The sequence below is a fragment of the Myodes glareolus genome, chromosome 7, assembly GCF_982192425.1.
Source record: "Myodes glareolus chromosome 7, mMyoGla1.1, whole genome shotgun sequence".
Taxonomy (NCBI): domain Eukaryota; kingdom Metazoa; phylum Chordata; class Mammalia; order Rodentia; family Cricetidae; genus Myodes; species Myodes glareolus.
The window spans coordinates 58,070,379-58,187,438 of NC_142032.1; the positions used below are offsets into that span (position 1 = coordinate 58,070,379).

The following is a 117,060-nucleotide window of genomic DNA, read 5'->3' on the forward strand; positions in this document are numbered from 1 at the left end:
CGTGGAGGCTGCTGCTTCCTGTATCAAGCTAGATAGCTTCCTTAGACAGCCTACGACCACCTGCCCAGAGAATGGGCCCTCTCACAATGGATGGGCCGGCCTAGACCAGTCCCCCACAGACATGGCCGCGGGCGAGTATGATCTAGGTGTCTCTTCAGTTGAGGCTGTCCTCTCAGGACTGACAGTGATTCAGCTGTGCCCCGGGCCTCTGGACAGGGACTGCCACCTCAGGTACCTTGTCCTAGAAATTTGGGCTTCTTGTGGGCCTCATCTGAGGCTGTTCCTAAATTGATACAAATTTGATCCCTGAATTTAGGGAAGCCCCAGCAGCCCTCTAGCTAGGAAGGAGGTACTCAGAATTCAACACCCCTCCTGCATACTAGGATCTTTCCCAGATGAGCCCCTCATTTGCTGTGTGGCCTCAGACCAGTGGCTGACCCTCTCTGGGCCTTATTTCTGGCTGAGAGCTACAGACTCAGCCCCAGCTCAGCCTTACATGACACCCGCTCTGCCAGTGCGTATGTCTGGCTCAGTTCCAGACAGTACACAGCAGGGCTGTCACATGCTGATCCACGTGACAAGCGGCGGCTGGGGGCTCCATCCCACGCAGAAGACAGGGCCCTCAGTGCCCCTCAGCCCTACACCTATCCCAGCTTAGCTGAATCCTGCAGGGTTGGCAGCGGGGCGTGGGCCTGTGGGCCTCCCTTACCCTCCCAGGTAGGTTGGGGAGCTGGGTGAGGCGGTGAGGAGCATCTCCTAGGTGCAAGGTCGGCACAGAGGCCCTGGCCAGCGGCCTCCAGGCTGGCCCAGGGCACCTGGGGGGAAAGAGGGCTTGGTGGCCTGGGCAGAGGTACAAAGGGTGTCTTTTTCTCACATACGTACATGTAACCCAGTCGCCAGCCTGTCTGCCCCTAGCAGCTGCTCAAGATCATCCCCCTTTGTGCAGCTCCCACAGGAGTCCCTGGGGTGGAGCCAGGCACAGCTCCGCACCTGCAGAGGAGCAGGACCCCAGGGGCCACCTCAGCAGTACACAGTATCATGACGGCTGTCCTGAGGGTGGCAGGCAGAGGGGATGTCTTTGGGGAAGAAATGCATCCCCAGTTTTCCAGTTGGAGCCCTGCCATGCATATCCTACGTGACCAAGGCCCGTTCCCCTCCAGGGCCCCATTTTCTCATTGTAAAATGTGAGGTTTGAGGGTGACGCCTTTGTGAGCAGGCTGCAGTTGGAGGTAGACGGAGGGTCACAGGTAGGCAGAGGCCTGGAGCACCGCTGGCAGAGAGAGGGCCTAGTCTTGAGACTGTCTCTGCACTCTGGGAAACCGAGACTCAGAGTAGACAAGCTGGGAGGCAGTGTTCAGCCTTTCTTGATATTCCAGGCTGGGATATCAAGGGCTGCACCTTCACACTGAAATTCCCAGGCTCTCCTCCTAGTGGTGGAGAACATGCTCACCTCTGTCTTCCCTCCCAACCCTCAGCCTCCCCTCACTGTCCCCACTCAATGCTCAGAACAGCATGTGACCCTGAATTAAAACCATCCTTCTCTGGGCCCTGCCTTCTTTTCTGTGGTCTGAGAGAGTCTCCGGGCCTCTATGAGACAGATATTGTGGTAAAATCCCAGCTAGCAGCTTCCACCAGGCCTGGAGCCAAGGTCAGGCATTAGGCCAGGGTGGCCCCGCCCCAGGGGCAGGCATTGTTGAACTTTAAAGGCAGGGTGCAGGCAGGGCTGGACAGCCAGGAAGAAGGGCAGCTTGGTGAGGCCTCAGGTACTGTATCCCAGGGAGATGGGAGTGGAGCTGTTACTGATCTGTCCTGGCTGGGATCTAGCCCAGCTACTCTGGGGTGCTGGGATCCCTATCTTGTCTGGAAACTGGCCATTTCACACACAGGCAGCCTGTGTCTTTCAGGCCTCATCTGCTTGCAGCCTGGAGAGAAAAGGGAAGGAAGAGACTGAGGGGGAGGGCTGAGGAGCTCAGAGTACAGGGCCCAGCTGGCCTCCTAAGTCTGCACTGCGCTCCCCTGCCCTTCTCCTCCTGCGGGACTCATTGTGTGAGGGGGGGAGGAACATGGCAGCCACAGGAGAGAGCATGGCCTCCGACCTCTGAAGGTCCATTCGGGCACCGTTTCCAGGGCACTAGCTACCATGCAAGCCTGGTAGTTGGGGACGCTCCAAGGATCTGAGGAAAGACTCCTCAGCAATAAACTCAGCAGAGCCCCATGAAAGAGAGGCAGGCACCCGCTGTGCCCGGGGAGGGACCTTGTGGTTCCAAGGACTTCGCCTTCTGCAGCTTATCTATGAGAGGGCAGGGTCAGTCTCCAGGCCCAGGAACATCTTGGTCCCAGCTCCCCAGGGATCTTGCATAGGAGACAGTGCCGCCCAAAGCTCTGGACGATCTCCTGGAGCCCAGGGGCAAAGCCACACAGAGGCCACAGAGGCCACACATAGGAGATGAGAGCAAAGGCCTCTTCAGTTTCAGGGCCTGGGGGGTCTTTCAGCCTGACCTAGTGCCCCCACCTTTGGCAGTACTGATGAAGGTCCCGAGCCCTGAGGCCACACCTTCCTTCTCTGCCACCAAAATCCCCCGCCCTCCCGAATCCCACATTGGATTAAGGTTTCCTTGGGTCCTTGTCCCGCAGTCCTCCTGTCCCAGCCCCTGGTGCTATCTAACACCCATTGAAGCCATCATGGCTAAGTTCTTCTGGGGACACTTTTTAAACCTCTGCCTTTGAGTTTTCCCAACAGCGAGCTTACAGGTGGCACCAAGAACTGACCCATTTTACTAATGAAAAGAATTGAGCCTAAGAACCCAACAGACCTGCCCGAGGGCTCTAGTCAGTCGAGCTGCTGGAATTTGTGCCTAGGTCACTGAGCCCCTGACCATGGAGGCTTGTAGTGTAATTGGGGAAACTGAGGCAGGAAGGATGCGGGACTTGGTTGAGCTTTCCAGCACAGAAGCCCAGTGGGGTAGGAGAGAGCAGGGACCGTCAGCTGAGCCCTTCCAAGGGCACAGGGCTCTTGCCTGGTGGCTCATCCCCTGGGTGATAGAGTGCAGGCCCGCATTCTCAGTCCTTTTCCATTTTCTCTGGTTTCCAGGCTCACCCTGCAGCCACAGCCACAGCAGGTGCCCATGCTGGCCCCACCTACCATAGCCAGTATCAGTTTGTTTGTGCTTGTGTGGACAGAGTCTCCTGCAGCCCAGGCTGGTCTCAAGCTCACTAGTAGCCAAGGATGACCCTGAACTCTGACCTTTCTGCCTCTACTTCCCAAGGGGTCAGATTCAGTCCCTCCTCCATGCTAGACAAACACTCCAACAGAGCGACATCTCCAGCCCCTATTTAGTAATTTTTTAATTGTTTATTTGTTTGTTTTCGAGACAGGGTTTCACTGTGTAGCCTTAGCTGTCCTGGAGTTCTCTCCATAGATCAGGCTGGCCTCGAACTCACAGAGATCCTCTTGCCTCTGCCTCCCGAGTGCTGGCATTAAAGGCGTGCGCCACCACTGCCCAGCATTTCTATATGACTTTTAAAGCATTTATGATATGGGGGGAGGTGCATCCCATGGCATGCACGTGAAGGTCAGAGGACAACTTTATGAAGCTGGTTCTCTCCTTCCACCTTTATGTGGATTCTAGAGAGAAAACTCAGGCCATCCAGCTAGCATAGCTTACCCATAATTTTTTTGACACAGGGTTTCATGTAGCCTTGGTTTATATGGAATTTGCTGAAACTCACAGTGATCCTCCTTCTGCCTTTCTATTGCTGAGACGGAGGCATGGCCCATCATACCGGGCTGATTATTGCTTTTAGAGGGATCCCCAGGCCCATGGTCCTACTCAGGCCCCAGAGAAACACAGACACAGAAACTCCCACACCACCCTCAGGGAGGCCCCTGGGCTCACCAGCCCTGGATCTAAGCAGCTGAGCTCTGGGCTTGGACAGGACAACATAGTGGGGATTGTTAGAAATGATGGGGCTGAGGGACAGAGACACCAGCAGATTGGCTTTTTGTGCTCTTGGGGTTCTTCTCGTTCTTCTGGTCCTGAACCCGCAACTCACAAGTGTTGCCTCCTCCCAAGGACTGTCTGTTCCTCTCCGCACTGACAGGTGCCCTGTTCTCCTCCTCCAGGAATGGGGCAGTTGAAGCAGGCAGCCTTTTATGGCCTGGGCCAAGGTTTTCCAGTGTCAAGGAGCTGGGTATCCTTGGTCTAGCTCCTTGCCCTCTCTGTGCTCTGGTCCTTGTCTCCTTCAGAGGGGTGAAGAACGGTCCCCTTGTTGTGTGTTTAAAGGAGTCAGGGCGGACATCCTTACGGTCTTACCCAGGATGGGATGTACCCAGGGAGGGAGGATGGGGTGCAGTCCAGTGGAGTCCCTCAGTGTCTGTCCACTGGGACTTCCCACTTGCCTTGTGATGTCTTAGTCTAAGACTACCTGATCCCAGGTGGCAGATGGCCTTGGCTTCTCTGCTTCATCAGGTCCAGCCTGGCTTTCTAGCCCCTTTGGTGGGCACACCCTCAGGTTTCGGTCCACAGTGACCAACCTTGAGAAGGCATTGTGGGCCCTGTGGGCAGCCCTGCAGGAGAGGTGTGTATCCTGCTGCCATGATGAGTTAGCATCAGCGTTGCTAGAAGCACTTCTGGAACGTTCTGTATAGATCCCACCCACAGAGCTCCCTGGCCCACAAGCCAGTGTTTGGTAGGCATGCTTTACATTTTTGTGGGCTCTGAAGAGGCTCCAGTGAGCAGGGCGGAGGAAGCGACTGTTGGTGGCGTGATTTCTTTTCCTTTTCTCAGGGCTGTGTGTTCACGTGCGTGTGTTCACTGTCTGGGGGATGCACAAGTGTTTGTATGTATGTGTAAGGAGGCCTGAGGTGGGGTCTCTCAGTCAAACCCAGAGCTTGCCAATCTGAGGCGTCTCATTAGCCAGCTTGCCTGTCTCCGCTTTCCGAGGCTGGGGTCGTGGAGAGCTCACATGCACACTGGCCTTTACCTGGGCCTGGGAATCTGAACTCTGGTCCTCTTGCTTGCACAGCAAGAGCCTTAACCACAGAATGTCCTCCCTGCTCTGCTGGTGACTCATGGACTGCTGGCCTTCCTCTGCCTTCCGGGAACAACGGCAGATGCCTTGTGCAGAAGTCTGCTCAGATCTTCCAGCAAACCAGGTTTCATCTCCTGTAACAGCAAGGAAACTGAGCAGGACAGAAGAGACTTTGCCCCAGGTCTCACGATAGTAGGAGAGCCCTGAGACACTCTGATGATACTCTGGGGGTGGGAGTGGAGGATGGTGCTATCTCTGTCGGAGCAGGAGGCCTGAAGGGTCAACGCTGGACCCTCGGGACCGCCACTGAGGTGGCTCATTGCCCCAGATCACTGCTCCCACAAAGGCCTCCGGACGACAGCTGCCTGACAGGAGCAAAGCACTGGGCCCACCTGGGCCCAGAAGCAGACAGCAAGGTTTCACCTTCACAGAACCTGGCAGCTAAGCCAGGCACGGTGCTGTGTGCTTATAATCGCAGCGTTTAGGAGATACAAACAGGAGGACCTAAAGTTCAAGGCTATCATAGCTCCAGAGTGTGTTTAAGGGCAGCCTGTCTCACACTGTAACAAACAAACAAACAAACAAACAAATAAACAAAAACACCTGGGGCTGGAGAGATGACTCAGCAGATGAAGTTTTTGCTGGTACAGATGCCCAGCTCCCACATAAGCACTGGCTTATTCTCTCCCAGAGGCGGAGAGAATAGATCCCCAGAGCAGACTGTCTGGCTACTCTAGTTTCCCTTTAAAGTTTTGTGTTTTATTATGTGTCTGTGGGAGTGAGTGCAGGTACTTGCAGAGGCCAAAGGTGTCAGATCCCCTAGGGTTAAAGTCAGGTGGCATGGGCCACCTGATGTGGGTGCTGGGATTTGAATTCAGGTCCTTAACTGCTACGTTCACAACTCCAGCCCTAGATTGGTCTTACCTGTGAACTTGGGGTTCAGTTGAGAGACTCTGACTTAAGAATAAGGTGGAGAACGTTTGAGGACCCAGTATTAGCCTTGGGTCTGTATGGACTTGGGAACACACACACACATACTTGCATGTACATCACATACAGAGGCACATGCCAAAGAACAATATTTTTAAGCACAAACACAGAGGGGCTGCTGTGAGAGTGGTGAAGAGCATTGGAGTGGGTTTCAGTTACACTGAGACCTGAAGTCAGAGGGAAAGGGGAAAGGGTCCCCAACCGGTCCTTGGTACCAGGCCAAGCAGCAAATGCGTCACAGGGCTCCTCTGATGAGCCTCATGTAAACAGGCATGAGCCCAGGGGAATATCAGGCCCCTTTCCTGTCTGCCAGTCCCGGCTGGTGACTGCCCATCAGCCTACCTGGCACTCCTCCCTACCCGTCCCTTTCTCTTGTGGTCCAGTTGGCATCGTGGCTGAGGTAGGCAGGAGGGCCCACTTTTCCCTTTGTGTCAAGGGGGCTGAGAGTGTGCCCAAGGTCACCCCAGGTCTCTGAGCTGCCACCAGCCAGCCTGGCCCCTCTTGTGCAGTGCTCCTGAGCCAGGTGACTGCAGTGGTGTCCCTCACTGTATCCTGTTCCTGTCCAGTCTACCCAGGCCAGGTGGGGGGAAGTGAGCCCCTGGGAGGGCACTAGAGCAGGAGGGGCCTTGGGTCAGCGCTAACTTCACTGGAACCCAGAGCCTATGCCCCAGCCCAGTCTTACCAATACCCTGTCCTGCAGTCTCCTATAGTCCACCTGGCAGAGGGAGGCATGCCTCTGTGTCTCAAAGGCCACTCTTGTCACCAGTGGAGTTGTCCCAGGGAGGCACTTGGGAGAATCTGTGAGGCACTGGTGCTGGACTGGGGCTGGGGAGGGTCATCAAGGTGGGGGTGGTCCAAGCCACCTGATTCACTCTGCGATTCACTCTGTGCTATCCTGCAGGATGGATTCATTTGAGGACACACTGCGGCAGCTGCGGGAGGCCTTCAACAGCGGGCGGACGCGGCCGGTGGAGTTCCGGGCTGCACAGCTACAAGGCCTGGGCCGCTTCCTTCGAGACAACAAACAGCAGCTGCAGGAGGCGCTGGCCCAGGACCTACGCAAGGTGGCATGAGAGAGGGACAGTGGGGTAGGGGTGTGCATGACCCCGGGTCAGCAAGGGTGTACACAGCTCAGCCACATCCTCCATGAAAAGGAGCTGAAAGCCCATGGAACCCCTCCTTTCATGAATCACAGCTGACTGGTGGCCCCTGTCCATCTGTCCCCTATCTTCTCTGCAGCTATTTATGGGAAACTTGGTACGTGCTTGGTACTGGTGCCAAGACAGGTTCTAGGAACACAGAGAGCAAAGAGTCTGCATCTACAGAGCTGACCTCTGCCGGGGAAGGGGTGGAGACAATATGGCATGTGGTCTGGTAACATGTGAGGTGCAGACATCACAGTGTTAAGTCAGGGATCAGACAGTGATGCTGGTTTATATGTGGGGGGTCAATGAAGTTTTTTCTGAGAAGGAGAGGCCTTGGAACAGAGACAGGAAACAGGGAGAAAGAGCTGCACGATATCAGAGGAAGAGGCCCAGCAGCATATGCAAAGGTCCTGCCTGAGGCAGGAGAGCTTGGTGTGTCTGTAACTGAGGAACTGCAGAGACCAGAGGGCTGGAGAGAGTGAGAGACAGAGATGTGGGCGAGAAGGCCTGAGGAAGTGGCCCACGCCCTGAAGGACTTGGGTCTCACTTGACGCTGTGGACATCATAGCCCCTGTACCCTGGAGGTTCTGGGGTGTCCTCCCAAATCCAGCAGCAGCCATGCAGGGTCTCCCAGTCCTGAGATGGCGGTCCAACAGATCTGTCCCTGCGAGTTTCTTCCTCTTTATCCCCTGCTGTTACCCTAGTGGCTCCTTCAGTCTGATGGGCGCTCCCAGGACTGACTCTCACCAGCCCCGCCCATCACCCCGGAGACCTGACCTTTCCCCCTTCAGCTCAGGTTCCACCTCTGCTGTGGTATTCGATTCCATAAACCTGGACCTTATAAAGGAGGCACTGGCCCAGAAAATTCAACCTGGTGCCTCCCTCTGATCCAGTCAGACTACTCACTGTCTCAACCCTTGGCCCAGGGCACCTGCCCAGTGGTCAGACTCTCATCGGAGCCAAGCACTCCTCCTGCTGGACAGGCACACCCAGCTATCCCCAGAGGAGGCTGCAGAGAAGGCAGTTTCTTGCCCAGAGACACACAGTCAGGAAAAGCAGGGCCTGAGGAAGAAGCTCGCCTGAGGTCACCGTGCCCACTGTGTGCAGACTGATTTCTAACCACCCCACCCCACAAACCTCGATAGGGACCTCAGGAGCTTGCTGTGAGTTGTGTGTGGCTGAATGTCGCCTGAACCAGGCTCAGCTACTGGAAGTACAGTGGGTTTGGGTGGCTTTGCATGGCACAGCCCCTTGTATGGTCTTCCTGGCACTCTGAACCACCTCTGCAGGCCTCTGTCTTCCGCTGCTCTCCAGGAGATCTTGTATTTCAATGGCCACAATTCATCCTGGCTGTGGCAGAGTGTAGAGCTTGCAGAAAGCAAGAACACGGTCCTGGCTTTTCTGAGATGGGATCTCTATCTTATTATGAAGCCGAGAATGACCTTGAACTCTTGACCCTCCTGCTTCTGCCTCCTCAGGGCTAGGTATATGCCATAGTGCCCAGTTTACAGGTTGCTGGGGATGGAACCCAGAGTTTTGTGTATGTTAGGCAAACTCTCTACTGACTGAGTCCCATTCCCAGCCCAGCACCCATTGACTTTGTCTTCTTACTTCTCCCCTGGGCACTAGGTGCTGTCCCCTTGGGCTGTGGGAAAAAGGTCATTGATCAAGAAGAATCATGCCTTGTGCCCCTCTCTCTAAGCAGAAGCAGAGCAAGCCCCAGCCAGTACAGGGCCTCTGCACCTGCTAGGCTCTCTTCCCATTGTATTCTGCCTCCAGGTGCCCATGGCTCCCTGGAGCGTGTGAATGAGTGAGTGAATAAATGAAGGATAAAGAGATGTGGCACCTTTGGGAAGGAAGCTGTACCTCCCCACTCTCCAGCTCTTTGCAGCTTTAGGGTTCCCCAGGACTCAGCCCTGACCCTCATTCTCTTCTGCAGTCAACTTTTGAGTCAGAAGTATCTGAGATTGCCATCAGCCAGGCTGAGGTGGAGCTGGCCCTCAGGAACCTGAGGTCTTGGATGAAGGATGAGAAAGTGTCCAAGAATCTGGTAAGTTGGGGGACAGGGATAGGATGGCAGTGGGCTTTGGGAACTGTTTGCTCCCACAGTGTGGTTTACAGAGCCTCACTGCTCTCCCTGGCCCAGGCCACTCAGCTGGACTCAGCCTTCATCCGGAAGGAGCCCTTTGGCGTGGTGCTCATCATTGTGCCCTGGAATTACCCCTTGAACCTGACTCTTGTGCCGCTGGTGGGGGCCATTGCTGCAGGTGAGACCCCCACCTTCCCACAGCCCTAGTCACTGGAGAACACAGGGCTACCTAGGAAACCAGAAAAGGCAGGCAGGGGAGCCGGCACCCTGCTCCCAGGCGGCCCCAGGCCAGGATCTGTCTATCACTTCTGATTCTTCGTCTGAGCTAGTGTGGCCAGCACACACCCTGCACGGCTGCCCTCTCCAAGCATTCCCTCTGTGCTGACTGCAGGAAACTGTGTGGTTCTCAAGCCCTCGGAAACCAGCAAGGCCATTGAGAAGATCCTGGCTGAGGTCCTACCCCGCTACCTGGACCAGGTAACCAAGGATAGTGGAGGCCTAGGACTGGGCAGCTCCTGGTGGGGGCAAGGCAGGGGACACGTCCCAACCTCAGAAGGGCCTTCAGTATGGGGGAGTATACCTGAAGGGGGGTGTGCTTGCTCATGTGTATGTGTGCACATGTATGTTTATGGTGGCGTACAAAAGAGTTCCACGATAGCCCGGAATGGAGTATGACAAAGGCTTATTTATTTGGGGATAAACTCACAGAAAGGGTAGCGATTTGCAGTCCTCTGCTGGGAAGTGGAACCGAAACCAGCAGCAAAGAGGCCCCTGCGCATGTCTGTATTTATAGTACATGAGACCGTGCCCAAAGTGGGCCAGTATCATAAATGCTATTGGCTGAGTTCCCACAGCACCTCCTCTTTTTGTCTAAATAGCGTTTTAAGCATAATACAAAACTATATACAATAAAAACAAATATCAAGTGTTGTCCAGGGAAAAGAAGAGGCAAAAACATACATAAAAATTAGATTAGAATTATTAGACAACAATGAGGACACTAAAAGAAACTTACATAGATCTAATCTACATGGGAAATAGAAAGTAGAAAAAGACAAGATCTCCTGAGTAAATTGGGAGCATGAGGACCTTGGGGGAGGGCTGAAGAGCAGAGGGGAAAGGCAGAGAGGGGAGCAGAGAAAAAATGTAGAGCTCAATAAATATCAAAAAAATTAGAATTAGGGGCTGGAGAGATGGCTCAGCAGTTAAGAGCACTGACTGCTCTTCCAGAGGACCCGGGTTCAATTTCCAGCACCCACATGGCAGCTCACAACTGTCTGAAGATCCAGTTGCAGGGGATCTGACACCTTCACACCAATGCACATAAAATAAATAAACCATAAAAAATATTTAAAAAAAAATTAGAATTACAATCAGCATGAACAACCTCAAACAAGAAACATATGCTAAATGTTTCAATAGTTATTCTATCCTAAGGGGTCTAAGTCTTATATTAAAAATGTCTTAGCGGGGCTGGAGAGATGGCTCAGTGGTTAAGAGCATTGCCTGCTCTTCCAAAGGTCCTGAGTTCAATTCCCCGCAACCACATGGTGGCTCACAACCATCTGTAATGAGGTCTGGTGCCCTCTTCTGGCCTTCAGACATACACACAGACAGAATATTGTATACATAATAAATAAATATTTAAAAAAAATAAAAATAAAAATAAAAATGTCTTAGCTAAGTCATGAGAAGAAAGTAACTATGACTATCTAGTCTTCAACCACATCAAAGACCCGAGAAGGGAAATATTACTTGAGTAAACAGGAAGCGCAATCAAGCGACTTCCAAAAGATGCAAGAAATGAAAAAGACAACCAAATGTCTAGTTCTGACTGCATGCCTCTGTGTAAGAAGAGGCCAGGCTCAACCTCTGGTGTTTCTTTTAAATGTTCACCCTGTGTTTTGACACAAGGGCTCTCACTGGTTCCTGGAACTGGAGAATTTGGCTAGACTAGTTGGCCAGTGAGTCTCTGGGCTCTGTCTTTCTCCGCTGCTCCGTGCTGGGATTACAGGTGCTGCCATCACGCCTGGCTTTCCAGGGGATGCTCAGGCTCAAACTCTGGTCCTCACACTCGCACAGCGAGCACTTGGCCTGCTGAGCGGCTTCTCCAGTCTCTGTCTCTTCTATGTTTTCTCTGACAGGGCCTCACTCTGTAGCCAAGGCTAGCCTCAAACGCATAGTGCTCCTCCTGCCTACAGGAATTCCTGAGCTACAGGAATGAGTCTCTGCCCTTGGCTAGGGGACCTCTTCTGAGTTGCATGGCCTTGGCTACATTACTATGCCTCACTCTCAGTTTCCCTTCTAGGATTTAGCCAGGGCAGTCTGTCCCCTGGGCCCTATAGCTGGCCCTAGCTTCATTCTTGCTCAGCCCCCAAGAAGTTCTCAGGAAGGGTTGTCTAAGTCTGGAAGAAGCAAAGTGGGCGGGCTCCAGGTAGGCTGGACCATCCCTGAACTCGAAAGGTGGGTCTGAGGACTTCTGTCTGCCCCCCGCCCCCCAGAGCTGCTTTGCCGTGGTGCTGGGTGGGCCTCAGGAGACCGGGCAGCTGCTGGAACACAGGTTCGACTATATCTTCTTCACAGGTAAGGTTCAGGGGTGGCTCCAACCTCCAGACCCTTAGGGAAGACAGATGCTCATGTCTACTACCACCAACCAACCTCAACCTTGAGCCAAAAGTCTGCCCAGACAAAGCTCCTACTGAGCCAGACCCTAAGAGCAGACCCCATGACTTCCCTTCAGCCCCGAGAGCAGACCCCACGACCTCCCTTTAGCCCTGACAAAAGGCCGTGTGCCAACAGGTGAGAGGCCGCCTTGGGGTGCTGAAGGGCAGCAGTGCCCACCCCAGGGCTGCCCTGCTAGGCAGGATAGGATCTGTACCCAAGCTCTTAGTGTGACTAGCTCTCAGCGGTCACCTGCCGTTAGACTAGCATGTCCCCGCTCCCAGACAACTTGCTTCAAGGGACCACGATGCAGTTTCTGGAAGATAGAAAAGGTAGAGGAGGTGGTGGGCATGCTTCCGGGGCCGAGCATAAGCTGGCTGGCTTCTGACTTGCAGGTGGTTAGACCAAGTGAGGTGGGCTTTGAACTTCTCTTGTCTCAAGCCTAGGAAAAGCCCAGCTGGGGACAGGGAAAACTGCGGAAGCAAAGGTGGATTGGAAAAATTATTGGCAACAGTCTCAGTAGGCAGGGTAGGAGGCAGGGGAGTGCTGTCAAAGTCACCTCTACACCCTCAGTCATGGTGGCCCTTAGGTGAGGTTCTCATGGCCAGTGCAGAGGCAAGGCAAAGCCCAAGACCAGTTTTCAAGGTAGGTCCCAACAGACCTGGCTGAGATCTCGCTGCAAGGCCCATGACTGATCCAGTCTGTTCTCATCTGTACAGCTGAGGCAATCCAAAACACAGTCTGCATAGAAGACAGAGTCGGTTACCATAGCTATGGTCCTTAGGAAAAACATCAGTCCCTTCTCCCAAAACCAGCACGTCTCTGTTGAGTACACAGACTGTATGTCAGAGGCTGTATGATCTGGATTCTTTTTGTTTTGTTTTTGGAGACAGGGTTTCTCTGTGTAGCCCTGACAGTCCTGGAGCTTGCTCTGTAGACCAGGATGGCCCCAAACTCACAGAGATCTGCCTACCTCTGTCTCCTGAGTGTTAGGATTCTGGAGTCTTTTATCTGTGTGTAAGGTGCTGGGAATCAACCCCCAAACTTCATTCGTGACAGGCACATGTTCTCCCACTGAGCCATACTCTCGGCCCTTGGCTGTCGCTCTTATTTGGGTTTAGCTTGTTTTTTTCCAGACAAGGTCTCAAGTAACCCAGGCTGGTCTCAGACTCACTACGTAGCTGAGGGTGGCCTGAAATTCCTGACACTTTTGCCTCTACCTCCCGAATGCAGAAATTACAGCACTGTACCATCAGAGCCACTGTTTGAAACAGGGTCTCAGTGTAGCCCAGGCCGGCACTGAACCTGAGGTACTCTTCTAGCTCAGCTTTCTGAGCACTGAGATCACAGGCGAGCATCCCTGTTGCCAGGTGCCACTGCAGTGTTTGAACTGAGGAGGGCAGAGAACAAACAAGGACTGGAAGAATTATGGAGCTGCAGGCAAGGGCCAGGACAGCCTGGAGGATGAGCAGATGGGGGCAGGACTTGGGGAGGAGCCTGCAGACCAGGAACTCGGGGAAGGAGAATGTGAGACAGAGAGGAGGAACTGAGCATCAGTCAGGCTGAGCTGGGCTGTGGCCTTAGAGGACAAAGCAGAGGACATCAGAGGTTTCAGGAGATGGAGAGATGCCTCATACTATGACAGGTTGAAGAATAAACTGCAAGGTGGGCCAGGGACAGAAGCAGATACAGGTAGGAGCTGAAGGGCTCCACCTGGGAGAGGCTCATGGAGTCCCATTCACTGTTGGGAGTGCAGAATAAATTCTTCCTTTGGAGCCCCTGTGCAGGGATCCAGGTGAGGCCACCCACTTAGCCAATTGAGTAATGAGCCACTCTAGGCCCTTTCCATGTACCCAGGGAACGCTTATGTAGGCAAGATCGTGATGGCCGCTGCTGCCAAACACCTGACGCCCATCACCCTGGAGCTGGGGGGTAAGAACCCCTGCTATGTGGACGATGACTGCGACCCCCAGACTGTGGCCAACCGCGTGGCCTGGTTCCGCTACTTCAATGCTGGCCAGACCTGTGTGGCCCCCGATTACATCCTGTGTAGCCAGGAGATGCAGGAGCGGCTGGTACCTGCCCTGCAGAATGCCATCACACGTTTCTATGGAGACAACCCACAGACCTCCCCCAGCCTGGGCAGAATCATCAATCAGAAACATTTCAAGCGGCTCCAGGGATTGCTGGGCTGTGGCCGCGTGGTCATTGGTGGCCAGAGCGATGAGAGCGATCTCTACATTGGTGAGTCCCTCTCCTCCCAAGACCTTTCCAAGCTAGAGGCGCCCACGCTGGACTACAGGTCTCAGCCTGTGTCTGAACCCTCTGCCCTACCTCTGGAGCCTGGCCTGAGTACACAGTCCTGGGTGCCCAGTTCACAGCACCCCATCACTGTGACTTTGAGCCTGTGACTCCCCAGCTCTGGATCCACTGGGCTATGACCCTACTCGAGAGGTTCAGAGTATGGCTTAAGCTTCTGATCTAGCTTTTGTTGTTCTGTGAGACTGGAGACCCCAAGTTGAGGTCCTAGGAATTAGACCCTGGGTCTGCCCTGTGTGGAGAACAGGCTCTGCCCTTATTGGAGCCCCTCTCGCTGGACACGTCTTGCCCATGGGTGAGGCTGAGTTGCCCCTTGTCTTGCAGCACCCACAGTGTTAGTGGACGTGCAGGAGACAGAGCCTGTGATGCAGGAGGAGATCTTTGGGCCCATCCTGCCTGTGGTGACCGTGAAGAACCTGGATGAGGCCATTGATTTCATCAACCGGCGGGAGAAGCCACTTGCGCTGTACGCCTTCTCTAAGAGAAGCCAGGTGGGATGAAGTACCCGTAGTGAGCTGTGTGTGTGTAGAGGGGTGGTAACAGAGGGAACACGCCCCTCTGGATAGTTACAGGACTTCAGGCATGGTGACCTCTTGGCTTTGCCCCTGACTTCCTTCCTGGAAGTCAAACCTTATCTGGGCCAAACTCTCCTAGATGACATCACAATTTTTTGAGATAGGGCCTCATGTAGCCATGCTAGCTTTAAACTATGTAGTCCAAGATTAAACATGATCCTTCTGACTCCACCCCTGAGTGTTAGGACCATAAATGTGTGCACTGACACCTGGTTATATTTGATCGTGGGGAAACAAATCTAATGCTTTCTGCACATGAGACAAAACTTACCGAATTGGGCTGGAGCGATGGCTCAGTGGTTAAGAGCACTTGGTGCTCGTGCAGAGGACCCAAGTTTGGCTCCCAGCACCACCTGCTGGTTTGCAATGATCCATAACTCCAACTCCAGCGGATCTGATGCCCTCTTATGACTTCCTCAATCACCAAGCTACATACATAGAACACATACATGCATGCAGGCAAAGCATACACATAAAATAAATGAATATCTAAAGATTAAAACAAACAACAAACTGATCAATTAAGGGGACTGGTGAGATAGCTCAGTCAGTAAAGACGTCTAATCTCCAAGAATCCTGTGGTAGAAGAACAGACTCTCATATGGTTTTCTCCCACAAAACCATCACATGAGCTGAGACTAGTACACATAAACAAACTATAAATAAAATGTAATAAATTAAAAACAAAAACCCTGCCAAATAAGTTACATACCCAGCTATCGCTATTGTTTAATTAAAACACACTTTTTATTCTAGAATAACTCTAAGTATACAAAAGGTCACAAAGGCAGTAGACTTCCTGTACACGCACAGCAGTTCCCCCATGAAGGACCCTAACATGCCAGAACAGGCATTGCCATAACTGCCCATGCATCCATGCTGACTGTGCTCCTGATCCCAGCGCAAGATCTTGGCCTCAGCCTGGAGACCAGCCAGATTTCTGCCATGTCCCCCATTTTCTTGGTTACTTGCTACTCTGTAACAGAGAATGGGATTTCTAAAGAGAGAATGTTTCTGGGTACCCAGAGTCAGGTGTATCTAGGAAGTTAAAGGTCACTTTAACTTTAACAGTGTCTGTTAGAAGGCTCTGCTGAGAGCTGTTCTGTCCTATCTGGAGCATCTGAGCAAGCCTCCTGTGCAGGCCCCGAAGGAAGGCAGTGCGCTGAAGTCCTCTATGGAGGGGGTGGCTACCGTGTTACTGCAGAGATGTCCGAGATCCAGGGGAAGGATTTGTCTCCTGAGCCATTTACTCAGTTAGAACAGCTCTTGAGCATGATTTTGGCTTAACAATTTTTATTACATTTTTTTGTATCTGTGTGTACTTGTGGAGGTCAGAGGAAAACTTGCAGGAGCTGGTTCTTCCTTCCACCTTGTGAGTCCTGGGAATCAATCTTAGGTCATCAGGTTTGGTAGCAGGTGCCTTCACCCACTGAATCATGTCACTAGCCCCAACTATAACAGCAATTTTTTTTACATTGTTTACTGTGTGTGTCTTTAGGTGTGCATGTCATGGCATTTGTGTGATAGACTGTTGTCAATGTGAAAGAGTCAGCTTTCTCTTTCTCCCATGTGTGTTTCAGTGATCAAAGTCAGTTCGTCACCTTGGCAGCAAGCCCCCATGCCCACTGAGCCATCACATCAGCCCCTTTATGAAACAGGGTCTCAAACAGCTCAGGCTGGCCTCCAACTCACTATGTAGCTGAGGATTTTCTTGAACTCCTGGCCCTACTACCTCTGCTGGTGTAATTACAGGCAGCCCTCCCATACCTGGCACTGTGTGTTTAACTACCCAAGCCACCATTCTATCCTGGCCCTGTTCTGTGACCACTTCCTCCGTTGGTCTACATGAGAGAGGGCTCTGTTGGGACTATCTCAGATTCACCTTTGAATTCAGCCATTCCTCTGTGGAGCCTTAAGAAAACGCAACATGAACCAGGCAGTAGTAGTGCATGCCTTTAATCCCAGCACTTGAGAGGCAGAGGCAGGTGGACCTCTGAGTTCGAGGTCAGCCCAGTCTACAGAGTGAGTTCCAGGACAGCAAGGGATACATAGAGAAACTGTCTTGAAAAATCAAACCAGCCAACCAACCAACCAACCAACCAAACAAACCAACAAACCCTACACAATCCAGCCATTTTGGCAGTGAGGCCACTGCCCCTCAGTCTCCTGAAGCCAGCATTGGTCCTATGCCAGGCTGTCTTCCAGTCTGCTTATCCTCCACTGTGACTGTTGTGCTTGGCAGCTTCGGGCTGAGACAATGCTGTACCCTGTGGGACCCACTTCACCAGACAAGGCCCACCTCAGAGCTGGCATCACTGAATAACACGAAATTAAGTAGGACAAACCTGTCTCCTTTCCCTCGAGCCTTCTCAGACCTGCAGACTGCAGGAAAACCCTTCAGGAAATCAGGCAAGGTCAATCTCGGGCTGCGGAGTCCAAACCTGGCCTTAGCGGCCCAAACTCATCCGACAAAGTCCCTCCCTTCTCTCTCATGAAAACTGCCACCACAAGACTCAGCAGCTACCTCTTGTGCCCACTCTGCCTTTCCCAGATGACGCCAGGTCTCATGACTTCTCCTTGGATTTGTGTCTCAGCACCCTGCCAGGGTTGCACAAAGGTGGACACACAGAGAACATGTCCCCGGGGTGGAGTCTGTGGGTATGTTCCATTAGACCCACTTTGGACCTCAGGCCCTTACTGAAGCAAGGTACAGCCAGATGTGCTAAGCAAGTTCCTCTTTCTCTCCCAGGTGATTAAACAAGTCCTGGCCCGGACCAGCAGCGGGGGCTTCTGCGGGAATGACGGCTTCATGCACTTGACCCTGTCCAGCCTTCCTTTCGGAGGAGTGGGTAGGTGGCAGCAGACCTCTGCCTCCTGGGCTGATCCGCGATCACATCCTCACTCTGCTGCTCGAGCACACTGACTACAGGACAGGCGGCTCACTCTCAGGGTAGCAGACACGAGAGGAAGCCCCCTCCAGAGATTGTGTCCATCCAGCCTGCCTCCCACCGCCCTAGTCTGTGGGAACCTTCAGGTTTTGGTCTTTTCACTGCCACCCATCCACACACAGTCCTGGTGCCTTCACCTCCATGGTGGGGTCAGATGATGCTCCCTCAGCCTTCACAGTTCCTGTGACCCCAGCTCTGGGCATCTCTGCTTCCCGGAGGCCTGGGATGTGGAGATGTCCCCCCTACACACACAACTGTAAACTCCACAGCTGTATCCCAGCAAGCCCCACAAGCATGTGGCCCTGGCAGTCACTCCTTCTTTGGGTCTACTTTCTCATTGAAAGTGTCCTGGTCCTTCTACTACCTGGTCATAATCAGTATTGGAATGACAGCATGGTCTGGCCCGTCCAGTTCTTGCCCCGGAGCCCTGTTCCCATTCCCCTCTCTTAGTCTGTTGTGGCAGTTACTGAGCTTGACCCTGACATGTTACCCACCTTCAAGGCTAAGTTGTCCCCAAGCCAGAGTCCTCCTTACCCCCCTTTTTCCCCACCTACACTCTATCTGGCAGATTCTACATTCCTCTGGCTTTACTCATTCCAACAAGCTAGCTTCATTCTTCCCAACTCCATCCAGGCCATGTCCCCTGGACTTTCTGGGCTGAGTCCTTCTCTCTCCTAGACATTGAACTACACAGGTTTGAAAATGTCTACCACAACCCTAGGAGGAGGGTACCACTGTCACAGGAGGAGTCTGAGGCAGTCACCTGCCCCAGTGACATACCTGTGTAGGACAGGGCTCAGATTTAACTAAGGGCAGCCTGGCTCGAGAATTCATGCCCTTGACTTCAGTTTGCCCGTTCCAGATCAAAACCTGGCATACTGGTCTAGTGGCAGGCTTGGAGTTCAGCCTTCTATTTGTAATGTCTTGCAATTAGTCCACTGGACAGATGGGGAGAGAAGCTCAGATAGCCCACCTGTTAGAACAGAGTCTATGTGATGTCCTCTTAGCCTTTAAGGACCTAAACCCCATGTTCCACGCTGTCCACAGGATCGAGTGGGATGGGCAGGTATCACGGCAAGTTCTCCTTCGACACCTTTTCCAACCAGCGTGCCTGTCTGCTGCGCAGCCCCAGGATGGAGAAAATCAATGACCTTCGTTACCCACCCTACTCCAGCCGAAACCTCAGGGTGCTCCTGGTAGCCATGGAGGAGAGAAGCTGCAGCTGTACACTGCTGTGAGGGCACTAGGACCACAGGGCCTCCCTGGGACACAGCTGCTGGGGAAGTTGCCGGCTAGGGCCAGGTCACACAGCAGTTTGCTCAGCCGCCCTCCTTCTGGGGCTTCCCTTTAGGACCTTTGACTGTTCTGACTGAGACAGGCTATGGGTGGATGTGAGAAGGGGTGTGACCTGTCTCCTCCAGTGCTACCCATGGCATTAGGGAGAAACGGGCACTTCTGAACTACCCACCTTCTTGTGGGTAGTGTTGCAGGGAAGCAGTGGTATATGACATAGGCTATATCCTGTGACCAGGCATGTCTACGTCCGCTGAGCCTCGGTTTTCTACTTGCACAATGGGAACGCTGGGAGTATTAAAGCAAGAGGGCTGACCTCAAGCTACAAGTGTCTTGTCTCTTTTTGGAGGCAGGTGTTGCCTCCAGATTAAGGCTAAGATCCCTCCCTCAAGGACCCCCCTCCCCTCAATTCTGCACATGGTACCCCCATCTACTCCATTCTACTCAGAGGTGAAACATCCCACCAACATCAGCCCCATGCTCCATGGGATGGCGTTTCCAGCCACTCAACTACTAAAACCCCAAATTTTGACATCCTGTCTCCTCTCCCGGCCCGGTGTTTGACCAAGTCAACATGTCCTTCCTGGCCCGCAGGACTCCTAAAGGGAGCCTTCCCTGACCACTCCAAACAAGACATGCAGACTGACTCGTGGCTCTCTAGTCACAGGGGTAGGGTTAGGAAAGTTCTGCTACCCGCGGCTGTGACAAGGACCAGATGAAGCCTTGTGGCTAAAGCGCTTAGGCCAGAGAAGAGGTCGCCACCATTACAGTATTAAAATGAGCCACACCGCCCTGCTCCTCCCACAGGGAACTAAAAGCCCCAAACCACGCCCAGGAAGTCCCGCCTTCAGCAGCTCGGAAGTCCGCGTATTGACCTCTCCGATACAATATGGCAGCTCCCTACAAAACTTCAAGCGCCTGTTCCCGTCAGCCAATCAGAGAAAAGTTAATTCTGGCCCCGCCTCCGAAGCCGCACTACAGACCAATCGAGCCACAGCAGGAAAGGTCATCAAGGAAAAGGCGTGAGTCGCTCACCCAATGGCAGCATCCCGAAGTTAGGCTCCGCCCCCCGGCTGAACCGCACCTGGGCCAGTGAAGGAGCCGGCGCGCCTCAAGGTGGGTGTCCCGGGCAAAGCGGCGAAGACAGGGCCTGGGTGGCGGGGTCGAATGTGGTGCCACCGCTCACTCCGTGGAGTCTGGGATCCGGCGGGTCGGCTCGGTACCCGTGGCCTCTGCGTCCTTCTGCAGCTGTAAGGCCGGGAGGCCCGCATCCTTAGGCGCATGCGCTGCATCGCCGGATGCTTTCTGCGTTCTTAGGGTCAGAGGTCAAGGGGAAGGTCTGAGAGAAAGTGGTAGGTTGGGCTCCAGGGATTACCTGTGGTCATGGATCAAAAGTTGGCAGACCTGCTAGAGGTCAAAGGTCACAGGAGGGGCTCTTGGAGCGTTGGTAGAGTGCCAGGCTCTCGGCCAGCATCCCCTTAGTTGCATGCATCCCTAATATTCGGGGACCCCCCCTATAGCGAAGGCGTAAAGCCTGAGGCCAGGGGACATCACTGCCCAAGGTCACTCGGCAGGCTGAGAAGAGTCCTTGGGCTGGGGAGAGGAACTTGACCATGAGAATTATTTGAACCGTTAAGGTTTTTCTGCAGGTGACTTCTGGATTCCTGCCTTGGTTGCAGTGCCACTAACTTTGGGACAGTCACTTAACATGTCAGGACGACAGGGCTTGTAGCATCTGGCCCGAAGCCTGGCTCAGCGTTAACTCTACATAGTGCAGTGGTGGTCAGGGTGTTTAGGTGTGAGCTACAGATGAGGCGTAGAGAGGGGAAATGGGTTCAATGAGCTTCATAGGAGCTGCAGTAGAAGAAACTTGGGGTGCCAGGCGAGTCATAGCAGAGTGAAGTCAGCTTGAGGCTTGGGGTGCTGTGGGAGTCGGTGCTGGGGAGGGCAGATTTAGACCCGTCACCTCCTTTCCTTCCTGTGCCCCAGATGTACCGTCTGACCTCACCCATGCTGCCACGGGCCCTGGCCCAGGCCATGCGAACAGGTAGGTACAGGGAGCCGTTCCTGGGGGTGGGGGAGCCAAGCTTCCTGGTATGAAGCCACGGCAGCAGAGTGTCACCCCTTTCCTTGCAGGACATCACAGTGGCCGAAGCCTCCATAGCAGTGCAGTGGCAGCAACATACAGTGAGTACCAGCTGGTGTCTTCCGACATTCCTGGTCGCGGGCACACCTGAGGCCAGGAACCTAATCAAAAGAGAATGTGACTGACGGACATTGTGGTGGCATTGAAGGAGGGAGGCGTGTGCTGGAGGGAAGTGCTCGACCCACTAGGGGGACCCAGGACCCTTATACCCAGAACTTGAAAAGCTTTGCTTGGGGGCTCTTTGGGTTACCAGGGCAGAAAGAGAACCAGTAAGGCTTTGCTTCCCAGGGCCCCAGACTGGCTTCCCGGGGCCCCAGACTGGCTTTCCAGGGCCACAGACACTGGCTTCCCAGGGCCCTCACTAAGCCCACCTGCTGCACTTAGGGTTGAGAGTTGAGCCGCATCTTCCAGAGCAGACTCCCTAACTTCCCGTCATGACTTCCTGCAGAGTATGTGAATGTACAGGAGCTGGACATGGACATGAAGTCTGTGACTGACCGTGCAGCTCGGACGCTGATGTGGACAGAGCTCATCCGAGGTGAGTGCCAGTGGGGAGAGGTGGGATCGGGCATGAATGTGTGGGGAGGAGAGCAACCCCATGCCAGCTCTGTGCCGCTCACAGGACTGGGCATGACCCTGAGCTACCTGTTTCGGGAGCCCGCCACCATCAACTACCCATTTGAGAAGGGCCCGCTGAGTCCACGCTTCCGGGGAGAACACGCACTGCGCCGCTACCCATCTGGGGAGGAACGCTGCATCGCCTGCAAGCTCTGTGAGGCCGTCTGTCCTGCGCAGGTGAGCTCTAACCCTGCCCCGGCCTGGATACACATCCCTGGGAAAGTCCCTTTCTTTTGTCTTTTGAGACAGAGTCTCACTAGTTAGCCTCGACTGGCCTAGAACTAGGTGTGGACTAGGCTAGCCTTGAGTTCACAGAGACCTGCTTCCTTCTGCCTCTGGAATACCAAGATAAAGACATGCGCTGCCGCACCACCTGGCGAAAGTCCTAACCCTCATCCTGTGAGTGGACAGTGGGGCCTCAATGTCCAGGTGCTGAGCCAGGAAGCTGGTGTGGCCTCCATCCCAAGCGGGCCATGTGGCGCGCATACCCTTACCCCACCCTAGGAGTCAGTCGACCATGTAACATTTGGGCTCAGGAGCCATGGGCTAGTGTCAGGAGTCCTGTCTGTGTACCTGTCCTGGCTTTGATCCAAGGCCTTGCAGCCAAGGTTCCCATCCCTGGTGGCTGCTCCTCGGGGCCCTGGCTTTTGACCATGCTCATGGGCACTGTGTGAAGCGTCTGCCGTTGGGGCTGTTCGTGGAAATAGTAAGAGGCAGAGGTGGCTTTGGTGTGCCCAGCAGGAACCCCAGCAGGTGCAGCCCTAAGACCTGCCATGCCTAGCTCCAGCTCCTGTCTGTGCCCCGGCAGTGCCCAGCAGCAGTGGTAGCGGGCATGGCTTCTAGGCAGTGGGCACTCTGTAAAGCAGGCTCATTCGTCATATCCTTCCTATAACTGCAGCAGTAGCTGGTGGAGATTTTATTCCCACTTTTTTTTTCTTTTTTTTTTTTTTTTTTTTTGAGACAGGGTTTCTCTGTGTTGCTTTAGAGCCTACCCTGGCACTTGCTCTGTAGACCACGCTGGCCTCGAACTCACAGAGATCTTCCTACCTCTGCCTCTCAAGTGCTGGGGTTAAAGGTGTGCACCACTGCCTCCCAGCTTTATTCCCAATCTTAAAAACACAAAAAGATGTTCTTCCTAAGGCTTCACTCTGAGTAGTGAGTGTGCCACTTGGGAGTGTCGAGTTCCTTAACAGTTCTCCTGGCTGTGGGTCCCAGGCTGTCCCTCCTTACTCTTGGCTGGCATATAGCTGTACCCCAGAAACCAACAGTTAAAGATATATACCTTCAAGTTTGGTCTATGTACCTCATTACTGTGTGACTTCAGGAAATCCTTTGACCTCTCTGAGTCTTAATTTTCTCCAACAAATGGGGATTGTCAGAAAGGTTGTTCAATATGGCCGTCACTGGACACTTACTGTCCCAGGGAACCTTTTAGGGTCACGGGTTTCCTTTTTGGTTTTTTTAAAATAGGGTTTCTTTGTGTAACAGCCCTAGCTGTCCTGGAACTCACTCTGTAGACCAGGCTGACCTCGAACTCACAGAGATCCACCTGTCTCTGCCTCCCTAGTGCTGGGATTAAAGGCCACAGGTTTTAAAGGAGCGGAGCAGATGATAGCCTTTTCTTTGGGAAACAGGAGGGTCACCTGGGCAGGTGATGAACAAAACCCTGGCAGAGGCTACTGGGGCCATGTGAGGGTGTTCCCTCTGGAGGACTGAGCAGATGTCTGAGGATGTGGGCATCCGTGTGAGGGGCGGACCCTGGGCCAGGAGGTGTCTGCCAGTGGCAGTGACCTTTGACCATTCCCTCAGGCCATCACCATTGAGGCTGAGCCAAGAGCCGATGGCAGCCGCCGGACTACACGCTATGACATCGACATGACCAAGTGTATCTACTGTGGCTTCTGCCAGGAGGCCTGCCCTGTTGACGCCATTGTGGAGGTGAGTGGGCCCGGTTGAGGTGGCGAGCACAGAGGCTCCTGGCGTTGGTTGCCTTGCTGACCGTCCTCCCTCTTGCAGGGCCCCAACTTTGAGTTCTCCACTGAGACACATGAGGAGCTGCTGTACAACAAGGAGAAACTGCTCAACAATGGGGACAAGTGGGAGGCTGAGATCTCCGCCAACATCCAGGCTGACTACCTGTACCGGTGACCTGGTCACCTGGCTGAGTCCCGTGGCCCCTGCTGCCCATAAAGAAGCTATGTTGTGTTGTATCTGCCTGTTGTGTTGTATCTGTTTGCCAGGGTAGATCCCACCCCACATAACCAGAGGCCTGTGGCATCCTCTGGCCAGACCAGGTGTGCATGAACCTCTGGCCTTGTTCCCTCAATGGGCTCCAGCAGCTCGAGTGCCCACAAGACCTAACAGAGCCAGACCCCAGTCATCCTCTGACTCACAGGCCCAGCAGGCCTCTTTGTGGTTGGCCACAGGACCCCGAACTGTATAACACATGTGGGCTTCTCTGCAGGGCCTGGCTATGCTGGTCGCCATGGGCCTGTTGTCCCCGTGGTAGTGGCTGTCTGAGAGGTGAACCCCAGGTCTTCTGTCTTCTCAGACCTACATTGTAGTTGTTTGGACTTGGAGCCTTCCCAGGCTTCAGGCCAGAGTCCATCCAGAGCCTCAGAAGGAGGCTGGGTAGAAGGCTCTGAGTGAAGTGCCCTGTCCTGAGAATGCACAGAAGTGCAATGCGGCCACGTCTGCTACCACTGCTGGGGGGTGGACTCAGAGGATCCCGGAGGGCTCGCTGGCCAGTCTGTCTCGTCAAAATGGCAAGCTTCAAGTTGAATGAGAGACCCTGTCTCAAAAATGCCTCAGGTGGTGGGCAGCTGAGGAAAGACACCTGCCGTCGGCCTCGGGCTTCCTTGTGAGCGTGTGCAGGGAGTGTGCCTGCATACACTTACACAGAGAGCCTCTCAGGCCCCGGTGTCCTTTGGGGAACAGGAAGCCTGCTATGGGGTGACAGTCACAAGGGGATGACACAGGTCCTGCTGCCTCTGAGCTGGATGTTGCCTCTTGCTACATCCCCTTTCCATACATCCTCCACGTGAGCTGCTGTGTGACTTCAGCTTCCCAGTTTGCAATCCCAGCCAAGCTGTGTGGCTCCTCTGACCCCGGAATGGCTGTTCTGTGTGCACACACACTGGGAGGCTGGCTGCTGGCTTTTTATGGCTGAGGGTATACTTCTACCTCAGCAATCATAATAGTTCTGTGGTCATTGGTTTGCCTGAACTGAAGAGCACTGACCTGTGACCCCTGCTGTACTTGTATGAGGGTCCTTCTCACACCTCAGATCAGGCCTGCGACAGCTGTTTCCCGAGGATGCCCACCTTGACTGATTCCATTTCCAGGTAGCCCCAGGCTTCCATTCCATACTCCCCACACACACACCCAGGCCCTGTTTACTATATGGGGTCCAAGGATCACCAGAGCGGAGGGGCCCCTTGTTGCTGTGGTCCCCAATGGGTACAGTCCAGTCTGTCCAAAGTGCAAGCAGCTGAATGACCCTGAATCCCAGTTTCCAGACACTGGGACCTCATGGCCAGGAGCTCCTGGAGAGTCTCCCGACCTCCCGGGTGCAATTTCCTCAGCAAAGATTGGCCTGACAAACGCCCTGCTGCCAGTGGAGAGGTACCCAAAGAGTGGGGCAGCCCCGTGTCAGCCTTCCTGGGACACTTAGGCTGGTCTGGGTGAGGTGGGACAGCAACAGATCTTGGATCCTAGTACCAGCCTGTGTGTTCTGGGACCCATCAGGACGGGGCTCTTAAGAGGGAAGGGAAGGTGGCCTATTCCCAAGGCCCTACCCCGCACTACGGTTGTCGGTTATCTCCCAGTCCCGGGACTAAACGATTCTAAGACACCTAAAAACTTCTCAATCGCCACCTTCCTTCTAGTTGCTCACCCTCAACCCCCCCCCCCCCCCAGCCCAGCCCGAACTCAGCGAGGGCGGGACGGGACGGACAGTGGGCGGGGCGCCTAAAGACCACGCCCACTCCACTGTCTTTCGGAGCTGGAGTGAACTGCTGCCGCCGGCTACCCGGGCTCAGATCCTAAACCGGCGCTGAGCGACGTGCCCACCAGGGTGAGTGTCCTGCGGGACCGCGGAGTCTCAGCCCTGCCCCCGACCTGCTTCCTCTGCCCGGGCAGGGGTTCAGGCACCCCGCCCATCTCCGGGTGGAGGAAGCTCAGAGGCCACGCGCCGGTTTCAGGCCGTATGGGGTGCAGGCAGGCCGCAAAGAAGGAGCAGGAGGATGGTTGCTAGCTGTGGACAAGTTCGGCGTTCACTTCACCCGGCCTGAGCTCAGGGGGCCTCCTGCTGCGTCTGGTTCAGAGGGAGGGACCCATTCTACAGATGAGGAAACAGAGGCCACCTAACTAGGAAGTGGCGGGGCTCGAGGCGGATTCCAACTCCTTTCCTCGTGCCGTTATCCTCCAAAAGGCAGGGGTTGGGAGAAGAGTCTGAAGGAAGAACCAAGAAAGGGGTGCAGGAGTGAAACCGAGCTTCAGGGCATCCGGGGAAGGCTGGAGCACAAGCGGTGTGTGTGGGTTTAGCCCGCAGATGATGCCCTGCTGGCTGCAGAAGACGGGAGCTGTTAAATCCCAGTGCACAGTGTGGACTGCAGGGGGCAGGGAGGTACTTCCGTTTGTCTTTTATCTAGATGGCTGGTGTTGGTTGTGGTGCTGGGACAGTGACAGTCATAGCAGCTTCCTGCTGGTCTGCAACAGACCCCTCTTTGGTTTGGTCCTAACTGACCATGTGACCTTATACTTCTCCTTACTCAACCTGAGTTGACTCACCTATAAGATAAGGCTGGGGTGGGCCAGTGTGGTGGTGGTGGCGGCGGCGGCGGCAGCGCATTGCACGCCTTTAATACAGCACTCCGGAGGAGGTAGAGGCAGTCGGGTCTCCAGCCTGGTCTACCTAGTGAGTTCCAGGACAGCCAGGGTACATATAGAAACTGTCTTGAAAAACCAAATTAAAAAAAGAAAGAAAGAAAAGAAAAGAAAGAGAGAGAGAAAGAGAAAAGGAAAAGGCCGGGTTGCCTTGGCGTGGTGGTATTTATAGAAGATACAGAGGTTCTGGTCTTTAGCTCACCTCCCCACTCACATCTTACCTTTTAAAATTGACAGGGTGGCCAAGTGTTTCTTGTTTGTTTGTTTCGAGGCAGGGTTTCTCTGTGTAACAGCCCTGAATGTCCTGAGACTCTCTTTGTAGACCAGGCTGACCTTGAACTCACAGAGACCCTCTTGCCTCTGCCTCCCGAGTGCTGGGATTAAAGACTTGCGCCACCACCCTGCTTGGCCAAGTCTTATTTAATGAAGAGGAAATACAGATCCAGAGAGGGCAAGTGACCTCCTTAGTGGCGCACAGTTGGTCACCATCTAGGCAGCACCCTAGAGACTTGGTGCCTGGCCCTCTGCTCTGTGGCCAGAGCCATGCTCTTGGGTGATGGCACCCAGCCCTTCCTGCCCACCGTTGCCTGTTCAGGGCCTGTCTCTTCTGAAGTCCTTGGTTACCCTCTGAGTTCTTTCTGCTCCCAGGCTAGGGATAGGACTGTGGTTTCCTTTTCAGTTAAGAAAACCAGGCCTTGGGGAGGAAGTGGCCTGTGGGGAGACTCAGACAAGCTGGGTCCTAAAGTTCCCCTCCGTAGTGTGCCGAGGAAACTGTCCCATTAGTACCCCTAGCTGCAGAACAGGGCCTGGGGAAGAGTGGGCTTTGGGGGCATCTGCAGGGCCCACTGAAGTCCACTCTCATCAGGAAGTGTCTGTGCCTGCTGGGGTTGGAGCAAGGCCACCAGGCCGTCCTCTGTTCGTCGCTCCACAGTTTCGCTTTCATTAGTTTCAACACTAAAACTGTCCCCAACCCCACAGGAAACGCTGGCAAGCCAGCTGGCCAAAAGCAACTCCCAGCCGATCAACCTCTTCAGGTTTTTAGCCCCAGGAGACCTAGAGGACACTCCACCCCCACCCCACTGCCTGTGTTGGGAGGCAGACTGGACGGCTCAGCTGCGCTGGGTGTCAACTGTCACAGCCTCAGGACTAGAGCCTGGGATCCCAGGGATAAGTGGAGTCTACAGCACTGGGCGGAGCCAGTGTGTCTGGCCCCTGCTGGGCTGGACTGGAACAAGGAGGCCATGAAAAGCTAGCTTAGAGACAACCTCCGTATCCATTCCATCTTGCTGAGCCTCAGTTTCCCTATCTGTCCAGTGGATGAGAGCAGGTGTATGGACCCCTGCCTGGAGCGGGCTCCTGACTAACCTTTTCGCCTGTCCTAAGGATCATGGGTTCCATGTTCCGGAGTGAAGAGGTGGCCTTGGTCCAGCTCCTGCTGCCCACAGCGGCTGCCTACACCTGTGTGAGCCAGCTGGGTGAGCTGGGCCTCGTGGAGTTTAGAGACGTGAGTGGGGACAGAGTCTTGGGCAGGTAACCCCACATCCAGAAGGACCCTACCATGGCCCCTGGCCCCCTGCAGGAGCATCCCACCACTCCTCCTAGCACAGGTGCTCTTCCCATGCCCACTGGCGTGGGTTGCGTCTGCTTCAGCTCATCTTTAGACTAATTGGGCACCTAGCAACGTTTTTGGAGGCAGTGCCTCAGGGCTGGACCCCAGAGCAGTGAGTGACCTCCTTGTCCCCTCCCTGAGACTCTGAGTCCTCTGTATATCCTTCTCAGCTCAACGCATCCGTGAGTGCCTTCCAGAGGCGCTTTGTGGTGGATGTCCGGCGCTGCGAGGAGCTGGAGAAGACCTTCAGTAAGTTGGGCTCAGGCCCACGTTCCAGGCTGCCTTCCCAGGCAAGCTTGGTCTGAGGGGAAGTACCTCAGTTACCCAGGTGGAAGGCAGAGACAGGGAGTGCAGGCAGAACCCATCAGAGCTGCTGCTGGGGTCTGGAGGGTGTCCTTAGCTCTGAGTGGGTGGAGCAGAGGACCTACAGTAGCTTGGAGTCGGTCCACAACTCAGAATGAATGGCAGGAAGCAAGAGGCATGGACTGAGTTTTCTCCTCTAGATGGACTGGCGTGGGCAGAGGCTGGAATCGAGGGCTGCTTCTTCTTAGGCCAGAGGCGAGGGCAGAGCTCAGGGAGCAGAGCTTCCTGAACAGCAGTATGACCAGGGATTTTTCTGAAACTCTCTGACTCAGTGGATTAGTAATAGCATTTGATGAGCGTTTGGGATTTCCCTACGTGTCTAGCAGCCCTTAGCTAACAGTAGCTATTAGGTGGCATGACCCCCCTTTCTGTGTCTAGCCTTCTTACAGGAAGAAGTACAGCGCGCTGGCCTGACACTGCCCCCACCTGAGGGGACACTGCCAGCACCACCTCCCCGAGAGCTGCTGCGAATTCAGGAGGAGACGGACCGCCTGGCCCAGGAGCTTCGGAATGTTCGAGGCAACCAGCAGGCACTTCGTGCCCAGCTGCACCAGCTGCAGCTCCATTCAGCTGTGCTCAGCCAGAGCCATGGCCCCCCGGTGAGCCCCAGCCAAGACAGGGATAGGGCAGGAGACAACCTGGGCTGGGGCTCACAATATGTCTTGGTGATCAGATGGCAGCTGCCCACACTGAGGGACCCTCTTCTGAGAGAACGCCCCTGCTTCCAGACGCTCGGGGGCCACATGCAGACCTGAAGGTCAAGTGAGTGGAACAGTTTGTCTTCTCCCATAAGCCAGCGAAGGGGACAGGACGACCCCTGAGTCTCTGCGTGTGGGAGCGTGCCCGGGGTGCTTCCTGCTGAGGTGGGTGGGAGGGGAGGCTGCAGCCCCCCTCCAGCCCCGCTGGCAGCTTTGTGGCAGGTGCCGTGGAGCCCTACAAGGCTGCTGCCCTGGAGCGCCTGCTCTGGAGAGCCTGCCGCGGCTTCCTCATTGCCAGCTTTAGGGAGACGGAGGGGCAGCTGGAGGACCCAGTGACGGTGAGCTGGCAAGGGGCAGGGTGGGGGTAGTTTGGGAGGAGCCAGGGCTCCAGGGATTTACTAAGCCTGACTCCCTCAGGGTGAGCCTGCAACTTGGATGACCTTTGTCATCTCCTACTGGGGTGAGCAGATCGGTCAGAAGATCCGAAAGATCACAGACTGGTGAGCCACGTGTGTGTGACCACTTGGCCTCCATAGGTGTCCAGCCCCCTACCGCCGCGTTAGGCTCCCAGATAGATATTGCTGACTCTGTGTGCCCCAGGCCCCTGATAACACCTTCACCAAATTTGTCCTGACCCCAGCTCTGCTTGGTGGCTCCCTCTAAACCCCATCTCCCCACTAGCTTCCACTGTCACGTCTTCCCTTACGTGGAGCAAGAGGAAGCCCGGCATGCGGTGTTGCAGCAGCTGCGGCAGCAGAGCCAGGAGCTTCAGGAGGTGAGCACCCACATGGCCTGATCCCCACAGCCTCCCTCACTATCCATTCTGATTGCCACTTTTGGTCCCAGGTCCTGGGGGAAGCAGAACGATTCCTGAGCCAGGTGTTGGGCCGGGTACAGCAGCTGCTGCCACCAGGGCAGGTGCAGATCCGCAAGATGAAGGCTGTGTACTTGGCTCTCAACCAGTGCAGTGTGAGCACCACACACAAGTGCCTCATTGCCGAGGTCTGGTGTGCCACGCGGGACCTGCCCACCCTCCAGCAGGCGCTACAGGATGGCTCAGTGAGCATACAGGCTGCCAGACGCACGCGTGCGCGCTTTCTTTGCCTTCCCTCCTGCTTCCAGCACCTCAAGTTTCCAGTACCTCGCCTTTGCCCTGGGATTGGGACGGGGGTCTCTTTCCTAGAAGCACCTTCCCCCAGGGCATTACGCAGATGGTCCTGGCCCCGTAGCCCTCCCTTCTCTGATTTCTCGGGGTCTCTGCAAGCTACACAAGAGAATTATAAAGTTGCACTTCCAATGCAGTGGTTATGTGGCCTGAGCCTGTTAGGAGCCGCAGACCCCTTCCCAGAGGGTGCAATGGTGGTGCCCAAGTGGACATTATAGCACACACCTGGTGGTGCGGAGCTGGTTTTCCAGAGTGGGCATGGGTCCCGCTCCTGGGCTACCTGATGAGAAGAGGCATACTTTATTTTGACAAATGCCCCAGATTTGGGCAGGCTGACCAAGCTCCTCCATGCCATCCCATTGCCATGTTCATCTCGGCTGGGCCTGGGTGGGGGCTCCAGGGTTTCTGAAGCCTGCGCCATCAGCTTCTGCCTCTTTACCCGTGCATCCCCAGAGCGAGGCTGGAGTGAGTGCTGTCGCTCACCGCATACCCAGCCGGGACATGCCTCCGACCCTCATCCGGACCAACCGCTTCACTGCCAGCTTCCAGGGCATTGTGGATGCCTATGGTGTGGGCCGCTACCGAGAAGTCAACCCTGGTGAGAGCCTTTATACTTATTTCTGCTGTTAAATCCACAAGGAGCCAGCAAGGATCAGTCCAGATACCAGGCTTGGGAGGGGCTTGAAGTCTAGCTCACTGGTTTTGATCAGTTTCTTAGTTTCTGTGGCTCTCGTTTTTCCTAGTCTATAAAGCAAGAGTAGTTGCACAAACCTTAGAGAAGTGTTAGGAAGTCTGGTGCTGTCAGAGCGACCCAAGCAGCCTGTGATTTGGCGCATTTGGCCATGCTGCATTTTTTAGGAAGTTGGGATAAACGGGTGAGGGTGGAGCTCAGTTGATAGAGCGCTGGCAAAAATTATGAAGTCCCCGGCCCATCCTCAGTGGAAACTGAGCCTGGTGGTACAAACACATGATCCTAGCACTCAGGAGGTGCAGTCAGGAGGATCAAGAATTCAGAGTCAGGCTGGAGAGATGGCTCAGGGGTTAAGAGCACTGGGTGCTCTTCCAGAGGTCCTGAGTTCAACTCCCAGCAACCACATAGTGGCTCACAACTGTCTGTGTTAGGATCTGATGCCCTCTTCTGGCATGCAGATATACATGCAGAGAACTCATACATAAAATATAAATAAATAGAAATTTTCAACAACTACAAATATTTATTAAAAAAAAGAATTCAGAGTCATAGCTGGGCAGTGGTGGTACACAACCTTGATCCCTGCACTTGGGAGGCAGAGGCAGGTGGGTCTCTGAGTTCGAGGCCAGCCTGGACTACAGAGTGAGTTCCAGAATAGCTAGGGCTACACAGAGAAACCCTGTCTTGAAAAACCAAAATAAATAAATAAATAGTAAGATAAAATTCAGTCATCCTCAGCTACTTAGAAAGTTCAAGGCTCAGCCAGGTAGTAGTGGCACACGCCTTTAATCCCAGCACTCAGGAGGCAGAGGCAGGCGGATCTCTGTGAGTTCGAGACCAGCCTGGTCTTCAAGAGCTAGTTCCAGGACAGGCTCCTGGAACCTACAGAGAAACCCTATCATGAAAAACAAACAAACAAACAAACAAAGAAGTTCAAGGCTCAGTGGATAAAATGCTTGCAACAAAAGTGTGAGGACCTGAATCCTTGGAGCTTACAGAAAAACAGAGTGCATTAGTGTATACATGTAATCCCAGTTCTTCTGTGGGAGGGGAGCCAAGCTGGCCAGTCAGTAGATCCTCAGAAGTGAGCCAGCCAGGCAGCTCGAAATGCTCGTCAGCCAAGGCTTGTACTCTTCTTTTTTCTTTGAGAGGGTTTCATGGTGTAGCTTTGGAGCCTGTCTTTAAACTCGCTCTGTTACCAGTCTGGCCTTGGACTCACAGAGATCTGCCTGCTTCTGCCTCCCGAATGCTGGGATTAAAGGCATGCGCCATCACTGCCCTGCAAGGCTGGTACTCTTAGCAAGAACCCAAAAAGGCACGGGGTTATAAGGAGAAGCAGGCCGAGAGGGGGACTCCAGTGCCATTGAGCGTAGGCGTGGCCCTTAGCGCAGCTGTGGCACGCCCTCTCTGGGAAGGAGCCTTAATCACAGGCTGGGGTTCTGCCCTAACTGGTGATGGGCGGGACCAGTCTGAGGCTGTGTAGATGTGAGCCACATGTCCTGGGGCTTCGGAGCCTCGGCACCAGCGCCCTGGGCTTGATCTGGGTTGCTGCCAGTGCAGGTGGAATGGTATGCCTGCCAGGTGCCCATGGTGGCCATCCTCTTGTCTGCCTTCAGAACAGAAGGCCTCGGGGAAAGCGGTTGTGGTTTGCTAGAAACACTGCAGTGAAGTACCTGGATGGGCAGGTGGTGGCCAAGTGGTGAGACGCCTAAGGCAGAGCAGCAGGAGCAGGGATCGAGGCCAGCCTTAGCTACCTGATGAGCCAGCAGAGATGGGCTCAGGGCTTTGGACAATGATGTCTGAGGTCAAGGTGTCAGCTGTGCTGTCCCATCTGTTAGAGAAAATCTGTGCAGGGTCTTTCTCCTGGGCCATGGATGGCTGTCATGGCCATGTGGTCTTCATCGCTCTCTGTGTTCAAATAAATGTCTCCTTCTGTATAAGTACACTGACCACAGAGTCAAAGTCTACCTAGAGCCTTCTCCTAACTGTTGTTGTAAGGAGGCCGCTTGTTGGTTCCCAGCTACTCAATCCCAAAATAATCACACAGAAACTATATTATTTAAATCACTGCTTGGCCCATTAGCTCTAGCTTCTTATTGACTCTTATATCTTAATTTAACCCATTTCTTTATTATTATTATTATTTTTATTGAGCTCTACATTTTTCTCTGTTCCCCTCCCTGCCTCTCCCCTTCCCCCTTCAACCCTCTCCTAAGGTCCCCATACTCCCAATTTACTCAGGAGATCTTGTCTTTTTCTACTTCCCATGTAGATTAGATCTATGTAAGTCTCTCTTAGTGTTCTCATTGTTGTCTAAGTTCTCTGGGATTGTGGTTTGTAGGCTGGTTTTCTTTGCTTTACGTTTAAAAACCACCTATGAGTGAGTACATGTGTTAATTGTCTTTCTGTGTCTGGGTTACCTCACTCAAAATAATGTTTCCTAGCTCCATCCATTTTCCTGCAAAATTCAAGATGTCTTTTTTTTTTCTGCTGTGTAGTACTCCATTGTGTAAATGTACCACATTTTCCTTATCCATTCTTCGGTCGAGGGACATTTAGGTTGTTTCCAGGTTCTGGCTATGACAAACAAAGCTACTATGAACATAGTTGAGCACATGTCCTCGTGGCACGATTGGGCATCCTTTGGATATATACCCCAAAGTGGTATTACTGGGTCTTGCGGAAGCTTGTTTTCTAATCTTCTGAGAAATCGCCACACTGGCATCCAAAGGGGTTGTACCAGCTTGCATTCCCACCAGCAATGCAGAAGTGTTCCCTTTTCCCCACAACCTCTCCAGCATAAGTTGTCATCAGTGTTTTTGATCTTGGCCATTCTTACAGGTGTAAGATGGAATCTCAGAGTTGTTTTGATTTGCATTTCTCTGATGACTAAGGATGTTGAACATTTCCTTAAGTGTCTTTCAGCCATAGATTCCTCTGTTGAGAGTTCTCTGTTTAGGTCTGTACTCCATTTTTTTTTTATTGGATTATGTGTTCTTTTGGTGACCAATTTCTTGAGTTGTTTGTATATTTTGGAGATCACACCTTTGTCTGATGTGGGGTTAGTGAAGATCTTTTCCCATTCTGTAAGCCGGCTGTGGTTTTGTCTTGTTGACTGTATCCTTTGATTTATAGAAGTTTTTCAGTTTCAGGAGGTCCCATTTATTAATTGTTTCTCTCAGTGTCTGTGCTGCTGGGGTTCTATTTAGGAAGTGGTTCCCTGTGCCAGTGCGTTCAAGTGTATTTCCCACTTTCTCTTCTGTGGGTTCAGTGTGGCTGGTTTTATGTTGAGGTCTTTGATCCATTTGGACTTGAATTTTGTGCATGGTGATAGATATGGGTCTATTTTCATTCTTTTACATGTTGATATCCAGTTATACCAGCAGCATTTGAATTTCTAGTAATCTGTGTATCGCCACAAGTTGTGGCTTACCGGGTAAAGTTCTGTCTGGACATGGTTTCTGTCTTACTCCACCCTTCTTTCTCCCAGCATTCAGTTTAGTTTTCCCCAACTACTTCTATTCTATCCCTGTGCAGGCCCAAGACAGTTTCTTTATTAATCAGCGGTAATCACAGCATAATACAGAGAGAATTCCCACATAATTTTTTTTTTGTTTTGTTTTTTGTTTTCTGATTCTGAGACAAAGTTTCTCTATATAATGGTCCTGGCTGTCTTTGAACTCACTCTGTAGACCAGACTGGCCTCAAACTCACAGAGATCCTCCTGCCTCTGCCTCCGAAGTATTGGGATTAAAGGTGTGCACCACTACCACCTGGCATCTGACCGCTTCTTTAAATCACAATCTGAGGTGCTGGCTGTAGGGTGACAGTCTAGTTCCTGAAGGGATAACAAATGAGACAGGGTTTCTCTCTGTTGTCCTGGCTATCCTGGAGTTCTCTACTTATACCAGGCTGGCCTTGAACTCACAGTATCTGCCTACCTCTGCATCCTTAGTGCTAATTAAAGGCGTGTGCCACCATACAGGGTCTTACACTATACTGCAAGTTGACCTTGAGCTCATAGCAATTCTCCTGCCTTGGTTTCCTGAGTGCTAGAATTACGGGTGTGAGCCATCATGCCTAGCTTAAAGATCTTAAATGTAACAGTTGGGATCAGAGAGATTGTTCATTGAGTAAAGCCTTGTCGGTAAGTCTGACAATCTGAGTTCAATTTCCAGAACCCACACAGGAGGAGAGCCTACTATTACAAGTTCTTTGACCTTCACACAGGCACACCTTCCCAATAATAAACTAGCAAATAAATGTTTTTAAGAAAACACTTAACAATAGGTGGGAAGCTGCTAGACCAGCAAAGCCCGAAGACCACCTGTGACTCTCTAGAGCCCATGTAGGCTCAGCAGTGTAATTCCAATATTCCAATGGTGGTGAGATGGGAGCTGGAGCCAGGCATCTAGCTCCCTGGTGAAGTTCCAGGATAATGACAAACACTGTCATGACGGAAAGGCTTCTGGGAAATGACACCTGGTGTCCTCTGACCCTGCCCACACCCACACACAATCACACAGAAAGCAATAGCAATCAGGAGGATCACTTTAGGAGTTCAAGACCATCCTGGGCCACTCAGCAGCAGCTCCAGCTTTAAATAGCTGCAGGTGGAACTGTTCCACCCGTGTCCACAGCCTGTCACCTGCAGGCAGGCCTGCCTACGACACTAATTTATAATAACCCTGCGAGGTGGCTCTGAGATCTCCATATTATGGGTGAAGAAGCAGGCAGACGGGGCTGACTCTGTGATCCTTGCCTCATGAACATGCTCTTGACAGGTCCTGGGGGGCCCCCGTGGGAACCTGCCTGACTGTATCCTGTCTGCCTACAGCTCCCTACACCATCATCACTTTCCCCTTTCTCTTCGCTGTGATGTTTGGTGACGTGGGTCATGGACTGCTCATGTTTCTCTTCGCCCTGGCCATGGTCCTCACAGAGAACCGGCCAGCCGTGAAAGCCGCACAGAATGAGGTATGAACCGACCATGCCTGGCAGGGGTAGAGGATAGGACAGCGTTGAGCAGCCTCTCATCACACCACCTACCCCACTCCCTCAGATCTGGCAGACCTTCTTCGGGGGGCGCTACTTACTCCTGCTCATGGGTCTGTTCTCCATCTACACTGGCTTCATCTACAACGAGTGTTTCAGCCGGGCCACTACCATTTTCCCCTCAGGCTGGAGTGTGGCCGCCATGGCCAACCAGTCAGGCTGGAGGTAGGACCTCTATCCCTACACACCTAGGGCTTCTGGCCCACTGTGCAGCCCTGACATCATTTATTATCACTACAGTGACAAGTATCTGTCCCAGCACCCCATGCTCACCCTGAATCCCAACATCACTGGTGTCTTCCTAGGACCTTATCCCTTTGGCATTGACCCGGTAAGTGGGGCCACACTGGTGCATGTGAGTGGTAGAGGCTTTTGGGAGGCTGGCCAGGGCACCATAGCTCCATCTGTTCACTGCCCCCTTAGGCAGTTGGTACTGGACACTTTCTGTGTGTCAGGCCCAATGCTAAGCTTGGCACACAGGCAGAGAGGTCTGTAAAAATAGTATCCAGACTGAGTGTCGTGGTACACAGGTGTAATTCAAACATTCGAGAGGTGGGAGGCAGGAAGAACAGAGTTCAAGTGCATCAAGGCCTGCCTGGGTTACATAAGGCCCTGTCTCTTACAAATGAGAACCCAGCCTTGGGAACAACTGGTCCAAGTGACAGTCCTGCAGACATGTGTTAGCATTCCCTATGGCACAGATGAGCGTGAGGTGGAGACATGGGTGCTGAGCCCCTTGGGTGGGAAGAACCAAGCTCGAGCCCTGGTCACCTGAACCTGACCTGTGAGAGCCACTGTTCACTTCTTTCTGTTTCCCCTTCGAACTGGTGACGAGGGAGTTCTGGTTGGGTTCATCGGGGAGCAGGAAGGTGACGAGAGAGACAACTGGGGAGGCCCTGGCAAAACTGACCATGGTGTTCCTCAGTCCCACTTCTCCCATTGCCCCAGATCTGGAGCCTGGCCACCAACCACCTGAGCTTCCTCAACTCCTTCAAGATGAAGATGTCTGTCATCCTTGGGGTCACCCACATGGCCTTTGGGGTGTTCCTCAGCATCTTCAACCACATGTGAGCGCCGAGAGCTGCCAGTGGGAATGGGCAGTGTCCTCGTGGGGCCAGGAGAGTTCTGTGACCTGTCTATTCCCACAGGCACTTTGGCCAGGCACACCGGCTCTTGCTAGAGACCTTGCCTGAACTCATCTTCCTGCTGGGCCTCTTTGGCTATCTTGTGTTCCTCATTGTCTACAAGTGGCTACAGGTCTCAGCTGCCAGCGCCTCCACAGCTCCCAGTATCCTCATCCACTTTATCAATATGTTCCTCTTTGCCCAAAGCCCTACCAATCAGCCGCTCTTCCATGGGCAGGTACAGCTTAGACCCTTTCCCTGGGGACCCCCACTTCAGTCCCTGGGCCACCTGGAGCAGCAGAGCCATTTGAGAAATGGCTTGTGGGCCTGAATCCCTGCAGACAATGATGTCCAAGGTGATGGCCTCACCAGGGGGTGCTGGGAACCTCAAGTCCCTTCTCAGAGAGTCCCTGGGGGAGGGATTGACCATACCGAGCCACTTATTGCATGCATACACTGTGTGTGGTGGCCTTGCCCTCTTTGCCCACAGGAAGTGGTACAGTATGTGCTGGTGGTCCTGGCTTTGGCCACCGTTCCTATCCTGTTGCTGGGCACACCCCTGTATCTGCTGCGGCAGCACGGTCACAGAAATACTCAGAGAAGGCTGGCAGGCCAACAGGTAGAAATAGGGAGGAGTACGGGGAAGGAGGGCCGCGTGGGAAGTGTTCCTTGCTTCCCTGTGGCTCCATGCGGCTGGGTAGGTGGCATGGGCTATCTCTGGGGCTGGAGCTGTTGATGCTACCTGCTGCTCTTAGGACAAGGACACTGACAAGCTTCTGGCCTCCTCTGATGCTTCCACCTCGGAGAATACCTGGAGCCCTGATGAGGAGAAGGCCGGGATCCCAGGGGATGATGAGGAAGCTGAGGTCGGTGGGTGCAGCACTTCCTTGTTGGGGGGGGGGGGCTGCCAGCCTCAGCTGCTGTCTCATTCATGGCCTCTTATCGTGCAGTTTGTCCCCTCTGAGGTCTTTATGCACCAGGCCATCCACACCATTGAATTCTGCCTGGGCTGCATCTCCAACACGGCCTCCTACTTGCGTCTCTGGGCCCTGAGCCTAGCCCATGCCCGTGAGTGACATTTCTCTCAGGCATCCATATCCTACCCTGTCAAACTGGGTTCCCCTCAGAGGTGCCTCACCAGCTCCGGGGAGGATTCAAGGATGCTACTGTGGGTCGGGATGCTAACAGGCATTGCCCCATCCTTGATCCCACTGTCCCCTTGTTTATGTGCAGAGCTATCTGAGGTCCTGTGGGCCATGGTAATGCGCATAGGCCTGGGTATGGGCCGAGAGATGGGTGTGACAGCTGTGGTGCTGGTCCCTGTGTTTGCTGCCTTTGCTGTGTTGACTGTGGCCATCTTGCTAGTGATGGAAGGGCTCTCAGCCTTCTTGCATGCCCTGCGGTTGCACTGGTGAGCACACCCGTAGTGAGCCTTGGCATGGAGGGAAGAGGGTGGCATTCTCCTCACTGGCCCCTTTCTCACCCCCAGGGTAGAGTTCCAGAACAAGTTCTACTCGGGTACTGGCTACAAGCTTAGTCCCTTCACTTTCACTGTGGACAACGAGTAAATCCACTGTGATCCCTGCCTCTCCAAATCGGGAAAGGAATAAAGAAAGAACTGGCTGGCCCAGGAACTTTGCCTTGGTCGTCTCTGGGATATGGGACTGGGCAGACACTACAATGATCAGAGCTCTGGATTCCAAATATGCTGTATACTTAGGCCACCCACCCTTCAGCTGAGGTAGTGGGTGGGAGGCACTGGTCTAGGATCTTAGCCTTTTAGAAGTTGCTGTGAGGACCTATGAACACGTCTGCAGACTCTTGGGGTGCAGAAGAATTATCTAGGGTTAAGAAGGAACATTCTAGTTTGATGGGAGTAGATCCCAGTTAGGTGGGAGGAGGCGTACAAACTGGCTTTGACTTCAGGCCCTGCCTCCCTGAAATCCTTAAGGTCCTCCTCCCTCCATGTTTGGTTGAGATGGGAGTGCCCTTTCATTCCCTCTGGCCAGGAGGTGCATATAGCCAGTGCATGTCAGAGACTAGAGGCCCTGTTTTCCAGCCAAGTTACAAAGTAGCTCATGCAGCTGAAGGCCCAACAACAAAGGCTGCTTTGAGGCCAGAGCTGCTTTGGGCACAGCTAGCCACAATGGTCCTGGCCAAGCTGCAGGGAGGGGTGTGGCCTGTGCAGGGTTGGGAATAGCAGTCTTTCAGACAGTTCACGTGCATGGCAGACTGAGCTAAGAGAAGTGTGATAGAGTTGGGCAGAAGAGCTGTGGATGATCCCCAGGAGACACCAGTAGGTCTACCCCAGCTCTGACACTTACTTGCTTGGACAGGCTATTCTGGTTGCCATGGGAACAGCATGCCATAGCACTAGCAAGCACTGGCCTGGCAGTCATCCCCACTAACGGGTGTGATCAGACTTGGATGGACCTGATCCCTGCTCACTTGGCCAGTCAGAAGTCCTGGAAAGGCTCACCACACGAACAGGAAACAGCAGGCAGGAAGGGGACAGGGCTACAGAGGTGATTTGGGAAAGACACTGTCACCAATGGGAAGGTTTAGGAAAGCATGGGGTGGTTAAGAGCATTACTGCTTTGCAGAGGACCCAAGTTTGGTTCCCAGCACTCACATGGGCAGCTCACAACTGCCTGTGACTCCAGTTCCAGGACATCCTATTCCTCTGGCCTTGTGGGACACTCGTACTATGTGCAGTACCCCTCCCCCACCACATAATTAAAGATAAGAAAATCACGAGGAGTAATCAAGCAGATGGTGAAGGAGCTACTATGAGACTGAGGACAAGCAGCCATGATCACGTTCACCCTAAGCTCCAGTGGAGAGTTCCAAGAGAGACCAGTGTGTTCCTGCTGAAGTTGTGTTGGTCAGAGTAACAGGTACAACTGTAGCTTCCTCTGCTGCTGTCTAGGCCTTAACTCCTGGCGAAGCAGGAAGGGTGGACGATCCCAGGATCTTTGCTATCTGGGGCCATGGAGACACCAGCATATGGTGTGACAGAGCATGAGGTGTGATGAGGAGGAAAGTACCTAACCCGGCACTCGTCACGTGGAGAACAAGGCGCTGACATACACGCAGGGTAACAGCCTGAGGATGGTTTTCAAGTTGTTTATTTTTCTGTATAATACAGTCTTGGTGGTAGCAGAAATATGTGCACAAAACAGAATTCAGAGTAAAAAAAAAATTCTAAGTTTATCCCATTGGGCATTTAATGTACATGGATTTCACAGCTCTAGTCCACCTGTACCCCGATACCCCACATACAGCTGCTGTCTCCCAGTAGTACCAGATGGGAAGCAGCTTTGGAGAATCCTGGACAGATATCCAAGTTCCAGGCTAGGCAGAGGGAAGGCAAGAAAGGCTGGGGAAGCTGGCCCCACTGCTCCTCCCCGGGGAGTCAGGAGACACTGACGTCATGGCCGGTCAGTAACACTGGCCCATGTACTCATGCGTAGGCAGGCACAGGAAGGCTACAGCTACTTTCTGCAGATGTACACCTGTAGCTCAAGTGTACCTGCTTCTCCAGGAAGTCTGCCCATTGACAGACCCCACGGCTTGGGCTCGACCCGATGAGCCACTTCACAGTATATGTCTGCTCACTCGCCCTTCAGAAGCATCACCAACAACACACTGTCACATTGTCATCTACAAAGCCTGGCCACAGATGTGTTGCAGTACATTAATATTCTAAGTCAGCACTTGGAGTACCCAAATGGCACTGCTCTGTCCGGCTGGAGCCATATATGGCTGAAAGCTGTAGCCATGCAGCCAAAAGGCCTCCAGGTTAGGTGGGTTCTGAGCTATTGCACTATTGTACTATATTTCTGCTTCCAATCACGGTTCAGAGTCCTAGTGAGAGCGTAAACAAAGATGAAAGAAATGTTACTCCACTTTAATATAGTCTGTAGTATCATACACATCGATGCTCGGTAGTGAGCCATCCAGACCTTCTGCCCAGGGCAGTGGTCACAGCAACGCTCCACCGAGGGCCTGGCACAGCCGCCTCCTGCAGTCCAGAGGTGAAGAGTGGAGTCATCCCATTCACACCCCAAGCTTCTTCTTCTGGTCAAAGTAGGCATCGAACCTGGCTTGGGCATACTCCTGAGAGACAGAAAACAGCACATCACTGTGTGGTCAGGTGGATCTGACCTGGACACCTGTGCTCTACCTCTAAGTGCCTAACTTGCTGCTGTGGACCACCACACACCAGAAGCACGTCTGCATGCCTGGTGCCCGTCCTTGTTCTAAAGTCCGTTCCGTCTAACAATACCATCTGATCAAACCACAATTCATTTATCAGTGGGTTCTTACACCGTGGAGCATGCAAGGAGGTCAAGGGACAGCCTGCAAGAGCCAGTTCTCTTCCCACCATGTGGGCACTAAATACTAGGAGGCTTACTGGCAGAGGCCTTTGCCTGCTGAACCATCTTGCTGACCCCCAAATCCGATTTAAGTATCCACATTTCTCCTGTCTTTGCCTGATGGCATCATTACCAAACCTCTCATCTAGGCTCAAAAGGGGCTGAGTCAAGTGGACAGACCAGCCCAGATTCCCTCTGTTCCAGACTATAGACCCAGCTACCACTTGGCTGAAGCTGGCAAGCAGCACCTATGGCCCTTGAGTGAGGCAGCTAGCACCAGCAAAAAGGGTTTCCAAAGCCAAACTAAACCGGCGCTACCAGGACACCAAATGCTCCTGCCAAGCATTCACACACTACAGTGTTTCCTTGCAGCCAAAAAAAAAGAAAAAAAAACAAAAACTGCGCCTGAAACATACATACCATGTACCCAAATTCAATGGATGAAATCTTGGCCTGTACAATGGACCAAAGTCCCCAGAGGAAATGGGAGGCGAGGGCAAATCTGTAATCACAAAAGTGAGAATCTCAGCACATAAGCCATGCAAGGTCAGTCAGGGAACCAAAGATGTTATGTTATACCCATGGCCATGCTACCAAGCATCTCTCTTAATGCATTAAGTGCTGCTGCCTTGGCCCTTTTGTGGGACTGTATGTGAAGGGACTGGACTCTTCCCACCTCTGACCATGGGATTGCACCCAGCTGCCTGGTCAGGGAACACAGGACACTGGGGTGGCCATGCTCTGCTGCAGGGGAGTATATAGAACCCAGCTGATAGCAGCTCCTGAAAATCCGCCCTATACACTCAGAAGGAAGCTGTTCCCTGAGCAGGAGCTTCTCCAACCCAGTCACCCACACCCTCCTTTCCTACTGATGTTAGGACAATAGCAGGTGAATAGAGCCATGTCACCATCTCCAGTCTCAGGACAAAACCACACTGACTGGCAGCAACTTTACAAGACAAAGCTTACCTGTTAACCTCAAGCAACATGTCTTCTTTTGTAGCGAACTGCTCTTCACCACTGAGGCTTTCAAAATCATTCTGGAATGCAGCCAAGTAACTGGAAATAAAATGGAGCTTAAAAAAGAATTGACTGTGTTAGGATGGATGACGGTTAAAAAAAACACTGCTAAAGCTATTACTACATACACGCCTATCACACAGGCTGCCGCTGCCTTTGTGCTGCCAGAGTGAGAACAGCAAGGCCATGGTGACTTCTGACCCTGACCCAGGGGATCCAATGCCCTCTTTTGGCCTCTGCAGGCACTGTATACACACAGAGAACAGACAGATATTCATGCTAAGAAAACACCCTTACACACAGAAATTCAAAACAAGAACTCCAGGATTCCATGCACTACAAAGTATCTACAGTGGATTTAGGGGGGGAAAGCTCTATATTACTTCAACATACACAGAGCTAATGTCTGACAGAGTCCCACATGCAGACTATCTTTTCTTCTGTTTTTTATTTATGTGGTGCTAGGATCAAATCGAGGGTTCCGCACACGCTGGTCAAGCTCCCTCCGACTAAGAGAGACATCCCCTGCATCATCTCAACAGTTCAGAAAAATGTAACTAGAAAGTAACTTGCACATTATTCTAAAGTTTTAGCACTGTCTTTGATAACCACAGTCTGCTCCTGGCTGCCATTCCCTGCTCCCAGCTATTCTGACAGTTCTGAGATCTGGGGTCATCTACTCTATGGGTCCAGTTTCTCTTCCACCAAGCCTAGGCCCAATGCTGTCAACTGTGTTCTGCTCCCCAACTCCAGAAGCTTGGCTGCCTAGTTTTGGACACATTCATCTCCAACAGCCTTAAAATGTGTCCAGACAGAGTGATGACACTTTCTGATATCTTAGCAAGCTCCCATTTGAAGGGCCAGCCCTGGAATGGAGTGTAATTTCTGAAGTCTCTTCATGGGGCTCCTGATGCTCCTTGATTGATCTGCAGCAGTGGTTTGTTCACATCTGTCTTCACAGGGAGCATTTGAGCCACCATCCTGCAGCTGTGGAATCCCAGGTGAGTTTGGCTTGTTCATTCCCTGCCCACTTTGAGGACCAAACCCCAATAAGCTTCCACCCAGGCTTCAGAGATAGGTTGAGAAATGAGAGAATCCCAGGAGCATAATTCCCACAAGAAATGATACTCCATATAACCAGCGTCCTCCTGAGGATGAGAAAGGAACCATTCACAGTGATGCTTTTCCTCCAGTTACACACCGGTTCATGAAATAAGCAGGATGCTCAGCCTAGCCCACATGCCTAGGAAGTGGGGCTTTTGGCAAACACTGGAGGAACCATAGGAGGCCTGCCACCCCTCTAACTGAACCAGGTGTTTACAGCACAGGAAGTTACCAAAAGATGGACTCAGATGTCCAGTATGCACTCCACATCAACAGAACAAAACTTAAATTATTGTCTTGTGGTGGGTGGTAGTGGTGGCACACGCCTTTTAAGCCCAGCACTCAGGAGGCAGAAGCAGGCAGATCTCTATGAATTCAAGATCAACTTGGTCTACAGAACAAGTTATAGGATAGCCAAGGCTACACAGTCCTGTTTTTTAAAACCAAACTAAAACAAAAAACTTACTACTATTATTAGGGATTGAACCCAGGGCTTCTTACACGCTACCAAATGCTTCCACTGATCTACAGCACTCCTCTTTACTATGATGCATTGCACTGCAGTGTAGCCGAGGCTCACAATTCTCTTCCCCCTGTTCCTAAGCAGCCCCAGCCAAAATGATGCTTTTAACACAAGTAAAAGGATTTTCCTAAGCCTTTTTTTGCCATAATTTAAGCAGAGCTATCATCATAGGGCTGGAATGTGACTGAGTAGTACAGAATACTCATCTGGCATGTAAAGAGGTCCCAACTTTAGTCCCTAGAAAAAAAACACTCTCCTTCCCTCTTTCTCCCTTAAATGAATATATAGACTATCTTTTAATAAATATGTTTCAGAGTTGGTGGTACATGCCTTTAATCCTAGCATTCACGAGTCAGAGGCCAGTAGATTTCTGATTTCAAGGGTAGCCTGGTCTACATAGTGAATTCACGATAGTCAGAGCTACAGTGAGACCCTGTCTCAGAAACAAAACAAAATAAATACAAGGAAAATAAAAAATGAGCATGTAACCCTAATTATGTAAAGCTAGTTCACATATAAAGCTAATTTATCAGTACAAATGAATCTCCTACCTGTTGTTTTCGGGTAGGATATTTCCGAATGTTCGCTCTGAAGAAAGGATATTTTTCATAGGTATAATCATACATCCATTCACAGAAATGATTTCCAATATCAAATCCCCTGAAAGAGAACAATGCAGGCAAGATGTGAGGCACGGTGCAGAACCTGCAGGCTGCCTGAGCAGAAAGGAAGAATCTGAACGGGGGCTGAGGAGAGGGCTCAATGCTGAAGAGCACGCGCCGCTTTTGCTGAGGACCCATGACGGATCTGATGGCCTCTCTGGTCTCCACAAGTCCTTGGCACTAGACACACACACATGATATTCATACATACACATAAATATATATATTAAAAAGCTGAATAAACCTTAAGTGGGATCTCTGGTTCCCAAGGTAGGCTTCTGGAGCAGACCAGAGAATGGCAGCTTTAATGCACAGACAATCAGATGAGCATCAGCACCATAGCGGACTGCAGACCACAGTACTACCTGAGTGCTACTGTGCACCCGAGCACAGTGCTTCCTTGGCAATCACTACTCGTGTCAGGACAACCATCTTGGCACTCCAGAGAGAGAGAGGTAAACTGCTTGTGAGTAGTTGCTCCAACTGCTTGGGCAGGTGTGTGCTGACCTGCCTCAGGGGCAAAACACCTTCCTTTCTGCTCAGTGTGCTGTTTGTGCCTATAATTGCTCTGTATCACAATAATGAAACTATACTGAAATCAGCATCTGACTGTAACACATTACCTGTAATTGTAACTGCTGTATTCAAAGTCAATGAGCATCAGCTTCTGCTTTTCAGAATTCTCTCGGCCGTCCAGCAGTAAGATATTACCTACAAAAGATTTGGATGATGAAACATTTTTTTAAACACAAGGCTCAAATCCTTGGGCAACAATTGAGAGTGATTCTGGCCCTGAATGATTTCAGTTTTGGTCCTAAAGACATACAGGGCAGACAGAGTAAAAGTTTTGTCACGATGGCCTGCTCTAAGCAGGGAGGCTCCAGGATCACTTGTTCCTAGTCCCTGTCCTGCTGGGCATGCAGCACTGTCTTTTCAAACACCTCACAGTTTGTGTTAGGTTGCATTTGGTCTCCTTACCTCAATCTCCTGGAGCCTTGGGACTGGGTTGCTGTCATCAGATGGCCAACTGGGGCCCAACTGATTTGTCCTTGCATGCTGTTCCAACCCAAGAAGACAGACAATGGCCATGATGTTTCCTCCAGCAATGAATCTAGGCAGGTGTGTGACTGCCAGCCTGGTTGTACCAGCCCATTTCCCCTAGATTCCCTACTAATGTGTTCAGCAACTCAAGAGTGGGTGAATGGGCCTGAAGTTCCATCCTTTGCTAACTCTGGCCACTCTCCCTCTCCCAGGTTTCTAATGGAGCCAGTTTCTAGGCTCTACAGAATATTCCTATTGCTTCCAAAAGCAAGAAAAACGAGAATGGGGCAGACACCCAAAATTGTACAACAAAATAAATGCAAGCTGTCATTTCTATCCTTTCTACACTTGGCCATCAGACAATTCCTCTCTAGTGATGATGGTCTGCACACCTTATCCACCCACCATCAGGCCCAGAAGGGTGTGGCTAACTTAGCACAAAGCTGGCGCTGAAATTTCTATACCCTGCTCTACCCCACTAGTGGGCAAACAATGATTAACTAATCAGAAAAGCACTTTGGCTCAAATTAATGGCTTATTGATGAGGAGTCTTCATAAGAAACTGATCTATAACTAAAAAACTAGAGGTATGATTACATAATCTCATGATCTGATGGCCAGCCTGGGCAACATGACAAGATGCTGTCTTGAAAACAAAGACTAGCTGAGTGGTGGTGGAGCACAGATTTAATTTCAGCATTTAGGAGGCAGAGTCAAGAGGATTTCTGTGAGACTACATAGTGAATTCCACGACAGTCAGAGCTACACAGAGAAATCCTGTCTCTCCCGCACACACAAAGAAAACTCAAAACCAAACCAAAACAACAACAAAACCCAGGATAAAGTCCCAGACAAGGACTGTGTTCATCTATGTCAGGGCAGATGAAACATCAGAGCAACATAGGCAGACAGTGTGGGCAAAAGGAACTGAGCAGTTGGGTGTTTTAAAAACTATTATACCAGTACAATTCTGTGAGAGCGGCATACTTCACTGCAATTTTTCAAGGGAAATGGTCTGAGTCTTTAGTTGTGTGTGTTTTATGGGAAGGTAGTTTTAGTGTGTTGCATAGAGCCCACATGATCTGGGTCTTCTGCTTTGCAGGCTAAAGTAGGAATATCTACCATAAGGAGTTACACATCAACAGGTATATGTAGCTTCATTCCAGATCTTTCGGTAATTAATACTCTACTCATTTTTTGAAAACTTGTTTTTCTTAGTATAATCCAGAGGGTTTTCTTTGGTATAAAGCTCTAGCTCAATTTTATCCTTACACTTCACTGGCTGGGTGCTCTTAATTCCAGCATGCTAGTACACTTGTACCACCATCTTGCATGGCTCATACACATACATTAGCTGTCTTTTAAGTATAACACAAGCCTTATCTTTAGCATACCATGGCAATTCTTACCTTCTTGACAGTCGTTATGACAAAATACAACCGGAGATCTAGTGTACCGCAGCAATGACCTGAAAAAAGAAAGCCTCACTGTTACCTCTCTAGTTCAGTAAGGTGCACACATACTCATGCAGTCAGCACAGAGCAGCATTCTAGCACAGTGCAGAGAGGCTGAAGGGGCTCTCTGCCGAGACACACGGACATGGGTTTCAGAATACAAGTGTGTGCTGTGCACACTGCTCATGCTATCCTAGCACACACCGCTGTTTCACATGAGCCTGCTCCCTGACTTAGAGCAGATGGAGAGTGGTTTCCCTCATGCATGTATCAGAACTAGACAATTGCTTTCTGTTCAAATAAAGTCAGAGCTCTTTAAAGGCCTAGGTACCATTTCCACCTGGCATAGCACACAAGTCTGCACCAAGACTCACCAAGAAGACAGACACAAGAGTTTCCTTTCAGAAACCAATCTCAAGGTCTTTTTTTTTTTTCTTTCCTTTCTTTTTTTTCTTCTTCTGAGACAGGGTTTCTCTGTGTAGCCCTGGTTGTCCAGGAACTGGCTCTGCAGGCCAGGCTGACCTTGAACTCACAGAGATCCGCCTCCCTGTCTCCTGAGAGCTGGAATTAAAGGTGTATGCCACCACTGCCCCAGCTGAAATCTCAAAATTAATGTCTCCCAGGGTCTAGATTTAGTTTCCTATATCTCTGGCCTACTACCTTCAACCATCATTCCTGCCCTAGGCAAATCCTCACTTGGCAATCTACATTAAGGGCTAATGGCTCAATGAAATAAAATAAAATCTTAAAAAGACTCATCCCCCCAAAGCCAGGTGAGGCAGTGCACACCTTTAATCGCAGCAGGGAGGCAAAAGCAGGTCAGTCTGAGTTGACACCAGCCTGGTCTACAGAGTGAATTCCAGGATGACCAAGCTACACAGAGAAACCCTGTCTGGAGTGGGGGTGGGAGTGAAGGGGGAGAATTCCAATTCACCAGGACTTACTCCCAAGAGAATATTTACTCTGTAGGTGAGGAGCTTACCAACCCAGGGCAGGGGACAGAAGGCTATACTCACCTCAGGTTTTCAAGCTCCAGAGGCAGATTGTAAGCAAGGATCTTGTGCAGTTGTTGAGCTTTGGCCTCCCCACTAAATTTGAGTCTTAGCACCTGATTCAGGTATCTGTCATAGGGAAGACAAAGACCAGAGTTAGGCTCAGCAGGTGCATCCTCAGGCCCCACTCACATACCCAACTCCTGTCAGTCCCAGTCCCAAGGAAGCCTTGTGGTCTCCAAGAAAGAGGGAGGAGAGATTAGACCTACAGTTCTTAGGGAAGCTGGCTCTCCACCCTCTCCACCCACCCACAGCAATTTTGCAAAGAAGTCTTCTTTCTTGGTCCAGGAATTGATTGATTCATGCAAGAAAGACTATCATGAGACACACATTGCAAGTGATGGCATGCACACCAATGATCCAAAGGGGCCTCTGACCACCCTGGCAGATGAAGGGAAGTACCCACTTCTGCTTACTGCCAAAGTCACCAGGGTAAAAGAGACCAAATAATCTGAACACTCACTTCTCCATTGTTCCAAAAAGCCATTTTGGTTCCTTATTGAATGGCATTTTCATTCCATGAAATGTGGCCATTTTCTCAGCTATTTCTGCAGAAATATCTGGTAAATGTAATTCTTCAGTGTCCAATCGCCGACTCTGGAACAGAAAAGGGGGTTCAGGTACTGACATTTATCAATGCCATCTAACAATTGTATTGAGACCACACCACATTAAAACCAAAAACCAATAAATTATTCAAGCCTCAACCAGCGCACAAAATTTTCTTAAGAATGGGCATGCAGGGCTCGAGAGATGGCTCAGAGGTTAAGAGCATTGCCTGTTCTTCCAAAGGTCCTGAGTTCAATTTCCAGCAACCACATGGTGGCTCATAACCATCTATAATGAGGTCTGGTGCCCTCTTCTGGCCTGCAGGCATACACACAGACAGAATATTGCATATATAATAAATAAATAAATAAATAAATAAATAAATAAATAAATAAATATTTAAAAAAAAAAAAGAATGGGCATGCAGTCAGGCATGGTGATATATGCTTTTAATCTCAGTAACTCATGAGCTAATGGCAGACAGATATGTGAGTTCAAGGCCAGTCTGACAGTGAGACCCTGTCCTCCAAAAAAAGAAAGACAACATCCATGACACGTCTATAGAGAGAAGCAGGTCTACCTTGTTAAGAACTGGAGGAAGTACCTCCTTCAGTGAACTAGAAACACCATTCCTGTGACTTGTGACTGCATCTCTACAGCTACAGCTGGTGTCCTCACTTGTCAAAACTGACAGCCTATCTTCAGTAGATTCCAGTATTCCATCAGCTGAATATCCTATAGAGGGCTGCCAACTGCTCCTGCTGTGTCCTTAGCACCAGGGTTGACATGGAGCAGGCACGTGCTACACTAGGTGGACATGAAGGTCAAATCTTACCCTGTAGATACTATGCTGTCGCTGACATAACCTGAGGCCTGGCTCATCCTGACAGCCTTTCCACAGGTGTTCAAGGAATTCTATGGTCTAGGAAATCCTTTGACTTTTCCACACAAGCTGGATCCCTGCAGGACTCAAGGTGGCGTCTTCCTGAAGCTACAAAGCAGCAGGCCTATGGCAGGAGTGCTGCCCAGTAAGAGAAATCTTGCTCAAATTCTTGCTTCAAAGACATGAGCTAGGTGTGTGATTTCATTCCTCAGTGTCTTGTTTCCTGAGTAGAAATAACTCAACTCTCTCAAGAGTTGCTTTCAGGGTGAAGGAGATTCTACCAAATCCAGTGGAAAACTCAACAGTTAAGGTATTTGACACCTAGCACTGTGACCCTTGTCTTCACAGAACTTACTCTGAACTAGATAGGAATTATTTTTTGTTTTGTTTTATTTTCTTTTTCAAGACAGGGTTTCTCTGTGGCTTTGGAACCTGTCCTGGAACTAGCTCTGTAGACCAGGCTGGCCTAGAACTCACAGAGATCCGCCTGTCTCTGCCTCCCGGGCGCTGGAATTAAAGGCGTGCGCCACCACCGTCCGGCGGAATTATTTTTTTGTTTTTGTTTCTCAAGACAATGTTTCTCGGTCCTGGAACTCACTCTGTAGACTAGGCTAGTCTCAAACTCAGAAGTCTAGCTGTCTCTGCCTCCTAAGTGCTGGGATTAAAGGCGTGTTCCACCACCACCACCTAGCTCAGATGGGAATCTTTAGTTGATTCTCCAAATGGAGGGTGACTGGGCCATGGATCAGTTTGAATAATCATGTAAGTCAGTTCAAAGGGCCACATGTTTGTGTGTGGTGCCCAAAGAGTCAGAAGAGACTGCTGGATCCCCTGGAACTGAAGCTACAGAATTTAGTTGTTAGCCATCATATGTGTGCTGGGAATTAAATTGGGGTCCTCTGGAGGAGCAGTTGGTGATCTTAACTGCTGGGCCATCTCTCCAGTCTCTCACACATAATTTTAACCTGTATAACTATGTCTATATATTAAAGAAAGGTTACTATATATTCTTTTTTAAAAAAATATTTATTATGTATACAATATTCTGCAGGCCAGAAAAAGGCACCTCATTACAGATGGTTGTGAGCCACCATGTGGTTGCCGGGAATTGAACTCAGGACCTTTGGGAGAGCAGAGAATGCTCTTAATCACTGAGCCATCTCTCCAGCCCCACTATAGATTCTTTAAATGCTAAGCATGCTAGGCAATCATTCTACTATCTCAGCTACAGTCAACACATTTCCTTGACTTTACTTATGACCCAGTTTATTTACACAGATCACATTAAATTCCTTTTAAGACTTTATTTGCTTTATTTTCTGTGACTTTTATCTGCATGCGTATCTGTGCACATGTGCATAATCTGGTACCCACAGAGGTCAAAAGGTGTTGAATCCTCTGGAGCTGGAGTTACAGATGGTTATGAGTCAGTACCGAGAACCGAACACAGATCCTCAGAAAAGCAAAAAGGCTCATGGCTTCTGAGCTACCTCCCAATTATTATTCCTCACATTTATAAATATCACATTTACTATTTCAAATGACAGGATTTCAGACTTTTACTGCTAGGAGGAACAGAGTTCACTTCTCGCCTGTGGTTTACATAATCTTACCGGGATAAACTGCTCCAGTCGGCCTTGGGGAAAGATGCCATAGAGTTTTGGCCCAAGTGACCTCTCAGCAAGAATGGCAAACATAACACTCTCCAGAACCATCGCTTCAGCCCCCTGCAACAGATGTGAACAGAGCAGGGGTTAGTATTTTCAAGGCAGGAAGTGCTTTTTCAGGAGCAAGTTCCTCCAAGCCTCTAGGCCACTCTTTAGCATGGACAATGATCTCTCTCTCTCTCTCTCTCTCTCACACACACACACACACTCACACACATCACTCACTCTCTCAACCTGTACAGGATCTAGCTCACAGCATTATACTATATAGTTATTTAAAATTCAATTTAGGTCACTAGTTCCAAAAATACAATTTTCCCTCCAAGTAAAGTTAAGAAGAAAAAGTTTTATAGCCCAATAGTATATATTAATACTTTGCAAAAAATACTTGAAGACAAATAAAAAGTTTGATGTTCTACTAAAAAAAATTGTGCTAACACTTTTTGTTTGCTTTATTTGAGACAAAAATCTCAGCCCAGGCTGGCCATGAACTACTTATGGAGCAGATGATTCTCCTGCCTCTGCTGGGACTACAGGCATGTGCCACCATGCTCATTTTGTTTGATACAGGGACCCAACCCAGGATTTCTTACATACTATGTTAGAACTCGACCAAATGTTCCCAGCCCTAACCTGTACATAGTCCTATATGCCTGTGGTTATTCCTATACTGTTACCATGTGAACTATACCTTCAGAAGACAGTGGGTTATCTGCTAATAGAGGTCCCTTCTCATGTCAAACAATGCTTCCCAAAACAAGTCACTGGGTTAAGGGTCACTTTTATTAAGGGCTTTTACTGTGTCCATCTATTTTACAATCTAATTGTTTGAATCTCACTCTTGGCCTCTCAGAGACACCACCATCCATTCTGGTGAAGATGACTTGATTCTCCATTGAGAGCCTAGTGTGTTTGAATGCTCCAAAGGTCTCCTGCCTAGTCTGTGGGTTCCAGGTTTTGAGTTTCAATTCTTGCCTCTGCTAAATTCTCCATAAACTGCTATGCATTTTAGATTCATTTACTTTGTGTGTATCAGTGTTTCTCTGCATAAATATACGTGTACAATGTGCATAGCCTGCTGCCTGAGGATGTCAGAGGCACTGGATCCCTTGGAAGTGAAATTTTGAATGGCTGTAAGCCATCGAAGAGATACTAGGAACTGAACCTGGGTACTCTGCACAAGAAACAAATGATCTTAACCACCTTATCCCTCCTCCCATTTCCTATCTTTAGTCCTCATAACTATAGGCTCTAAAAAAAAAGGATGGGCTCAAAACCCATCCTTTTTTTCCAGGTCACATTCATTCCTCAGTCATTCCCCAAACAGCAAATTAGTGCATGTAACTGTCAATCTGTTAGAGTGACGAGGTGAAAAAGCCCTTGACACTCACAGGTAACACTACCCATTTATTGTCCTAGGTAGTAGCTCAGATCCCATTAAAATTTCTAAAACTTTATTGTCTATACACAGGCACTTACATGTCATGGAGCTGGTTCTCTCCCACTACCTAATGGGGTCTGGAGCTCAAACTCAGGTGGCCAGACCTGTGTGCCAGCGCCTCTACCCACTGAGGATTTCACTTGACCCCAATACCATACCAATAGATGTATCGCTTGTTCTAAAAACAACTCTTCCCCTTCTTTCCAGCTTTCAGGTGATTTTGATCACCCTTTGTTAAGAAATGTCCTGTGGGGGAATGATCCCAAAAAACATGCTTATGGCATTCACATGAGGGCTGGGGATTTAACTCAGTGGTGGAACACTTGCCTACCGAGTACAAGGTTCTAGGTCTGCTCCTCAACTCCAAAGGTTTAAAAAAAAAAAGACAAAAATTGACCTCAGAAACTGAGGACAAGCTCATTAGGCATGGTAGAATGCTATAGCTAATAACACAAAAGAAAAAAAAAGTACAAAAAGTCATAAGGTCACTTTCCTGGTGTGTGGACAAATGCTTGTTTCTAATCCCCCACAATTAGAGTTTAACTATAATCTTATATAATCCCTATATTAGGCTAATTATACCTTTCAAGGTTCAATCCATATTTACTAATTGCAAGTGTGTGTATTTGACAATATACATATATTAAGTCGATCAGACTAAGTTAAGGGATTAGGTATCACATGGATTTATATCTTTTTTGATAACATCAAATACCTCTGTTTAGCAGATGAAATGTTTTCATTGTTCATCTGACCCTCTTAACACATTGGCTTAGGAGGCATAGTCACTGCAGCCCTGTCTGACCTGAAGCCCGATACTGCAGAGACTCTCAGGGGAGCTCAAGCGAAGGCCCTCAAGGTGTCCTCTGCTGTAGTCCTCTCCCCTGTGGGCTGGGAGCAGTCTCCTCGGCGCCTCTTACAGTGGAAACTGCAAAAGCAAGCAAAGCCTGACCATAACTGAACACGAGGATCCTGGGGTCAGTTCTAGAGCAGGCAATCTACCAGGTATAGCTCCTTGTAGCTATATGCCATCTGTAGAACTCTCCCCCAACACCTCCAGTTTCTAACTTCCAATCTAATCTTCTTTGTCTAAAAATCCAGAATTTTGTTATGATTAAAATGTGTTTCTCAACTCTTCACACTGCAGAGTGACTGAAATGATCACGAGGGTTTAACTGTGTAACACATATATCCAATCCTGCTTCTTCCTCAAGTTTCAAGTGTTACTTTTATACTTTTTTCTTGAGAAAGTCTTATGTAGCACAGACTGATCTTGAACTGGTTACAGCTAACCTGAACTTCTGATCTTCCTTCCTCTATTTCCTTCATTAAAATTCCTGGGATTAAAAGTGTGAACCACCATGCCCAGTTTATGCAATGGGCTTGCAGACAGAATCCAGGGCTTTGTACACGCTGGACAAGCACTCTGCCTTTTAATTGAGAGAGAATGAGACTATGTGAGCTTGCACATGTGGCTGCCCACATACCACAGTATGGAGATCAGAAGACAACTTCTAGCAGCTGGTTCTCTCTTTCCGCGGGGCACCGAAGACTGAACTTAGTGGCAAGTGGTAAGTTACCTTTACCAAGTCATTTTGCCAGTCTTTCCTGTTTGGTTTATAAAACAAAATCTTTCCACGATAGTTCAAGGTACTCTTTATTTTTTTTAATTAAAAAAAATTTAATTTCTTGCTAGGCGAGAGCACAAATGCAGCCCCCCACTACCACAAATTATGCAGTCGAGTTTCACGCATTTGGGGAAATCGCAGGGGTCAGCACATCTGGAGTGCAATGGATAAGCCTGACCCTGGGAAAACCACCTTCATGATCATGGTATCTCCCCTGCCAGGTGAAGTGGTTTTTTTGTTTTGTTTTGTTTTGTTTTTAGGATTAATTTATTATGTATAGTGTTCTGTCTGCATGTGTGCCTAAACGCCAGAAGAGGGCACCAGATCTCATTACAGATGGTTGTGAACCACCATGTGGTTGCTGGGAATTGAATTCAGGATCAGGTTACTCTTAAACTCCCAATCCTCCTACATCAGCTTCCCCAGTGCTGGACTACAGGCAGCACCACAATACCTGGTCTCATAATCAGATTTAAAGTTCAGTGAGTTCAGCACTGCTGATGTGTGTAACAGCACTGTTGCTGGGACCTGGATTAAAAGTCTGTCTAGATTCCTGTGGAGGCCATCAGCCTAAACACAGACATGGTGCCAAGATAGAGCTATAAGCACTTCTAAGCCACCTATGTCTCCCTGATGGCTACCTGAAGCAAGTGAGCAGCAGGCAGAACCAGGGCTTGATCCACAGCCCACCCCTCCACACCACTATCTGGTGTGTTACTAACCATAGGCTAGTGTTACTTTTTGGAGAAATCAATACCTTAACAATTTACTTTGTTTTTTTAGAAAAAAAAAATCTTTCTTTCACTCATTCAAACACCACTGTGGCCAGGCAGTGGTGGCACGTTTTTAATCTCAGCACTCTGGAGGCAGTGGCAGGAGGATCTCTGAGAGTTCAAGGCCAGCCTGGTCTACAAAGTGGATGCCAGGATAGCCAGAACTGTTACACAGAGAAACCTTGTCTTGAAAAACCATACACAAAACAAAACAAACAACAACAAAAACAGAAAATATTTGGTACATATCTAGTGCTAAATATCAGGAAACCAAAGAATAAGCCTCACCAGGCCCCATCTGTACAAAATTCACATAGAGAAATAGGAAATGACTAAAGTCAAGGCTATGATGGGACAGAAGGCTGGAAAGACAGGTTATCAAAGGGCAGGGATTTCCAAAGAGACAACACTGACCCAGGACCCGAGAGTGCAGGGTACAAATGAGCTATGGCTGTCTTGATGGAGGAAGTCTGGAGCAGTGAAGGAAGGGTGAGGTAGGGTGGCTGCAGCTAGACTAGGGTGATCAGGGCAGGCAGGACCATGCTAAGCAACATGCCCTGAAAGCTCACACTGAGCAAACGCCCAGAGCAAAGGAAGAAGCGGCCTGTTTCTGAGAGCTCCCCCACTACAGCAATGGCCTTGTGGTGAGTAGCAACACTGTAAAAAGCTGTGTTAATGACACAAGGCTGTTGCACAGCAGCTGAGCTTACCTACAAAAGACTGCACAGGACCCAAGCCAGTCAACATTCCAGCACAGGGGGAGGGACATACAAGATCACTCTCAGCTGAGGGGTTGTTAGTAGTTATGGCAGTTAATGGTTCCTGAGGAAGGGAGCGTCAGTTTTCTCCAAGTATGCAGCCCTGCCTGGTTACCCATATTCTAATGGATGGCCCACATCCAAGTACTAAGTGGACTCAAGAGGGGACAAGAAGGTGGGAAGAGGACATGGGTGGGGTCAGGAAGACTGGAAGGGGAGTAAGGGATTAACAAGATTAAGATACATTTACATTATACAGGGAATGGAGAAACTCTGAGGATAAGAGAGGTTAAGAGCACTAGTTGCTCTTGTAAAAGACCTTGGTTTGATTCCCAACACCCACATGATGGCTCACAATCATATTTAACTCTAGTTCCAGGACATTCAACACCTTCTTTTGACCTCTGAGGGCACCAAGCACACACAAGGGGCACATGCACATACATATGAAAGCAAATCACCCACAGACATAAATTTAAAAATTTTTTAAAGATACATCATGAAATTATAAAGGATTGAAAAATATTTTTTTAAATTAGCATTACAGGAAAGAGAGGTAGGCTAATCTCTATAAGTTCCAGGACAGCCAGAGCTGTTGTTACAGAGAAACTCAGTCTCAAAAAACCACCCCCCAATAGCTTTTACCCAGCAACACACATAAGCAAGCATTATACCCATCAATACTACAACTGTACAATGTTTATATATATATATATCATCTTATTTAAAAAGCAAGCAAGCTGGGTGCAGTATGCACACCCTAGTCCTCTGCTAGACTAAGAGTCTAGACAACACACCAAAACTTTGTCTTCTAAAAAGTCCAAAGAAACAAAAGCTCTAACATTTCACATTACCTACCACTTGCAAACAACTGATTCAAATCTGGGCAGTGGAAGGAAAAAATGGAAAAGAGGAGGTAAATGGCTGCCTTTGTGGAAGAAGCTATAGATGCTCCTGAGGGTCAAACAGGAGGAAAGCAAATGGCCGGAGGAATTCACAATGTAGCTGCTGCTGCTGGAAACAAGAGCTTCAGGGAAATAATGGGGACAAGTATTAGATAGGAAAGGGTGAACAAAAAAAGAGAAAAACACCTAGACGGGAAGGTGGAAACAAATTTAGATTTTCATTATATCTATAAAATTTCACTTCTGCAGTGGAGAACCTGTCCAGTAAATCGCCTGCCATGCGTTGTCCCCAGAACTCATATGAAAACGCTGGGAATGGTGGTGTACACTTGCATCACAATGTCAGGCAAGCATTCTACTACTAGGCTGTAGCCCCAGCTTGCTTTTTCCTTTAAAATTTTATTTACTTATTAATATGTAGGTATTGTGTCTCTGTGTAGGCCTGCATATGTCTGCACATTGCTTGAAGAGACCAGTAAAGGGTGTCAGATCCTCCGGAACTGGAGTTACAGCTAGCTGTGAGCTACCACGTGGGGGATGGGAACCAAACTTAGGCCCTCCATAGAGTAGTCAGTGCTCTTGACCTCCGAGCAGTTCTTCCAGCCTGCTTTTCACCTTTTATTGTGAAGGAGGTTCTCACTAAATTGCCCACGTTGGCCCTGAACTTTCTCTGTAGGCCAACTTGTGATTCTCCTGCCTCAGCCTTCCAAGTAGCTAAGACTGCAGGTCCATCTGCTGTTGACTGAAATGGGGTCTATGTAAGCCTGGCCTTGAGCTCATGCTCTCCTGCTAGACCCCTCAGGTGCTAGTGCTGCAGTCAGATGCCATTGGGGACAGGAAGGTCCTCAATTCAAACTTTAAGCACAAACAAACTGAGACATGGGAAGTTTTAGGATTTTTAGATGAGATCTTACTACACAGCCCAAGTTGCCATCAAACTTCCAGTGGCTTCAGCCTCCAAGTATTGAAATTACAAAAACAAATGTTTCAAAACAAACAAAAACCCTTGTCAATCTTAAGACTTATTCAAAGACTAAAATAAAAAATTCATTTTTAAAAGAAAAATAGAAATTTTATCAGGAACGGAGCAGAGATTGCACTGAGAGGGAAGGACATCGGCAAGAACGCCTGGCTCCCGGGAGAAGGAGTGGAGAATGGTGACAGTAGGCTGAAAGAAGAAAGAGAGGACGTGCTGAATACAAGGGAAAGATTGCCTCCACAGGGGCAGCCGGTGAGGGAAAGAGCACAAAAAAATGGGCTTGGAGTAGAAGATGTCAGCTAAGAGATAAGCAGCTGAAGAGCCAGCTTCAGACTGCGTGCCTAGGGTGGGGGACAGCAAAGCTGGAAGAGAAAACAGACATCTGAAACAGACCTTAGAATCCAGACGCAAACCTAAGGGTGAAGCTCAGCAGGCTGCCATACAGCAAGCACTGGTGAGGTGGAGTACCAGCTTTCCCAACTGTGTGATTCTCCAGAGCTCAACAGCCCAGGGGTTGTGGGCGCAGTACAATGGAAGCAGGCACTGAGGTGGCTGGGTTCAGCATGGCAGTTGTTAAAGAGACAAGTAAAGAAGAACTGAGGCTCTGTAGAGGAGAAGGCCTTAGAAGCATAGTTGGTCATCAGAAGGAGGGCTGACGGAATGAGAAGATAGCAATTTCTGGACTGCGGATCTCCAAGAAGTCAAAGCAAGCTGGGAGGTTAGCAGAGGTAAACTGCTAAAGTCCTGCATGACAAAGAGGGAGCCTGCCAGCTTCTGGAGACAGTCAGGGCACACGTACTAGAGAAGACAGCAGAAGGAAAGACTGAAAAAGTTCAAGAGGGATGCAGTGGAGAACAGAGTATCTAGGCCACAGAATGACGAAAGGCGAAGGAGTGGACTCCAACAGATTGTTGTAGAACCTTGACATAATGAAGGCAAGAAGCAGACAAACCAGAGACCAGGGTGAAGGGGGGGGGGGGAAGCATGTGAGCTTTAGAGAGCTGGGGTCTCTATTGGCAAATGTTTGGATGCAAGATGAAAGAAGCAGGTAGAGCAGCCCCAACTGTGAGTGGCGGATAGAAAACATCCTCCTCTACAGAGGAAGTGAGGGAAGATCTTGTGGGACCTGGAGCAATTATCAGAAGAGGACAATTATTTTTGCCTTTATGTATACATGTGTTTCTATGTGTGTGCACATGTGGAGATCAGAGGACAATTTATAGAAGTTGGTTCTCTCCTTTTACCATGTGGGTTCTGGGGATAAAACATAGGTGGCCAGATTTTACAAGAACATTTATCTGCTGAGTCATATCACCAAGGAGATGAGATGTTAAAAGGACTCAATGAGGACTAGAAATTAACTCTTCCATACTATGTGCACACCAACCCCAAAAATCACAGGTAAAGTCAGATTGTCTGTGGATCAGGTCCTGAGAAGCAAGGGGAGGGACAGCTGTGATTCTTCTGAGGATGGCATCTGAAACCCAAGGGAGGACTGAACAAATACGTGGTGCCAGCGGGTAAAGCAGTGTACTGCTGGGATGGGGGGGTATACCACTGGGCTGCTACTGCAGCTTCAATGTAACACGGGAAGTAAGCCGGGCAGTGGGTGGTGCACACTTTTAAACCCTGCACTTGGGAGGCAGAGACAGGCAGATCTGTGAGCTCGAGGCCAGCCTGATCTACAGAGCAAGTTCCAGGACAGGCTCCAAAGTGACAGAGAAACCCTGTCTCGAAAACAAAACAAAACAACAACAAAACAAAATGAAAAAACAGGCAAAGCAGGAAGCGCCATCTCCCTGTTCAGAAGCTCCCAGGGGTGGCCAGCTAGCTATGTCACATTGACCATCTCATACACACAAGCACCTCTTCCCTATAGGCCTAAACACACAAGAGAATAATGAGATGCCCATTCTCCACACCTGGAGTCTCAAAGTTCCCTTGAATGCACATTTTTCAGTGTTATTTATTTCAGAATCTGGGAAGAAGCCTTTTCAACCTGGCTACCATACCCAGGACAGGCACAGCCACTTCCTCAAGGGGAGAGTGCTAGTGTCTGGGCAGTGATCTGCTTCCTAATGATGGTGTAGGAACATCCGAAAGTAGAGACGCTGCCAGAGAAGGTAGGTGCCTCCACATCAGAGCATCAGAAACTATTTCCTAAGCCTGCGTCACTCAGCATCTCTAACACTGCTTAGAAATTGCCACCACAGACAATTTGACTCTCTACCCTCAGGAGTTTGAAAGCCCCTTGTGACTCAGCTTCAGTGAGCTGGCTCCAACTGGCCCAGAACCTTTCTTTTGAGAAACATCAAAGATCAAACATTTCCAAGGGCAGAGATCAGACCTGTCAAACCACAATTTAGTGAGACTGGACATCACCAGTTTACAGCTCATGCAGATGAGAACGGACTCAATTACTTACTTGAAATTCATTTTCATTCTGAGCTTGTTCGGATCCCTCTTTATTACAGGACCTCTATGAATGAGAAAAAGCAAACACTTCTGGTGAGATGGAGCACACTGAGCAGACACTAACTTTGCAACCACAGAACGGGTGTTCACAAACACCTCAGCTCTTTAACAAGGGCTTTTTGGCCACCCAGGTGAGCAGCGTAATCTAAAGGCACCAGTATCTCCAGCACTTGTGCCAACATCTTCAAAGTGCTTCATCTTTTTACAAGGAAAGGGACATGCTGCTGGGGACTGTCCCATGTACCTTTCACAATCTCACGGCTAGAGGGCAGTCACTACAAAGTGTCCTCTTCTAAAGCTCTGCCTGATTAGCTGTGTGGTTCTCCCAGGGGAACCTGGAAAACAGGACTGTCCACACATCTGTGGAGGGCTGCAGGCAGCAGAGCTTATGGACAGGGAGGAAAGCACTAAGCAGGCAGCAGAGTTAGTGTGAGCTCTGCACACCTGCCCCTTGCTCAGACTAGCCCTTCACTCCATCCGTCCAAGTTCAGGCTAGGCTGTTCCGCTAGCGAACAGGACTCATTTAACAAAGCTCTAGGACTGCCTGGTAATTGGGACATTAGGAGCTACTCTCACAGCACTTTCCTCCTTAGGAAACTGAGAATTACCGGCAACCAACTTTCTAACAAAATACTGGACCATTGGCTGACAAAGAACTTGGGCTACTTCTTACAGGTCACATATTTCCAAACCACCCCCACCCCGAGCACTTTAAAACTGAAACACTGTCTTTTAGTAAGGGTTAGGAAAAAAATAAAATCAGAAATTTAAGGGTTGTGTCAAATTGTACACTCAGCTGCCTTCCAAACTGTTATGTTACAATTATATCAGGTTTACTTCAGCCAACTCAAAAGGAGTCCTGTAAAGGAACCCTCTGGAAAGAATTACACTAACAGATTCTTGAACATCCCATAAAAAACATACCTTGCCATTCCACAGCTTTATCAAAAACACCTGTACCAAGGGTGGAAAGTGTGGACAGGAAAAAAAGATGCCACGTTAAGCAACACTGGCTACTCTAGCAGCATTCAAAACACCCTGTGATTTAAAGCAACCGTTCTCACCATCATATACCAAATAACATTCCACAGATATCTTAATGTGTTCGGTATAAAAAAGTACATCTCTTACTTCTTTATAAAAGCAGACAAAGTAAACATCCATGTTCATAAAGTTATCTGCAAAAGGTTCCTAATCGCTTGTATTTACACATATGCAATAGTAAATATAACATGCGAGTGAGTACATTTGAAACAGGGCAGTCAGTACAAACGGTGTGATATTTTCATTTGTGTAATCTGCACTTCTCTGATGAAAATCTAGATGTTACAGGTTAAATCCCGTTACAATGAAAGACACAAAACCAAAAATATAACAATAACCCCTAGCTCTTTGCTGAGAGTGTGTCAACCTGAGGACAGAGTGACTACGTATTGGAAAACTTTACTGCTCCTCATACCCAGAGCAGTGTGGCACTGGCATCGCTGCTTGACTCTTACACAGCAGTCTATCTCTAGGAATCTAGGGGTTCCTAATGAATAAGGGGCTCCACTCGTTATTGTCAGTGTTCCCCCAAAGCACAAAGAAAATCCTGATGTTTCTTGCTGTGGTTGGTGTGGGCAAGCAAGCACTGTGCTGTGCTGCACACGGCAAACATGCTCAATGCTTACTTAGTGCCTGAGAGCTGGCTAGTTGTCCATGCCCTGGAATGGGGGAACTGGCCGTTTGTGAACCAGGAGACCAGATGGGGCTAAATGTCTCTTTAACGGTCTATGAGCTTTTTTTCCTTCAAGGGAAGGTATGAATAAAACAAGTTCCTTGGTCTGATAGTTACGTATCAATACTCTTCAAAAAGTAGAGACAAAGAAGTAATTTGTACATCCTATAAAATTTGCTGTAACGGGATTTGACCTGTACAAAACCCTAAATGACTATGGTTATTCCTACGCTGTTACTGCTCTAACTGTATCTTAGGGAGACAGTTAACACGTTGTTAGCTAACAGAAGTCCTTTCCCTGTCTAATGGTGCTCTCTCCAAAACAAGTCACTTTACCTAAAAATACAAACTAGCTTAGTCCCAGGACCACTCTTTTTTAGCATATTGTTACAAGAAGTGGACATAAATTCCATGCTACTTTTCCCACACTCACCCACCCCATCCCGTTCCAAATAAACCTATGATTTAATTTAACATAAGAGCACCATCGCAAAGGCAAGATGGACTTCTGCAGTCCCATGTTCTGTTTCCTCAGTACAGAATGAGCTGGAACTCAGGAGAAGGGAGAGGAAATCTCAAAGCAGAAAGACAGATGGTTATGAATCATGACTACTAAAGGCAGATGCCTCTTATGATATATCAGGCAGACTACTTATTCTGTGTGAGACACATACTCTGTGAGAGTCCCAAAGACTGTCCAGAAGACACAAAATAAATTAGGACTTGGGATCTGTAATAATTTACATTAGTGGCACATTTTATTTAAGGCAAGAATTAAAATACAGTATATAAACATTTAGCACAACTTTACATTTTCCTCCAACTAACTTGAAAGTTGAAATTATCTTTCAAGTTACAAAATTTAAATTTTAACATTAGTCATTTTATTAATTGTATGTGCTGGTGGTCAAAAAACAATCTTTGAAAGCTGGTTCTCTCATTCCACTGTGGGATCCAGAGACTGAACACTGTCAGGTTAATATGGCAAATTGTATTTATATTCATTGAGCTTCCTGCTAAACCTACTTAATATCTACCTATTTTATTACTTATTTTGTGTTTTAAAGAGGTTTTATTATTCTCTTTTTAAATTTTTTTTTTTTTTTTTTGAGACAGGGTTTCTCTGTGTAGCTTTGGTGCCTTTTCTGGAACTAGTTCTTGTAGACCAGGCTGGCCTCGAACTCACAAAGATCCTCGTGCTGGGATTAAAAGCGTGCACCACCACTGTCCGGCAAGGTTTTATTATTCTGTTTTTAATTATGTGTATTCATGTGTATTTGAGTGTGGATCTGAACATGTGTGTGCAACGCCTGTTGAGGCCAGGCGTTGGATGCCCTGGAATTGGAGTTACATTTGACTGTGACCTGGGTGCTAGGAACTAAGCCTGGGTCCTCTGTAGGTACAATAAGTGCTCTTAACCACTGAGACATCTCTCTTGTCCCTGCAATAATTATTTTTATTGGTCTTGTTTAAAATTAAAATATAAATTCTGCCAGCTAAAGTGAGAGAATAGAGGACTTCCATTTTCACTTCTTGTCTGTCTACTACTTAGAAGCTATGCGAAGGTAAGCACCATACTTGGAACCAGGTTTCAAATGCTGCCTTTATCAGACGCAAATCGCACTTAAAGCTTTATGGTTTTGGTTGCTTTTATTTTCAGTTTTTTTTTTCCTTTTCTTTTTCCCCAGAGCAAATAGATTAAGAAAAACTTACAAAGAACTCTGGAGAGTGAGAGGGTTTCCAGGGAGAAACATCTTTGATTTTGTATCTTAAGGGGGTTCCTTGTTTTTCCCAAGGCTGGCAAATTTCTCTTCCAGTGAGCTAATCCTTAGTTTGATTTTATATTTTAAATCAGATTGTGAAAGTAGTAAATGTTTCTGCACAGAATATTGATCTTCAGAACATTCTATCCTAGGAACTTAATAAGACAATGTAGTTCATGCCTTTAATCTCAGCACTCAGGTAGCTCTGAGTTCAAGGCCAGATTGATCTACAAAGTGAGTTCCAGGTCAGTCAGGGCCTGTGCATCTTAGCTGTTGCTAAACAAACAAAAAGGAGCAGGAATAGGTGATGTTGGAGCATTTGATATAGTTTGCTACTGTTTAACTTTAGCTGCATCTTCCGGCTAGAGCTCTGTGGCAGAACCCTCATGTAGCACAGGCCTCAATCTCCAGCACTCACTTGCATACACGGTATTCCCTACTAGAGCAAGTTTCTGTCTCTAAACTCACTGAAACCATCACATAAAACAAAGTGACCTTAATAGATTATATTTTGGGCATTTCTTAATAAAAGATTCCTCAAATAATTAATGAGGGAAAGGGATTTAACTAAACTCTAATAACAGTTTGTCTGTGAGTTGAAACAGTAGCACATCAGTGTGCCAAGTCTGGGTTTGTAGATAAAAATCAATTAGTGAAGCTGGGTGGTGGTGGCGCACACCTTTAATCCCAGCACTCGGGAGACAGAGGCAGGCAGATCTCTGTGACTTTGAGGCCAGCCTGGTCTACAAGAGTTAGTTCTGGGACAGTCTCCAAAGCTACAGAGAAATCCTGTCTTGAAAAACCAAAAATAAATAAATAAATAAATAGATTGGTGAGGTGCATGGAGAAGGTGGTGTGAAGTGACAGGTAACTGTTTACAATGTCCTCTTTTTAAAATTATGTGTAGGTATTAACGTGTGCAGGTGCTCACAGGGGCAAAGGGCTAGATCCCTTCGCAGCTGGAGTTACAGGCAGGTGTGAGCAGCCACCATTGCCTTTTATTTTTCTTCTTTTTTTTTGGTTTTTGGTTTATTGAGACAGAGTGTCCTGAAACTCACTCTGTAGACCAGGCTGGCCTTATCACAGAGATCCACCTATATTTCTACCTCCCAAGTGCTAAGATTAAAGGCGTACATCACCACCGCCCAACCACCATTGCCTCTTTTTAAACAAGTCTTTCTATAAAATATAAACTGCAGGGGGATGAATGGTCTTCATAGTAGCTTAGGTTTCATTGTACAGCCTAGGTCTGGCTTGGAAGACTTGAGGTCTCCACCCCAGTTAGTCAACCACACTCAATTCTAGGTGACTTATTTTTTTTATTGTTATTGTTTGTTCTTTCAGTTGTTTAAGAGGATCTTACTATATTTCAAGCTAGCCTAGAACTTAGCTAATGACAAGTCAAGCTGCTTGACTCTTACTGTCAGAATGCTGAGATCAAAGGCCTTGCACCATCATGTCTGGCAAGAGACACCTTAACATGGAAGGCAAAACCTGTTGTGATCCCTAGTCACCATAATTCTGCTCAGTCCTCGCTACTAATTAATGCTATTGCTCCATTTTAGGCGAGTCAAGAAAAAAACAAAAACCAAAAAACACAGAGTGCTGTGTAGAGAGCCCTCACAAAGCCATATGACTCAGTTAACATAATTTTACTTTTTACTTGTTATGACTATGTGCCTGCACATGTGTATGTATGAATGTAGAAGCGCACAATCCATGGTGCTCCCATGGCAGTCAGAAGACAATTTCCAGGAATCATTTTTCTCCTTCCACCATGAGTTCTGGGAATCAGATTCACTTAATTGAGCTTGTTAGGGAATGCTTCTACCCACTGATCCACTTGCTGACCCTCAACATTTGTAGCATGTGTACATCTCATTATTATCATGAGTCATAGCCTTTTTCCTTCTTGGTTTCAATGGAGAAATAAAAAAAAAAAAACCTAATACTTTACAGAAAAGGTTCTCAATGCAATTGTTTAAAGTGTAGCTTGTATAAATTACCTAGTGGAATCTAAACAAGTCATTTCTATGATCTTATTACCTAGTCTACCTTCCTGGACATTAGCTATCTTTAATATAGGTAATTTAATGAATGTGGGTGACAGATTAGAGCTTCTAAGAGCCTTGGGGACATATGACAACGTTAACAAATGGAAGCCAGGGACTTTCAGGGCATTCTCAGGGTTTGGATCTTTTCCAGTCAACCTGATAATTGATCTAAGGCTTCTTACATTTTCAAGGGTTTGCAAGCAACTTTTCCCCCAGGAATCTCCCCTCTCCAGTCTGGCATACTTCCAGGTTGGGTCAACACTGCTAGACTTCATACAGGAACTGACATGGTGAGGTGAGGAGCTGAGGGTGAAGAAGAGTGACACCAATCCCAATAGATATATGTGCACAGTGTGCTGCAGCTGAAGGAAGAACCTGAGTACTTCAATTGCATTCTCAAGTTGAAGTTATGAATTTTGAAGATTAATAAATGTCATTTTCTACTGAGGAAACAGAAGATAAGGGTCTGGTTTGCCTTGAACAAAAAAAGCAAAAAGAAAAGATGATATTTCAATATATAACATCCTAAATCTTAAATCACTACCTCTTTAAGCACAGCACAAACTGTAGCTGGTGCTACTTAACAAGCATTACAATTTTCTTTTTAAAAAGCATTTCTTGAATCCAAAAATTAAAGAAAGAAATGAAAGCTGTAGAGAATGCTCCAACTTCAGAGATCTCATACTATACCGTGAATCGTGTCTGTCACCTGGAAACCAGAGTGCTCCAGGCACGATCGCATGGACAAGCCTGCAGCAGAGAACACATGCACACAGCTAAAGTGGTACATTACCCCCCACACCCTTCACTCCCCCAACATATTCCTTCCCAGAGAGTGGTGGGCTGTGGTCACGTCATCATTCCAGAGATCAGATCTGCATTAGCTTTGTGCTATAATCCCAAACATTTCCAACCAGCAAGGCAAAACACTTTTGAATAGGCCAAAATTAGACATGTCAGTCTGTGGTTTACTTAGTTACCAAAAGGCACCAAAGCAGGTATTGAAAGACAATAGGTAGTGATTTGGCAACTATATCTGAAGAGTCAGGCCAAACGGGTGCCCATTATAGGACTTTGTTTCACTTCTGCCTCAGAAACAGGTATAATTACACTGTTCTCAAAGCACAGGGGATCTTTGTAAAGCAGTTACCCACACAACTTGAACTCATAATGACATTAATGTAATAAGGAAAAGATAGTAGTTCCCAGGCCTCAATGCCAGGGCCTGGCTCTCCACCAGGCACCTCAGTGCTTAAGTCACTGCACAGTGTATGACCTCAATTCTTCTGAGAAATATTCACGGGCAACTGATTTCTCAGTAGCCAATACTTCTGTATTGATTATCTACAAGCTATTCTTTATTTTACTACAGTTTAATTTTTAAACTGCACTTGAGAGAAAATAAGAAGACATTTTGTTTCCAACATTTTGAATTCAAAAGGGACAGTGTACCAAATTGTAATCTTTGCATCTCTAATAAATATCTGCGTTGTGCCTTGATACCTTTAATTATATTATAGTTAGTATTCAACAAACAGTAATATTAGCCTTCTGTTATTCAAAAAACAAACTCAAACATTTTTGCAGACAGTACTCAAAGGAACTCTCTGATGTGGCACAGATACTCGTGCCCAGGTTTTCCACAGTGGGGAGGCAGTCTCGCCACTCGGAGGATCAGGCCGAATAGTTACTGTTCCGACACAGGGATGACAAGGCACTCCTCTGAGCCAACTGGAACAACTTACACAACATGGACAACACACACTGACATTTGTGTCTTCCACAATTTATGATAAATAAACCGTTTACTAATCAGTTAAACTTGCTTCCTTGCTAAAGGATGCTGCAGAGCTCATGTTCCTTCCCAGTATCAGAATGGAAAAACCCCAAGTTACACTGAGAGCTGGCTTTGGAGGTCTAAACTAGCTTCTAATAATTATATTGACATTCAAAGTGGAAAAGGCTGAACTATTTATTTTTCAAATTTTATACTGAACTACTTTAGTTCACAGTAATTTTATATTTGAGCTTTGTTTTCATCACCTGTTCAACTAATAAAAACAGCCCTTTATTTAAATAAAACCTAGGTTATGTAAAAGTCAGTACATTGTGCTGCCATGTTCAGAACAGCCCAGTATGTTCGGGTTTAACAATTTTCTACAAATACTGGAGTGTGCACCTTGTCTCATCCTGTGCTTATATCTTCAAAAGCAACAATTCTCACCTTACACACAAAACTTTTACATAAGTCCCTAAAACTCACAAAGATCCTAAACAGAACCTGCAGGACACTGCTGCGAAGTCTGCTTATGACTCCTCTAACAGGACAAGGGGAATGGGAAGAGAGATGTTTGGGGAAACACACTGTGGGTCTTAACCCAGACAGGTATTACCTTGGCTTTCTGGTACTAACCCTTAGATCTGCACCAAAGAGCAGCCACTTTACTGCCACTATAAAAATGAAGGACATTAGAATCTCAAAATATCAGAAGGAGAAATGAAAAAACTAAGAAGTAGCTAGTTATTTTAAAGCAAAGCATTTTTCAAACAGCTACTGATCAAAGAATGAGCTTAAGAAATATTTCCACTTGGTATCTGATTCAGAGAGAAGTTAGTGCTCAAAATGCTTAAAACAAGAATGGGGAAAGGGAGAAAGAACATACTAACTTAAATCAGTCTTACAATTAAGCAAAACATCAAAAAGTTTCTGAAAAATATTAAGTCTATCATATGCAGTAGCCTTCAACTAACATTCTTCAAGAAAAGGGTAGGGTGTGGCCCCTTAAAGGCTATCACGGCATTTAAAAAGCTAGTGGGAGGAAGACACTTTGTGTCTGGACAAACACACAAAAGATGTTGACCTCCGTGAGGTAGAGATAAAAAGGGGGGGGGGGGAGAAAATTTGAATCCTACTGTTATTAAAAGTGTCCTTCAGTGAAGAGTTTTACTAAAGCAATTTACTAAAGTAATGACATTCCTATCCCAGCCATATCTGTGACTGGATTCTATCAGTTCACTGTGAATTTTGGCAATGTTACTGTGATAGCAATAAAGCTCTCACTGTATTTCCTTCAAAGGTGATAGCTCAACTCATTCCAAAAAGTCTTAATTTGATAGCTCCAGAAGAGAAAACAAAAAACAAAAATGTTTTAATTGTTGAAATGTCTGCAAAAAATTAAAATCCGTGGTGTAGCCCTGACATAGTGCTGTGAACCCTCAGCTTTCCTGGGCTTGGCTCTCGTCTATGCATTCCTCAGTTTTCTTTCTACCCTATCCTACTATAGCCATTTCAGCATCCCTGAATTTGATTCCTCATTATGTTCTCACAGTATCCCCAATGGCCAACAGTTATTAATATCCGAAACTCCAGACCGGCAGCAATCTCTGCTAGATCCTGTAGAATTTGAAACCCATCCCCCAAAAAGATGCAGTCTAAAGTTGTAGGTTCATGGCTTTACTATTTAAAAACAATGGAAAAAACTACACTTAAGCTAATTATATGAAAATAAACATTCCCATCTATGAAACAAAAATAAATAACTTCCTTTCATCAAAAATTGTTTCAGTGTCTATTACATCAAATGTGACATTATTTGGCAGGTGTTTTTGTTTGTTTGTTTTGGTTTTTCAAGACAGGGTTTCTCTGTGTAATAGTCTTAGCTATTCTGAAACTTGTAGACCAGACTGGGCTCGAACTCAGAAGTCTGCCTGCTTCTACACACACACACCCCAGAGATCAGGGGTGCTTTTTATCTGCTAAGAAACCACTGCACTTTTCTGCTCAGATGCTGGCAAGCACAGTCTACAACTCTTTTAGGGGAACATGGCTTCAGGAATGGAAGATGATTTAACATTTTACTGATTTGAAAATAATAACTGAATACATGTACCTCTTCCCAAATTTGAATGATCTGTGTGTAAAACATTCTACTCTGTTAGATGGTAAGAGCTAAATTCTCCCTTTAAATAGCTTTAATTATTCTGCTATTTAAGTTTTCCTTTTCTTATATTTAATTTAGTTGTGTGGGTTGATGTTGTTCATGTGCCAAGGCACACATGGTGGTCAGAAGACAATGCTCGCTCTTGGCTCTCTACTTCTACCATGTAGGTCCCAGCGAAAGAGCTCAGGTCACCAGGTTTGGCAGCAGGCACATTATCTTGCTAGCCCACATTTTGCTATTTATTTTTGAGTTTCCTAACATCTGTTTTTTTTTTTTTCAAAAATAAACTGAGGCATAGAATTCTGATTGAAAAAAACCTATTTCTAGACACTTACATTAATTACCTTAAGACTGCCAGACCACGACAGTTCCAAGAGGACAGACGACTAAGAACAGTGAAGACTCAGTAGGGGAAAGGTGGCAGCTGGCTTCTTCAAAGTCACTCATCCGGTACCTAGCATATTCTAGAATCCAGTAGACTAATCTCCAGCTACATAGGAAGGACAGTATCAATTTGAGGTGCCTGACATTCACATGTCCTTGGGTGGTGACAACCACACTAGACAAACTGTCAAGCACAGCTGCAGAGCATTACATAGTTCTCGTCACTGCAGCAGGGGCTGGGCATGGCAGCTCTAGCCTGTAATCCCAGCATTTAGGAGGCCAAGATAACAGCATTGCTGTGAGTTTGAGATCTGCCTGCTTGGGCTACAATGTGGAGATTCTGTCTCAAAAAAGAAAATGAAAGTTCTAGTTTAACACATGGGAGAGCATACTGTGAACATTTAAAATGCTTCTACTGGGCCTGGAGAGATGGCTCAGTGGTCAAGGGAACTAGCTGCTCTTCCAGAGGACATGGATTTAACTCCTAGCACCCACATGGCAGATCACAACATGCCTGTAACTCCAGTTTCAAGGGATCCATCACCCTCTTAGTTCCTCTTAGTGCCTGGACACTAGGCACATATATAGTGCACACGCATGCAGGCAATATGCCCATACACATAAAATAGCTTTTGTTTGCTTTGGAAAAGCTTTATTAAAAAAAAAAAAAGAAAGAAAATGCTTCTACTTAAGCTGTGTGTAGAAATGGCAATTCGATAATCAAGCTAGATGTAACACAACTGATTTCGGCTGCTATTTATTAAAGTATTCAAAAAGTACTGCTGAAATAGAAAATGCTAACGAAGATCAAGAAGGGAACATCAGCTTGTGATACTCAAAGGGGAAAAAGACTGATTCATTAAAAGTGCCTAAAGGACACCAATCATTTAAAAAACTTATGCTTTAAAATGGTAGCCTGGAGTGCATGCCTTTAATCCCAGCACTTGGGAGACAGAGGCAGGTGGATTTCTGTGAGTTCCAGGACAACCTGAGCTATACAGAAAACTCCATAATGAAAAAAGTAATAATAATAACAACGACAACAACAAAGAAACAAAAGGTAGTTTGGGGTTATAGAAAAAAACCACAGTGGTTGAGAGCACTGATGATCTTGTAGAGGATCAGAGTTCGATTCCCAACACCTACATGGCAGCTCACAAAACTCCAGACCCAGAAGATCTGATGCCCTCTTCTGGCCTTCAAGGGAAACAGGCACATATATGGTACACAGACACAAATGCATGCAGAGCACTGATACACATAAAAATAGATCAAAACAAAACTTCAGTTTGGCAGCAGGACTAAAGGTAGAGGCCTGTAATCACCGTACTCAGGAGGCAGAAACAGGAGGATCTAAAATCTAAGGCCAGTCTGACTAATATAGTGAGTTTCAGTCTATCATGGACTAGATAGAGTAAAACCCTGCCTAAAACAAAACAAACAAACAAAAAAAACCCACGAAGATTATAAATCTAACAAATCCAAGCTTTAGCAAACTCTCAGAGAAGTGCTATTAAAGCCACCTGCATTGAGTTCACACCGTGTTAACTACAACACTCTCTAAAACTCCGAAACAATTCAAACAGCAGGTTAATAACTGGACATATCTGCATTAAGAGGAGCTGCTTTTACAGAAGACCTGAGTTAAATTCCCAGCACCTACACAGTAGCTCACAACCATTTGAAACTACAGTCCTAGGGGATCTGACACCATCTTCTGGCCTCCACAGGCATTGCATGCACATGGTACAAAGACACATGCAGGCAGGCAAACACCCATATGCATAAAATACAGAAGTTTTAAAGAAAAATTGTACATATTGAATAAAATATTGCTCATTAATCTAAAATACTTTCCTCATGTTAGAATTAATCATCTAAGTCTGAGTTGAAAAGTTCAATATAGAAAGCACTATCAAAGCCAGGCCAACCTTACAACTCTCTAGAATCCTAGTTTACTAGTTAATATTAGATTAAAAATAACAATAGATTGTAAACAATAAACCACATGTGCAACTCAATTAAAATAAAGGCAGTAAGCATCTTTAGTACATGTGTACAGCATTTAGGATCTTTTGCAGGCATCTTAGAAAAGAGTGAAATGTCAGTGCACCACCCCCTCCCAGGTGACCCCTGAACTCACCATCTTTAAAATCGCCCCATACAATCGCAAGAGCACTTTCCGAGGTTCATCGCCAACACTGGCTATAGAGTCTGGCAAAGAGCACTGGAACAGCATGTTACTGAGACCGCCCCTGTGAGAGAAGACAGAAGGAAAACCTCAGCCACTCTTTCTGGTGAACACAGATAAGCGGTCATTTGAACAACTGTGTTCATCTGAGTCTTAGTGTATTTGAAAGCACTGATGCTGAACTCCCATTTTCAAACCAATTCCACAAGTCCCATTACAAACAGGCAAATCCTTAATCAGTCTGTTCTAGGTTGGGACCATTTAATATCCTTTACATACCTTAAAAGTGATACGGACCAAGGAGGAAACACCTCAGCACTAAGAATGGGAATGCTGGACAGGCAGTAGTGGCACACGCCTTTAATCCCAGCACTCCAGAGACAGAGGCAGGTGAATCTCTGAGTTCAAGGCCAGCCTGGTCTACAGAGCGAGTTCCAGGACAGACTCCAAAGCTACACAGGCAAAGGCTGCCTGAAAAAAACAAAAAGAGAGGAAAAAAAGAAAAGAAGAAACAAAGAAGAATGGAAATGCCGCCACCTCCCTACAAGTCAGGATTTTTTCCTAGCCTACTATTTCCATTACATTGATCTGATATTGTTTTTAATAGTGATCAAAATCTTGGGGCAATTTTGTTGTTGTTGTTCATTGGTAGTGGGGTTGCCACCAAGTACATGTGGCAATTAGAGGACAACCTGGCAAAGACCAGTTCTCTCCTATGATGTGGGTAGTCTCAGGGATTCCTCATGTAAGCAGACTTGGAGGTAAATGACCTCATCCACTGAGTGTTCCCTGCTCTCTTGGGACAGTCCTAAAACAATCCTAAAACTTCAGGGCTTTTCACTTGGTGTGTGATTCCAAGACCTATCCCTTTTATGCTAAGGTTAAGTATAAATAACTCAACCATTTTTAACTAAGTCTTTAAAAACAAAACAAAACAAAATCAATAATATAAACAAACTTGTTTAGGGGCTTTCAGGAGATGGCAATAACCTATGCCCACATTCAGTTCTCACTGCCAAACCCAAAAGCAAATTACAGGGTCCTTTAAGTAGTAAACAGCCTTGGGGCAAATCAACTGCCTGGGCAGAGAAGACCAGAGACAGAAGAGAGTTCTTAAATGAATAGATGGCACAAAATTTTGTACAATATGAACCACAGATAAGACAGACTTCAATTGTAGTGGACCTTTGTGAACCTTCAGAGTCCTAAAACCTATTCTGATTCCCATTTGAAGATCTAAGAAGCCCGAGCTGGCCTAGAACTCCCTCCAGATACACACCACCGTACCCGGTTTGATTTTTTTTCCTTTAATAAGGTAAGAACTTCTAAGTACTCTTATACAACTGCACTCAGTTTGGATTTTTGTCTATTTTGGTTAGGTTTTTGAAGACAGGGTTTCATTTATGCCAGGCTGGGCTCAAGCTCACTTCACTATGTAGACAAGGCTGGCTTTGAACTCCTGATCCTCTTGGTAAAATAACTCCCATCTCCTAAAGCCCCTGGGATTATAGGAAGTGGCAGCACATCTGCATTAAGAAGTTTTTCAGGAGGCTGCTCCCTCCTGTCAAAGAATGACAGTACGGGCTACTCCCAGAAGACAGGCAGTCGCCACTCTCATTTAAAACCTCAGAAAGAAGGCAGCAGGGAAGAGCAACAAGCAGCTTTCCTCTCCTAAACTAACCTCAGTAGTATCCTCCTCTTTTCCGCAGGGTTTCCCACAATTCCCCCACCATGTGCAGTCACAGCCAAAGGGGCTTCAGACTACCAAGCAACAGGACAAGCCCTCAATTTTCTTCCTGTCACATATTCTCCAAATGAAAACAGATGAACTACTGTTCTAAACTGTGTGACTTGACTCCAAGTTTGTCTCCATATTCCCACAAAGGCAGGCAGGCTAGCAAGCCAGAAACAAGCTCAACTCAGACATCTCTGGTCTATTGTGCCACCTGCGGTCTTGGTTGTGCAACAGGCCGTAACGAATAAGCTGTTACAGTTTGATGACAGTCAAAATGAGCAAAACAGGGTCATTACAGCAGTGGCCTAAGAACTATGGGAAACTAATGGGGGGTGGGGGGCAAAGACGGAACAGACACACCAGTGACCATTGATTCAAATTCTGTGACTGGTAACAAGATTTGTTACCAACAAAAGTCACAGGTATGACTGTTTATTTAACTGTCCTTTTCACCATCAAGTTGTTAAAACATCATCACAAGTAAAAATCCAGGTACTCTCTCTGAAGACTTCAAAGAGAGTCAAAGTCACAGACTTATCACCTTTACAGCATTTTACAAACAACACAAATGAGTCACAATTCAGCATAGTAAGCACAAGATATTCAAGCTAAAAACAACAACGAAAAAAAACGATACAACAAAAACACAAATAATAAATAGCAAAGGCAGGTGATCTTCGAGCCAGCCAGGGACATAATGAGACATAAAGAAAAAATAGCCCAGTGACGGTGGAGTATGCCTTTAATCATAGTACTCAGGGAGGCAGAAGCAGGAGGATCTCCGAGTTCCAGGACAGCCTGGTCTACAGAGCTCCTTCTAGGACAGCTAAGACTACACCAAGAATCCCTATATCAAAAAAACAAAACAAAATGAAAATAAAAAGTCAATCTTGGGCTAGATTTGTAGCTTGGGTGCTTTGTTTGTTGGAAGTTCTATCCCTAGGACCAAATTTAATTTAATTTAAAGAATTGGAAAATAATGTACGCTAATGACTCAAGGACTGGAGTCATCATTGTGAACATAAAATTTCACTGCAGGAGGGGAAGGGGTAAGAAAATACAAAGAAACTCATATTTGAATGGATTCCAGAGCAGATTATGTAATGCTTTTAATTCTTATAATCTTGCTTTTTTCTTACTTCATATTTTCTTTTTAAAAATATAGGGCTTGGTGGCACTGGCCTTTAATCCTAGTGTTAGATCTCAGGTGGTACATACTGTTCGGCTGGAATCTCCAGCTCGGCACCATTTCACTCTCTCCAAACACCACCCTCAAAAAAACCACCAGTGGAGCTGGAGAGATGGCTCAGTGGTTAAGAGCATTGCCTGCTCTTCTAAAGGTCCTGAGTTCAATTCCCGGCAACCACATGGTGGCTCACAACCATCTGTAATGAGGTCTGGTGCCCTCTTCTGGCCTGCAGACATACACACAGAATATTGTATACATAATAAATAAATAAATAAATAAATAAAAAAGAAAAAGAACTTCCTGTCAAACATTTAAAAAAAAAAAAAAAAACCACCAGTAAGTCCAGTTCCGCATTCCTGGAGGTTATGACGGCTCCCCCACTGAAGCTGCCCCTCCCCAAGTTCCCACCCCAAGTGTTATAATTGAGCACAAACCCACCCTGTGGCAGATGTGTCATCATCCCTCCACCATGGGGTGAATAAACATCCCGCTTTAAATTGGTCCTGTGATTTTTCTCCTGCCTCGATCTCTAGAGGATGGAGGGTCACCTGGGAGTACTTTGCTCAAATAAACTTGGTCTTTCACTTCTTAATTCAGCTTGATATGGCTTACTGCATAGAAACCTATTATTGGGATACAGAAAACCTATTATCTTGCTGCCAAAACCCAGGAGGAGCTGAGCCTTCTCCACTGGACAGACCTGGTTCCCCAGCCACATGAGAGGTCACTCCTTTATCTCCCTCTCCACTAGACAGAATCTGACTTTTGACTCGCAGTAAGTCACTCATTTCCAAGCCACCACCTATAGAGGTCCTGGACCTCTTCTGGGACAAAGGCTCTTGGAGTTCCTGCCGTGCCGCAGCCACCCTGGGCAACCCTGATCCGTTTCCTTAATGAAGACCCATCTTTGTTCTGTGGGTCCTTTGTGGAAGAGATGCCCTACCCCAAAGACAATCCCACATCCGATCTAAACCCAATCCTCAGTCACCCCTGGAGTATATACTGCAAAATTTATCCAAATTGGGGTTGTTTCACACCATATGACAAACAGTTTGAGCGACCTTGTCCAGGGTTTTTGATCTCTGCACTCTGTCCCTCCCTCTCCCTGTTCTCTGTCTGCCTGCCTCTTTGATGCCTCCACTTCCATATAGTCTTTCGCTCTTTGATTCTCCCCATTCCCCAATAAACCTCTTGCATTGACTCTGTTGTTAATGGTGTATTCTCTAAATGGCATACCTTGGAACGGCCCACAAAAAGGTACACATTTTGACTTTTTACTCAGTAGGCTCTCCTGGCATTTGGTCTGGCCATGCTGTGAGTCTATCTACCCAAAAGAGAACTGTTCTCTTGTTTATTTCTGTCTTCTCTCCCACCCTAAACTGTGTAAATGTCGTATCCTTGCCCCTGTGATTGCTACAACATGGGAGTCAGAGCCTGAGAGGTTGGCTGCTTCGTGCCCAGCACATACCTGGCCTGTTCTCCAATACGGCATCTGCTATCTGGCCATCAATAAAGTATGTACAGATCATCTATCTGCGACTGAATCTAATTCCAAATTTTAGAATCCAATACTTCCTACATTAATTTCCACACGGACACACATGTGCTTGTTGGGCTCCTGCAGCCTCTTGTACCCATGGGACTCTCCTCTTCTGTTCTCTCCCCTCCCCCAGCAGCTTGGGAGATCTACAGCTTAATTCTAGGCCGATGTATTCCATGTGACTCTGGCTTTCTTGGCCTGCAGATCCACATGGATAACCCCCTTACCATCTGCTCCTTCCTGGCTTTCTCTTACAGTCAGACTGCAGACCCACTATACTATCTTGTTTTCACTCTCAACTTCCTCTTGGAACTTACGGGAATTCACTTGCACAGTGTTCCACTCTGCAATTCTCTCTCTTCCTCCATAGACTCAGATTTTATTACAACCGCATGGCCTCTGTTGGAGGAGGACGCTTGCTGGTTCCCGCTGCCTGGCAGCTTAGACCCAAAAATAATCACTGTATTAATTAAATCACTGCTTGGCCCATTAGCTCTAGCTTCTTATTTGCTATTACATCTTAATTTAACCCATTTCTATTAATCTGTGTATATTCACATGGTAGTGGCTTACCGGGTAAAGTTCTGGTGTCTATGTCCAATGGTGCTACATGGCTTCTCTCTGACTCCCGCTTCTTTCTCCCAGAATTCCATTTGGTTTTTCCCTGCCTAGCTCTGTTCCCCTATAGCTGTGCTATAGGCCCAAAGCAATTCCTTTATTAACCAATGATATTCACAGCATAGAGAGAAATCCCCTTTTCTATTTAAATTAAAAAAAAGGTTTTAACTTTAACATAGCAAGATTACATACAACAAAACATATATCAAGGAAGAATTACTCTTACAATATTTCTATTTACTTTATCTTTTATCATTATAAATCAAAATCTATAACCATAAATTCTTCAACTACAAAGACTCCAGAAGAATATAATATTAGCGAAGTAAACAGGAAGTACATTGTAAGCAACTTCCAAAACTCTAGAAATGACAGAGACATCTCGCTGCCTGGACAGTCACCCAAAGTTCTTCTGTACATTGGGGCATCCATTCTCAGCCTACAGGCCCATAGTATCTGGCAGACTTTTCCATGAAGCAGGAAATTTTAAAGACAGTTCCACCTATATTAGCAGTTTGTCAGTAACTTTCTTATGTGTCCTGCAGAATGCCTAGCAGACTCTTTCATGAAGCAGGAACCCCAAAGGACTGTCTCACCTTTAGGTAAGTTCAGCAGTTATTTCTCTGTGGGTCCTACATGTCCAATTTATCAAGCAGTCCAGGCAAGAGCAGTTTCTTGCCCAAATGGCAAACCAACTCCATAAGGAGCCTCTTCGATGCCCATCTTCCTCTTGAAATAATTGGTGCTGCCAGGAGCAGACGTGTCTGTCATGAAAAGTCTTAAGCTCCTAAAACATTTTAAATGCTATATTCCGTAGTCTTTGAAAGGTTTGAAGAATGCCTATCCATCTAAAATACATCTCTGTACATCTAGAAAACCTAACATGATATTTTTAAATGAGCTGCACACACAATACCTTAATCAAGAGCAGAAACATACATATACACAGTATAACAAAATTGATCTTAAATTTGTATCAATAAACCAAGATCCATACCAATGCAAATCTCTATAGCATATCCCCCTTTAAATGTAAAGAAACATTTATAGGCAGTATTTTGGAATATGGGTGTAGTTCTGTCCAAAATTCCTTCTGAATATTGGGCAAAGTAATTTTTGAAAGGTGTTCAAGGTGACCTTTCAGGGGGATCTTGGTCCATCAAACCATATTAGTCTAGAAGAAATCCACAGGCTTTCATCCTCTGTGGAAACAAAAGAACCTCTTTTCTAAGCAACATATCCTGAGACCCAAATTCTGAAGTCAAGATACTTTTATAATACATATGCTGGTTTAGCTTAGCAGCCTATACAATGAAATGTCTCTCTGTACTTAGCTCCTTCACAGTCAAAAAATTCAAAGAAAACACAATAATATACATAATCCAGACTTTCTCTGCATATTCCATCTTTACGTGGCTTATTTTACTTTACTCCTTTTAATCTATTGTAGAAGGAGCAGCGGGCTGTATTCCTGCCCGGATCCCGGCTAGCTTACCCTCGAAATAACTACACGGAAACTGTATTCATTTAAACACTACCTGGTCCATTAGCTTCAGCCTCTTATTGGCTAACTCTTATATACTGATTAACCCATTTTTAATAATCTGTGTAGCACCACGAGGTCGTGGCTTACCGGGAGGATTCTAACTCACATCCATCTTGGACAGGAGAAGTATGGCGTCTGCCTCATTGCCTTCTTCCCAGCATTCTGTTCTGTCTACTCCGCCTACCTAATTTTCTGTCCTATCAAAGGGCCAAGGCAGTTTCTTTATTAACCAATGAAAGTAACACATAGACAGATAACCCTCCTCCAATCTATGACTGTACTGTCTCTTTAAAGATTTTATTTTATTTTGTAAACCATTTATTTAACTTTTTATACTCTTTTTCTTCTCTCTCCCAAGCCTATGTACATTTATCCAACACTGTGACCCATTTAGAGGATTTTTTTTTAAATCTGAATTTGTTTTTATTGCTTATCTGTAATTTTATTTTCTGACCAGAAGTGCTTCTTAAAATGCTAAGCACTTCTTAAAAACTTAAGTTGCATCATTATTAGGGTATATATAGTACTATCTGTCTGCTTGCTCCCTCTGAAAGCCATACCCCACAGCCCCATTCTCAGGCACACAGCCAGTCCATGTCACCGTGTCTTTTATCCTGTCACTTGTATTATTTTTAATAAAATGCTGATTGGCCAGTAGCCAGGCAGGAAGTATAGGTGGGGCAAAGAGGCAGGAAGTAGAGATGGGCAACGAAAATTCTGGAAAGAGGGAAGTTTAAGTCCATAGTCATGACCCAACCTCAGAGGAAGCAAGATGCCTTGCCAACAGAGGTACCAAGCCATGTGGCTAACACACACAAGAATTATGGGCTAATATAAGTTATAAGAGTTCATAAGAAGCCTAAACTAATGGGCCAATCAGTTTATTACTAATATAGACCTCTGTGTGCTTATTTGGGACTAAACAGCTGTGGTACCTGGTGGGACAGAAACCTCTGTCAACAGACCTCTGTGTGATTTCTTTGGGACTTCATGACTGCAGGAATTGGGCAGGACAGAAAATTCAGCCAACAGGCCTCACTACAAATCAGTGGCCAAAACTAGAGAACTTATGATTTCCAAATTCTCTCAAATTATTGGCAACTGCTACTGGCATTCAGGGTCCCCAGATATCTTACAGCTAAACTTTCTGTGACACTTCCAAAATCCCTTACTTGTAAGGCTCTTCTTCTTCAGTCCTAAAAATCTTCTATTCCTTTGATTTCTTGCATGCTGCTCTATGCTGTAAACTCTTACTTCAGGATTTACAAATTCCTCATCGGGCATGGTTTAAAATCTATAATTTGTAACAAATTTCCCACGGAAATTTTTGTCTTGCTATTAAAAAGGTTCTGTCAAAAAAAAGGTTCTGCCTATTTTGAATATATAGATGGATCTGTGCCAATGTTTTCTTGTGGACATGGGTATAGACAGATAGTTCTGTCCCAAAGAAACACATAGGTTTATATTAATACCCAATAAGAAAAAAAATGCGAGCACCACCACCTAGATCTGTTTCTGGGTTGATTTTGTGTAGCCTTGAACTCAGAGATCCATCTGCCGCTGTCTCCAAAGTCCTGGGATTAAAGGTATGTACTACCACTGCCTGGTCTATATGGTTGACTAGTGTGGCTGCTTTTGTCCTCTAATCTTCAGGCAAGCTTTATTTATTAAAACACAAATACTATACCACTATACTAGCTGCTCTTGCAGGAGACTCAAGTTCAATTCCCAGCATCCACATGGCAGTTCACAACTGTCTATAACACCAGTTCCAAAGGATCTGGCACCCCCACTTAGACATACATGTAGACAAAACACCAATGTACATTAAAAAACAAACAAACAAACTTGCAACTTAACATGGGAGTGCTTTGTCAAATAAGCCTGGTCTTTCACTTTTTAATGTGGCCTGATCTGGCTTACTGTGTTGGAAGAGAAACCTATTATCAAGGTACAGAAAACCTTTTACATATACGGAGAAATGAGCTCATGCTGGATGATAGGATTTCTAGTGGTCAGGTAAAAGATAGAATTCCCCGGAACTTGTGAAATAGGTTCATGTCACTCCCCCAACGAGTCATTTTCCTTGCCTCTGGCAGAACCCATGTAAAAGGGGTAAATTTCTGTAATTCCACTGTGCTTCTGTCAAGATGTGGAGCAGAGACAGGAGAATCCCAAGAATCTCATAGGCCAGCTGGTCTGAGATAAATATATATACATATATATATATATATATATATATATATATATATATATATATATACACACACGCAACAAACAAAGAAACCCTTCCTCAAACAAAGGCAAATGTTTAATGTTGAGGACCAACCTGAGGTCCACAATGTGATATAGAATGTGCCTGTAAGAGACACAGAGAGAAACTGACTAAGTGATCTATATGACTCTACATTGACATACCTAAGGTTGCATATCAAAACAAATGCTGGCCTCCAGGTTCCTTCAGTCTATACTCAAATGTACCTGTTATACATTTCAAAGTAAAAGCTAGCAACCTAGCCCTTCTCACCACCTCCTCTACCCAAAAATTCCCTGACTCTGGGCTTCCCTCCCCAGCTACTCATCCTCTTTATAATCCACATCATTTGCTCAACATGCACTCTCTTGCTTCTTTCAAAGATGGCCCTGGCCCTATACAGTCTGCTTTCTTTTCTCTCTGTGTTGAACTCTCAGGAAGCCTCTGGATATTTCTTATCTACAATAAAAACCTTCCTCCTAATTATAGAGTGGTCATTTTGGCAGTCTCTTTGGTGCTCCCCCTTGCATATCCCCAGCACACAGGAGGTTGAGGCAGGCATCTCTGAGATCCAGACCAGACAGGTCAGAAAGAAAGAGACTGTGAACTAGACTCTGATTATCTGCAAATTTACTTCCTCCAGTCACATAGTATTCTGGATACTTCCAAGACTTTTTAGGATTTCCCAACAAGAACTCTTCTTAAAAACCACAATGTTAGGGGCTGGAGAGAGCTCAGAGGTTAAGAGCACTGCCTGCTCTTCCAGAGGTCCTGAGTTCAATTCCCAGCAACCACATGATGGCTCACAACCATCTGTAATGGGGTTGGTGCCCTCTTCTGGCCTGCAGGCATACACACAGACATAATATTGTATACAAAAAAAAAAAAAAAACCCACAATGTTGGGGCTGGAGAGATGGCTCAGTGGTTAAGAGTTCAGGCTGCTCTTCCAGAGGTCCTGAGTTCAATTCCCAGCAACCACATGATGGCTCACAACCATCTGAAATGAGGTCTGGCGCCCTCTTCTGGTGTGCGGGCATACATGGAGGCAGAATGTTGTATACATAATATAAATAAATAAATAAATCTAAAAAAAACAAAAAAACACAATGTTGCCAGCCAGCCACAGGCAACATAGTCCCAATATTCAAAGGGGCGGAGTCCTCAGGATGCAGAAGCAAGAGAATCTGAGTTTGAGGCCATCCTGGTCCACATTGTGAGTTCCAGGACAGCCGGGTTACACAGGGAGTCTCTGGTTTTCTATTCATAAATCTATAAGGTCTAAGTGTACTCTTAAACTTCTTCTATCCTTCCATTTTAAATAGAGTTGCTGAGCTTGAGACTAGCCTGTTCTACAGATCAAGTTCCAGGACAGCCAGAAAACCTATCACAAAAACAAAACCACAAAACCTAGAGTTAGCCAGCTTTCTTTTCTCCCCACTTATCCTTCTCAAGACTATTATAGGAGAGGAAGGGGAAAAATAGTCTGCTTCCTAGAGACCCGGCTCCTGACTTCAAAGGCACTGTCAGCTCACCAAGGAGGCCACAAATATCAATCACCTAGGAGATCTAGAGTGGGAACTGACCCCCACCCTTGCACACTAAACAAAACCCCAGCTGGAATATAAGACAACAAGATGGTCATGCCCTTGGCAGCTGTAAATAAATAATGTCCTGTCTCAGTTGTCCTTCAGGATGAGACACCATAGCATTGCTCTTAAATCATTGTTCCCTCTGCAGCAAGCATACTGCAGGCACAGGGTGTCTGTCACCTTGGCACCAAAGCACAGGGAAGTCAAACACAGGCAGCTTCTCAAACACTGGCAGCACCCTCCTACCACCGACTGGACAAGAAAATTGCTTCTCAAGTTTGGTTGCTCTGAAAAGTTCACAGATGATATATATCTTCCACATATAAAAGATCTGAGTTAATACAGACATCAAACTTTCACAATCCTAAGAGTAAACCCAAATAACCATGACTTATTTAATCTACATCACATGACCTACATTAGAACACCCTTGAGCACGTAGTGATAACTATGCTAACAAGCATGTAGTGATAGCTATGGGCACTTACTAATATTAAATTTCTTGGACAAATGCCCCACCCCTTTAATCCCATCACTTGGGAAAGAGGCAGGTGGATCTCTAAGTTTGAGGCCAGCCTAGTCTACAGAGTAAGTTCTAGGACAGCTAGGGCTACACAGAGAAATTCTGTCTCAAAAAAACAATAAAATCAAAAACTTCAAATTTGTCTAGAGCCAGAAATTGTAGTATTTACTTCAAATCCTGGTACTTGGGAGAGGCTGAGACAGGAAGGTGACTGCAAATGTGAGGTCAACCTGATCTAAAGAAGAAGTCTCAAAACAAAATTTGCTAAATGTGGTAGCATCCCTTTAATCCCAGCACTCTGGAGGCAGAGGCAGATCTGTGTTTGAAGCCAGCCTGGTCTGCACAGTTAAATTCTAAGCCAGTCAAAGGCTAGAACACAGAGAAACCCTGTCTTAAACAAATTCATGAAGTCAGGCGTAGTGGCGCATACCTTTAATCCCAGCAATCGGGATTAAAGACAGAAGCAGGTGGATCTGTGTGTTCCAGAACAGCTAGAGCTGTTACAGAAGAGAAACTGTCTCAAAAAATCAAAACCAAACAAAGGCCAGGTGGTGATGGCGCATGCCTCTAATCCCAGCACTCCGGAGGCAGAGGTAGGCGGATCTCTGTCAGTTTGAGGCCAACCTGGTCTAGTTCCAGGACAGGCTCCAAAGCCACAGAGAAATCCTGTCTCGAAAAACCAAACCAACAAAAACAACAACAACAACAACAAAAACACCAACAAAAAACGAAATGCATGGGGATAGGTGGATAGATATATAGATGTATCTCCTCATTAATATCAAAACAGAAAGTTTACATTTTAAGATAGATACATATCCAAAGTAAGGTCCTAAAGAGTCAAAAAGTGGGCTGGAGAGATGGCTCAGAGGTTAAGAGCACTGCCTGCTCTTCCAGAGGTCCTGAGTTCAATTCCCAGCAACCACATGGTGGCTCACAACCATCTGTAATAAGATCTGGTGCTCTCTTCTGCCCTGCATGTATGCATTCAGGCAGAACACTATATACATAAAAAATAAATCTTTAAAAAAAAATTCTATAATAATTAGGGCTGGAGAGAGATAGATGGCTTAGCAGTTAAGAGCACTTATTACTCTTTCAGAAGATTTAGGCTCTGTTCCCAACATCCTCGTGGCAGCTCTTCTGACCTCCACAGGCAGTGTATACACGTGCATACACGCAGGGAAACTGTACTCTTACACATAAAATAAATATAAACCAGGTGTTTTGGACACACCTTTAATTCCAGCACTTGAGACTGTGATCTCTGTGAGTTCAAGGCCAGTCTGGTGTACTTAGTGAATTCCATGACAGATGAGGCTACACAGCAAGACTGTGTCTCAAAACAAACAAACAAACAAAAAAAGTTAACGAAAAAGACCACAATAATCAATACAAGTACAGAACTTGTAAGTACAGAAGAGAGAGCCCATAAATAGAAGAAACCTTTGACAAGAGCAAAGGCAGTACCATGGAGTCAAACCATACTTTTGTCAACCAGTACTAAAACTGGACATCCACATGCATACACACAAGAATATAAATAGACTTACACCTACAAGAAAATAAGCCTCAAAGGAATCACAAACCTAAATGTAAAATGCAAAATTGTAAGGTTTCTGCACACCAACTTCAACACCAACACAATGGTGATAATTTTTCAGATTATGCAATGAAGGCACGATCCAGAACTAGGCATGGAAAGCATGCTCAGGCCTAAGTACAACCCCTGACATTGAAAAAAATAAAGACAAAAAAGAAAAGCCAGGCTCAGAAGTTCATACCTGTAATCCCATCACTTTGGAAGGTGGGCAGAGAATTACTAAGAGTTTGAGGCCAGCCTGAGCTACAGAGTGAGACTCTGACCCGTCCCCCAAGACCAAAAAGAAAGCCAAACTGAGCAGAAGAGTTGCTCCAGCAAGTTAGAGGTCATCCTTCAGCACATGAGCCCATAACCCAAAATAATGAACAATTACTGCTCTCTAGGAACCCGTCTTCCATGAAAGTAATACACCCACACCCAAGCATGTTAAAGGTCTATTTCAAGGCCTGTAGTGCTGAAGTCCTGGGGAGAAAATGTAGTGGGGGGAGGGGTTCCTCCTTTTTGGTTCCCCCTGAGTAAGGCCTTGAAGGAGGAACTGCCTTGTAAGGGAAATTTTAAAGGCAGTCATCAGGGAAAGGACTGCTAAGCAGAGAGGGTAGGAGCAAATGGGCCTGCTACTGAAACACAAAGCTCATTTAGAAGCACTGGCCCAATGGAAAGAGCTCAGTTAGTTGCTGCAGTTGGGGGAAGGGCAATTTTAAAAGCGCAACAAAACAGCCCTTCTCAAAGGTAGACTGCAGCCCAAGTTTAGATCTTGCAAACAAGTTTAAGTTTTATTTCCTAGCTACAAAAGCCATGGGAGCAACTGATGACATTTGAGAAACACTCGGCAACAGGCTACAGAATGAACTAGATAGAGGTTAGAACACATAAAATGCTTAGATCCCCTGGGGCCTCCAGTTACCATGTGTCTAAGCAAGGACAGGTAGTTCTGGGCTGTCCCTAGACTTTAGAGACCACAGTAGAGGACAGACTTCTGGGGAATAGAGTAAAAAAGATGGAGGAACTGGACCAGACCCCTGTTAAGACAGAAAGAAGTACTTTCTGAGGCGGGGAGGAGCCAAAGGGTTAAACCTGGACAGGCTGAACAGGCTATGTTGAAGCAATGTGATGAATAAACGGGGCAATGTACTGAACCCAGCAAAAAGCTATACCCAGGCCACTAAGCTTATTTTAAAGGTAGTTACCACACACTTTCCCACATCTTAAATCACCTCTTCTTATTCCACATATTCTATAACTATGTCTTCCCCAAAGCACAGAACTGAGAGCAGTTTGCAACATGCCATTTTTTTCTTTTTGGTTTTTCAAGACAGGGTTTTTCTGTGTAACAGCGCTGGCTGTCTTGGACCTCACTCTGTAGACCAGGCTGACCTTGAACTAAAGGACTAAAGGTGTGAGCCACCAAGTCCAGCAGCACACCACATTTTAACAGATACTGAAATCCAAAAAGAGAGTCCTATCTTTAAGATTAACTCCTAAACCATGCGGTGGTGGTGCACACCATTAATCTCAGCACTCAGGAGGCAGAGATAGGCAGAACTCTGAGTTCGAGGCCAGCCTGATCTACAGAGTGAGTTCCAGGACAGCCAAGGAGACAGAGAAACCCTATGTTGAAAAATTCCTGTAGAAAAAGAAAAAAAGACATTCTCAGTGCTTTTGCAATGACTGGTTTGAGCAAAGCAGATTTAGCTGACGAGTGACACACTCCCAGGAGAGAACCACCAACAGGCCTAAGGCTGGATACAAACTGACCCTAGGCCAGTATAGAAGAGGGGAACATCAGAAAGTGGGCAACAGCTCTCAGGCAAGTCACTCATCTAGAGTTTTGGATGAAACAACTTCTATAGTCCAGGCTAGCCTTTAACTCCTAATACTCCTACCTCCCCACCCCAACTGGTGGAACAAGTACGTACCATCAGGCCCAACTTTACCTCTCTAGGAAGAAAATGTGCCACAGTAACTGCTATCATTCTGCTGGTTTAAGAGCTGTCAGGCCAGTCAGGGTTTAAGTTTGGGGAGAAGTTTTCTAGGACACTCAACAATGATGTGAACACCTGTGGTCTTCCTTTTCCTGCTTCCTACCAAACTGCCTTTTAGCTACCTGTTTGCAGACAGATATCTGACACATCCACATACCCATGAGGGGCTGGGAACACAAAGAGGAAGTGCAGTCCATCCAAAGAGTTAATTTTGCTGCATTCATGACTCTGGTGAAAGACTGGGCACGGAAAAGGAATCAAATGACTAGAAACTGGATTTGAGGATTATGGATGGCAGCCAGCCAGCCAGTCAGTTTCTAGACACTTGGCACTCAACCGGGTCAACCAAACAGAAACTAGTAGAAAACGACCAAATGGGTTTTTAAAGGCCAAACAAAAGGACCTGTACTCAATACTGAATGCCGAACACTTGTGCATTAAAGGCAAGGGCAGAGCTGCATTTCTCTGTTAAGTCTGAATACATGCAAACTTACGTATTTTTTTAAATTAAGATGAAATATTAAAAGGAGTAAGGTACGCCCAGGCAGAGTGGTGCACGCCTTAATCCCAGCACTCAGGAGGCAAAGGCAGCGGATCTCTGTGAGTCTGAGACCAGCCTATTCTACATAGTGAGTTCCAGGACAGGCTCCAAAGCTACACAGAGAAACCCTGTCTCAAAAAACTACAAAGGAGTGAAGAGCCAAGCATGGTGGGCACATCTATGATCCAGCACTGGGAAGTAGAGGCAGGCTCATCGGTGACTCAAGGCCAGGCTCCAACACCTAGAAAGTACAAGCCCACCTTGCCTACAAGAGACCCTTCTTCAAAAGAGGAGGAATTCTCGCTACTTCTACTTTGTCTTATTTTTGGAGTCACGCCTCCAGGCGCTGGCCAGTAACACAGGCACACGAAGACAAGAACCTCAGAAGGAGATGACTGCGGCCTTCCACCAACACACAGCAACTCCCCCGTCTCCCTGCCTTTTGGAGACAGTGTCTCACTATGTAGCTCTGGCTGGCCTGAAACTCGCTATGTAGGCCAAACTGGCCCCGAACTCAAGAGATCAGCCTGCCTCAGCCTCTCAAGTGTCAAAGGAGTATTTCTGGTGGGGGAAAGGGTTGTGATCAAATGACAGACTAGAGGCACGACAAGGGAAAGTTACCCGGTGAGTTTACCCCTCCTCTATCTAGAGCCCAGCCACAACATCCCTTTTCATTCAAGGCCTTCATAAGAAAACGGCTTCTAAACGCATCTATTTTGAGCTTCGGTACAGAATGTACTTGTGTGGATGCATAGTATTGTTCTCCCGCAAGGGACTGGAGGCATCCCAGCACACATTTTCCCGAACCTCTCCCGAAGGCCGCCTGCCGAGCTCCGGGACGTGCTCCGGACCCCGGGCGCGGCGCTCACCTCTATCCCAGCCGCCGCCCCGCCCCGCCCCGACCCTCCCGACCCCCCGCGCGGCGCCGCAGCCACCGACCTGATGACACTGATGTGGAACTGGTCCTCGCGAAGGCCCCGCCAGGCACCGGGCAGGAACTCCTTGCACCACAGGTAGGCCCTGCGCCGCGTCCGGGGCTCCGGTTGTTCGTCCGATAGCGGCGGCGATGGCGGCGGGGGCAGCGGCAGAGGAGGAGGCGGCGGCGGTAGCAGCGCGAGAGGCTGGGATCGGCCGCCAAGCTGCTTGGGCTCCAGCTCGCCTGCGGCTTCGCGCTGCTGCCCGACGCCGGGCGCCGGGGCAGCGCTGCCACCGCAGCTCAGCAGCAGCCCGAGCGGCGACGGCTCCGCCTCGCCCCCGGTGCAGAACTTGGTTTTCATGCCGTACAAGCGGCCAAGAAGGCGCGGGCGGCCGAGCGCGAGAGAGCGACGCTCAGAGTCCAGCTGGATGCCCGCCTCTGGGGGCCGGGCGCGGGAAATGGCTCGCTGGCTTCGCTGACTGACCCGGCGGCGGTTGTGGGAGCGCGCGGGGAGGCGACGTAGGCGACGGCGGGGAGAGGCAGCAATGGATGGCGGGCGGCGGTGGCCAGAGGCGAGCGCAGAAGGCGGACGGCGGATGATTGCTGTAGTGGGCCGCGGCGCTCGCTCCTTTACAGCGCCGCACGCGGAGCGCCGAGCGTCACCGCCCGCCCCCGCGCTCACCGCTGATTGGACGCCGAGGTGCATCACAACCGCCACCGCCCTCGCCACGCCGCGTTCCCATTGGCTGCAGCACAGCTCCGCCTCGCCTCAGGCGGTGAGCCCACGGGGAGGGAGGGGCCGGCGCACCGGGGGCGGGGCCTTGTGCAGGGGTCCCGGGGGTCCCGGAAAGACCAGCCGTCTCGTTTGTCGGCGCTCGCACGGCGACGCCTTCGCGGGCTAGGGCCTCTCGGGGCGGGCAGGAGAGGAGAAGCCTCTGCAGCTTTGGCAGACGCTAGAGTGGGCCGGGAGAGGGACACTTTCCTTAGACGCCCCCATGTCTGAAAGCGGCGACTTCAAAGGATCCGGGGCTTTACAGGGGCCCGCAGGAAATTGGTGTCTGGAGGCTGTCTGCTCTTTCCGCGAGACCTTGGGGCTAGGCAGCTCCAGAAGGAGCTCCGTGGGTGTGTTTTTACATTTCCCAGGCGCAATGCGAGATGCGTCCACGCCAGACTCAACTCAGGGCCGGAGGCATTGCAATCTGCGGTTCAGATATCAAAAGGGAGGTGACTGGGTCAAGGTGACCGCTTGCCAGCTGGAAGCAGTCCCTGCTGGGAAGAACCCTTCCACCACGCGCTTGCAGCCTCAGTTTCCCTGTCCGTGGTGCTGAGGATGTCGGCTAGCTCTCAGGACTTCTTCCCACAGCCTGGCCTTGGCAGCTGCCAGGATTAATAGCCAAAGGTGCTTGCTTGGCCATTCCTTTCTTTGTGGATGCTGTCATCTGCCCCCCTCCTTTCCCGGATGTCCAGTCGCGTGACGGTGACTAACGTACCTTTGCCGTAAGGCATTGAGGGGGGCCAAGTCCCTTCTCTGTATGCCCACACATTGCCTCATTCTTTGGCCTCATCATTCAATCCTTCCAGGAAATAATTTGAGGTACAAAAAATATAAAACTACAGGTCTATGTGGTGGGGAATAACTGGAAAGAAAGATTTTCCCAACTGCCAGAGGCCTAGGAAATCCAGAGCCCTGCATACAGAAAATGGCCCCTTTGTAGGGCTTCACAGTCTGCTGGAAGCCAAAACGTCTTCAAAAAAAAAGTGGGTATTTATCTGAATGTGCTCTCCCAAAAATGACCTTATTGGACAAAAAGAGTGCAAATAATCTGGGCATGGTGGCACACTTTTAATCCTGGCACTTGAGAGGCAGAAACGGGCGGATCTCTGAGAGTTTCAGGACAGCCAGAGTTACATAGCCAGACCCTGTCTTTTTAAAAAGAAAAAAAAAAGTGCAAATGAAAGGACATTTTGGCAAGTCTGGGTTCAGCTCCAGAGAAGTTGGGGTAGGGGGGCCAGGAGGCCTGGCCTAGCCCAGGAGTGGGAGTTTCACTGGCTGCTGGAAAGGCTGAGAAATCAAGGTCTCCATTCAGGAAGGCGGTTAGATAAGGGAGCTAAGGACTTTGAAAACACTAGCCCATGTGGATGGAGGTGGAGCCTTGCCACTGGCCAGCTCAGGTGACTGGCCCTTTGTCCTCATACCAATCCCCATAATCTCAGAGGCATGTTGGAAAGCTGGCTGAGGAGAAACTGCTCCAGATGCGAAAGGAGAGCTCTATAATTTGAAGTAACTTTCTCTCTGACCTCTGCTGGTTTAGACTATGAGAACCCACAGGCGCCTTCCTGTGGTGGTAAGAGGTCGCCCCAGTAAAAGGGTGGGAAACGTTCCCAGGACTCAAAGCTTCCAAGTACATGAACTTGGAGTGTGGGATAAATGGGAGGGCTGTGGGATTCATGGGGCTGAGATGGCACAGTACGATGCTAGTACAATTCGAAGCTGTTGCAAGCTTTGCTTACCCCCTCTAGAAACTTAAGTCCTTGTGGTTAACTTAAAGGAAACCAGTGGACAGTCCTCAGTATTCAAAGTATAATATGACTCTTAGGTCCATTTTGGTGGCACTGGCCTGGAATCCCAGCACAGGCAGAAGGAGGAGAATCAAGAGTTTAAGGCCATCTTCAGCTACGTAATGAATCTGGAGCCAGCCTGGGACTGAAACCCTGTGTCAAAGCAAAAAACAAAATCAACAACAATAGCAAAAAAGAATGACTGTAATTCTTTATAATTCTTTATAATAGGTTAATTCTGTATAATTAACCTATAGCGGGGCTGGGAGTGGTGGCATAGGTAGGCCAGTAACTCTAAAGTTTGGTAGAATGATTCTAGTTTGAGGCCAGTCCAGGCCACATACAGATTCCAGCCAGAGTAAGACTCTGGGACACGCACACGTACACAGTCGACCACACACACGTGTGCACGCACACACACGTGCACATACACATGGTGGGGGAAGAGAAGGGTCCCTAATGACACATGTATGAATTTTAAAATTAAGAAAGGCCAGGCGGGCTGGGCAGTGGTGGCACACGCCTTTAATCCCAGCACTCGGGAGGCAGAGGTAGGCGGATCTCCCAGGACAGGTACCAAAACCCTGTCTCAAAAATCAAAAAAAAAAAAAAAAAAAAAAGGAAAAGAAAGGCCAGGCGGTGGTGGCGCATCCTTTAAACTCAGCACTTGGGAGACAAAGGCAGGTAGATCTCTCTCTGTGAGTTTCAGGCCAGCCTAGTCTTTAGAGCAAGTTCCAGGATGGCCAGACAGAGAAACCTTGTCTTCAAAAACCAAAAAGAAAAGAAAGAAAGAAGGAAGAAAAGAGAGAGATGCTGGAGAGGTGTCTCAGTGGTTAACAGCACTGGTTGCTTTTGTAGAGGATACAGGTTCAATTCCCAGCACCCATATGGCAGTGTGTTACAACCATCCTTAACTCAGATCCAGGGGGTCTGGAGCTCTCTTCTTGCCTCTGAAAACATCATGCATGAACCAAGGGTACTTATTTGCACTCATACACAGAAAATAAAAGGAAATCTAATTTTTTTTAAAGAAAAACTGCAATTCAGCTTTGAAATCTCTATTAATAGATCAAGAAACTGAATCTCAGAATAGTTAATAATTACCCAAGGGTGGGGAGATTGCTCAATTGCTCAGTAGGTAAAGTCCTTCTTTTTTCTCCCTCTCTCTCTTCCCCTCTCTCTCTTTTTAAGACAAGGCTTCTCTGAACCAGACTGGCCTTAAACTCACAGAGATCAGTCAGTCTCTGCCTCCCTTTCTGGAATACTGGGACTAAAGGCGTGTGGCATAGTGTTTCTGGTACAAGTGTGAAGACAGGAGTTCCATCCCCCAAAATGTACATTAAAAAAACAAACAGCTGGGTTTGGTGGCCTGTGCTTATAACCCTAGTGCTGGGGCTCACTAGCAACTGGCTGTAATGATATTTCATTTGCATTTTAATACACTAAACTGGGTTGTGGTGGCACATGCCTTTAATCTCAGCACTCAGAGGCAGAGGCAAGTGGATCTCTGTGAGTTCGAGGGCAGCCTGGTCTAAAAGAGCTAGTTCCAGAACAGGCTCCAAAGCTACAGAGAAACCCTATCTCGAAAATCAAAAACAAAAAAAAAAAGGAACTAATAAATAAAGCTTGCCTGAAGATCAGAGAGTAAAACAGCTGCCCTGATTAGCCTTACAGACCAGGCAGTGGTGACACACACCTTTAATCCCAGTAGCCACACTAGTTTGCCATAGAAACCAGGCGGTAATGGTGCAGGCCTTTAATCCCAGCCCTAGAGAGGAATATAAAATGGGAGGAGAAAGCTCTCAGGCTCAGTCGTATTCTGAGATTCCCTGAGGCAGAATCACCATTTCAGATTGAGGTAGAGGTAAAAGCCAGTGGCTGGCTGTTTTGCTTTTCTGACCTTTAGGTTGAACCCCAATGTCTATCTCTGGGTTTTTATTAATTGTGTTACAGATGGCGTAGGCAATTTGGCAAGTTCCAGGTCAGGGGAGAGACCCTGTCTCAAAACAAGGTGGGCAGCCCTGGAGGAGTATCACCTGAAGTTGCCTCCTGCTTGTACACACACGTGCCCACATGAACACACACACACATGAACACACACACACACTCTCACCCAAGACCACACAGCTAGGAAATGATAGCCTGGTTCTGAACTTAGGCAGTGTGGATACAGGGTTGAGTCAGTGCCACTTCAAGGAGCTTCTGCCCTCTGTCATTCCAGGCTTTCCAATGAGAGAAAGAAGAGAGAGAGAAAATATCTGATTGGTCCAGCTCTTCTTCTATGCATGTCCTGTCCCGTGAATCAGGTGCCCAGGCCTAGTCCTATCAACTAGTACCAAGCGGCTGGTACCAGCTTCGCTTGCCTGAGCAGGGGCTGGCTCCAGGATAGGTGCCGCTCCTAATACCAGAGGCAATTCTGAATTTAGGTGGCGCTCCTGTAACAGACCAGTGCCACACTCAAATCCCTAATTTGAAGCTTTGAAGAAGGCCAGTGTGAACCAAGTTCATTCCTGTCACAAGAACGCCCTGGAGACCCAACCCCCTCATACCACCCCACCCCACCCCCAGGCTCCTAGAGCCTGTCTGTCACAGAGAAGGCGGGGTACAGCCTTGGAGTCTGGCAGCCTGATACAAATCTTGCCATTTTTATTTCCTTGGCGTCTAATGTAAGGCAGGCCACCTTTGAGCCTTTTCATTGTCTATCAAATGGCTATAATAGTCTAGCTCAGGGCAGAGATGAAGGCTTGTAATACATTTTCTTGTTAAAAGCACAAACAAGTCATTTGGGAAGAGAAAACTTTGAGAAAATGCCCTTTTGAAGTTGGCCTGTAGGCATGCGTATAGGTCATTTTCTTGACTAATAATTGATATCGCAGAGTTCAGCCCACTCAAGGCCCTGCCACCCCTGAGTAGATGGTTGTGGGTTATATATAAAGCTAGTTGAGCAAGCCATGAGGAGCAAGCAAGCCAGTAAACAGTGTTCCTCCATGGTCTCTGAGTTCCAGCCATCACTTTCTCAATGATGGTGGGAAACCTGAGGGTTGTAAAATAAAAAACAAAAACAAAAAAAAAAAAAAAAAAACTTCTTCTCCAAGTTGTGATCATGGTGCTTATCACTGGCTTATCACTGCAATAGATACCCTAATGTATCCTTAGCACTGAAGGGTCAACTCCACCTGACCTTGACATGCTTTAATACAGAAAGATGGGCTTGCAGGGAAAGGTAACTGTGTCCATAGACACTGGGAAGCATCCCCGGGGCACATGTGGGTACCTTTGAAAGGCTGCGAAGGCACTCACCTGGCAGTCAGAACATTCCAGAGATTGCTGCAACATCTTTAAGTATGCTCATGAAGCCCTTGAGCTGAAAACTCTGTTCCCAAGGAAGAAAGTTACCTGGCCAGGGAAATGGCTCAGAAGGTAAAATCACTTGCCACCAATCCTGTATACCTGAGTTCTGCCCCAGAAACTTACAGTGGAAGGAAAGAACCAACTTCCCAAAGTTGCCTTCTGACTCCCCAAAGTTCCCATGTATGCATATACATGCCACATGCACACTAATAGAAACATTTTAAGTTTTAAAAGGCTGGAAATCCTAGGACTTTAATCCTAGGACTCTGGAGGCAGAGACAGGCAGATCTCTGAGTCCAAGACAGAGTGAATTCCAGAATAGCCATGGCTATGTAGAGAGACCCTGTCTCAAAAAGCAAACATAAATAAATACAGCCAGTGGTGGTGGCAGCGCAGGCCTTTAATCCTAGCACTCAGGAGGGAGAAGCAGGTGGATCTTTGTGAGTTCAAGGCCAGCATGTTCTCCAAAGTGAGTTCCAAGACAGCAAGGGCTGTTACACAGAGAAACCCTATCTTGAAAAATGAAAAACAAAAACAAACAAACAAAAAACCTATTTCAAAAACACAAACATGGATGAGCAAGGTGGCTCAGCAGCCTACAGCAAAGGCACATGCCTCCAAGCCTAGAAACCTGAGTTTGAAACCCAGGCCTCACAAATGGAAGGAGAGAATCAGCTTGCTCAGGTTGTCTGCTGGTCTACATATGCACATAATGGCACACATATGCCTCTTCCACAATGAACAAATAGGCAGATAAATGAGCACTTTTTTTTAGAGTTAAAAAAGAGAAGTTATCAAAGCAAACTTTCCCATGCATAAAATATCCCATTGCCAACATTATATCTAATTGACAAGAAATGGAAAGAACCTAAGAGCCCACACATTGCAGGGTGCTAAGCCAGGTTCAAGTCACTTTGTAGGAACAAAGCATGGGGCCACTCTGTACGTGTCTTTCTGTGCCCACCATAGGACTTGGCAGCACAGGTACAAAGAAGCCGATCTAGTTCCTGCTGCAATCTAGATGGGCAAACTGCCCACCCCACGCCCTCTCCTCACTCTTGGTTGTTGGATATTATCTTGTCTTCCCACCAGACTGGAGCCTCTGAGAAAGCAAAGGAGCCCTGATGTTTCTCAACCCTTAGCAACACTTGCTGATTGAATAAATCAGTGAATTTTTATGGCTGAGACTCAATTTCCTCAGCTGTAAAATAGGAATTAGAACACCAGATATGCAGGGTGGTTCAGAGGGCTGAGCAGAGGGAAGAAGACCTGCCAAGCCCATGATGTACAGGAAACATCTATGCTGTGACCTACAGTACACCTACTGCAGCCTCTCTACCAGAGCCAGTGTTCCGAGATGAATAGTGAAGGCAGTTGTAGCATCTTGTGACCAAGGGCGAAATGTTGTGTAAGAAGTGGACAGTGTGGCGTGTCTGTCTGCTTACCAAAGTGTCAATGTCTGCACAAGTGACCAGGGCTTGGCAGAAGCTTTGCTAAGCAGGCTCTAGCTCTGGGAAGAGGTTATTCAAGCTACATGACCTTTTCTTTTGGGACAAAAGAACCAAAGAAGTGTTTCCGGAGCTGTGATGGGCGCTGAATTCTGAAGACAGTACTGTCTCTCCTGGTGCAGATGAGGTCCAGATAGGACTCCCTGCTGTCTTGGGGACGGCCAGGACTCTCTAGGACACACTGTTCGTCCACCCAAGAGCCTTTCTTCTGCCAGCAACTCCACCTGCAAGGCCTACTCCCCAAAAACGTTTTCTGGGGATGAGAATACATCTCAGAGTTGGAGTGTTTGCCTAGTCAAACATTCACAGCCTGTGTTCTGTTCCTAGCAAAGAGGGCCACCCCATCCACCACTATCAAAACAAAGAGCATCTCAATCACCAAAGTGCTACCTGCGTGGAGAACTTGAGTTTGGGTCCATTTTAAAGGCTAGGTATAGGTCACGCCAGTAGATAACTCCAGCCAGTGCTGCAGAGATGAAGACAGGAAGAAAGATGCTGGGCTTTCAATCCAGCCCACCAAGGTGAACTGGGAAGCTCCCAGGTCCAGGGACAGGTCATATCTCCAAAACAGAGTAGAAAGAGATTGAGGAAAACAGTCAATGTTGATTTCTGGACTACTCTCCTCCACCCTCACAGAGATTCTCAAAGCAAAAACAAAACAAAACAAACCCAGAAAGGTCTCTGTGCCTCTGCTTCTAGGAGCAGTTTTCATCCCTTTTCCTCCTATTAATAAGCAGAAGTTAAGGTCATGCGCTTAAGCGGTGGTGGTGCACGCCTTTAATCCCAGCACTTGGAAGGCAGAGGCAGGTGGATCTCTGGGAGTTTGAGCCTGGTCTACAGAGCTGTGCCAGGACAGCCAGGGCTGGTACTCACAGAAACCCTGTCTCAAAAAAAAAAAAAAAAAAAAAAACCAGAGGTTGCGGCTATTTAGTACTTGCTTCCCAGACCAAAAAGGAGTCTCACTGGGGATGAAACTTGCCCAAGGTCAGCATATCCTAAGCCTCCCCCACCCACCCCCCGCCCCCACGCCCCAGGACTCCTTCAAGGACCCTTATCTCTCTGTCCTGCATTCCTGGTTCAGCAAGCCATAGACACTTGGCACCTTCCCCGGAGGGTGGAGAAGCCCTGGCCAGGTTACGAGGTTCACACAGAACCAGGCACGGCTCCGGTTATGAATCTTCAAATATTGATGAGAACACAGAGAGGCCAACAGGCTGGAATATCATATACTCAGGATTGGGTTACAGCCCCAGCTAGCAGAGTTGGGGGGGTGGGGTGGCGGCTGGACCCCTTGCTGAGCATTCAGATCGGGCACCAGCAGCTCCGGAAGCTCTCTGAGTCCAAGTGTGATCTTATTTAGCGTCTTCTGCCAATACACACAACCCCAGTACTCACAGCGGGGGCGGGGGCTGAGGGCTAATGAACTCCTCGAAGAAAGCATGAATCCCAAGCCTACCATTATGTAGATCATCTGTTTTTGGCGGCCATAGGCCTATAAACTGTGTGATTTCTTTTTTGTTTTGTTGTTTTTCGAGATGGGGTTTCTCTGTGCAGTCCTGGCCATTCTGAAACTCACTCTGTAGACCAGGCTGGCCTCAAACTCAGAGATCCACCTGCCTCTGCCTTCAGAGTACTGGGATTAAAGGCATGAACTCTGTGACTTTAGACAAGGAAGTCTCTCCTCCAGGTCTCTCCTCGGCTAGGATTCTCTGGCCCTATTTAACGTCCACTTCTCTTTTTCTTTTTAGAGGGTGAGTGGATGAGGGGTGAGGCAGGTTTATGTGGAGCCCTGACTGCCCCGCCACCTTGCAGCGGTTCTCCAGCTTGAGCCTACTGAGTATTGGGCCTACAGGCTTAACTCTCTGAGTCACTTCTTCCTCAGCACCAGGTGGGAAAATTGTTCCTACACTATAGACTGTTGGGAACGTGCCCTGAAAGGTCTGGGTGCAGATTTGGGACTCCGGAAGGGATTGCCGTGCCCAACTGTATTTTCTGCCGGGTTTTTGGAGGCTGGCAGAGAATGGCTGTGGTTGCATTAAGGTGGCCTTGAGACAACTTATCCCCAGTGCCAGCAGAGAGCAAAGCTGTGGAGGCCCTGGTCATGTGGCCTGTCCAGAGTTCAATCCAAGCCTGGATATTTTTCCATTCCTTGAGGTCTCTGGCACCTTCAAATACAGATGAATGAACAGGGTTACAACTGGGGCATGCTAGAAGAGCTTCAACTAAACAAATCAACGTCTTTTTGTTTAATTTTGCTTTGATACAGTATCTTATGTAGCCTGTGCTAGTCTTGTACTCAATATGCAGTTTAGGCTGACCTCTGACCCCTGATCCTCCTACAGGTGTGAGCAAATGCTTTTCACATATATAAAGGTTCCATGAATGATAATGATCATCATCTAATCAGTTTAAAATTGGAATGGAGGCCCGGGTGTTGGTAGCAATGGAAGCCTTTAATCCCAGCACTTGGGAGTCAGAGGCCGACTGAGACTTCCAGGAATGGAAAAATATAAGTTCAGGTACTGGACCCCTCTCTCTTCAGTCAGTCCTGGGCCCTACAATCCCACTTCAGTCTAGTACCCTTGAGATGGCCCTCCCACTGCAGAGGACCCCCTGTACAGATAGGTAAACTGCAGCTGGCAGTGATTGTTTACCCAGGATGCCATGGCCCACCCTGGGGACATCTCCTTTCTCAGTCAGCAGTAGGAATAGACAGTGCAGAGGTTCCTCTGTCTTGTATTCTTGCTGAGGCCATTTAGGTTTAGCTAGAATCTGATCTCCTTGGCGGAGAAGCCTATGGAAAATTACCATAGTCTATTCTAAGAACCCAAGGTCAGGATGTGCCAGCTAACTTATCTTAGCTCCTGTTAAATTGCCTGTTTGTGAAGAACCCCTCCAGCTGCCAAGATGCCAGGAAGAGGTTTTTGAAGCCAATGCACTAAACACTGGCTCTGGCTACAACTAGATCCGCGAGCACTTGGGTATAGTCCCAGCCGGCTGGAATAAAGACTTTCTTCTTCTTCTTCTTCTTCTTCTTCTTCTTCTTCTTCTTCTTCTTCTTCTTCTTCTTCTTCTTCTTCTTCTTCTTCTTCTTTTTCTTCTTTAAGATTTGTTTAGTTATTATGTACACAGTGTTCTGTCTGCATGTATGTGCGCATGCCAGAACAGGGAACCAGATCTATTATAGATGGTTGGAAGCCGCCATGTGATGGGAATTGAACTCAGGACCTCTGGAAGAGCAGCTAGTGTTCTTACCCTCTGAGCCATCTCTCCAGCTCCCTAACAAAGACTTTCAAGGGGCCATAAATTGTATCCGAGTAGTCATTTCTGGTGAACTGCCCTGTAACATCCCAAGGACATTTTCCACTTCTAGTCAACTCAAATTCTGTCCTCAAAAACTCTTAGACTCAAACAAGGAAACAGGCAAAAGAGTTAGCCGTGCCTTTCCCCACTCTGTGTGACCTAAACCTGTCCCTGCTGGGCAGAGAGGGAGAGGGGAAGATGGGCACAGCGAGTGGGGGAAGGGAAGGGGCGGCGACTTTGGAAGACCTTTGGGTTTAGGTTCAGGGCTTTCTCTTCCTTTCTGGGTTTCACTCCAGGGGCTGAATTCCAAAGTCAGCAGGATGGTAGGGAGAAGGAATCCGGTCCAACCGGATTCCAACACCCAGCGGGCGATTCTGCCGGGTAAAATCTCTTCGAGTGGACCCCAGAGAACTGGGAATGTTGGGGGTGGGGAGGGGGAAGATTCCTGTGAGGGGCGGAGTCAAATGGAGAGCTTTGAGGACCCAATTGGGCGTGGGACTAACGCTGGGGCTTTGCTGTTAGTCCCAGTTACAAAGCTGGTGCGGTCTCAGCCCTGGATGGAAAAGGTGGGAAAGGGTGCCTGCTCACAAGCAGCTTGTTTTACTAGGGCAAAGGCTCTTTCACTGCGCTCCTGGACACCCCTCCATCCCCAAAGGCTGACCAAGAACCCCTGCCAGCCCTCCCCCCTTGGCCCTAGCTCTCTTGCAGTGACCCAAAGCATGTCCTTGCTGACCCCCAGGCCCTCTTTCCACTCTCAGTACCTAACTAAGCATTGTAAGTGCCCAAAGAATAAAATGAGCTAGGGGCTGAAGTGCGCGACGGCCAGATTCAGGAGTTCAAGGTCGTCCTCCAGGCGGCACCCAGCCTACTGACTTGATACCCTAAGCTATACTCTCTTCCCCTGAGCCCCACCGCTATGCCTGGCAGTGCCTGATATTGTTGCAAGCTCCCCTCCCCTGCCCTTTGACCTTGGACTTCTCCTCCAGGTTCTTCCTTGACTCTGATCCTTTTCAACTCTTCACTTCTTTTTTTTTTTCTTCTTCGGGGGGTGGGGAGGGTGGGTGAGGGGTGAGACAGCTTTATGTGTTGCTCTCACTGACCCGCCACCTTGCAGCCAGCAGTTCTACAGTTCGTGCCTACAGAATACTGGGGTTACAGGTGTGCACCCCCACACTGTCTCCATTTATCCTCATTCCATCCTGAAAAACACTGCTGTCCTTCCCGGATGGCATGCTGTAGGGACTTCTGCTCCTTTCTAAGCCTCCCCGAAAACCACCCCTCACAGCCTGCAGTGAACTAGACACACACACAGACACACTTGGCTTGCTATGTGGGTCACTTCTCTCTCCTGACAGATACCTCTTCTCTCTTGAGTCTAACTGGTGTCCACAGAGATTGAAGGCATAGCTTAGCGGTAGAGTGCATGAGACCCCGAGTTTGATACCAAGTACCACTGAGGGTGTTAAAGGAGGGACCTGAGAGTTGCCAGTTCTGAGAAGCCAGGGCTCACCCCATGGAAGGGTACCTGTGGATCATCTGAATGGACAAATGGGAGGTGACACATGCCTCTTCTGGGCCAAGAGCTGTTATGCTTCCCCTAAATTTTTTCCCTTCCTAGGTGGCCTAGGCAGCTACAAGATGACGAGAAAGAGCGTCATGCGGGAATCTCGTGGAGCCACTACATGGAGGAGAGGGACCTGGCCAGGAGCATCTGCAGGGGTTCTGGGTGGGCCCAAGAAGAGGTCTGTGGCATTCAGTCACTAACACTGGGGCTCCTTGTGACAGTTACAGCAGCTGAGCCTGCTCCACGGACGCATGATTCCTTCCTCCATCACGCCCGCCTGGCAAACCTGGCCCAGAGTGAGCTGTCTCCTTTCTGCTCTGCCTTCTCAACTGATGAGGACAGAAAGCAGAAATTGGCTAAGCAGTTTATGGAGAGGGACCTTGGGAAAAAACAGGAAATGTCCTTATTTCCCTGATCAGGAATGCTAAAAGGGAGCCCTGGTTCCTCATCTCCTCAGTGAGCCTCCTGCCTGGAGGCTCCAAGGCAAAGGTGTGGCTGGAACTCTAGTTTAGATCCTGGTCCCTGCTGGTGTACAGTTTTAGAACTGAATCTCTTCGTTTTTGTGGTGGAAATAGGTTGTATATTTTCCCCAACTTCAGCCCATCTCCTAGGGTCTCTTCTCTTGGAGACCAAGATCGCTGAAGATGAATAACAGGGCTCTGCTGTAGAGGTCCCTCACAGGAAAACTGTTTCCCCCGGGTCAAAAGAATGGAATCAGCCCAGCTGTGGTGGGGCACACCTTTACTCCCAGCGCTCACAAGGCAGAGGCAGGTAGATCTCTGTGAGTTCGAGGCCAGCCTGGTCTACAAAAGTGAGTTCCAGGACAACCAAGACTGTTTCACAGAGAAACCTTGTCTCAAAAAAAAAAGGAACACCAGGGTGGAATCTACCTACCTCTGGCCCTGTGTGAAGACATGCTAATCTGATCTGTTCCGGAAGGAACGCTACCTCCTGTTGCTTCATCTCTTAAATTTATCTACGAGGGCCTGTCAATCACATAGCTAGGAAGCCTCTTCTTAGGAAGACTGACTCCCCTAAGCCATGTTCAAGAGACGGCAAGAATAATTATCCCCTGAGTAAGAGGACAGCCTCACCCTTCCCTGAGCGGCCTTCTTCTCCTCCCTTTTCTATTTCCTTATCTTTTCTCAAAGTCTACGTGTGCTTTCCCTGGTGTGCTGGGCTTCCTCACTCTTTCTCTGAAGCTACCACCCCACCCGCCCCCCGTCCGCGTGGCTGTGCGTGAATAGCCTGGTCTTCTCTCTTCCTCTAGTCCATTTTCTTTCTCCTGGCAGCTGCCAAGGCTCACAGCTCGCCTACCCTGGTGTTTCTCTCTCAATCACTAATAAACGTGTCCTTGAGTATCTGTCCATTTCTAAAGTCTTTTATCCATAAGACTGAGAATCCAAAAGAGAATTCTGGAGAATGTGCGATAGTCACTAAAAACTAGTTTTAATTTATTCTTTTGTTTTTGAGATGGGGTCTTTCCGTGTAACTTTAGCGGGCCTCTGATTCACAGAGACCCATGTGTGTCACGATTCCTGCACTAGTTTTACCTAGTTCCCGTAATGGGAAACTAGGTGTGGTTCTTACACTGCCCTTGTTGCTACACGTTATGTGTTAGTCAGTTTACTGCCATGGGACAAAATACCAGAGACTTAAAACATACAAGGGAAAGTAGGTCCTGAGGGAGGAGGACGCATGTCCATAGGCACTACGTCCTGCTGTGGCCCTTTTCTTTGCTTCCCAATTGCCATGGTGTGAAAGACTCTGTGCTCCCTCCTGTGAGAGGCTGAAACCTCTGAAACCATGAGGCAAAATAAAGACTGTTCTTCTTCAAGGAAATACAGGACACTCCCTTCATCCTAGCCCTTGGGGCAGAAGCAGTTGGAACTCTTGAGTTCCAGGAGTTCCAGGTTAGCCTAGGCTATAGACAGAAGCTTCTGCCTGCCCAATTCTGCAGCCATTCAGTCCCAAAGAAGCACATAAAGGTTTATATTAATTATAAACTGTTTGACCTATTAGCTCAAGCTTATTATAACTAGCTCTTACACTTAAATTAACCCATAATTCTTGTCTATGTTTAGCCATGAGGCTTGATACCATTTCTCAGTAAGGCGTTCTCATCTTGCTTTCCCTGTGTCTGGCTGGTGACTGATCTGCCTTTCCTCTTCCCTGAATTCTCTTAGTCTGGTTTCCCCACCTATACTTCCTGCCTGGCTACTGATCAATCAGTGTTTTATTAAACCAAGATGAGCGCCAGATCTTTACAGTGTACAAGAGCATTATCCCAAAGCAGCGGTCCTGTCTCAAAAACCAAACCAAACCTAAGTTAAAAAAGACGCAGGCCCTTCACAGAGGCACTAATTACTTTGAACGTTGTACTAGGGATGGTCCACATTCAAACCACAGCAGCAGGAGCATAGGCCACGGCATCTGCAGCACCAGCACCAGCAAGAGCTCTGCTTTTCTGGTGGGCCTGGTTCCAGCAGGAATGGAGGAACAGGTGGGGTGGTAGCTTCCTGCTGGACGTTCCATATAAAATGAAACCTCCCAGAGGTTACGTGTTGAGGTTTTGGTCTTCACCTCTGGCCCTATGTTGTGAGGGTCTGGAAAGTAGGAGATGGGACCTACCTATCTGGAGGAAGTAGGTCACTGGGGCATGGTCCTTAGGGACTTTTTCTTGCCTTGACCCTTCTTCCTTGACACCCCCTGCCCTGCTTCCTGGCTCCCACAGAGTGAGAAACTGTGTCCCCATACCTTCTGTCTTCAGAAACAACAGAACTGAAATGAACGGAAATTCTTGAAACCATGAGCCAAATAAACCTTCCCTCCCTTGCCATGTTCTTCACCAGTATCCATTTGCAGAGGCCAAAGTCTGACTAACAAGAGTCCCCACCCCCAAAGTCAGCACAGTGGAGAATTCCACGTCACAGAGAGGGCATTGGATGTGGGGCAGCTAAACAAAGCAGGTGAGACTCCTAGCCAGAGCTGTGTGGTCATTGGCATTTGCCCATCAGAGCAGTGAGTGTGTGCTGAGCACTCAGTAGGCACCAGGCCCTCTGCTCAGCTTACCACACACATTAAACACCTAGCCTCACTCTGCCCTGTGGGGAGGGCATGTTGTCCTTCCAATTTTTCAGCTAGCCAGATGGATACAGAAGGATTTCGCCACCTGACCAGGACATCAAGCATAGGGTACACAAGGAGACACTCAGATGCCAGGCTGATGGAGGACATTTTATAGACCAGAACCCGAGGATCCGCTAGCAGCTCTGTCTGTGGCTGCCTGGTGTTGCAGGACCTGGAAGCCAGTGAACCACATTTCCCAGCATCCCCTACAGTATGCAGTAGTGTTCTTATAGCCTGTTAACCAGAGGGAGGCACTTGTCCACTTCCTGGAAGGCTGGAGACAGGTGATGGTGGAAGCAAGTGTGGGCCTTTCCAGATGTGACACTAGACCTGTGACCTCTGTCGGAGTGGAATCTTCCTGTGTGTCATTACCCTGAGGATCAGAGTCCTTATGAAAGATTCCGGGCTTAGGGTTCAAGAGGAACACTGAGAAGGGTTGTTCTTAAAAAAAAAAAAAAAAAAAAAAAAAAAAAAAAAAAAAAAAAAAAAAAATTAGGGTTTTCTTTTTCTTTTTCTTTTCTGTGTATGATTGTTTTGCCTGCAAGTATGTATGTATACTACACATGTGCCTGGTGTCTACAAGGCCAGAGGAGGGCATCAGAACTCTGGGAACTGGAGACATGGATGTTTGAGCCACCGTGTGGGCGCTGGGAGTTGAACCTGGGTCTTCTGCATGAGCAGCCAGTGCTCTTGTCCACTGAGTCATCTTTCCAGCCCTGCACTTTTCTTTTTACCAGGAATTTATCATAATTAAAAATAAATATTAACATCATAGACAGACAGCAGCATGTTCAGGGAGCTGCAGAGGACTCAGGCTCATGTAGCAAGAGTGTGTGGGTCCCTTCTTTCGGGTTCCAAAGAAATAGGAGCAGGGAAGGAGATTGAACGGTTTCCTTGTTGGTCCACAGTTGGTTCTTGCTAGGATAAACAGGGAATATTCACTGGAGGATGCCAGGTGATGGCTTAAGCCAGAGCTCCGTGGGCCAAGAAAGACAAGAATATCGAGAAAAACTTCCTTAGTCCTGGATACTAAATTACTGTCAATGACACAAAGTTTCCTAGTTCAACCAAAATGAGGGAGCTTTACCAAATGTAGTCACTCTGGCTACTACCTTGGTTCCTGGCTTTAGGAAGGGATTATCTCTGTCTACGAGGGAGCATCAATAGGCCCCAGTCCATGCCTCTCACCCATGCCTTGCCAGCCCTGCGTACTTCACAGGACAGGGCCATAACCCACTGTTGACAGAGTTTTGAGTCAGGGCACTGCCTGGCTCTGAACTGCACAGACAATCAATATCCAAACTGGCCTATGGCCGATCTTAGACTTCTGAATGCCATTGCCCGGGTTGGTTGCAAATACAGGTGAAAGGTCTCCCTGGTGGTGACTTTCAAGACTCAGTGTTAGAAAGCAGAGAACCCTGGGAGGACAGAGCTCTACTGCCGCACAACCCCTGCTGAAGTCCCGTCTTGATCATCTGTTCAACCCTGGACCAATCGTGGTGCCGAAGTAACACACCCTCCAACTGGCCGGCCCAGGAGTAAAGCCAAGTATGTGGGAAGGTCTGGCTACTTCAAACCGCAGGCAGGAAGCGATGAGGTGACTTTCCCAAAGAAGCGGGAGTAGAGCTCAGGAATCAGGCCCCAAAGTGAAAGTCAGGCTGGAAGCTGGTCACTGTTCCTCAGCCCTGTTAATTGTGGCTATCCTGCTCTCTTTACCAGCTTGGGAGTTGTGGTCTGGAGCCAAATCCAAGAGCCAGGAAGAAGCAATGTCCTCCTGAGGAAGGGACAGTCCACTTCCTTCCTTATGAATGAGAACCGTTCCTGGCCGCCTGTTTTTCTGTCCTCAACCGGCTGATCAGATGCCGGACGCTGTACCATGAATCATCTCACTTCCTCCTCACCTAGAGCCACAAGCACCTGTTTCACAGCTGAAGACCCTGAGCTACACAGGAGTAAAACTGACAGCCAAAGGCGGGAGGCAGCTCACTGGTGTAGGAGGCCAGGGCCTGAGGGCTTGGGTTTAGCCCACAGCACTAAAATGGAGGAAGATAATACATATACAGGCAGGAGCCCGGGTAGATGCCTTGTAGATAGTGTGTCTTATCAAACAAGGATGAGAACTTGAGTTCAGATCCTTAGAACCCCATCAAAAGTCGGGTGTGTCATGCATGCTTGTGATACCAATGTGTGTGGGTGGGTAGAGAAAGGCTGATGCCTGGAGCTCACTGGACATCTGACCCAGCAGAATGCATGAGCTCCAGGTTCAGTGAGAGATCGTGATGCAAAATAGAAGGTGGAGAGGGCTTGAGCGATGAATCAGTGGTAAGAGCACTTGTTCTTGCAGAGAACCTGGGTTCCTTTCCCAGCAAACACAACTGCCTGTAACCCCAGGTACAGGGGATCCAACACTGTCTCCTAACTTCCTGCAGCACCTGCACACGTGTGGTATACATAAACACACACAAACACATATACATAGATAAAAATAAATACATATTTAAAATATATAAATCTTAGAAAAACCCAGAAAGGTGAGTGATGGAAGACACATTAAGCATCAAAAAGACACCAAGCATCAACAAATGTGTTCAGATATACACGCACACACACGCACACACACACACACACACACTTGTGTACTAGTCCAGGACTGCCTCCACAAACCTGCTGACAGCCTCAGACAATTGCGCCTTTACAGTCAGAAGCTGGGAGAGGGAGAACCCAGCCTTTTGCAGTTCCTGAGGTCAAGGCCAAGGTCAGCCTGTCTAATTGGGTTCCCATCAGTCCAGCAGACACAGAGGCCTTTGGAAGTCATGTGACTTTGGGAATCATGGGGCAATCACATTTTGCACCCACAGCTACCTGACCTACTAACTGAGGGCCTGAGGGCTATGACCTGGTGCCTGCCCCACTACCAGCAGCTTTGCCAATGCCAAGCCACACTTCCCGCTTCCTGCCTCAGGGAGAGGATTCCGGTCAAGGCTGGAGAGCAGGTTCTCCACAGCTCTGCCTCGGTGGTCCGGCATGCCCTTTGCTCTCAGCTCCCCTCTCTGTTTATAATCAGGCAGGCAGGTCCAGAGGGTTCCCTGCAGCTGAATGAGGCTGGCTTTCAAGCACAGTGATTTAGGGGCTGTGAAAGCCCCAGGAAAGAGGCATCTTTGTGTCAAGAGGTGGGCCAGCAGAGGACACTGCATTTCAAAGCCTCTTGCGGCAGAGCTCTCTTAGGCACCAGGGATATGTCAGCGGCAGTGCAGAGCAAGAACTTACACCCAGGGCCCAACGCAGAGCAAACTGCTGGCCGTTTCCAGCTTCTCCTCTGCTGGGATTTGACAGATTAGAAAGGGTCCTGGGTACAGTCTTTCACCCAGGATGGCTTTCTAAGTCACTTCTTCCTTGGGACAGAGGGGCAATGGCAGGTTCAGGGTTCATAACCACCTACCTATGGGGCTTTAACTTCAGGGTCTTCCTGAGCCCTCCAGGCTATGGTGCTGAGACACTAGGGTAGCTGGGATAGCTGGGGTAACTGGGGGTTTTCTTCCTCAATGAAGGTACCCTAACTCAAGTTTCCCAACCTGCCTAGGCTTCCCTGGGCCCAGTCCCAGCCAGACCTGAAGGACTCTGTGTATCCTGTAATATCCTGTATTAATATCCTGTAACTGAGTGGAGGGTGGAGGGATATGAGTGGGTTTGAGAGACCTGTAGTGTGGGAGGGCATGGTTCAGAAATGCTACTGAGAGGGTCTCAGAGGAGAGCAGGTAGAAAGCTCTTTCTGATTGGCCGGTCTCTGGGCTGGGCTGTGCACATACCTCCACCAGTACCACACTCCAGCCCCAACCCATCAGGGCCCCACAGAGGTCATGAGACCTCAGGCCTGCCGCAGGTCTAGGAAGCAGTGCCTGCAGGCCGTGTCCCACTTTGGAACTCAGATTCCTTCTTCTAGGAACAGTGATAAGGAACCCACGAGAGACTCCTGACAGCTTTGAGCCACATAATCTATCAGGCATGAGCTGACTCATGTCTCTGTTACCCACCTTAGTCCCTGATGCAGCGCCAGGGTCTAGAGAAAGTTGAACATTAACTCTTCTAGTGGGTGGCCCCAGGTAAGCAAACATAGCTGTCACATGTCAACAGCAGCTTCCTCCTGCTGACTTGGCCACTTGCCTGGCACGGCCTGCCACGTTGGCAAGGTAGGGGGCAGGCTTCCAGGTAGGAAAGGGAAATTACTGTCTGGATCCAAGCCCAACTGCCTCTGTCTGCCAATCACTGTAGGCCTCAGCCATCCACTTGCCTGGCCCTGTCTGCTCTCATCTACTATGACGGCTCTGCAAGGGTAGAATCAATGCACTGGAGGGATTTCTGCCCTTCACCCAAGGTGGCCTCCTGAGTCACTTCCTCCCTGGGACAGGCAGGGACAGGGCCAGGCTCCCATGACTGGTGGCCCTGAGGCTGGAACTAGGGCAAATTATGTGAAACCAGGGAATAGGCACAGGGCTTAGGTCGCAGGAAACCCCAAAGGTCCCGGTTCTGTCCTGCTGGTCAGGACACCGTATGACCATTTAGCCTGTCTGGGCACACAAAGCCACACATCTTTCTGTTGTTTTTTTTCCCCCTCTTTGTTTGGTGCACTGGGTTTATTTATTTTTAAATATTATTCATTTATTCCTTAACATTTTACATGTTTTTATTTTGTGAGGGTGGGTGTTCTGCCTCGGTCTGTGTATGTGTACCACACGAAGGCAGTGTCAAAGGAGGTCATCGTTTCCTCTGGAACTGATGTCACAGATGGCTGTGAATGGTCATGTGGGTGCTGGGAATCGAACTCTGGTCTTCTGCAAGATGCTTAAGCAAATGTTCGTAATCACTGAGCCATCTCTTCAGACACCTTAGCTTTTACTTATTTTTTTTTTCTTTTTGAGACAGGGTTTCTAATTGTTTAGGTTAGTCTTGAATCTGTGATCCTCAGAGTGCTGAGATTATAGTTTTTTGCCACCATGAGGGACATTCTCCTGTTTCGCTTGTAACAACAACAATAGAGTTAAGAGGGCTGGAGAGATGGCTCAGAGGTTAAGAGCACTGATTGTTCTTCCAGAGGTCCTGAGTTCAATTCCCAGCAACCACATGGTGGCTCACAACCATCAGTAATGAAATCTGGTACCCTTTTCTGGCCTGTAGGCACACATGCAAACAGAACACTGTAAACAAAATAAATAAATAAATCTTTTAAAAAAAACAAAACAAAAAAAAACAATAGAGTTACGATATAATAAACAACAATGGTATGAGAATAATTACAAATCTATAATAAAATAATACATTTTATCTGTGTATGCATGTGTGTGTGCACAAGTCATTTGTATTTCATGCCATGCTCTGAGCACGTGGAGGCCAGAGGAAAACTGCAGTGTTGGTCCTCATGGTCTACCTTTCTGACTTGTCTGAGACAGGATCTTCTGCTTCCTGCTGCGTATGTCAGCCAGACTGGCCTGGGAGCTTCCCGTCTCACTTAGGAGCACTGCCTCACAGATGTGAACTATTGCAGGCAGCTTTGTATGGATTCTGGGGATGCAGACCTGGGCCTTGATTCTTTACCCCCTGAACTATCTCCCCAGCCCTGTTTGACTTAATCCAGTAAGTGGGCTCTGCTTTTTATCCCTCCGACACACTGGGCTGCGGTAGGAAATGTTGGAAGGGCATGCACCTCCAGGATGGCTGACCACGGTCCTCACCCTTCCCTCTGTCACCCTACCCAGCCCCATGTACTGACATTCTCTCCTGGACACCGTGTCCCTCTGTATCTCCAGAACTTTGTACCCCTCCCTTACATCTCTGTGCTGGCCCTGGGCTGCTGGTGTTCCAGGGGGTGGCAGATAAGGAAGGGTCCCTGCCTCTCCAGGGCACCCACAGCCTCAGCTCCCAGGAGATGCCAAGGGCACCAATGTGCCTCTCCCACTTTCAGCCTCCTCAGTGTATTTGACTGGTGGGTGTGGGTAGCCCGGTTTATCGGCACCCTGACCTTTGGACAAACAGCCCCTGACCCCACTGAGCCCATGGAAGGCAAGTAGAAAACAGTGATTTTTTTAAATTACCTTTATTTTGAAATTCACTTACAAAGTAGCAAGTTTCCACGCATCTGTGTATCCCCTCCCAGCAACTTCATTTTGGTTCCTTCTCCCTCCAGCTCTCCTCACAAAGCCTTGTTCCTACTCTCCCCACAGTGCACTTCTACCTAATTTCCTTTTATTCCTAAATTCCTTTTATTCAAGGTCTGGGCAAGATCACTCTAGGTTCTTGACATCTTATCAGAGGATGAAATAAAGGGCTGGGGAGATGGCTCATCGCTTAGAACGCTTGCCACTTGAGGAACCCAGAAACCCATATAGTGCCTGGTGAGTATGACGGCTCCTTTGTAGTTCCAGCCCCAAAAGGTGAGGACAAGGGACCCCTGACATTGTGTACAGTTTCCTCAGAGATAAAACCTTTCATCTGGGAGGTTTTGTCAAACCTTTTATCAAATTCCTTAAGACAGTTAGTTTCCTCAAAAGGAGGTAGAGCATTCCATCTTTCTCAAGGACCCTTAGCTCAAGAAGTAGACATCTCAAAGGCTCCAGGAAGCCTGGCAGGGTGGTGCCCACCTTTAGTCTCAGCACTCCGGAGGCAGAGGCAGGAGGATCCCTGTGAGTTTAAGGCCAGCCTGATCTACATAGGAAGTTCCCTGCCAGCCAAAGCTGCCTAAGTGAGACCTTGTCTCAAAACAACAATAGCAACAACAAAGTCCAACCAACTTCAGGAAATCCCCGAAACCGATCAGTTTTCCTGGGCACCTCCCAAGCAACAAGGGCTGCTGAGAGAGTCTCAGACTAGCTTAGCTGCCTGGGAGAGGTGCTGACTACCGAGCACTTGAACCGGACACTCTCCAATGTGTTGAGCTGCCAGAGTGGACTCTGGTGATGCAGCTGTCTTTGAGTCATTCCTCCTCCTGTGAGTGACCCCAATAAAGCCACTGGTTTAACACAGTGGACTTTGGATTCATCCTTACTTTGGTCTGTTGTCATTTCCCTATCTGGCATGAGTAGACATTCTACTCATGGCTTCTCAGGAATGATGTCACACAACATCAGAGTAAGCTGGCTAGCGAGACTAGCTATATACCTGAGCCCTGGGTTTGACTAAGAGACCCTGACTAAAGTGGGTAAGGCCGAAGAGCAGTGGAGTATGGTTGCTGCATTCAAACTCAGGCAAATGAAAAGGGGAACAAGAAGGAAGTAAAAGCCTGCAATGTTTGCAAAGCAGTGAGGAAATGTGATTTAAGCAAAGCAACAGAAGAGGTCAGAACCCACTATGAAGCAACAGTAGCCACGTGAGTGAAGACACTCAAGGACCCATTAATTTAGGGACTTCCTTTTAGGGGGCCCAAGAGGAGAAGTTTGGTTACTAGAGACATAATTTGGGTGGCTCTCCATTTTGATTGACAGACTTCCACCACATAGATCTTTGCTCACTGAACATGCCACTTGCCATGCATCTGATTTTAAATTTATACAAACCTAATTATGCATAGGCATAACTTGATAAATAAAGTTCACTTAGACACAGTTTGCCTTATTTACACACATCCCAAACCAGTTTAGGCTGGGTTGGCCTTTCTCTTATACCTGATATATAGAGAGTATGTTTGAATACAAACTAACCAGGTGGCGGTGGCCCAAATCTTTAATTCCAGCACTAAGGAGGCAGAGGCAGGCAGATCTCTGAGTTTAAAGCAAGCCAAGTTTCAGGACAGCCAGGGCTACACAGAGTAAACCTTGTCTTGAGCAATGTAGGGATATTTTATTTATGTTTTAACAACTAAAGCTTGCCTGAAGATCAGAGTGCCGAGCTAAGCCACTAGAGGTCAGGCAGTGGTGGCACACACCTTTAATCCCAGGTCTGAGGAGACAAAAGCAGACGAATCTCTGTTAGTTCAAGGCCACCCTGGGCTACACAAGATTGAATCTGTTTAAAAGAGAAACAGAGCTCACACAAAGGTGATCCCAGCACTTGGGATCCCATACCTTTAATCCCAGCACTAGAGAGGTGGAGACAGGAGTGATATGGCTGGGCAGAGAGGGGAATATAAGGCAGGAAGAGACAGAAGCTCAGTGCAGTCTGAGGACAAGATCACCCCTTTGGTCTGAGCATTGGTAGAAATAAAAGAATTCTCTAGTGGCTGGCCTTTCTGTTTCTCTGATCTTCAGCATTAACACCTATAAATGGTTCTGGGTTTTTATTATTAAGACCAACTAGAATGCATGTTACCAAAAACAAACAAACAAAAAGTGAAGTCTGGCTGCCACGTGCATTGTTCGAAGAGGGGTGGAGGTGTGCACGACCCATTGTTAGAAGGAGGTGGAGGTGTGCACGACCCATTGTTAGAAGGGGGTGGAGGTGTGCACGACCCATTGTTAGAAGGGGGTGGAGGTGTGCATGACCCATTGTTAGAAGGGGTGGGGGTGTGCATGACCCATACCATGTGGAGTCCCACATTGTTAAATTGTTTCTTATGCCTGCCGGCCTCATTTCTACTTTGTTCCGTTGTCTTCCCCAAACATATCTCCTAGATTTTATATTTCCAGTCTCATGGGCCTCCTTCCTTGTTTCCAGGCCTTTCCCCATGTTTATTCCCACCTATACACACATATTTAACAGTCAGAGACTAGAGTCTCATGTGAGAGAGAATCTAGGGCATTTGTATTTCTGAATCTGGATAACCTGGCTTACTCTAACAAGTGTCCTGAAACTGTCATCTCTCTTTATGGATGAATAAAGTTGGATGTGTCTATGGCCTGTTGCATGGAGATTGGGCCCTTTTGTTCTGTCCCGGCTGCCTGGCTAGCTTATACCCGGAATAATCGCAGAGAAACTGTATTCATTTAAACACTGCCTGGCCCATTAGCTCTAACTTCTTATTGGCTAACTCTTACATATTAGTTTAACCCATCTCCATTAATCTGTGTATCGCCATGTGACTGTGGCTTACCGGCAAGATTCTAACCAGCGTCCATCTTGGGCAGGAGATCCATGGCGTCTGCCACTCTGCCCTTCTTCCCAGCATTCAGTTCTGTCTACTCCGCCTACCTAAGTTCTGTCCTATCAACTAGGCCAAGGCAGTTTCTTTATTCATTACCCAGTGAAAGCAACACACAAACAGAAGGAACTCCTACACCATATGGCCCATGTTTTCATTGCTCATTCCTCAGCTGACAGACATCTAAGTTGATTCCACTTTGTGCTAATGTGACTAGAGCTGTTGCATGAGTTTTAATTGGTTTTATTAATAAAAACCCAGAGCCAGACAGCAGGACAAATGCTGAAAGATCAGAGAGACAGGAGCAAGACACAGCCAACTCTTATCTTGCTAACTGTGCAGCTAAAAAGAGTCGAACCACTGTTTCCTCCCACCTTATATTCCTCTTTCCGTCCAACTATATCCCTCCCTGTCTGTCTGTACAGACCTCCAGACCTCTATGGTTAACTAGTGGCTAGCTCTGCCCCCTTATCTTCAGGCAAGCTTTATTTGTTAGATTACAACAAGATATCACCGTATTTCTCCTCTTTTGTTTAAAATAAAGAAGAATATAAGAAAAACTATATACAATAAGTACAATAACTATATATAATATATACAGGCAATAAGTACATCAACAATATCTGATCCATTAGCAATTGACAAATTCAGAGAAAATGCTCCATATCTATTCTATCTTGATGAGTCTAAAAGGTTGTGCCTAATTCACTTTCTGTTCTAATTTGCATTATCAGAACTATCTTTTAAGATCTCTCAACCTTATACACTTTACACCTTTTTAGTGAATTTTTCTTCTGAATCGGGTAACAAGGAAAACTATAACTATAAAGTCTTCAACTCCATCAGAGACCCAAGAATGAGGTAATATTACTTGAGTAAGCAGGAAGTGCTAGCAAGCAACTTTTAAAAAATGTGAGAAGTGACAGAAACAGCTGGCTGCCTAGACAGTCACCCAGGGTTCCTCTGCAATGTTGGGGCATCCATCTTCAGCCTATAGGACTATAATATTCAACAGACTTTTCTATGAAGCAGGATTTTTGAAGGACTGTCCCTCCTTGTCTTAGCAAGGTTTGGCAGTTGCTCTCTTTGTATCCTGATTGTCCAATTTGGATAGCATGCTGTCAGCAGTTGAGGCAAAGGCATTTTCTTGCCCAGTGACTAACTTTTGTCACAAAGAAAACAACTCCACATGGAGATTCTTCGAACTTCTTCTCTAAAGTAGAATGGTGCTGCCAGGAGCAGACGTGTCTCATTGTCATAAGAAAAAGAACCTGTGTTGCTAAAACATCTTAAATGCCATATTCTATAGATATCTGAAGTGTCTGAAGGTGACCTATCTATCTAAAATATGTTTGCTTGACCTTGAAAACATACCTAATATGACTACAAGCTTGATTGTAATGATTAACTACTAACTGGTATTTCTTTATACTCTAATTAGTTGGTAATAATAACTTTCATGGATTAGAAACTTGCATTACACTGTTAAATAAGATGTGTAGGTACAACACCTTGAACAAGATTAGAAATGTATATACAGTATGTTCTAACAAAACTAATCTCAAGTTTTTATCAATATACAAAGATCCACATCAATGTAAAATATTTAAAACAAAGTTTCTTTTTTTGTTTAAAAGTAGATTCAGTAATCTACCTTTTATCCTATTCCTCCTTTTTCTCTTCAGAGTAGACTCAATAATCTACTTTTATATCCTATAATATCTCTACCCCCCTTTTTTCTTTTTAAAACAAAAACTCTGAGGGCTGGGGAGATGGCTCAGAGGCTAAGAGCACTGGTTCCCGGTAACCACATGGTGGCCCACAACCATCTAGAATGAGATCTGGTGCCCTCTTTAGTTGTGCAGGCATACATGGAGACAGAGTACTGTATACATAATAAATAAATCTTAAAAAAAACCAAACAAACAAAAACTCTGAATCTAAACTCTTATGTTCAGCTTTTTCCTGACCATTACCAATAACAACTTATAACCAATCCCCCAAAACAATGATAACTATCCATACCCAATGAAAGGCCAAAATCCACCTACCCCACCTTTTGGGAATGTGGGTATCATATTCTTAAATTTACTTTCTGCTGTCTGGGAGCAGTGGTATCTTTAGGGCACCCAAGAAAGAAAATTTGGATTAATTGTCAAGTCCTTGGAGAGGTAGCTGTATTTTTTGTTGTCCAGTCTCTGTGTAATGGGAAAGTGCAGGGCTTGTCTCAAGTCCCGGCTAAAGTAGTCTGTGAGGCTGGATCATCTCAGTTAGCTATCTCAAAATTGTCCTGAGCTGTTTGTAGTTCAAAGCCAATCTTTATGTAATGTTTTTCAGCTTAGTGGTTGTTAGGAATATTTCCTAACATGATGTTAGGAATATTTCCTAATGCAAGCTCTCTGCCGACAGAAATTCCCAATCAAGCCAAACCAAAACAAGCCAAATTAAGAAATATCCAGGTTTAATGAGAGTTCTGCACTCTCAGGTAGCCCTGAGGGGCTGCAAATTCGACCCTTGGGAGGAAGGAAAAGAGACCACATGTTCTTCTTTTGGGAATTCATTCAAATACTCTGTGGGAGTGGTCCTGACCCCTTCTCCCCCAGAGAGGGGTCAGGGCCTGGCCTGCTGGGATTTGGAGTTCATACCAATATAACTCTCAGGCCTGGGGGCTGGGATAGATGCGAGGGGCTGGGGCCTATGCTCCCAACTTAACAGTGGTGTTATCTGTCCTGGTGGAATCATTGTTGTGGGAACCCATCCTATTTTTGGGCACTTCAAAGGTCACTGTTAGGCATGGTCTTGGTTCACTGCAAAAAACGTAAACATTTTAAATGTCATATGCTGCAGATCTCAAAGAGGTTAAAGGACCATACTTTGTTATGCATATCCAGAGTACAAAAACTTAATTCCTAGTTACTTGATAGAGACTCAAACCTACAGGAAACTAGATGAATCCTTTTTCTAGAATTAGTTAGTACCTATATGATCATTAATATAATGATAAAAAGTTTAATATATATGTATATATATATATTATAAATTTTGAGATAATATTTATATCTTAAGAAAAGCTGTCAAAAACTCAAAATAAAACGAAAGGATTATGAGATTAGTAGCAATAAAATAGTCACTTAATTTCGGTTTTTCTCCTGTCCCATTTCAAATGGTTCTTCTAACATGAGACCAAGATTTTGGATTTTACTTTGACAAGCATGCTTGTGTTTAGAGAATGAGAGAGCCACAGTCAAACTCCAAAGCCAGCTTTAATTTTTAATTGGACTGGGACTACCGAAGACCATTTGCATTTTCTGTCTGTAGAGAACAGCAGAAACAGACACTTGCAAAGATTTATGAAATTTTATCCTGTTGAAAATATAGTATACCAATAGTTCAATTTATTTTTTTCTTGGGACTTTTTTTTCTGGATGATTTGTCCATTTTCTTCAGATGTCTCATTTGTTCAGTGGTCTTCAGATTCCGTAGCTGGATGCCTTTATTCTCCTGAAAAGACAAAAACAAAGCCCTTCCCCAACTAATGCCGAATCAATCCCACACCAGCTAGGTTTGAAAGGGGGTATTTATTTTGGGGGGTAAAACTTACATACATACAAATCGTCAGGGAAGGAGCCTAGTCGCTGGAGCAGGAGCCGGAACCAAGCCGGGACTTGCCGCTCTTTTTTAAAGAGAAATATACCGCGCCCCAGTGGGCTGGTATTTCAGCAGCTATTGGCTGAAGGAGTGAAAGATACTCCCGCAGCACCCAACCCTAATTTAGGGTTCATGGCGCACTTGTA

At 47.8% G+C, this 117,060-nt stretch overlaps 4 protein-coding genes and 1 non-coding gene across 13 annotated transcripts; 3 read left to right on the forward strand and 2 right to left on the reverse strand.

The window, feature by feature from the left end:
• The first annotated feature begins 573 nt into the window (after positions 1–573).
• On the forward strand, positions 574–19,372 carry Aldh3b1 (aldehyde dehydrogenase 3 family member B1). 3 transcript variants are annotated; one of them, XM_048457965.3, is made up of 10 exons: positions 574–717; positions 6,923–7,085; positions 9,106–9,216; positions 9,313–9,433; positions 9,647–9,732; positions 11,757–11,838; positions 13,774–14,160; positions 14,560–14,726; positions 17,560–17,659; positions 18,806–19,372. In XM_048457965.3, the coding sequence occupies exons 2-10, from the start codon at positions 6,924–6,926 to the stop codon at positions 18,994–18,996; spliced, it is 1,407 nt and encodes a 468-aa protein (XP_048313922.2). In that variant the 5' UTR covers positions 574–717; position 6,923; the 3' UTR covers positions 18,997–19,372. The 3 variants fall into 3 exon arrangements, with proteins under 3 accessions (XP_048313922.2, XP_048313921.2, XP_048313923.2); XM_048457964.3 differs by lacking the exon at positions 574–717 and adding an exon at positions 1,627–1,763; XM_048457966.3 differs by lacking the exon at positions 574–717 and adding an exon at positions 5,026–5,212.
• A 702-nt stretch (positions 19,373–20,074) lies between these two features.
• On the forward strand, positions 20,075–24,025 carry Ndufs8 (NADH:ubiquinone oxidoreductase core subunit S8). Of its 4 annotated transcripts, none has more exons than XM_048457967.3 (7): positions 20,075–20,167; positions 21,041–21,098; positions 21,188–21,238; positions 21,646–21,735; positions 21,820–21,992; positions 23,625–23,753; positions 23,832–24,025. In XM_048457967.3, exons 2-7 carry the CDS (start codon positions 21,041–21,043, stop codon positions 23,961–23,963), a joined length of 633 nt encoding a protein of 210 aa, XP_048313924.1. In that variant the 5' UTR covers positions 20,075–20,167; the 3' UTR covers positions 23,964–24,025. The 4 variants fall into 4 exon arrangements, with proteins under 4 accessions (XP_048313924.1, XP_048313925.3, XP_048313927.1 ...); XM_048457968.3 differs by lacking the exon at positions 20,075–20,167 and adding an exon at positions 20,201–20,403; XM_048457970.3 differs by lacking the exon at positions 20,075–20,167 and adding an exon at positions 20,216–20,301.
• Positions 24,026–25,743: 1,718 nt separating this feature from the next.
• On the forward strand, positions 25,744–39,041 carry Tcirg1 (T cell immune regulator 1, ATPase H+ transporting V0 subunit a3). Of its 2 annotated transcripts, XM_048458097.3 has the most exons (20): positions 25,744–25,890; positions 28,086–28,206; positions 28,482–28,560; positions 29,053–29,273; positions 29,348–29,436; positions 29,584–29,710; positions 29,790–29,872; positions 30,054–30,147; positions 30,219–30,431; positions 30,991–31,135; positions 36,066–36,205; positions 36,291–36,448; positions 36,524–36,614; positions 37,232–37,350; positions 37,432–37,645; positions 37,898–38,026; positions 38,163–38,273; positions 38,358–38,475; positions 38,641–38,818; positions 38,897–39,041. In XM_048458097.3, exons 2-20 carry the CDS (start codon positions 28,090–28,092, stop codon positions 38,973–38,975), a joined length of 2,505 nt encoding a protein of 834 aa, XP_048314054.1. In that variant the 5' UTR covers positions 25,744–25,890; positions 28,086–28,089; the 3' UTR covers positions 38,976–39,041. The 2 variants fall into 2 exon arrangements, with proteins under 2 accessions (XP_048314054.1, XP_087764364.1); XM_087908238.1 differs by lacking the exon at positions 37,898–38,026.
• Positions 39,042–40,519: 1,478 nt separating this feature from the next.
• On the reverse strand, positions 40,520–89,402 carry Chka (choline kinase alpha). 3 transcript variants are annotated; one of them, XM_085693472.2, is made up of 13 exons: positions 88,812–89,402; positions 72,703–72,814; positions 61,625–61,654; positions 60,651–60,704; positions 51,688–51,801; positions 49,106–49,239; positions 48,607–48,711; positions 47,546–47,604; positions 45,719–45,806; positions 44,985–45,093; positions 42,756–42,862; positions 42,207–42,288; positions 40,520–41,526 (listed from the first exon to the last, which is right to left on the reverse strand). In XM_085693472.2, the coding sequence occupies exons 1-13, from the start codon at positions 89,147–89,149 to the stop codon at positions 41,467–41,469; spliced, it is 1,392 nt and encodes a 463-aa protein (XP_085549598.1). In that variant the 5' UTR covers positions 89,150–89,402; the 3' UTR covers positions 40,520–41,466. The 3 variants fall into 3 exon arrangements, with proteins under 3 accessions (XP_085549598.1, XP_085549599.1, XP_085549600.1); XM_085693473.2 differs by lacking the exon at positions 61,625–61,654 and having other exon boundaries at positions 88,812–89,401; XM_085693474.2 differs by lacking the exons at positions 60,651–60,704; positions 61,625–61,654.
• LOC125416017 (U1 spliceosomal RNA) lies at positions 54,876–55,040 on the reverse strand. Its single transcript, XR_007236744.3, has one exon. It is a non-coding gene; the product is annotated as a U1 spliceosomal RNA (small nuclear RNA).
• Positions 89,403–117,060: the final 27,658 nt, after the last annotated feature.

What these genes read in the sequence shown, in the direction of transcription:
- Aldh3b1 (XM_048457965.3), top strand. Translation starts at nt 6,924, where the DNA reads ATGGATTCATTTGAGGACACACTGCGGCAGCTGCGGGAGGCCTTCAAC. An exon ending in AGAAAGTGTCCAAGAATCTG is followed by an intron (nt 9,217 to 9,312) that starts GTAAGTTGGGGG and finishes TCCCTGGCCCAG; the next exon opens with GCCACTCAGCTGGACTCAGC. An exon ending in CCTTCTCTAAGAGAAGCCAG is followed by an intron (nt 14,727 to 17,559) that starts GTGGGATGAAGT and finishes TTTCTCTCCCAG; the next exon opens with GTGATTAAACAAGTCCTGGC.
- Ndufs8 (XM_048457967.3), top strand. Translation starts at nt 21,041, where the DNA reads ATGTACCGTCTGACCTCACCCATGCTGCCACGGGCCCTGGCCCAGGCC. An exon ending in TGCAGTGGCAGCAACATACA is followed by an intron (nt 21,239 to 21,645) that starts GTGAGTACCAGC and finishes GACTTCCTGCAG; the next exon opens with AGTATGTGAATGTACAGGAG. An exon ending in CTGTTGACGCCATTGTGGAG is followed by an intron (nt 23,754 to 23,831) that starts GTGAGTGGGCCC and finishes TCCCTCTTGCAG; the next exon opens with GGCCCCAACTTTGAGTTCTC.
- Tcirg1 (XM_048458097.3), top strand. Translation starts at nt 28,090, where the DNA reads ATGGGTTCCATGTTCCGGAGTGAAGAGGTGGCCTTGGTCCAGCTCCTG. An exon ending in TGAAAGCCGCACAGAATGAG is followed by an intron (nt 36,206 to 36,290) that starts GTATGAACCGAC and finishes CCACTCCCTCAG; the next exon opens with ATCTGGCAGACCTTCTTCGG. An exon ending in CCTGAGCCTAGCCCATGCCC is followed by an intron (nt 38,476 to 38,640) that starts GTGAGTGACATT and finishes GTTTATGTGCAG; the next exon opens with AGCTATCTGAGGTCCTGTGG.
- Chka (XM_085693472.2), bottom strand. Translation starts at nt 89,149, where the DNA reads ATGAAAACCAAGTTCTGCACCGGGGGCGAGGCGGAGCCGTCGCCGCTC. An exon ending in ATCCTACCCGAAAACAACAG is followed by an intron (nt 42,863 to 44,984) that starts GTAGGAGATTCA and finishes TTCTTTTTTAAG; the next exon opens with CTCCATTTTATTTCCAGTTA. An exon ending in CCATTGAATTTGGGTACATG is followed by an intron (nt 41,527 to 42,206) that starts GTATGTATGTTT and finishes TCTGTCTCTCAG; the next exon opens with GAGTATGCCCAAGCCAGGTT.